At 39.8% G+C, this 139306-nt stretch overlaps 4 protein-coding genes and 1 long non-coding RNA gene across 7 annotated transcripts; 4 read left to right on the top strand and 1 right to left on the bottom strand.

Moving 5' to 3' along the window:
• Window positions 1-22229: 22229 nt before the first annotated feature.
• Window positions 22230-69236, top strand: rbm20 (RNA binding motif protein 20). Of its 2 annotated transcripts, XM_034239241.1 has the most exons (15): window positions 22695-22818; window positions 25343-25427; window positions 48876-49905; window positions 53342-53406; window positions 53743-53852; window positions 54758-54858; window positions 61387-61515; window positions 62043-62174; window positions 62265-62344; window positions 63261-63963; window positions 64064-64150; window positions 64276-64834; window positions 65394-65459; window positions 66750-66871; window positions 68318-69236. In XM_034239241.1, the coding sequence occupies exons 2-15, from the start codon at window positions 25414-25416 to the stop codon at window positions 68384-68386; spliced, it is 3267 nt and encodes a 1088-aa protein (XP_034095132.1). In that variant the 5' UTR covers window positions 22695-22818; window positions 25343-25413; the 3' UTR covers window positions 68387-69236. The 2 variants fall into 2 exon arrangements, with proteins under 2 accessions (XP_034095131.1, XP_034095132.1); XM_034239240.1 differs by lacking the exon at window positions 25343-25427 and having other exon boundaries at window positions 22230-22818.
• A 536-nt stretch (window positions 69237-69772) lies between these two features.
• Window positions 69773-79133, top strand: pdcd4b (programmed cell death 4b). Its single transcript, XM_034239244.1, has 12 exons — window positions 69773-69903; window positions 70384-70476; window positions 70824-71138; window positions 73045-73139; window positions 73516-73629; window positions 73763-73984; window positions 76702-76799; window positions 77061-77175; window positions 77731-77838; window positions 77969-78079; window positions 78183-78322; window positions 78418-79133. The coding sequence occupies exons 2-12, from the start codon at window positions 70434-70436 to the stop codon at window positions 78476-78478; spliced, it is 1422 nt and encodes a 473-aa protein (XP_034095135.1). The 5' UTR covers window positions 69773-69903; window positions 70384-70433; the 3' UTR covers window positions 78479-79133.
• LOC117561689 lies at window positions 79032-83477 on the bottom strand. Its single transcript, XR_004571420.1, has 4 exons — window positions 83093-83477; window positions 81402-81508; window positions 80339-80403; window positions 79032-79746 (listed from the first exon to the last, which is right to left on the bottom strand). It is a non-coding gene; the product is annotated as an uncharacterized LOC117561689 (long non-coding RNA).
• shoc2 (SHOC2 leucine rich repeat scaffold protein) lies at window positions 82743-99089 on the top strand. 2 transcript variants are annotated; one of them, XM_034239243.1, is made up of 9 exons: window positions 82743-82832; window positions 89016-90091; window positions 90613-90750; window positions 90852-90982; window positions 91347-91535; window positions 92298-92420; window positions 92865-93002; window positions 93510-93627; window positions 94633-99089. In XM_034239243.1, exons 2-9 carry the CDS (start codon window positions 89389-89391, stop codon window positions 94839-94841), a joined length of 1749 nt encoding a protein of 582 aa, XP_034095134.1. In that variant the 5' UTR covers window positions 82743-82832; window positions 89016-89388; the 3' UTR covers window positions 94842-99089. The 2 variants fall into 2 exon arrangements, with proteins under 2 accessions (XP_034095134.1, XP_034095133.1); XM_034239242.1 differs by having other exon boundaries at window positions 82777-82965.
• Window positions 99090-108396: 9307 nt separating this feature from the next.
• adra2a (adrenoceptor alpha 2A) lies at window positions 108397-110789 on the top strand. The gene is made up of 2 exons (XM_034239260.1): window positions 108397-108714; window positions 108866-110789. Exon 2 carries the CDS (start codon window positions 109071-109073, stop codon window positions 110328-110330), a length of 1260 nt encoding a protein of 419 aa, XP_034095151.1. The 5' UTR covers window positions 108397-108714; window positions 108866-109070; the 3' UTR covers window positions 110331-110789.
• The last annotated feature ends 28517 nt before the right edge of the window (window positions 110790-139306 follow it).

The raw sequence follows: 139306 nt of genomic DNA, 5'->3' as shown, positions 1-139306 counted from the left end.
TCCTCATCCTGGCCTATAGGTTTAAAATAACCTGTAAGCTTGGGCATTTTTTGTAATAGCTGCTTGTCTCGAAACTCCTTTTCCCTCAACAATTTCCTTTTCCGAGCGCCACTCTCAAACTTTTTCTTCTCTGACATTTTCTCCTAAACAACCTTCATCTGTCACTCAATCACTCACAATTTGAATAAGTCACATGTGAAACATATTCTCATTCTGATTGGCTGTTAAGTGGTGCCCACTGACTGTTACATCGTTTTTGAGAAAAATCTCTGGCATCCATCGATCTGATTGATTAGCGGAGCAAATGATCAAAATACTACGGGGGGAAGATATTTTCGTTTGGATTACTGGTCTGGGGGAAGCTCACGTGTGTGTGTGTGTGTGTGTGTGTATACGTGTGTTTGTGTATTTTTGCGTTTGTGTGTATTGTGTTTTTTTCCCGGGGAAAACACTCATGAGAAACACCGGCTGTTGTTATGCCTGCTGTGACGTCAAGTTACTCCGTTCTCTGCTTGTAATTATGCCCGAAGCTTCAAAGCTGTATTTATCATCTGAATTTGCCGAAACAAGTTTAATATTCTGAAAGCCAAGACTTTGTTTATTTGAAATCAGATGAAAACAAACTGTAACGGACCCTGTCGTGTTATCTATGATTACTATATGCCTTACATTCATAATTTCAGCGGAGGGAGGGGAACAGTAGAACAGCAGAGTGGCGAGGGAGAGCTGTCTTCTTCCCTTTACAAGCTTCAAAAATGTATTTATCATGTGATTTTGGAAATGAAAGTTTCATATTCTGAAAGCCAAGACTTTGTTTATTCAACTTTTTTTTTTATTAAAACATCCGGGAATTTTTTTTAAAATTATTATTGGCTCATGATAGGCCCCTGATCTCCGTAGACCCCTGGGCTTCAGCCCAGGTCAGCCCGGGCATTAAGGCGGCCCTGCTAGCATAGACTGTATATTAGGGGTCGACCGATATTCCGCATTTGACCGATAATCGGTATCGGCCTCTTTTTTAATCAAATTGCCGATACAACTTTGGCTCTGATGCGGCCGTTTCTCTGGCTGCAGTCACCACACGATCTGATAGGCTATTACTGAAGTGTCAATCAACACTGAAGATTTTCCGGTCAGGAGCCAGCCAGAGAGGCGGGACCTTCTCAGATTACATGCAGCAGCGCCATATAGACTGATGGACTTCCGTTGTCGTAACTCTTCTATCTATATGGCGCTGACATGCAGGTGCGAAAGAACGCAGACGTGAGAGGTTTCTCAATACTCAAATTTCCCCTCCTCGACTCTTCGGTCCTCCAGTAGTGACCCGGAAATGAATTTCAGCGCGCCATTTTGAAGGACATCTAATTTCTCTAAATGCACATCGAGGACCGAGCATCGAGCGTTGAGGATGCTCTCTGGAGGAGCTCTAACCGAGGATACACTGATGGTTCCTCCGCGGATGCATTTCCGGGAACGGTGGAGGCGTGACGCACGGCCGGACTTATCTCAGCCAATGACAGCTCTGCATGCATCCCCTGGATATTATTTTAGAAATTGCTTTCATCGCGTCACGATGTTTCCAGAGAGAACAGCTGTGAGGTCCGTGCAGAAAGCAGAGCAGTGTGTAAACATATATATCACTCAGTATAACAGGTAGTGATGGCAAAATGAAGCTTTGAATGAAGCGTCGAACCACTTGGACAATTGTGTCGGAAATAGGTTCATTTCTCGAAGCTTCAGTTACAGCGACCTCTCCTGGCGAAGTGCAAGGCTGCAGTGGGTTTAACGTATCTTTGCCTTGAAAAATATTCGATGCACACACACACTAAGACTGAATTGAATATCATGTTCTATTTGCAATTAAAGATTGATAATTGTGTGTATTGGGTTATTGAGAAGAGACTAGAGAGTGCTGGAAAAAATGTTGGGAGGAGAGGGCCTTTTATCAGTTATTAAAGTTGAAAAGCAATGATTAAAATACATCCATTCCGGGCTTTGAACCAGCTGCGCGGAGGACACGCCGCATTCGGGCCGCCGGCTCTCCCCACTGGGCTATCTATTCCTTGAAATATTTAACTGTTTTTATATTACTTATAGGGGAGGGGGGTATATCCAGTCTCTGATTGTGTTACGTTATTATGAGAGTGCTCTCATACTTGTTTGATTCTGAAATTGTATATATTTATATAAATATGTGTGTGTCCGCATCTGTAGCCTGTTATTGTCTCATTATACCGCACTGTCAATGAATCTAAATAAATCTATAAGTCGTCATGAACACATCTGTCCATCAGACAGAGGGCTGCTGTGCCTCCTGTCATCATTAATGGACGTCTCTTTAAAATGACTGCTCAGAGGAGAGGAGTTCTCATTTCTCTAACCGCCTGCTGCTTCCCCTCCTCTCTCCTCGGTTCCCCTCCTCAGTCCTCAGCTCGCATCTCCTGTGGGCGGGACTAAGTATCGAGGATAGGAGTCGAGGAGGGGAGTCGAGGAGGGGAAATTTAAGAATTCAGAAACCTCTACAGACTGAAACAAGCAGCTGAGCGGCAGAGCAATACATGTGTTATTTCGAAGGTAAGTCAGTTGAAAGCCGAAGTTGCAAAAACACCACGATCTTATGATCCAATTCTATCAGTTTCCCACATAGACTGTATATATAAAGGTTTCCCAGTTACACAGGGACGCGGGAAGTCAGTCAGAGTTGGGGGTGCGTGCAGCGTCTCGCAGCGGAGTAATTGTGGTGCGGAGCACTAGTGTTTATTGGGATTCTATGCTAGATAGACAGGCATTGTTATGATATAATAAATTAAGCTTTATTGTTAGTTCAGCATGTCAGCCTGCAGCCCCACTTTTAACTCTCTGTCTCTCTCTAACTCATTGCAGATGGCTGCACTAAAGAAAAGGGCACAGAGATGAAACCAGTTGTAAGATGTTTAAAAGTTCATTAAACATAACATATGCTTAAATGTATTTCAAAGAAGTTGTGTTGGAGTTTGTGTTATTCTACATTTTGACACCAACATTTTCTGATTTTACTGCAAATGTATATCGGTTATCGGTCTCCTTGATTACTAATAATTGGTATCGGTATCGGCCTTGAAAAAGGCATATCGGTCGATCCCTACTGTATATATAAAGCTCTCTAGCCATGAAGAGTAGTATGGTATTAGTATTGTGTCATCAAGATAAAGCAACACTTTCTCAGTATGAAAGCGGCACCCTTGCGGCACGCGCGCCAGGGTTTCCGTTAGCCGGTAATTACCGGTTTTTAGCTGGTAAAATGTAATAAAAACTGGTAAATTCAAAACTTGCCGGTCAAAATGTCCGATGCTCCTATCGATTGCCCGCCGGTCATTATCGGCCAATATTCACTCTTAATAGTTTGATCGGTGCTCTCTATAAAGGCCGATCAGGAGAGCTGGATCTGATCGATATGGACATAAACGCGAGTGAAGTATAACCGGACGTGAGAGAGAGATCAGATCAGCTGCTCTATAATTACCTGAAGCACCGCCCACTGTTTAGTGCGCTGCATGAGAAACTGACGGGCTGTCAGGAGAGAAGGGAAAAGAGAGGATCCGTTTCTCCCGTGTTATTCTTCTTAAGTTAATGTAAACTTTTGAATAATGTACTTCATCTAGGCTACTACAAGTAGTTTCTTTGAATGTAATAATGATGTTGTTTGTTGTTTGTGGAATCATTTATTGAAAAATGAATCTGAATTTTTCGATCTGTTACGATTATAAACTGAAGCAATATAAAAATGACTCCCATTAACTGAGTTTTAAACCTCAGCATATCCGGTCATAGTCCGGTAATTACCTGCTAACGGAAACTCTGCTACACAACTCTTATTATTATTATTGAAACATGACCGGTAAGTTTCAAATTTGTCCGGTAAAATAAATTCTGTTCGGACATTTGACCGGCGAGAAAAAATCCTAGCGGAAACCCTGACGCGCGCATAATTCTCGCGGTAGGTGCGCAGCAGTCTCGCGGAAGTTCTTATTTTTTGTACTTAGATTGTGTGGTCTGACCTAAATCTAATGTTTGTTGGCTTTTTATTGATTTATCTTTAAAAGAAATACAGACAGGCAGCTATACATCTATTTTATCAGCAAAATATCAAACTGCCCAACCTTTCTACCCTTCTAAAACGATTTATTTTTTGCCTATCTTTGCTTTTTATTCTACTTACGTGCACAGCTCCCTAACTATCTTATACATACCTAAACATTTGAAGAATAATGCTCCCTCAAACTCTACGGTCCATTGACACACTCTAGTGGTATTATTTAGAGATGGACATGAGTTCTTTTTTAAATCCCTTAGTGAGCAAAGTAGAAAACTAGCAACAATGCTTGAGGAGAGATAATTTATCGACTTCTTCCATACAGCATGTATCAAATATTTTATCTGTTCTTTTGTTGAGATAGAACTACAGACATAACATACTGTGTTGCTAGAGTGGCCATCATCCCACTGCCTTCTAGTCCCCGCCTCCATCCGAACTACTGTTCGAAATGGGGGGGAGCCAGGCTCCCCTAAAGAGGGGGGGAGCTACCCCAGTGGCGGAACTGGGGGTGGCTGGCGTTGCTGTCGGATAGTTTAAAAATCAGCTCCTAAATTCTAACCCTATCTCCTATTCCTTGACCTCTGAGTGAAACGTCACGGGGTTAAGGGATAGTGGATAGGAGAATTCAAAAGGACTTAGGAGAAGAGACTGCGGTACTTTAGAGAATCCGAATGCACTTTCACGATCCAACGTGTTTATGATGCGCCAGCGGACGTCATTTTGTGCGTCTGCTGCTGTGGGGAAACTATGGAAACTACAGTTTTCTATACAGCGGACTACAACATGGATGTTTAATAAGAACGACGGACTCATCTAGAGACTCTGCACCGTGCTCTGATGCTGTTGCTTTATGCTTTATGAACGTGGACAACAGAGAAACATATTCTTCATGACCAAAGTTGGAATTGAAATAAAAAATGAAAGTGAAACTTATGCTTGTCACCCTCTCCCTCCGGTCCACATTAATACAAATGATCCCAATACGTATGATTGTATTAACTATGAAAATATCTTAAAATCAATACAAATGTATTTATTATAAACGTTAGTCCTTCACACCTATCACTGTGTATATCACCATTCAAACATCTTTTAAAAGTTGAACAAACCCCACACAGTTCAGTGAAATGTTGACTTTATTTGATAATTTCAGTAAACTAACGTTCATATTTCTCTTTTTGATTATAATACTGATGAACGTTCAAAACAAAGCACTTTGGCAACTTACCACATACGTTTTAAAATGCTTAATAAGCACCGTAACTTTCATGATATCATTTCTCCGTCATAATCGTTTGTTTCCGTGAACGGCCGACTGTTGCATGGGAGCCTGCCTGCAGACCTTTTCTGCAGGGAAAAAAAGTGTCCGAAAATAGGCACTCGTGAGGCGGGCAGAGTCCCCTGTCAACTCCCGTTACATTCCTCCATTGTGTCATTTGAGCGAAAAACTTTTACGAGAACCAGGCTGGGGGGGTCAAAAGGGCTTGACCAAGGCCGACCCAAAGTGCATCACCTCCGTGATGAGTCTCCATTGTGATTTGAAAACTTCCATCAAACGAGTCCTTCGGTGGGGGGGGGGGGGGAAACGCGTCAGAATCGTCACTTCCTGTCCTGAGAGTGGAGGTCTGCACCGGAACTGTCCTGAGAGTGGAGGTCTGCAGGCTTATACATCCATGCTGCAGGCAGACCCCTCTCGACTGTTGTGTGACGCAAATGCTGCGGCTGCAAGGCATTGTGGGGCAGCATTTTCTCCTCTCCTTTCGGTTAGGGAGGTCCAGTGGTTCCTATGCTAAAGGAGGTTATAAAGGAAGTTTGAAACCTCCTTTCCTATCATTCTAGAGAATTCGAACGGCACTTATCATGGCTGCCACTGAGGGACTTCCGGGTCATTTCACTCCGTTAGGAAGGTTCCTAAGCTAAATGGACTATTCGACTTCAGCCCGGGAGTGGCCACGGCAACCCCCAGCGGAATCCTGGCCACCCCAAACACCCTCACCACGGGGGCCCAAACTATTTTAGAACATTAAGAAAAAAATGTTGAAGTAACCTTTCATCATTCATCAAGAATTAACATTAATAGGATGTTATATTGATAATGTACTCTCTAAACTTACAATTCATTTAACTTATTTTCTTCCAAAAGTTAATTATCCAAAGCCTCTGTACACCCCCTTCTATTTACATGTAATGGTTTGGTCCTGCCTCCAAATGCGGTGCAGCACCGCCGGCACTTTCTAGCAGAGAGTGAGAGCATGTTAGGAGCAGGGATGCTAGTACTTATGTGTGAACCATGTCTCAACGACTAACAAAGTCAGGCTTTCAAAAGAGAAAAGAAAGGAGAGAAAGACAAGAGAGAGGGACTAAAGGGCGACAGTATGTCACCCAGTTTTTCAAAGAAAAGGTGGGTGTGGTCTATTGTGTCTGTTAGCTACGCGTAGTCCATTGTAAATAATAATTATGTTTTTTATAAAAAGTTGTAAATAATAAAAGTTAAATAATAAATAAATAATAGTCATTGTTCATTACAGTTTCTGATTGTTTTATATTTGTGAATATTTCTGGGTGTTGCCATGGCGGCGCTGCATTCTTTATGCTACTTATGTTGCTAGGTTACGGCGGCGATGCCGGCACGGTATTGAAAATGTTCATATTGATATTTTTTTAACTCTGGCTTTGTAATAAAAAATATGGTGAAACGAAAACAGCCAAGCCTCGCAGCTTTTGGATTCACAAGAGGAGTCTAAAACTGACAACGTGAACGGAACAACTTTTAGTTGGCCGGCTGTAAGAGGCGTTAAGGTCGAGTTTGACAGCTACACACAGAGGGCCCTGAAAAAAAAAATAGGGCTCCCCTGAAAGCAAATGGGTAATTCGAACACTGATCCGAACTATCATCTAGCCACCATCATCAGAGTGCATTCAAAGAGAGACAGATGAGACAGTGGGTGTTTCTCAATGTCAAGGAAGGATGCTCCAGAGCCACTATTTCAAGGATGCTACGTCATTGAATCCCGCCGAAGGACTGTTCCAATGTCCCGGCTCCTTGGAATTCTACCGAGTCCGGCGTCCTTCGTAGCGGGAAATTTCGAGGCTGCACATGTGTATCCTCCACGGTCTTAAAATCCCCACAATGCTTTGCGCAAGGACCAATTTCCCAAATCTTTGGCGGAAAATGGCTGAATCCAGGCAGTACACATTTCAATGTAAGTATGTTCAGTGGCTTAGTAAATGTGCACATGACTTGTGTTTAAAGTTTATAGTCCGTTTGACTTTTGCGAACGCAAACCGAACCTTCTGAAAAATTAAACAAATTGTCGTCTGGTCAGAGAAGGGGACTATTAGTTTATTTTGAAATGCTGACACCTCTTCTCTTTTCGCCCATAAATGATTTCCTCCACAATCTTATCCACCCTTTCCTGCTTGGCATTCCATCTCCTCAAAAACAATAAACAATATATTGTATCAACCATCCACTTGCCCCCTGATATCAGAACTCAGGTTCTGGTCCAGGCTCTCGTCATCTCACGCCTAGACTACTGCAACTCCCTCCTGGCTGGTCTACCTGCATGTGCCATCCGACCTCTGCAGCTCATCCAGAATGCAGCGGCTCGTCTGGTCTTCAACCTTCCTAAATTCTCCCACACCACTCCGCTCCTCCGCTCCCTTCACTGGCTTCCGGTAACTGCTAGAATCCACTTCAAGACACTGGTACTTGCTTACCATGCTGCGAATGGATCTGGCCCTTCCTACATCCAGGACATGGTTAAACCGTACACCCCAGCGCGTGCACTACGCTCTGCATCAGCCAAACGACTCGTTGCGCCCTCGCTGCGAGGGGGACCCAAGTTCCCATCGGCGAAAACACGTGGGTTTGCTGTCCTGGCTCCAAGATGGTGGAATGAGCTCCCCATTGACATCAGGACGGCAGATAGCTTGCACATCTTCCGGCGCAAACTGAAAACTCATCTCTTTCGACTCCACTTCGAGCGTTAGAACTATTAACGAAGCACTTTTATACTAATAAAGGACTGGCTTACCTAAAGCCAGTGGAGTAGCACTTGAAATGTTTGGCTCTATGAAACCTGATGTACTTATATGATTCTGTTTTCTTCAAGGTTGTGTCTTCCTGGTCGAATGTACTTATTGTAAGTCGCTTTGGATAAAAGCGTCAGCTAAATGCAATGTAATGTAATGTAATGTAACTTGACTCGGACTTGCAAAACAATGACTTGGTCCCACCTCTGTCTATAGCCAGTTTAGTAGCACTTTAAATGTTTGGCTCTATAGCCTGATGTACTTATATGATTCTGTTTTCTTCAAGGTTGTGTCTTCCTGGTCGAATGTACTTATTGTGAGTCGCTTTGGATAAAAGCGTCAGCTAAATGCAATGTAATAATAATGTAATAATAATGTGGAGTGCAGTTATGAACAGATGACGCTAGCTCACATATTCAAGGTCCTTATCATAAAAACATGCATAAAGCTGTCGTGGTTTTTACAACCAACAAGTTAATTTGTTGTCCAACAGGTGTGTATTAACTGCTTTGTAAAGTTGGAGGAGGGGGGATCCCATGAACAGACTGTCTCTGTCCTTGCACTTCATGGTGGTCCATCTGCCTGCAGGCCTTACATACTGACTGACTATCTCTGCTGCTCCAAAGTCATCTCCATGTCCGTCCATGGTTTATCTGCGTGTCAGACTGTAAGTCTGTGTGTCATCTGTCAGCTTGTCTCACTGCCTATCACAGACATGTGATTCTGGTCTGAGTGGAATTCCCTATAAACACTTTACTGTCCCAAAACTGGAGCTGGCTCCGGAAAGGTGATGACAGATGAGTTGCAGGCGGCAAGGTAAATAATCACTGATGCGTTGTGGTTTCATAGGCATCTCTCTAAAAAAATGATCTCCTTCATTAATTTAAATCATGTCATTCATTAAGTTAACACTAACCTTAATGAATGATTAAGTTACCCCCACTCCAAGTTACAAATAAAGGGTTCTATACCTTAGCAATATTCTTTTTTTCCTGATATGTTTATGCTAACTAACAATGATCTCTTATAATAGGGTACCTAACAAACCCAACCAAAGAGCCCAATCAAACGCAGAGTAGGCCCGTCATGACTTCACATTGTCAAATTCATAATTGTATTGGCCCCCACTTTTGAACCCTTAGTGCTGAGGCAGGTGTGATCCCATTGCAATTTTTTAAGATGCATTTTTATGGGTTGTTTGGCCACCATATATTTGTTTATTTCCAGGCATTATTAACTCCCTGACTATCATGTTATTATCTGTTTTTCACACATTATTAGATGATAGTAGGCTTAATTTTAGTCAGTGGTGTAAATAAACTAAGTAGATTTACTTTTACTTTTTTACTCTTTCTTTTTACTGTACTGAAGTTCAACTTTGAAGGACTGGTACTTAACTTGAGTTTTTCAATTATTTGTTACTTTGTACTTTTCAAAGGTATATCGTGTATCTTTTAGTTACTTTGCAAATTTTGATTATTGATGTCAAATATAATCAACACTCAAATAACACTTTAGACTTGGACTCACCTGGTCATGAGCAGTGTTGTGCTAGTTACTGAAAACCAGTAACTAGTTACCATTACTAGTTACTTAATTTCAAAAGTAACTCAGTTACTTTACTGATTGCTTACAAAAAAAGTAATGCGTTATTGTGAAAAGTAACGTTTTAGTTACTTAAAAAAAGGGCTCCCATTAATGCCCTTATAGCCTTCATTTCAGTACTGTTATTGCATTGAAGAATAATACAATCTGTTGATAAACTTGACATGCATTATATGCAATCTGGATTGCATCGATATTAGCTGGCTTTCCATTTTTGTATATTCTTTCTCCAGGTTTGGAAAAAGTTTTCCATCCCATATGCCGTGTGCCGCCCGGACATGGTATCATGCTAACTAGCTCCCTGAAAGCGGGTGACTCCACTGTAGCAATAGCCTGCATGTGTTCTACAACATACCGTGCAATGGCTTTATCGACTTTTCCCAGGCTAGCAGTCCCTCGGTTAAAATCCAGCCGCTGTTGCTTAGGTGGAGGTGGAGTGGCGTCGGCTGAGTCTGTGTCTGTCTTAGCTACTAGCTTCGTCCCAGCATGTTGTTTTTGCAGATGTTTTAAGAGATTTTCATTACTGGTTTGGGCAGTAGATAGGATCTTTGTCCCGCCAGGACACAGCTTACATTTAACAGAAACTTTCTTTTCTTTGTGCTCGACAAAAGTGAAATAGTGAGAATATCTCCAGGTGGAGAAACTAGACTTGAGCTCCGCCGCCGCCATGATAGTCTTGTTAGTAAACAACACAAACACGCCCACAGCCCGTCTCCGCATGTGACACAGGAAGTATCTAAGTACATTTACTCAAGTACTGTACTTAAGTACAGTTCTCATCTCTGTTCGCCTGGCTGTTGACTATATAAAAAAAACTAACGGAGTAACGCACCATGTAATAACGGTAATGGAGTTACTTAATTAAAAAAGTAATGCGTTAGAGTACCAGTTACTGTCTAAAATAACGGCGTTACAGTAACGCGTTACAAAGTAAGGCGTTAGTCTCAACATTGGTCATGAGTAGGCCTATACAACTTATTTAAAATTAGCTGCACCTTTACCAGCTTTGTTAACACTTTAATGCATCAGTAATTATAATCAAAATATATATCTGAAATGGGCCAATCTGCATAATGAGTACTTTTGGAGCTATAAGTATATTTAATGCTAATACTTTTGTACTTTTACTTTAAATTCAGGACTTTTACTTGTAACAGAAGATTACTACAGTAGGCTACATGTAGGTAGTTCTTATTTTACGTAAAATATCTTACTTCTACAGTACTTCTTCCTCTGATTTTAGTCAAAACTAATAATTAAAACCTCTCACTCTGTCCTGTAAATAACCAACATTTCCGTGTTCCTATGAACGCAGCATCACACTTCTGTTGCTCTGCGTTACCACCGGTTACCACCCACCACTCTTCCTCTCAAGGTAACACACGGAACTTTACCGATATTTAAACCACTTAGGCTAAGTGATAATTTATTCCACAACCTTATTTTTAATTTAGGTTACATTCTTATTCACTACACTTCTAGCTACGTTTACATTAGCTAGTGCTATGTTGTAGTAGCTCACATGTAGCTAACGTAAACTGTGCTACTACACTTCTAGCTACGTTTACATTAGCTAGTGCTATGTTGTAGTAGCTCACATGTAGCTAACGTAAACTGTGCTAACTTGCTAACGCTAATGTTAAGCTAAACACATGGGTCTGTTGGTAAGACTGCATTACTGCAACTTAGTCAATAAACATGTCTTAATTTAAAATCCTAATGGTAAGTTAACATGGCATCTCTGAATGAACAATGCTAAAGATAATCAAATTAAACGTTTCTTGGAAGGGACTTCAACTCATGCCAAGCAAAGGACATAGACAAAATGAAAAAAAAAAGCCCTGGGTAAGTTATAGTTTACTAAACTTCTTTAACCACAGAAACTTAGTAAATTGTGTTTTTAAAAGTGTTTGTGTGTGTTGCACATTTCCTCATTGCTAATGCTAACAGCTAGCTGGTAAACTTACAAAACATTGTAGCCTACAGAACTTAAACTAGAGAAGGCCTACTGTAGGTCCTCACTACTGGTCCATATTCATGGACCAGTGTGGAAAACAACAGGTGTTACCAATTAACGATGGCTCTGTTCTAGTCAAGTCTCCCTAATAATGTATTGTATATTCAACCTGCAATCAATGGCATTTCAAGGCTTTTTACTGTTGCAACCTACCTAGTTGCTGACATGAGTGAATACAAAAAGAAGAAGACTTACTTTATTAATCCCCAACGGGCAAATTACTTTTATCACTCACATTACATATGCAGGTTGATATGTGAACATATGCAGAAACAGAACCACATGCAGGATATGAGATGGTGATTGTGACATGAACCTGCGACCCTTCGGTTCCCATGCCAAGTCCCTACTGACTGAACCACTGCTGCCAAACAGTTAAGAAGTTAAAATGTTAGATTAGTTTATTGTAACTGTTGGCCATCATTTCAGTCATGTTGCATTTCAGATTCAAGATTTGGGCCCCCCATCGCCCCAAACATGATGCGCTCAAACACGCACGGACATACACAACCACTCAGAAGTGCCACATGTAGGCTCTCAACAACAGCCTGCCCTGGCCTCAAACCACCACAGCCTGACAACGGCACAGCGAACTAAGCAGAGGATTACACCTGTTTCTTGATGTTTGTCTCTGGGGAATGGGCCTGTATGCCTACATGGACCGGTTGCTATAATATAGCTTTTGATCTTGGCGTTGGGGGTCTCAATAGAGCCATAGAGTCCCCTATCGGTTGGGGCCCTTGAGGGAACTGTTGGACCAAATTAGGGCTGCAACAAACGACTAATTTGATAATCGATTAATCTATCGATTAATGAAACGATGAATCGACTATTCGGACTATTATGCCTTGCACAATTTCTCAAACGCTCTTATTTAGCCATCAACTTTTAGATTTAGCTTGAGGTGGTTTTAGGCATGTGGAAACTAACAATGAAGACAATAAAGATGAATACTTGATTTTTATTCATATTAAATAGGCTACATAATATTTCACATCAAAAGAAACAACAGTGTTTTAACAAATCGTATTAAATAATCTGATGACAGAACTGTAAACAGAATAGCTGAAACTTTAACAAAATAAATAACTCAGTTACCTCTAATCATTAACCCATGTTTGTATAATGTAGTTAACTCTGTGTGTTGCTGCTAGCATACATAACACCTGACGTGGAAACGTTGCTCGTGGATGGGGCTACAGAGCTCCTAGAAAGACAGTCGAACCCGGTGCATTCCTCCGTCTGAATGTGGTGCACTTTTGCTAAATGTTTAGACAAATTGCTCGAGTTACCGCCCTCACATGCTAAACTCTTATTGCACTTTTGGCAACGAGCATTGTCCACATCGAGACGGGTAAAGTTTAACCACCTCGGAACGCGTTCTCTCCGCCATCTCTTCCGTGTGTGTGTGTGTGTGTGTGTGTGTGTGTGTGTGTGTGTGTGTGTGTGTGTGTGTGTGTGTGTGTGTGTGTGTTGCATGTAGCAGCTGCCCGTGTGTAAATTGCCCCGCCCCCTCGCACACAGACGGGGAGAGAAAGATCGAAAATACATCATAGACGGATTTTTTTTGTCTTTTTGCATATTAGAAACGAGTTGGCGACACTAAAACTGCGATATAATGCTTATGTAGCAATAATACATGACATATTTTTTAAATGTCTCTAGTACCGATAAAAATACCAATAACGTTGGAGCTTAACGGCGCGTAAAACACATCTGATGACGTCACCAACGAATCAACGACTACCGATTCAACATGTGGAATCGGCGGCAGAAGGTGTCGGCACGGCGGAAAAGACACGACGGGGCGGGACACACCAATCTGAGTAGGGCGACAGGACGCTCGTCGATGGCCAGACATCTATTGACGCCGAAAATCGGCTTGGTGTGTAAGGACCTTTTAGATGTTGGTGAAGGGGAGGGGGATTAAAACTTGCAGCAGAAGAACAGTGAAAGTTGGATCTGCAGGAAAGGAAGAGGAGTTCAGAAAAAAACTGCACCTCCTGAAGAAATTGACCAGAGTGCTTCTGCTAGGTTATCGGGCGGTTATGATCTTCGCCTTGTCATGCGTGCAAGTTACTGATGACCCTCCCATGGCCTGTGAAAGATCACATTTATCAAAAGGTGAGTTTATTCATTAATATATTACTATCTTTTATTATATTATTATTTATATACTACTTTTCTAGATGCTGATAATTTTATCAGATGGTTTTTCTCTCTCAATGTCCAATATTGTCCTAGCTAGTAGGCTAAGTTAGCTAGTTACTAGCTATACCAGCGTGTAACTGTCTAGGAGAGCATTGAGCTAGTCATTTGAGCCATCCAAAAATGATGCTGTCTAGTAAATTAGCTAGTCACATTAGCCATATGGGCCTGTAACTATCTGGGATAGAATTACGGTAACTTTTGACCCATCCAGGATTAATCTGGCCATTCTGGCTAAATACCTGTGTGTGTGTGTTCGGGCTGGGTTTCGCTGTGTCTCGCTGTCTCGCAGACGGCCACTGGGCTCATAGGGAGGGGGGGGGGGTTAGGAGCTCCAACAAGCCGTTTAGGACAGAGAGTGAATACACTATACAGAGATGCTGTATGAGAAACCAATGTGATTTTGGAAAATTGCACAATATAAATCTATTTTAGTATACCTCAACAATGGAATTATGATCAGTAGAAATGGCCATGACATGGGACCTTTAACATTAGTTTGACACTATTTACTTGTTATTCATATAGGTAGGGTTTACATTAAAGATTAATATAAGACTCCAGGGGTCCTTTCAAACTAATGTTTATTTAGCTGGCACTGATCTGCCTGACAGGCAGACAGACATTTACCCCTATTGGTCTGCCGTTGAGCTGCTGGAGCCCTGCAGGAGACCTGCAGGAGGCCCTGGCTCAGACTCCCAGGAACCAAAGGTCATCAGCCAATCTGGCCCCTAAATTCACTACATGACCCAACCTGCAGGCATGAGGCTTTACGTGTGAGATGCTTGATAGCTTAGTGCAAGGGTGTAACTTTGGTTTGAGAAGTGGGGGGGACACAAAACAGGGGGTCCTCCGCAATGAAACATTTTTCTCGATTTAATTCCATTTTCTGCCTTTCTACAAATATATTAGGGACTATAGTGTTAAAAAATGCAAGAGAAATGTGTAGTGTATATAATGAGGAGAAGATTTTTGTCTTTAAATTGAAGTTGAATGCATCAATCTGGTGCATTTTGAAAGCAAAATTAAGAGATTTATGGATACAGCTCTCAACACTCATATGAAACAGAACTGTATATATTTCAATACTCCAAAAACCATTATAATATGCTCACAACCAATAACAAATAATTGATATTCTCCTATCTTAAACTTACCTAGTCTGCATTTTCTTTTTATTTATGCATATTTTACTAATCACTCCCCTTTCAAACTGTGTTTTTTATTTTTTACCGACATTGGAATGATTTCTTAACTTATTTTGAACTATATTAAATAGATGGAAATATTTGTTTACATAGATGACCAAACCGTTTGAGACCCACTGAGATAACTTAGACTAAAGTTTACAATCTAATCACTCAGCGAGTCCTTTACATCACCTAAACTGACGTTATCTCAGCCTCTCAGTCTGACAGGAGAGGACTCTCCCTCTCCTTATTGTTGAAACAGCTTCTAATCTCTCTCTCTCACAAAATCACACACACAGACGCTCCTCCGTGACGATGACCGCTTGCGTAAAAATAAAATAATAAACACATTTGAAAAGTGGGAGGGACACAAACGGGATTTTGAAAAGTGGGGGGGGACATATCCCCCCTGTCCCCAGTGGAAACTACGCCCATGGCTTAGTGTTGTTTTCATAGTTTATCTTCTGATATACATTACTTTTCAATTTTCTGTGATATAATCTATATTTCAATAAAATGAGGGTCGTCTTTGACAAAAAAACTCAAAAGCAATGGTTTGAAGTGGGTAATCTTCAAGAATTTGCTTTATATTTTATATATTTTCTCGTACTGAGCAGTATTGGTTGTCAGGTTTTTTGGAATTCAATTTCCAGGTTGTCACAAGCAACATAGGCGGAATTTTTCATGAAAATGTATGGTAATTTTTGGATTTGGAATAAGAATTTATTTTCATTCAGCTTGATTCATGCAGTTCAAGTAGTGTTTTAATACTCATTTCTTCTCTGACAGGACCATTGACTGAGTAAAAAGTCTTTACTCTTGCCCATCAAAGAGCCGTTGTGGCAATTTTAGGGTAAGTGTGAAGTTGTACATTCACAGTTGAGAAGAAACTATTTAATGTTTTTACAAGACTTGCCACTTAGTTATTTTCAAGTTATTGTAGGGGCTATTCAAGTCTATAAAATGTGAACGTGTTAACAAACTCTTTTCTTATCTCAGCTGTTTAAAGCTTCTCAGGTTTTGGACTCAATGCATTTACACAGGATCTGATCAGGTTCCAATTGTGGTGTTTGTGTCATTCAGGTCCATAAAACAGTTTATAAACGTGCTACTATTTCTGGCCTGCTTCTTTGTCTCTGCTCCGTAAAACCAGTCACATTATTGGAAGATAGGGATTCTGCATGCGGTGCCGTGGCTGTGTGTGTCACCGTGTTATTTTAGTTCAACAATAAAAAATGCAACTGCTGTCAAAGGAATTTACAGGCTGTTGTTGTCTGTGATTTCTTTTTAAAGCTGGTTTTATGAGGTCATATGTTCTTTGAATCCTTGGCCAAATGCTCAGAGCTTGTCATAACTTCTCTGCAATCTGGGTTAGCCACAAGGACACCAATGTCTGGACTGCAAATTAAAAAGTTATTTTTTGGTGTGAATCAGATATACTATTGTGAAATGAGGGTGTGTGCCTATGTCTCCCTGCCCTGGCCGTTCAGGTGTATGTTCATGTTTTGACAGATCTGTTAGTTGATCATTTGGCCCTCTCATGATTTAAGAGAAGTGAAGCTGTGTTTAAAGTCAAGGAGCTTTAGGATATAAACACCTGCATAGAAATCTGGATGCCCTCTAATGAGAGCATGCAACTGAACAATTTCTTTGCATGAATTAATGGTGACTTTTAGTTTTTATTTGATTGTGTATATACTTCCTGGGATAAAGTTTATTGAAATAGATACAATTAAACAGCTTCATCCTAAAAGTTGAAGACACTATTGTTTGTGTAAGTCCAAGGTGCTAGCTGCTGTGCCTGTTAGTGTGCACATAATGAAAGAGGCCTGCTGAAATAGATACCTTCTTCTCATGCAATGACCAAAACCACATTTGACCTTCAGGGTGTGTGAAAGTGTGTCACATGGGTTTGTAAATGAATTTGTGAGCTTTGGTTTGTCGCAGCCTGCTCACTGCTCAACATAAAGGTCTCTCTAATGAGGCTAAAGGTAGAATATTAGAATGGCTTTAATTAACAGACTAAGCCTGCTTAATGGCTTCACACATGTCAGCTTAAAGCCACTACAAAATAAACATTCCCCTCTTCATGGGAATGCTCAGCTCCAGAGTGGCATTCCCAGCTGCACCGAGAGCAATTCTTTGGAAAACTGATCGCCTGGAAAGGGAGTTGTTCTTACTTAGCACAGTCTTACTTTGGCATTTCACATACAGTATGAATTGTCATGGTTGTCTTTGTTTTACTGAAATATTATGTCATAAAATATAATGGTGATACTGATATAGGAGAGGTAGTGGAGCCATTACATTTTTCATCCAACAAGATTAGCACAAGGGACAAACCATTTCCCTGTTCCCATTATCCCCGTAAAACTTGAGACACTCTAAATACCTCCTAATTGACTGCATGCATGGTAAGATATACTGTACTGCTTTCAACACATATCAATCTGGGCACACACAGTAAGCTTAAGCACACAAACACACACAAAGATACAAAGTTCTGGGCTCATACTAATGCAGTTTAAAGTAAATTATTTGTCAAAATATATTTAACAAAAAGATTTCATACAAATATATTATATATATATATATATATATATACAAATGATATTACTTTAGGCAGACAACATTGCTCCAGCAATGTAGAATATACATTTTTATTTTTAGTTTGTACCAGCAGCAGTGCTATAGAGCAGTGGTTCTCAACTGGTGGGTCGCGACCCAAAAGTGGGTCGCGTACCCGTTTCGAGTGGGTCGCGGATGTGTGAGTGAAGAAAACAAATTGGAAAGAAAAAAATTGGAATTCTTTTTTTTTTTTGGGGGGGTGTAAAAGACAAACTTTTATTTTGAAGGCCCGATTTTCTAGCGTTGTGCATGCAGTCGGCGTTGGACTGGAAGTACCGGAGACCATAAACGGTTTTGAAAACTTCTGTCACGTAGTGATCATCTTCTCAATAAAATATCTTTGCTGATGTTTTTCTTCTGGCCAATCAGAATCAAGATTGTTGCCGGAAGTCCCCACGGAGAATAACTTAGCGGTAGAACTCTTCTTTATACATCCATGGGTACAAATTCAGATAAAAATGAACACATAATGAAATATGACCCCCGGTTTGATGATTGACAGGTCACAGAACAATGGGAGCTATCTACCCTTACCCACAATTTAAAGTAAGTCATCTCCTCTTTACTCTTCTCGCAGCAAGATGTCAGAACAAAGTGAAAAACAAACAATGGCATAAAATATTAATATGTCGGGTAGTAATAGATTTATTTATTTTCTTCTCAGAGTGTTCCAGAATGCATAGTTTATGTTAGTATTTCTAAAAATCTCCTGGGGGAGAATCCCCCTGCTGGGGTTGGGTTTTCAGCACGTGTGCCTTTTTATATAGTTCAGCTTTGATTCCATCATCTCATCAAACCTTTTTTAAAAACATACTTTAGTTCTGTGAAGGGATATAAGGGATATATGCACTGTACTTCACTTGTATTAATATTGTATGCTGAAAAGTGTATATATTACAGCACGTTTTTTTGTTGAATAGATTTGAGTGCTTCAAAATGATGGGTCGCGATGTATTGACCAAGTAAAAAGTGGGTCCCGAGGCCTGACCAGTTGAGAACCACTGCTATAGAGGATATTTGATGGTTTTGTGACATACACAAATATTCTTTAGCACTGACATTATTGTTTTGAAAATGTGATTTCTTCAAAATATTACTTACCATAAGATATCATGCAGGGCCACCCCTCCCTACAGGCCAATCACGCAGGCTGCATGGGGCCCCGCCTTTCGCAGGGGGCCCCGCCTAGAGGGCATCAGCTGCTGTGTGCAGTTCTCCGCTCAGTTCTCCGTGCACCCCCCGCGAGAGTGAGAGGTGACAAGGGGAGCACGTCTGTAACCCGACACCGTTGCAATGAATCCACATCTGACCAATCACGGCTTTGATACGGCCACTAGTGCAGGTGAAGAGATGTCGGCGAAAAGACAAGAGGGGAAACAAACAAAACATGAAGAAACTAGAGCATCACTCGAAGGTGGGTTATTGTATGAGTCAAATGTACAACTTGCGAATGTTGTATAAGTAAAATTGCCAATTGCCATATTAAAACATCAGCTGCAATTCACGACATGAAGAAGGCAGTTTCTGCATAGCATTAGGCTAATGGAGATGCAGTTATTTCCAGCATTCTTTATTTACCATTCATTCAAGTATTTTATGCCTTTTATCTGCTAATGTACAGGAGGAAGAGTGATAAACTCTCTGTCTAGTTGGCTTACATAACAGTTAAAGTTTACAGCTTAAAAAACATGGAGCATTTTTTCCCCTTTTATTCATTTTTATGTGAATTTGCACATTTCATGGTGATGCTCAGCCTCTCCCCTTAACTCCTGCAGTCATCATCATGTCAACCACAACACAGAGAAACACTGATAGATATGTGTGTGTAGTTGTTGATACATTGCTGACAGAGGGAACTAGAATACAGATTTAAGTATCAGTTGTTGAGCATGTTATAAGCATGTTTTGTCTTGACTATATTACAACTATTATAATAAAATAATATAGTATTTATATTATTGAATTGATTATGATTATTATTATTAGTAGAAGTAATTTATTTGCATTAATTATATTTTAATCTTTTTGAGGCTAGTATTTGGCAGGAAATGCAGACGCATTCACCTGTAAACGCATACTGAACGACATACATCCACATTTACCATTTACCTCACTGTATACAAAAGTAACTGTGTTGATAATAATAATAAACAGGAATTATATTTGAAAAGTAGCCTACTTTGTTTCCAACATTTTTTTTTCACTCCTGTCGGTTGGGGGGGGGGGGGGGCCTCATCTCACAATGTCGCTTGGGGCCCCAAGTTGGCCAGGGGCGGCCCTGATATCATGCGTCAAAAGTTTAAGGCTTAAACATTTGCACATTAACAGACAAATATTGATAAACAAAGCACAATGGTAGTCAAGGAATAAGCAGTTGTTTGCACGACTAGCTTCAGGTAAATCATTTTGCAACTGAGAGCTGTATCTGTGAGAGCCGGCTCCTCTGAGTGGTGATAAGTTGTTACTCGGACTTCCACACTTTGTCAGTGGTTAGTTCTTTGCAAGGCCTCTTGCTGACACTCTCAATCATTACAAATGACTTTTCGTCACTTGGATTTTCCAACCACAGCTGGCTACACCGAATATGATGGATCACTTCTCAGCATGTTTTCAGTTCACATGACTGCGCTAATGTTAGCCAGCAAAGGTGATTTATGGGAAATGTGGTTTGATGGCAGACTTTCATAGTAGTAAGAATGCTTTTCCCATATGCTGATTGACTACAAATACCATAATGGTTAGAACTAGACAACATTTTTCCATGGACTGCAAACAGTCAGACCCATGCACAGACTCAGTCAGCTGCATGATTTAGATTTTAACATGGGTGCGACTGTGATATGTTTGAAGGTATAATTAGCGTATTCATTTCTTCTGTCTCTATGTAGATGTTTGTTTTCAAATAACTTTTTTTCATTCCTTAAATTGCAGTGGCTACAGCATGGTTGCTCATATGTTATACTTTTAAAGAGAATGGTGATGTAAGAGTAGGGAACTGTTGGGAAGTATTTGTTGTATCGTGGCTATGGAGTTTGATGGTTTTCAAAGATTGCAGGAGGTTCACTGGACAAACGGTTTCATTATAATTCACTTCTGTTTCTGCCATGCTCAAAACTGAGTCATTCAGACATGCACCATTATAGAAACCACTACCGCTACAGTGGTATCTGCTTTCTCACAGGGCCAAAAATAAGCTGGGGGATTGTTATGTAGAGTTGTCACATGAGTATATGCATGCGCTTGCAAACACGCAACGCGTAGCGATAGTTTCTTGTTGCTTCCAGCTCAGAATCTGTTAGATATGTTTTGAATGTTGCCTTTTTAAAGCATACAATGCGATGATGTAGATAATATCAGATCTCTTGGTTAGTTAAATAAAGTAATTTTGGCATGATATTGACTCTGCTTTTATCTATAGAGGTTAGTTACTCTTAAATACAGAGCAAAATGACATAAAAACAGCATTCATTTATGTTCAGCCAGATGGCCTTGCCTTATTTAATCAAATTTGAATGCTGGTCTGTTTGTGATTTCGGTGTTTATAATCTGTGAGTTAGCTAGCGGCACATGGCAAACCATTTTTGGCCACGTGCCAACCAGTAAACTCAGCGCTGTAGATTAATCAATGTATTCATAGTACTATGATAAGTCAAAAAGCCTGATTTAAATAGTTAGAATGCTTGAGTTAGGCCACTCTTTACATGGTCCACATTTTAGCATTTTAGAAAACCAATTCATTGATTTTCCACAACTTTTTTAAGTTAAAGCAAAGTAGCCAAACCTCTTGGAACTTACAAACTGGATGTTTGTAATCTTTCTATTCTTGTTATTTAAATTTTGAATTGTATTTGGTAACTTTTAAAAGGTGTAACAATTTGTCCTAAATAAAAAATTGTTGAGGCACAGTTATGGTTTCTTGTATTAAACATGACAAATGCGATTCTCGAACTGATCCTTTGGACAGTATACTTTTCAATCTCAAAATCATTCACCTTGCCAAATGACATATTATAAAATAATTCAACCTGGAAACACCAAGCTAGACCCTATGTTTTGCTTTTGAGGTCTGGTATATCCTTAAAGGATTACTAATATGCTCTCACTCAGTACTTTTCTTCCCCTGATGGGGATTTATTACCACGCACGCCCCACCTTTTGGCTCATAGATGTGAAACCCAAGACTGCCTGGCCATTACAAAATGTGAATAATCTGACGTGGTGTTCCAGGGGCAGGAGAACGGATCGCTCCGATGATTCAGCAGCTAAATTGATCACGACACCTACTGAGTGACTGATTGCATTCCTAGAACCCCAGTGAATCCCTTCATTGGCCGGAATATGTGAGGGAGTGTGTGTCTGTGGCTGTGTGTTTGTGCAAGACTGTGGAGGTGATAATCAGTTGTGGCAGGGGGGGACTTTATTTTCCCTGTTGTTGTGCCGCGTGAAGCTGTCCCGGGCAGGGACTCCCATTTAGTCCCTTTCTACTCACCCCCCTTTTGCCGTCCCCTGAGCCCACCTCTTCTGCTTATCCCTCTTAAACTTCACTCAGTCAACCTTCTGTTTCCCTTTGAAGAGGCTTTGATCTGATTTTCCCATCTTTTGAAACTGGAGAGAAGAGGGGAAGTGAACAAATGTCCTGTAATTGTAGATTGGGTTGTTTTCTAGGAAAAGAGAGTTGGAGAGAATAGCCTAAAAGGCGCTTTGCTGCCTTTGCAGCTGTCGATCAGGAGTAGCTGAGTGGAAGAACCCCTGCTGAAGCTCAGCAGCCGTTCTTTCCCTTCCTGCTGGGCCTTCTGTCATCTGACCATGCAAGTAAGGGGAGAGAAAAACATAGCTGGCTCAGAAGGTTGACTCATCAGGATTTGCTGTCTTAACTGTAGTGGTTATTTTTGAGGGGGGTGTTAAGGCTGCAGGTGGTGCTAGGGAGTTTGTTTTGCCATGCAGCAAGCTTGGGATCGGACAAGTAGCACTGAGAGAGTCAAGAGAGACCATACAAAAATGCTGGGAAAAGGACAAAGTGGTGGATATCCCCCTGAGACAACCAGTGAACTCTTGCAGAGGTAAGAGAAAGTTAGATCCACTGTATGAAAGATGTATTTGTTCCACAGAACTTTGGGTGATGGTATTCATGAATACACTGTAACTCCCAATGCTTTCGATAGTGATGGGAAGTATTGCTGAAAATAAGTTTTATATGTGCTGGAATGTCCACTTGCAGGAAATCTCACGCAGTGTCAAGCCTTAATTTATATATCAATTAAACTTTATTCTGCAGTATGCCTCAAAATTAAGTATTTAGATATGTCCTATAAAGTAGTATTTAAGTGAATTTGAATTAAATAATTTTCAATTATAAATACTGGCCCCTAGTTCTCCCCTCTAAAGGTGAGACTTTTTTTAGTACCTAAACATTTTGACCAAAAATGACCTATAAATCCTTAGTACAAACTACGATATTTGCCACTGAATCAATCTTTGGTCATCGTCTTTTCCCAAGAGATACATTTGGGACGCGCTGCAAAGTTTAATGTTATCTTACACTTTACAAGTATACATGCATTGTGCAAGAGAATATAATACAATTACTATGTTGATTAAACAAGCTAACATAATTCAAAAATGGTTCAAGCACATCATTATTTTTAAACACTTATCACATGAGAATTTAAATATGTTTGATGTCTTCTAATATAAGAAGCATAACTACTGTACTACTTGCTTCTGAAACATTTTTGCCCACAGGGAATAGATCTTATTTATTCAAAATACAGAAATCAACATCATTCAATCTGTAAAACTATGTTAAACACAAGCAACTTTTTAGGTGAATGTGGTGATCTATTGAAATTGTTTGTCTTAGTTAAATCAAAAGAATATGCGAACACTTTTTTTTGTTACTGAAAGGCAAAAGAAACACCAGTCATTTTCAAAATACCATATCTTGTCTTGAAGATTTGTAGATTTTGTAGAAATGTAAAAAGTATATATTTTGCAAAATCATGCTGTAACGTCCGCGAAACAAAAATGCATCTGGTAAAGTCTTTTAAGTCTGGCCTCTTGCCGTGAAAACATGTCCAGGCCGTACGTTCAGGCTCGCAGCTTTTCTATAAAGCTGTATCTCAACACTGTATTAGGTCATAAGGCGACTAACACATTTTGCAGCTGAATCGCAATCCAACTGAATTTTTACTTAGCAGAATTGTGTATTATAGGAATTACTTTAGTTACCTCTTTGAGCAGACATTATTGGTGGCAAACAGGCTATTTGTCTCAGATTGAACACCATTAAAGCGTGTGTAGTCCTATGCAGCCGTACTGTTGTGTATAATGTATTCTGGATTCTTCTTGATACTACTGTAAGCTGGCTTTATTGGTCAACTATTTGTTATGTTCGCAGGAGGGAATAAGAGCAAATTGTAGTATTTTGTGTGAATGTAGCAACATTTCATTATATTACCTGCTAAGCGACAAAGTAAAAGGTTACAGTGGTCCATACATGGATTTTTCATTCCGCTGCTTAATTTAGATCAACTAATTAAGGATATGCAGCAACACATGATATTCAGCATGGTTCTCTAAGATTTTGTGTGAGCCAACAAGAGTTTTGTCTGAGACATTTTTGTATTAACAGTTCTGTTAATACAAAGCTGCTCAAAACCATATACACCAGGTAACATGTTTATGCAATTATAATTTTAATCTGTCAGTTTCCATTTCATTTTAGTTGCTGTTATTGCAAAAAATACAGTTGCACTCAAACTTAATGAATGGCTTGATTGGATTTGATGTCGCAAATACACTTAACTTGCAATATAGCCAGAAAGTAATTTTGTTTTTAAGATTTCTCAACTCTTGTTAGTGAGAGAAAAGGATTACAATATTATTCATTTTTAAAATGAATAGATTACAACTGCAGCTAGGCTTGATAAAAGAAAGCATAACATGTCATAATTATCCTATAATATCATAACAATTATAACAAAGAGACAAACAATATCATACTAAGCCGAATTTAGATATAACTAAATTAATATTATATGTCAAATCAAATATGCCCATAGCAAGTAGTTGCATTAATCATACAAAAGTCCAATAGCAGTTAGAATGGAGAGACAAATTCCTCTTTTATTAACACACTTACCGTTTTATTAGGTCCTCTCCTAGTATCCCCTTTTTACTGCATAACAAGGACCTTGTTGTATTTTCAGTGTAAAATCAGAGTTGCATAGTTTCCGTCTCAACACCACATTTGTTTACATGTAAATTATATAAAAACCTGTCCTTTCACTCTCTGAACAGGCCATCAAATATTACAACCAATCTGTATTTTTGTAAGAGAATACAATTTGTATTTATTTAATAATAGGGTAATTGAAAGCTCCAAGTTGCTAGAATTGTAGTCTTGTGTTTCCTTTGGTTTTGTGATAATTAATCTTTGAATGATTGAACAGATTTGTGGTCAAAGAGATTGTCTGGTCATTCACATTAGCACTTATCCGTTCCCTGTTTTTCCTATTTCAATTTCCTCCTCTTACTGCTATTTCCCACCTGCCGGCTCTATATCACTCTGGCAACATGTCACAGGAGGCGAAGGAGCAACTTGTACCTTGTGTTACAATCTGTGAAGCTCTTCATTAGAACACTGACGTGTGAAAATGCCACAGGAAAGGTAAATCTCTTGCATTGAGACTTTTTTTTTCATTTATTCGGTTTTATTGGGGGTCACACTTTGTGTTTATGGGGTAGAGTGTTTTCTCGAGCTGTGGGACAGCAAAAAGACTCGGCTACATTTCATGGCGCAACCTATGGGCAACAAATGCTGTTTTATTGCCCTTCTGAGTCAAAGGAGCCTTTTGCTGTAAACACTATAAAACATATTTTTGATGTTATTTAGCTCTTTTTTGTGTCTTGCAAAAATGGGTTATTTTTCTTCAGTCCTGAGTTTTATGAGTAAATAATAGCCATACTATAAAATGAATGGATTATTTAAAAAAACTGGATTTACCCTTATCCTTTTTTAAATCAAATTTGATATTAGTTGTTGGTTGAATTGTTTGGTATCATTGTTGAAGATTGTTTGCTTTTAACACTCCCATCCCACAGCAGGTCATTAACAAGAGCTAATCTGATGAGCTTTCCTGCACCTAATGTGGCTCTGCCCTAAAGCTTGCCTGGACTTAGATGTTGAGATTGATTTTTGAGCCGGCTTTACTGCTCTGTGACATTGGGGTCTCCTTTGAGATCCATTGAATTCGTTTGAAAAAGGCTAAGCAAAACAAATGCCGTGAGTCTTTTATTTTTTTATTTAGAGTTGAAAACAAATTTTTTTTGCATTAGTTCTGAAAGTCATTACTGGTTTGCAGTTTATCCATACAGGCTAGTTGGTTTTATGAAAAGGAAAGGCAGTGTAAAAACAATGTTGCATGTGTCTATTGCCTCCTAAATAAAAAGTATTTTAAGAGATGTAATCGCTTCTTCAGCAACAGTTCTTATCGTTAGTTAACTTTAGATGTAGCAGATTAGTTTTGGCCTGGTGTTACTTTTAGGTGAGAAGAGTTTTCTCTCCTTTTGCTTATAAGAATCATACATTAATTGCGTCACCTCCTGTAGACTTACTACTATCTACTCCCACACCACCACCTAAGCATGTGTTCATTGCTGTGTTGACACGTGGCAACAACTGTTGCTAATCTTTATGTTAAATGGCTGACAGTTGTGCGGCACCAGGCAGGTGCCTCCAAGGCCTCGTCGTAACCAGGGCCAGGTCTGTCTTTTTTCGTGGGGACAAAAATCAAGTCTAGGTGCATCCTGTAATAAAAAAATGTAAGAAATATCCATATTATCAGCCTAAATCACAACAATGTGCCGTGGAAAAATCATATCCCCTTTCCTTCAACTTGACTTATCTTATTTGCCCAAATTCAATTATAGTGGCAGGTGCCTTTCTGTATAAGGTAGGATTGCACTTTCACTTTTGAGCCACCATTGCCAACTCTTGTGTAATGAAAGTTGCCAGCACCATTTGCTACGTTTCCAGGTGACATCATACTCACATTTTCATATGGGTGACTTAATGCATTCATGGGCAGATCAACTTAAAGGTCACATGTCATGGCCATTTCCACTGATCATAATTCCATAGTTGAGGTCTACTAGAATAGATTTATACTGTGCAATTTTACAAACTCACATTGGTTTCGCATACAGCATCTCTGTAAACTACGTGTATTCACTCTCTCCACTAAACGGCTCGTTGCAGCTCTTGCCCCCCCCCCTCCCTGTGAGCCCAGTGTGCTCCGATTGGTCGGGACCAGTCGGGACGTTGTGAATCGCGCTAAGCTCCGTGGAGGTGTGATTTCCTTGTTTAGCGATACACAGCGAAACACAGCCAAACTCACCCTGAGCACACACAAAGTCACAGCCGAAGTAAAAACAATAAGTGTGGCTTGATATTGAGTAAGAAAAAGGTTGATAAACGCTGTGAGAATGGGTCTGCAGAGAGAATGGGTCTGCAGAGAGAATTTCGCCGCGATCCCAACTGTCTGTTATCAGCCTGCAGCCAGGGAGGAGAAATCAGCAGAGCTGCATGCACTGAGTGTGTGAGGAAGTCCGTGGATTTGTCAATTTGGACCAATCAGCGGGGGCTTAACGTAACGGCTCCGCGGACGTAACGTAACGGCTCCACGGATTGGTCCATTTAATTCCGGGGACGACATGACGTCATGATGTCCCCGGAAGAATCAAATGGACAGTGACGTATCTCCAACGAGGCGTTTTGGGGAGGTATTTTCTGTTTTAGAGTTTTACTCCCTACATGGTGTACTTTGAGGGTTTTGACTCTGCACACCGTTTACATGCATAAAAACCTTCATAACACACAAGGGGACGGGTACTAACCGGAAAAGCATGACATGTCACCTTTAAGTCATATAAAAAGGTAGAAAAACACCAAACAAAACATTTGAGTGTTGTTTGATTTTCTACTTTTAAAAAAAAGTTGCAAACTGGGTCCAAATAGTTTTTAAGATAGTGTTAAGGTTGGCAACTTAGCAACACTGCATCAAGCTCTTGTACCTTTTTGAGTTTGAATTGTTCCATGATTCCATCACCAAAACTATTAAATGTACATTCGCTAACCATCAGAAAGTTCAAAAATATACTTTTGAAAAACACCATTATCCTCATTACAAATGGTGAGAGAACTTACAAAAGAGGGCTCGTTTTTAAATTGATATGGCTCCTGTAAAGGTGTTACCTCTTCTGTATATTCTTTGGTGAGTTTATTATCGTATACATCAATGAACCGTTTGAAGTTTTTTGGCTACCATTTTAATACTATACCAGAGATTATTAAACTTGTGATGATTTCCTCTGTTAACTTCAGCCAATATCTACCAGTACTGTAGATTTTGTCTCTGGTTCTCACCCTGCTGCAGACAGTATTATTATGTAGCAGTGAAACAGGGTTTACAGGCGTTGAGTTGGTAGACTTAGCAGACTTAACTATCTGGAACAATGGGAGTTGACAGAGTTAAAGAGGCTTAAATGTGTTTATACCCCGTACGACATTAAAATAAAGCAATGAGATAAGAGTGCTGTCAAATATTTCCATCCGTATAGATTTACCAATGAGATTTGCACATCGGTTGGACGGGCTTGAGTGGGATACACAAGTTAATCCAAAATCTTAATAGTTTCAGGGATTTGTTCTGGGGCCACCATAAATTAGGCTCTAATGTAACTCAAGTGGCGCAATAGTCTTCTAATATGGTGCAATAAAAATGTAGCTTGTACAATATTAACACAATATGAGTATTTTATGTAATGTATGTGATGTCTATCATGAAACCAGTTATGTATTTATAGATTACTACAATATTCAGCATGTTGCCGTTCTTAGTACACAGCCTCAAATAGCCCAACGCCTCTTTCTGTAGTTCTGTTGAGTTTTCTTTTATTGCACTGGAATCATTTGTCAGTGCAGCTGTGACATTTTGAGAATGTGAAACTACTGTAAACATATCATATCTATAATATCTCTTCTTTTAGAATGAAAATGTATAGTTATTGCTAAAGGGTCATTGAGTTACCTTTGTGACATTTCGGTTCTCTGGAAAATCCCGCAGGGGTTGACCTCAGCTCAAACTATAGAAGACAATCAATCAGGTCCTTGGGGATCAGCGCTTCATCACTAGCTTCCTAGTTCTTAAGACTTTATGTGAGCTAGCAGAATATAAAGGTCTTGGTGTAAGCACAATCTAAATTGAAATGCTTGTTCATATGAAACTAATGAGATGCACTGCCCCTTGGTAATATTAGGAATTAGAAAAATATACGTATATAAGTATAGAAATATAAGTATGTAAGTGATAACTTATTCAAATCAATAGAACTTAAATTCAAGTGTTTTTATGTTTATATCTGTGTATGGATAAGCACTTTGTTTTTGAAAGACTAAGGTCAGATAAGATACGATCTTAGAAATGGCGAACAACATTATTGCTTATTATTTTTGAACATTTCATACACATAAAGTCTTCTTTTTGACATTCTCAGTGTTTTCCTCTCTGACTTATGGCAAATTATTCCAATTGCTCTTTGAATGTTTTAACTGCTTACTTTTTAAAAGCAGGACGAAACTGTTTAGCACAGGGGCTTCCAAACTTTTTTCACGAGGGCCACATACAGTACATACAAATATACGAAGGGTTTGGCCACTTATAGAGGTAAGGTATATTGCCTTGTAAGTTAAGTTATAATTTAGCAAAATGTAGGTAAATTAGGCTTGATACATAATTATGCTTTTAGAAAAAAAACAGCCTACATCACAGCTCTCTAGGGTTTCATTTATCTTGTTGGCAGCTCATCCCTTAAAACAGAGGCCTCAGAGTGATTATAATAATGGGCAATATGAAGGGTCTATTTCAAGCTTGTTATGTAAATAAGTTATTGGGCTTTTTTTTATCAACTAAGATTTGTTAGAAAATGTTTTCAACATGAATTGACGTGAATTTATTTCAAAACTGGGCTTATTAACACATGAATACTACTGTGTAATATATTTTTACATATATATTTAAGAAGTACAATATATGAAAAGCATAAGTTTCATTTGTGGGCCATATTTCTTTATACTTTTTTAATTTGCTGAGGGCCGATTCAAAAATGTCCTGCATAAAGGCTGTCAAAATAGCAGCTTTTGCTCAGGTCTCTACAGAGATTTACTTTTTTAAATGTTATATTAACCTGTCGAGGGGTTGTATTTGTTTAACTGCAAACATCCTGTATCCTAACCACCCGACTGGAAAGGGTAAATCTGTTAGTGAGACTTGAAAAATTAGAACAAATGTAGAAGGAGAAAAAACATGCTTTCCCTCAAATGTCGTCTTGAGTTTTTCACCATAATGTTGACCTGGTTCCATAATTACAAGTTAATGTAAGTATACAGAGGTGTTTGCAGGACCTTTCATTGAGCTCAACATTATTAAATCTCACATTCGGTTCCATGAATCATAAGTAGTAAGAGATTGTTTTAAGATCTAAACAATACTGCCACTTCTGGGCAATTTTTTCTGACAAGGCTATTTAAGCAGAGAGAAGTTTGATGCACAAGGGCATGTTCGACAGGTCAAGGCTTGTACGTACATTCAGCATGTTCAAAGATGTTGTCCACAGCATGTGCAGATTACAAAATGTCATATAACTTGGGCCTTCATCAACCCATGTACCTATATGAATGCAGAAATTAAGGCTTTACTTATTTACAAATCAAAACAATTAGCTGTAGGCTGCTTTATTTTGTAAAAGTGATCAAATCCACTATTTAGATTTTTTTATAATGTGCTTATTATCAGCTCTCTACAACGCTATTGTAAAAGCCTTTTGAGAGAGAATGTTTAGGAAGCATGTTGCCCTCCAGGTTTACCAGCAGAAGAGTAAGGGCATCTTAGCGACACATAAACCCACCCCCTGTTTAAAGTCTCACGCAGCCGCTCTGCTCTGTTAGGCCGGCACCAACAGCTGAGGACGGGGAGATTGTAGCACGTGTGCTCACCCCAAAGGCATTTTGCTTTGGTCCACACGGTAACAGGACCAGAAAACAGGAAATAAAATGTACAGTACCTCCACCAGACACAGGTGCAACACACTAACACACATCAACCGAAGGAAATGTGCGCTGTTCTGGTCAGTCCCCCTTTCGACTGTCCTTCACCCCAGGATTATTTTTTGCATGTAATCTATGAGGTTGTTAACACTGTTTTATACTTCAAACTGTATGTTTATCAAAATCTTCATTGTAACATCTGCGTTGGCTCAGTTGAAACACATTTTTTACAAAAAAAACTGGAAAACTGCAACCTAGTTTGGGATACTCTGCAAGTGCAGGTTTTGTGATGGCAAAAGCCCTGCAACTGTTTAGTAAAAAGAAAAAACTTAAAATGACCTAACCACAACCAATACATTACTAATCCACATACTGAGTCTGCCCTTAGAAAATATAATTGTACGTATTATATGCATTGTTTTTTTTAATGACTCGGGGAACCACTAGCCAGTGAACCACTAGCACTAGTCTTATGTCCAGTGAACCACTAGCACGTAAGACAAATGAATATACCAAAGACTATACTTAGGTTTGTGGGTGTGTTTTTGTAATTGTATTGTTGTTGTGTATGCTTGTGCTTATGCTTAAGACTCTGTACACTTATCTGCCACAAACTATTACTATCAATACAGTTCTATAATGGTGTAACTCTTTCTAAATACAACCCCTTCTCATCTTGGAAAAGATGGGGCTCAGAAATGTATGACTGGAATGTAGGCAGGCATATGAATATACGGATATAAGACACATCACGTCACGACTATAAACACTCCGTCATAAATTAAGTATTTCAAATAAAACTGGAAAATAAATCACAAGAGCTAATAGCCAGTGATATTAAATTAGAGCTTAAATGTTATCACTGTCAAGTGGCCATCATCCCATCAGCAGGGCTGGCTATGTATAGGTCCGTAATAGCAGAGATGCCAGGCTCATCACTGTAATAGATAAACTGTGAACTGTTCCCCTTCGCGGATATCAGCAAATTCTCATTAACATTAACATTTGCATAAACCGTATTCAATTTCGGAATTGTGTAGAAATATATCAACCTCTAAGTCACTAGAAGTCCCTCATTTACAGTATTCAAATATGTCTGCTGATAAATGAAAGTAGGGAGTGTTGGAGGGTGTGTTGGGGACATGACATGTCCATAATTTATATACTGCCCACCTGGTGCCCCCAAGACAGCCTACCTCTGTATGTGTTAGACAGAAAGCAGTCTTTACAATCTATTGCCCCATCCCAGCTTTCCATTTCACCTCAGCAGGGGGGAAACAAATAGGCAAAGTTTGAAAAGCAACAAGAGCAACCCTATTACTGTACATGTCCAACTGAATCCGAATACAACCACAGATCACCAGACCTCTTCAAACTGCCACTCATTGCAACACATATACTGTACATGAGTGTGGAGAAGTGTGAACATTGCTGATAGGACATCATCTGCTCAATGTATGTGAGTCTCATACATACTGTAGTTATATAATATGGCGAAAGGCGGTTAATTCCATCCAGAAAGACTAAAGATGGTAATGGCAATGCTTTGACGGAAAATAACCTGTATGTCCTTGTGTGACACTGCTGAATTCAGACCCATAAATCTGGATCTGTAAGACATGCCGAACGAAACACGTGTAAGCTTGTTTTAGAAACTGTCCATGTCCCTTTACTACCAAAACCATAAACAAGTCAGTTAAGCAATACTAATGGAATAATCACACATGGTCTAGCACCACTATCATGATATACATTTTTAATGAACCTATATACCTACATATATACTGTACATGTAATGCTCAACGGCAAACTACCTTAAAATATGCTAAAAGTATTGCAAAATGTACAAGCTGATGGAAAATGTACCTCCAGCAGCTGTCAAACAAACTCAAGTGATTCAAGCGTCCTGAACTTCTGTTCTGCTAAAGTCTACTGGCCCTGAACTCATCAAGTCCATAGGCTGTTATATTTACATATAATGTTGGTGAAAATACCAAATCTGGATGGCTGACATTGACCCGGGTCAAAAGATCTTAGATTACATGACAAAACCTTTTATATAGACAATGTGTAAAGTTATTGAAAGTTGAGAACAGCATCCTGTGTACAGATACAATAAAGGTAGATAGTAGATAAATAAAAAATGCCTGAAGGATTTTTCTTTAGTTATTTACATTCAGTTCATTCATAAAACATATATATTAATATTGTCTTATATTGTTTTAATTTTTTTCTCCCCCCTTTACATTAGAAATAATGTTATGATATTTGATGTTCTGAAATTCTGACTTGCAATTTTCATGATATTGACATTCAGATCAGGTGAGAAGTGCAGGACTCGTAGCTTTATTTTAGCCCCCAATTTTAGGAGAACCAAGCAGGACAATTACCAAAAAAACACAAATAAGGCAACTGTGCTGTAATTGTGGTCATAAGCCACAACAAACCTTAAAGATTTAGGACATCTGCATTTAATTTGCTCACTAACTCATGTAGGGATGGGTGTCTTCACCAGTCAAGTTATTGTTTCACACAACTGCTGCCTCCGGGAATGGTGACGGTCAGGAGCTTGCACAAGTGATTGAATTCGAAACAGCTGCAAGCAAGGCCCTTTTTCAGATTTCCCTCTGTAAGTTGGTTTAATGTTGATTATTTTGTGTTCAGTGTCTGTCTGTTGATGAAGTGAGAGCAGAGTTCTATGTTGACATTTGTATGTCCGGCTTCCTGTATAGAATACAACTTCTGCGTTAAAGGAATACTGCAGATACATTTACACATTTACACCAGTGGGATCCCAAATAACTTTTGAACAGATTTATATTCATGGATTAGATTTAAATGGACTGAGAAGGACAGCAATGGGAAGAGGGACTCTCATGAGACCACATTGCCACCAGTAAGAGGAGCCATTCAATCTTTCACCAAGACCACTTTGTATAATCTTTTCTGTAATCAAACACCATGGCATCATGACAAAATGTATTTGCCATTAACGAAAATGAATGAATGGAACTCCTTAATAAATGCTTTCCAAACAAAAAAACGGATTCACAATGCATCTCTTGACCAGTCATTTCAACAACAACATTTTCGCATATCAATGCAGATTATGTAGTCAACACATTTAGTTTCCGTTTGAGGTCCACGTAGTATTGACCTTATTATGTTCAAGCAGGCTTTGGTTGAATTCACGTAAAATGCCCATGCATATAGAAAAAGAGACGCAACACGTTATTACTTGTTCTGGAGTCACAGCGCTGTTTTGCAGAACAGACTTTACATAACACAAACATATTTACTTCAGAAACTAGGACATCTATTATCATGCTGTTGATGTAATAAGGTTGAGATCAAAGTAAATCAGATCTTTTGGAGTTAATATTATAATTTTCAGCCACGACAGCAATGTTGGTATTGATTTCACATTGTGAGTCTGTGTTTGTCATAATGGCAAAATGTGCTCCATGAGTCCTCTACTGTAGCGAGAACTAAAACAAGCTGTTTTAAGTGCTCTGCCAGGTGGTAATATATTGTATGTGGACATTGTCATTGTAATGGAGTCACAATCGTGCATGATGTCAGTTGTCAAAATGAAGTCCAAAGTTAAGAATGGGAATTGGAATGGAAAAAGGGCCACTGGCCCCGCATTTATACACTACTGGCCCAATTTAATAATAATAATAGCTTGGAATTATATAGCGCCTTCCATGAGATCCAAGGTCGCTTTACAAAGAAGAACAGGGGCAAAACAAACATAACAAAACAAAAGGCAGTCAGACAACCAGTCAGACAGACAAAACAACAAATAGATTAGGGGCCAAAGGCCTTAGTAAACAGATGGGTCTTGAGGGCCCTTTTGAAGGTGTCAAGCGTGGGGATGTTGCGGATCTCCGCAGGGAGAGTGTTCCAGAGGGTTGGGGCTGCCACACTGAAGGCTCTGTCCCCGAAGGTTCGCAGTTTGGTGCGGGGGGTGGTAAGCAGGCCAGAGTCTGAAGACCGCAGGTTCCGGGGTGGGGCATGTGGGCGAAGGATGTCCGATAGGTACTGGGGGGCATGGGCATGGAGGGACTTGTAGGTAAGGAGGAGAATTTAGAGTTGTGGCTGGTTTGATTTCAATGGAAGATAGTCTCTAGTAAATTGCTTTAGAGCTTTAATTGTAATGTTAATATTTTTTTATTAAAAATACTTGTTGCTGTGATAATTGTTCTTACAGTTTATTGATCATGTGGGTGAATGGCACTTTAGTGATTCATAATCAAATTTCTATCAATACAATTGACTCATCGCTGTTTTTCACACATTGTTGTTTTTTTACCATAATTTCCCTCTAACTTGACTTTCCCAAATGCATGCATATTTGTGTACTCATACTCACCCACACTGGGTTAGATGAAAACAAAGAGGTGTGAGCACACTTATTATTGGGTCCAAATAATGTAGGAAAAGATTGCAGAGTGTAATTGCATATTTCCACATAATTGCTTTGCTTTTGGTTTGAGATTTTTGGCGGGGGCTATAGTTTATAGCCATACTGGACAGAGTACATCCTCTGAAATCTTTATACCAGACCACACAATAACAAACTATCATATAAGACATTAGTTTGTTTCACACTAGTTTATTATCATTTGCCCTGCCTACATAACAAAACCAACAGCTAACATGCTTGGTATTAACATGTTCATGTTTTGTCCATGCGCATGGCTCTACAACGAATAGGAGTTCAATTACTTTTCTCCTCTATATCGTATAGACATCTTTGCCTTCTTAAACTCCCCATTTCCAACATTTAAGGTGCTTGGTCCACGATAGAAACCATCTTATGTCAACATCTATTTCTGGCCCCTATCATCAGCACTACGAAAACACTATAAGGAATTATCATGTAAGACTGAACAGATATCTGTCTGTGTTTGAAGACAGGGCTAAAGAAAGAAATATTGCAAAGATTTATTTTTAACTAAAATCTTTTAAACGGTGAATGAGACTGAAAATGATAGAGCAATGCTTTCATCCCTGGCAGTTTGAGGAACATATTAGAAATCAGTCATGCTAATAGGCCTCATAAAATACACAGTGTGATGAGGGAAGTGGCCTGGAAGGTCAAAACCACGGCCGAATAATTTGCCAAGTGATCAATTGCACCTCAGGGAGTCTGGCGAGCACATGTGATTGCTTCTGACTTCCCTTTTTAAGATAGCTATTATAAAGTAATTGGCTATAACTGTACTGCTGTTATGAATATGTTCTCTCCTTTCCACCTTTCTCTGAGTAACACAAGTAGTTTTGTATTAAACCGGTAAAGGCAATGAACACGACACAGAACATTTAAAAAAAAAGGTTTATGTGTGGGTCTAGAACAGCTCTGATACAGCTGACAATGGCTCGTCAATAAGAAAATTGAAGATCATGGTGCACTAAAAATGTATTTCTTCCTCCAAGATGTGACAATTTCCCCCTTGCAGATAGTAAACTCATGATAAAACTTCTTCATCCAGATCGACTCAGTGTTCTCGTGCACAGGCAGTGCAAAAACCTGCCATTAAATGCATGAGCACTTCCTAAATAAATAGTGTAAAAAATATAAAATCCTACCATGTAATTTTTCTTCAGATCTGACACAAAACCCCTAACCCCCTATCCCTGGCAGCTATGGCAGTTTCCCCAGTCCCAGTTTCTTCATGGAAAAATAATTAATTTGAGTTAAGTTAATTTCTCACTTGGCTGGACGACTTTCTCTTTTTCCCTTTTTCCACCTGCATCATTTTGGGGGATCTGCTGTGCATCTGTTGGCAATGTTCCTGAGTTCATTCACTTCCATTGTTTGGGTAATTTGCACTAATGGATATTTGAGCAGCCTGTGATGCCGGCAGTTTCCTGGGTTGAGACAAGGTGAGCCATACAGTATGGCTGCAGTGCCCTCCCTGTAGACCTGTACTGTGTCGAAAGTGTGAGTGTGATTGGCTGTTTTCCCCAGAATCTTTCACCCATCTGTTGTCCTCATTATGCTAACGTGATAGCATGAAACTGTATTTCAGCATTTAAAGACACTGTAGACAACCATGCTAATCCATTATCATGTTCATTTCAGATTACTGAAATATACTCAACACATTTTGGGTGAAATCCATCTTTACTGACAGTCTTCACTATTAGAAGAAACAAACCTCTAAAATGCTTTTAAAATGTAATACCAATCCAACTTATTCTAAAATAAAAGCATTAGAACATGAATTATTTACTATCATAATCTCTGCTCTTTCAATATTGAATATGAGTCACCTAAATGTCTCAGATATGGAACTTGAATAATGTACACTGAACAAAAATATAAATGCAACACTTTTGTTTTTGCTCCCATTTTTCATGAGATGAACTCAAAGATCTAAAACATTTTCTATATACACAAAATAACCATTTCTCTCAAATATTGTTCACAAATCTGAAAAAATGTAGGCTGGCCACAATAAAAAGCCACTCTGAAACGTGCAGTTTTGCTTTATTGGGGGGGTATGGGGGGGTCCGAAAACCAGTCAGTATCTGGTGTGACCACCATTTGCCTCACGCAGTGCAACACATCTCCTTCGCATAGAGTTGATCAGGTTGTTGATTGTGGCCTGTGGAATGTTGGTCCACTCCTCTTCAATGGCTGTGCGAAGTTGCTGGATATTGGCAGGAACTGGAACACGCTGTCGTATACGCCGATCCAGAGCATCCCAAACATGCTCAATGGGTGACATGTCCGGTGAGTATGCTGGCCATGCAAGAACTGGGATGTTTTCAGCCTCCAGGAATTGTGTACAGATCCTTGCAACATGGGGCCGGGCATTATCATGCTGCAACATGAGGTGATGGTCGTGGATGAATGGCACAACAATGGGCCTCAGGATCTCGTCACGGTATCTCTGTGCATTCACAATGCCATCAATAAAATGCACCTGTGTTCGTCGTCCATAACATACGCCTGCCCATACCATAACCCCACCACCACCATGGGCCACTCGATTCACAACATTGACATCAGAAAACCGCTCACACACACGACGCCACACACGCTGTCTGCCATCTGCACTGAACAGTGAAAACCGGGATTCATCCGTGAAGAGAACACCTCTCCAAAGAGCCAGACGCCATCGAATGTGAGCATTTGCCCACTCAAGTCGGTTACGACGACGAACCGGAGTCAGGTCGAGATCCCGATGAGGACGACGAGCATGCAGATGAACTTCCCTGAGACGGTTTCTGACAGTTTGTGCAGAAATTCTTTGGTTATGCAAACCGATTGTTGCAGCCGCTGTCCGAGTGGCTGGTCTCAGACGATCTTGGAGGTGAACATGCTGGATGTGGAGGTCCTGGGCTGGTGTGGTTACACGTGGTCTGCGGTTGTGAGGCCGGTTGGATGTACTGCCAAATTCTCTGAAACGCCTTTGGAGACGGCTTATGGTAGAGAAATGAACATTCAATTCACGAGCAACAGCTCTGGTGGACATTCCTGCTGTCAGCATGCCAATTGCACGCTCCCTCAAAACTTGCGACATCTGTGGCATTGTGCTGTGTGATAAAACTGAACATTTTTAGAGTGGCCTTTTATTGTGGCCAGCCTAAGGCACACCTGTGCAATAATCATGCTGTCTAATCAGCATCTTGATATGCCACACCTGTGAGGTGGGATGGATTATCTCGGCAAAGGAGAAGTGCTCACTATCACAGATTTTTTCAGATTTGTGAACAATATTTGAGATAAATGGTTATTTTGTGTATATAGAAAATGTTTTAGATCTTTGAGTTCATCTCATGAAAAATGGGAGCAAAAACAAAAGTGTTGCATTTATAGTTTTGTTCAGTGTATGTAAATCAATAATTGGCCAATAATAGGCCATTGGCTGGAAAGTCAGTGAGAGGAATAACACAACTAGGTTTGATTGGTATGAGAAGGCATGACGGCAGTGACAGATGGTAAAATGCAATGCTTGTTTTGGACGGAGATGTGTGAAAGTGAGGTAAAAACATGGAGATAGGGGGATATGAGAGGAAGGAAGGGAAGAAGAACTGTAGGAGGGGTTTTGGAAATCATTGCAGCGTCACCCTGTACACCAATATAACTCAGATGTTGCTAACCACTGCTGGGGAAGACTCCCGTTAGGTATTCTTACTGTACCCTGCAGCTGCTCACAAATAAAAGAAATTAGTATCATTGCGAAGATGTAATTGTATGTGTGAATATATATTTAATTGCAGGATTTCTTAAACAAAATGTTAGATTTTGATTGTGTCACTGGACTGCACAGCAGCCAGTAATGAAAAATAAATGTATGTCTACACCCAGGCAGTGCTATAAATAACTATTTCAGAGCAGCAAGAAAAATGGCTGGTCAGGCTCAGTTGTCAAAGCCGACAAAATCCCTCCCCTATTCACAATATTACTTCACCTCTGGGTTTGACGCTTCCTGTGCTTGAATCCCTACCTGGCAAATACTCCTCTTATCCAACTTGACCATTAACTTGCTTGAGAAATTCTCTTTTTTTTTTATTCTCTTTTTTTAGATGATTTACATATAGGCTCACAATTTTTCCTGAAATTATCCCTTTTATGACGTTACCTGTTCCCAATTTCTTTTGATGACTAGAAGATAAAGGGACTGTTATTTTTTTCCAGCTACTGTGATGAGTTTCTAGATGTCGTGGGTGTAGTCCTTCCCTTCCGCCTGTGAGGTCGCCATAATTCGTTTTGCTGGCAGAATTTTTGACAAGCCAGATGGTTCTCTGATGTCACCCTGTCCAGTCGAAGAAAACTGTTCGGCGACTTAGTCACTTGGCCCCCAGCTCTCAGCACCCAGTTTGACACTCAATGTCAGCAGGTCCCAGGTAACTGGAGGGCTTTTCTTAGCTTTTGTCAGCACACTCATCTTAAAACTGACCACAGAACACCTGATAGGCTGGAATAGAGGAGCTAGTGATGATTATCTGCCAGAAAAACTGGTGCTGGAATTTATGGATGACATGAAGGCTATGATGGTTTACCTTAGAAAAGTCCATGGTGAGCACATTTTCAATCCAGGCAAAACACTACATATTGTGTATTGGACACTGTTGTAAAAGACTCTTACTCTGGTTTTGTTCAATCTTTAAAGGTTTAAAATCCAGATTCCTGTAATATGTATAACAGGTGTCTTTCTAAAGTCCTGACGTGGGCACAGTGTCAGTAGTGCTTTAAAGACTAATTGCAGATTTCCTGCTAGGGTACTTATTTTTTTGGAATGCTTTTAAAGTTTCACAGTTGGGCGGCAGCTGCCAATTTAGTAGGTTTCTTTGACCTGTCTGTTTCTCTGTGACCCCAATATCCCATGTTACGCTGTCCTAATGGTTGAAACAAGATCACCTACAGCTACCATATGTAAGCGAGAGACTAAAGGAGAAAAATACTTCCATCTTAGCCTCTTTGGGTGTAATTTCAAGTATCTTGGTCTAATCTGTTTTTGTGTGTAAGTTGATGAATTACTTAATGTGAGACATGTAAACTTATAGGTTTATTTGACAGTGATAGGCCAAGGCCGGGATTCTAGTAGCCTCACAAACTTTTAATATCATATAAAACCCGTGACTGATCCCTGTCATAAATCTGACCATTTTACAGCCCTCATCAGAGAAACATAAGAAGAATCAAATTGATGCCTTAATGTTGATGCGCCAGCCTAATGGTGGTCATGAGGGGCCAGACCGTATCTTTCTAAGAGACCTCACCCATTGCTAGAGTGCCATAAATCAGGAACCTCCCATTTGCAACTGTGCCAAATGTGGAGCAAGCTGACCCTGCTTCCTCACCCATACCTCGCCCCATGAAACCATCCCTCATGGCATGATGTGTCAACTATGCAGGCACAGCTACGTGTCTGATTTGTTGAAAAGTTAAATTAAGGATCTGGAATGTCAGTAACTGTTTTGCCATAATTGGGAAGAGTTAGAGTTGCATGGTGTCCTCTTGATTTGTGTCTTGAGTCACATATTCTGAAGTTCATGTGAAATTGTATGCATCTTTTTCTCTCACATTTGCCTGTCCATTTGTTGTCTGCAATGAGCACTCATATACTGTATAAGGTGAAGCCAACTATTTATAAGGAAATGGCTAAAATTATATCTTAAGCACGTTCATTATTCCAAAGGCCACATTTCAAAGTAACACTACATTATAAATCACAGTATGAAAAAGTTAAGCATTGTGAATGCCATTCTCAGGCTGGATAGAAACGGTTCATTTAAAAATACGTATAGTGCCCTCCTATGGCAGGCAGTACAATTCTGTCAGACCTGCCAGGTCCAGTAATGGCATTGTGGCCCCACCTAGTGGGCCATGGAATAAGAGTTTTGTCAGACACCTTTGCAGCGTGGTTCTATCCCTTCCCATGGTTATACACTCTCCTCTCCTACCAGTGGCAGGAAAACAGCAGATTTGCTAATCAACAAAAGAACAAACCCATGAATGTACAAAAAAAGAATTCTACAGCTAAATAGAGGGAAATATAAAAGGAGTTTTTAGGTAAAGACCAGTGACATCTCTGCGTCTGAGATTTCTTGTTTATAGATCAATAAAATGTAATAAAAAAAATTAACTCCCGGCAGCTTACAAAAAGAGGATTAATTTGTCAAGACAATAGTACTGTGGCTGAGAGGTGCAATCGACAATTACAAAGTGTGAAACACTTTAACAAAGCTTGCGACAAATTTACATTTTATAAAACAAAATGACATTAGCGAAATACTTTTACCAAAGAAAAAACGATTTAACATTAACAAAAACAAATTAACAAGATGCGAAACACTTTTACAAAGCTAGAGACAAATTTACAAGTGCCGAAACACTTTAACATTTGCCGAAACACTTTAACATTTCCCGAAACACTTTAACATTTCCCGAAACACTTTAACATTTCCCGAAACACTTTAACATTTGCTAAAACACTTTAACCTGTTCTACACCGCCCCCCTGGAAACCACCTGGGTCAAGTGACATGGTTTTGCTCATCGCAATATACTTTCTTCCTACTTGGCGAACCTGTAACTTTCTCGTGTGCAGGAGAACGTATCTCTTGCGCAAGAGAAAGTATATCGTGATGAGCAAAACCATGTCACTTGGCCCAGGTGGTTTCTACAGAACGGACAAAACATGTTTAACGACCATAAAGGTCCATAGGTACCGGTGGTCTATCCGCCAACACAAACTTAAGTTTGTGTCAATCACTTGCACGTCACTTCTGGTATGGTGGGCATTCCCTTTCCGGTTTGATTCTCTAGTTTGTTAAAGTGTTTCGGCAAATGTTAAAGTGTTTCGGCAAATGTTAAAGTGTTTCGACACTTGTACATTTGTCTCTAGCTTTGTAAAAGTGTTTCACATCTTGTTAAATAGTTTTTTCTTTGGTAAAAGTGTTTTTCTAATGTAAATTTGTTTTATAAAATGTAAATTTGTCTCAAGTTTTGTTAAAGTGTTTCACACTTTGTAATTGTCGATTGCACCTCTCAGCCACCGTACGATAGACTATAAGACAATACATTTTAATTCTACAACATTTCCAACGTTTTCTTTTTTTCTTTAGAAAAATAAAGAATGAAAATATAACGGAAAGTAAATGCATATAACAAATCCTTATGATTATCGTTTAAGTATGGTATTGGCACAGGATAAAAACCATCTTGTTCTCTCTTTGCCGACTGGGTGTGATATTAACAGATGGACTGATTGTAAATCTGTCACAGCGAGATAAATGCTTGTGTGATAAGGTAAAGCGCTCATTTACGATTGCTAAAATCTACAGATGGAGCTGAAGCACACTACAAATTAAAATAAGTTATTCTGTATTTAAAATATTGGTTAATGTACATTTTGCAAACAAATTATATCATTATGGTTTTGTTTTATTATTTTTAATGGGAACATTTGCATCATATCCTGTTGTCCATAACAAATATGACATTCTTTCAGTAAAATTAAAAAAATTCTATTCAATGTGCTAAATGAATATACACAAGGCAATAAGGGACTTAAGAACACAGAAACACACAATAAATCTTTTAGTCAACCAAATATTTTAATCATAGCTTGTGTGTTAGAAATGAGTGTGTTAAATATTTGAATTTCAAAATACCCTTTTTGTGACTAAATAATGTCTGGTATTTTAAACAATTCATTTTAAATTGTTGAATGTGTTAAATGTTTAAAGAAAAGTGATATACAGTTAACTGAAGGACAGATTTCTTGATATTATAAATTATATTTGAAATGTTGGTAAAACATATTGTCCGACTCCCAATGTATAATAGAAGTTATAATCACTCATTCATAATCCTCCTTATACATTATGTAGTTGTATTATTGAAATAAAGCATTGTGCATATTTGTGATTGATAATGACAATATTTATACAGTGCTATAAAAGTACAATAAATAATACATGTGTTTATAATGCGTCATAGAAAGTGTTACTGAAATATTAAAAGCACAGAAACGTCACATATTAACTTGAAACTTGAACAAGTTTACTTTAGAAGATATCTTAGCTATAACCTCAGTAAGTTAAATAGATTCAAACACTCAGTGTTTTGAAAGTTAATACATTTCAGATGTACCTTTCATAGTAGTTGTTTAAAACTAGGCAGACTAAAGTCAGTATAACTTGTTAAGTTTGTGCCAGTCATTGGGGAACTCCTCTACATTTCCCTTTTTGGTGAGAGTACAGAGGAAGCCGCTTGTCCATTAAAACACTTCGGTTGGACATGACATTATGTTTTGTGTCAAAAAACTCACCAGGCATTCTGAGGATTTTTGTTTTTTTATCTCGGCGCAGGAACGATCCCCTAAACATAATTTTATCTCACTAACTTAATGGGCTTTTGTAAGGATATTGGTGATTGCTCTTTAAGTAATATTCAATCTTATGGCTTTTAGAAGAAGGATGAGATTTGTTATTAAATGTGTTACTTCAAAAGATGGATTTGCTATTAATGTTGGTCAGTGGTAATTTTGCTACATAGTTGCTGTTTTCTGAACCTGACAGGCTACTCTGCATTCAACTTGATGTGGGGCCAAACAGCTTCATGGTTGCACAGCATTACCCTAAAGCCTCGTCTGTAAATACCTATCCCCGTCTTCACACACACATGCTGACCACTTGTGACTTTTCATCACATGAGTCTCCTCTGTCTCTCCAGTGGTCAGTAACACAGGGGAACAAAGTCCCACACAAAATCGGGTGAAAATCGCTAGCAGTGATGTTATGCTACTGTACATGTGCTAGCATTAGTCGTCCTGTTAGAGGGTAGAGATATACGTCACACTCAGCTCCTGGGCAGAGGTTAGGCAAAAGCAGTGCAGAGTTTAGAGTCAGATGTGTAGGGGGGACCTCGCTCAGTGTATCTCTTGGTAAGTCTTGTCAGCTGTGCTGTGTTGGGGGTTCTGCATAGAGGCAGGATTTATAGCCGTCTGTGGTGCTGCCGTGTGTTTGGACTGTGGAATATTTTGTTGGATGTTTTTGATGGAGGGCTATCCTGTAGCAGGACTCAAATCCTATTTCTAATTAGTTACTTCCTACAATGAGGCTCTGAGGACTGATTGGGCCCATGTGGCATTTTGTTATGACTACGGAGCTGTCTTTGAGCTTTGTCAAAGTGAGTGTGTGCGTGTGGGGCGGGTGGTTATTTTACATTTATAAAAACAATGTGGCTTAGAATAAGACTTGTTCAACAAACTATTATCCATCAGTATGTTTTGGTGTTAATTTGTTTACACTTAGTCTGTATTTAATCCCAAAGAATTTCATTTTCTCCTAACCGAATGATGCAGCAGTAAGCCACGTCTGTATTAATTGCCAATTGTTTCCAGTAAATGTTCACTTAATTTTGTTACCCTTAGTCGGGTGGAGTCTTGAGTCTTGACATAATAACTTGTATTCACTAGTTTTGTGTTGTTTTGATTAGGACATTAATTAAGAAGGCATAAGAATATGCTAAGGCAATTTTCTTGTCAGGCTTTCTACCTCGGACTTGGTTTTGGATGACAAAACTGCTTCTCGGGAGCAGACTGGAGTTAGGAGTAATTTAAAAATATTGCAGCCGTTTCTTTATGATATTTAAATTATTTAGATGTATTGAAAGTTCAATTATAATTGGGTTTGCATAAATGCATCACTAGACCTACACTTAACAGTTGAGTTCAAATGCAAATATAAACATTTACAATTTACAATGTTCTTGTAGTAAATACTTGGTCAAAGAAAAAGAAAACAAGTTTGAACAGGCAGATTTAACATTAACAGAAGTCGCATTGCTTGTCTGTACTGGGTAAAATAAAATTAGGCCAATCATAAAGAACATAAAATGTCATTCTGCTCAAATAGACAGATGTACATTCTTGTTTGAAACTAAGATAGATTAATCTATGGAAAATATGACTTGACTTGACCTATAGTATTTTCTTTTCTGAACCTCAGAAGCTGCAGGTTTATACATTGTTAGCTGTAATCTGAAACCTACAGATGATTTACAAATTACGCAAATTCTACCACTCACTATTTCAAAGTGGATAGTGTACATTTTACTATCAATTGGTACAATTTGTATGGAACCAATGACCACATGAAGCTATTCTTAAAATGAGCTAACTCTGCTGTGACATGGCCTTGACGTTAAGAGGATTTTTCATTCCAGAAAACCACAGCAATAGTTACATGAAAAACAGACTGGTATTAAACATCACAGCTATAAATAAGATCTGCATATTCTTATCTCGTACATAATGATACATATTTAACAGTTTTTCTTTGTGATGCAACAATACAAAAGTGTAACTGAAACAAATTGGGAACTTACACACTCATATATTACAATGTGAACTCTCTGGTACAACTTGGAGTTTTGTTGAATTGGATGTTTTCCGCAAGATTTAAAAAAGATGTGTTCAATATTATTCAAAGTAAACTGTCTGGGTTGCTCAATAAATGACACATCTCTCATTACATTTTTCAAATGCAATTGTTTCCCCAGTTGAATGTATGTTTAAAAAAAAAGTAGATGATGCCTAAATGACATGTTACTTCTCTGCAGACACCAAACGACGCTCCTTGTTTTTGGTTTTACCAATGACATAATCGCTTGAGTTTATCAATTTGTCATTTTCCACCAAGAGCAACTATTTCAGTTTATACTGTATAATGTAATTTTATTAACACAAGGTTTATTATGTTCTTTCAAAGAGTTAAATTCCACTGCAGTTTTAGAAGGTATGTCTCCAGGTCGTGTGGACATTTGCAAAATAAGATTTCATCATAGTAAGACACAGTTTCACTAATTCACTCAATGATTTCATTAGCAGGCTTCTCTCTCGCCATCCACCTTGACACTTCTTGTGTCTATCTTCATCACAAGATAGGTCTGAAGTGTTTAGCACAGTGTGCCAGTAGCCCAAGAGTCCTTATTAGTCTATTAAGGACAGTGTGTGTCAGGAAGGCAAAGGACAACTCCTGTATTTATAGCTCTGAGTCATAAGCTGGAATGGTGTAAGTGTATCTGTCCATCAGCATGCTTACTCACTTAAGAGTGTGTACAATCAACCATGAAACTTGGAACTGTCAATTGTCAAAAGTGAGTCAATAATCTTAATTACATGTGTAACTCCTTTGAATGTGGGATGCAATTGTAATGTGTCTTTATGTTTTTGTTTTGTATGTTAACCTAAACCAAGCAAAAACACCTATAGTATGTGATCCCTTCATCTTATTGCAAATTAGTTTGACTAAAGTTGTTCTAAAAATGTATAATAATATAACTTTTATTGTATACAACATTGCCAACAAATTCCAGCAAGTGCTCAAGAGGAAGAAGTGCAAACCTAGCAAAGTGATTGTTAAAAACTCCAACATCAGTACCTTGAATAGCTTTTTAGTTTTTGGTGACAATTTAATTGAATAATGTTGCCCTTATTGTGATGTTAAAAACAATGTTATCTTCCATGTGTGGAATTTGTTGAGCAACACTACATGAAAGTTATAAAATGGTTTAAAAATGTTTTCAGACAAATAATAAGAGTGTAAGATTTGATATGAATACAGCAGCTTCAGTGAATGTAATATCCAATGTTGCCCTTGAAGATTAATATGTTATAATTAGGTCAAACTCTCAATAACCTTTATTGGTTTCTTATGCCGCCAACACGTGGACAGCAGCTGGGAAGCCAATTCGGTCCAGAACAGAGCTGTTCTGTTATTTGAAATTGAAGGCTGTCAGATTTTCAAAGTACAATAAGCTTTTTTTAAGTTTAAAGTGGTGAGCGGCCTGACTTCCAGTCTCTTTCATACAGTAGTTGATAGAATGAATAAATATGAGGTATAACTTTTAAATGGTTCAAGTATGCTAAAGGAAAAGAGATATTATTCTAAAGAAAACATGTTTGATGCAAAGCTGATCCATTATCAGTTGTATTAAAACTAATTTTGGTTCATTTGCTTCTACTGAGGTTTTAGAATTGCTTTGATATCTCTTAATTGCCAGCCATTATATCACATTGTAAAGTTGAGTTGTATAGATCAACTACAATTGCACAACCTTAAAAACGTATGAATTAATATAATATGTTAATATTATGTCTGTTATTATGTCTGTAAGGCAGTTTCAGTGTTACGTTTTTCCGCTTTCTAAACATTCTTTCTTTTTTTATATTTAATCTCCAGGGTGGGATTTGGGGACCATATGTCAGCGTCAGAGTTTATAGATCTGTATAGCTTAGACTAGTATAAGTCATGGTTGTAATATGACAAGTTTATGATGTGGCAATGTAATCGCATGACCACATCCCAACTACATAAGCCAGGAGGAACACAGATCTGGAGGTGATAATCTTCCACAAGATTCAGTTGCATAATTTTATGTTATAATGTCCCATGAACTTTTTTTGTACTTAGAAGTACTGCCTCAGCCTGTTTTATAAGCCATTTCCCTGCATGTGCAGTATAACCTTTAAAGAAGGATCTGTGTAAACATTATCACACACACCATAATTCAGTACATCGGTATCCCTGCATGCACAACTCCATGGCTGACGGTTGGTAGAAGGAGTTTCTAGATAGAGCAGTGTCAAATGCTTATATAGATAATGTGATGAATAGTTAAGTCGACTAAGTTTAGACAGCATGTGAGAGGAGAGCATTCATCAGAAAGGGACAGGCCAATCAAACAGGGTCACAGCACCAGTGGGCGATATGGTTTTAGTGGTTTTATTAGCAGTTTCTGTTGTTGGAAGGCGCCTGGGCAGCTATCCTTCTGATTATTATATATTCTGATTTAATGAATTTAAATTACATTTGAACTACAATAATTGGCCTTATGTTATCCTTTTGCAATGTTGTGTTACGTATAATGAATAAATGAAGATGTCTTTGATATTATGGGTAGTGTCCAGTATTGTCTCCAGTAATATATATTTGTTTCTGTAGTTCAAAGCTGAATGTTAAAAATATTAAAATAGTTTAATGATTTAAAACTGTATTGACTTAGCTGAAAGCATAACAATGATTTATTATTATTTTTACAATTTGCTGTTGACTTTAGATGATATAATCTGTTTTCTTTCCTCAGCATAAATTAGGGGGATAGCTTTGTGGTGAAAGCAGCTATGGGGTTTTCTTCGAGGGGTTACTGGCTGCCTCTCTTGTTTCTCGCGGCCTTTCAAAGGACTGTTATTAAATGGCTTGTATTTCATTGTTAGCCCCAAATACCTTGGTCCCATCGGTTCCGGCTGACATTGTTTCTGCACTCATTTTTATTCTAGCTCGGTATATCAAACTTGAGTTGCACACTTAATCTGCATTTCATCTATACTGAGAATGAAGAGAAGCCATATGGTTTGATTTACAATTGAAGAGCGTGTTTGTGCTCAATGTGACATTCATTTAGGGTCACAATTTTCATCTGTTTTTTTACTTTATAACTAATTGAGTGAATTGTGATTTCTTTTTTTTCTTTTTCTCAAAGCATGAATGCACTGCCCTTGGACAGCGGTGAAAAGAAGAGTTTCCAGGTAGGGGCCGGCGGTGTGCATTCGGGGCCACACCAGCAGAACCAGCAGCTCCTCCTGACACCAGCCAGCCTCCAGCTTGCTCAGCTACAAGCTCAGCTTACCCTCCATCGCCTGAAACTGGCTCAGGGGGGTAATTCAGCCAATGCAGCTACTCTTCTCAATCAGGTTCTTTCCAATGTCGCCATGTCCCAACCCCTGTTCAATCAGCTACGGACTTCAAGTATGGTTGGAAACCTTCAGGGTGGCTTTCCTACAGGGGTGCTAGGTTTTTCCTCTTCAAATTCAAGCTTGGGGGCCTTGGTGGGTGGGGGATTCAACCAAAACCCAGGAAATGTGAGACTGAACCGTCCTGGTGGAGGTGGGACAGTGGGCCAACAGGGTGCGGAGTATGGTAAAACGTCAGGCTCAACTTACCCTTCTGATACTGACCGGCGTGTTCAGTACAACTTAGGTGGAGGGACATCTACAGCATCAGCCACTGCTGGTGATGGACAATACACAATGATCAACACACAGGCAAAAAACATGAGCAATGTTGGTTTTCAGAGAGATTTCTATGGGCATGATATGCTGGGGCAACAAGCTGGGTTTAGTGTCAATGACCAGAAGGTGAATGTTTATAATTCCAAGGAGCAATGGAAGGGCCCGGCTAACTTGAGTCACACTGGAAAGGTGGATATGGTTTCTAATGCCGCCAACATGTGGACAGCAGCTGGGCAGCCAATTCGGTCCCGAACAGAACTGTATAACCCAGAGGAGCCCACCCCTGACCCCAAGTTCAATCACATTAGTGGAGTTTCCTCTTTTTCTTCAAGTGGTACACAGGGATTTGGGGGCTACCAACCCCTGCATGGAAGTGATGACACCCTATCTTCAGGTACCCGGACACTTCAGCCTTACCAAGTCAATGATTACCATGCCGTCACACCCACTCAACTGCCACACCAGTGTAGCATCTGTGACAAGAAGGTCTACAACCTCAAGGTGAGTGGACTCATCATACTTGAAGCACATATACTGATGTATATACTGTATTTACGCCTCAGTGTATTTTTTTGTATTTATACATTTTACATCTATATACCTTTACTTGTATATTTGTATAGTGCATTTATTTTTGTACAGACTGCTGATAGATGTGTATATAACCAGTGGTGCAGTGGGCGTTGGACGCGGGGGTACGCTGTACCCCCACTTATTTGAAGCATGATTTTTTTTTAATAGTCTAATAAATACAAAATCATTGCCAGTGTTATCAGTTGCAAGTGTGTATTTGTTGTAATAATGACAAAAACATAATGGGCATATTTCAAAGTAATTATAATAAAAACGTAGCTCAAGCATTTATGCAACTTGATTTGATTTGTGTGTATAAGGGGCAGCACCGTGTGTGTGTGAGAATTTTTTTTATTTGTCCCGCATCCCACAAATTGAGACTATGTCCCGCATTTTTGAGAGCTCTATTTCTGTTCACAAAAATGTTCAAAAAGAGGTAACCACAAAGCGATATTTAACTAAAAATACTAGGGAAATGTTTACTCAGAATTGTTCTTCCACACTTGCCCCTGCTAACATCTCAGTAAATGAGCTAGTAGATCATTTTAATTCAAAAATTAAAAATGTTATAGATGCCATTGCTCCAACTAAGGTAAAGGAAGTGTATGGCAAGAAAATATCTCCATGGAGAAAGGCCATGACCGTGAAAACAGAAAAAAGAGAATGTCGAAAAGCTGAACGCAGGTGGCGAAAAACAAATCTCCAGGTTCACTTTGAAATCTATAAAGAGAGACTTGGCCTTTATAATTTGGAATTGAAAAACACACGACAATCGTTCTTCTTTGACATCATTACCAAAAACAAAAACAACGCACGTGCCTTGTTTGCTACCGTCGACAGACTAACTAACCCCCCAGTGTCAGTAGCCTCTGCATTTCTATCCACCAGGGCGTGCAATGATTTTGCCTCCTTCTTCACTGACAAAATTCAGAAAATCAGACAAACAGTCAGTGCCTCTGCATCAGGTACAGCAAATGTGTTGTCTCTGTGTCCACTTAAAATCAATTCAGACATCATGACACAATTCCATCAGATTAATGATAAAAACCTAGAGGACATTATTCAACTTCTGAAATCCTCCTCCTGCTGCCTTGATATTATTCCAACAGGATTTTTCAAAGATGTTTTGCCTTGCATGGCCTCAGATCTACTTCATATAGTAAACAAATCTCTTCACTCAGGTATTTTTCCACAGGCCCTGAAAACTGCAGTCATTAAACCGCTCTTAAAAAAGAATAATCTAGATGCTTCAGTAATGAACAATTACAGGCCCATATCAAACCTGCCATTTCTAGGTAAAATCATTGAAAAAGTTGTTTTTCAACAGTTGAGTAATTTCTTGCATTTAAATAGTTTGTTTCGATGTGTTCCAGTCAGGCTTTCGTCCAAACCACAGCACTGAGACTGCTCTTGTAAAGGTCTTCAATGACATCCACTTAAACACAGACAGTGGCAGAACTTCAGTGTTAGTATTATTAGATCTCAGTGCTGCGTTTGACACTGTTGACAGTGTCAAACAGTTAACACAACATATTACTCGACTGACTAGAAAACTGGGTGGGACTTTCGGAAACAGTTCTAAATTGGTTTGAATCCTACTTAAAGGACAGAAACAACTTTGTTTCTATACTGTAGGTAAATACACATCTGAGTTGACAAATATGACATGTGGGGTACCTCAAGGCTCCATCTTGGGGCCTCTTCTCTTTAACATCTACATGCTACCACTGGCTCAGATAATAAAGAACAACAAAATAAGTTACCATAGCTATGCAGATGACACACAAATTTAGAGAGAGACTATGCTCCAATTCAAACACTGAGTAAGTGCATTGAACAAATCAATGACTGGATGTGTCAGAACTTTCTCCAATTAAACAAAGATAAAACTGAGGTAATGGTTTTTGGAGCCAAGGCAGAACGTTTAAAAGTTAGCGCTGAGCTTCAGTCTGCAATGTTCAAAACAACAGATAAAGACAGAAATCTAGGTGTAGTCATGGACTCTGACCTGAGTTTCAACAGTCACATTAAAACAGTTACTAAATCAGCCTACTATCACCTAAAGAATATATCTAGGATTAAAAGACTAATGTCACAGCAGGATTTTGAAAAACTTGTCCATGCTTTTATCTTCAGTAGACTCGACTACTGCAATGGTGTCTTCACAGGTCTCACTAAAAAATCTATTAGGAAGCTGCAGCTGATTCAGAACGCTGCTGCTCGAGTCCTCACTAACACTAAGAAAGTGGATCACATCACTCCAGTTCTGAAGTCTTTACACTGGCTTCCTGTGTGTCAAAGAATAGATTTCAAAATACTGCTGCTGGTTTATAAAGCACTGAATGGTTTAGGCCCAAAATACATTTCTGACCTACAGCTAAATTATGAACCATCCAGATCTCTCAGGTCTTCAGGGACTGGTCAGCTTTCTGTCCCCAGAGTCAGAACTAAACATGGAAAAGCAGCGTTTAGTTACTATGCTCCAAATATCTGGAACAAACTCCCAGAAACCTGCAGGTCCGCTGCAACTCTTACTACTTTTAAATCCAGGCTGAAGACTTTTCTTTTTGTCGCTGCTTTTAATTGAACTATTCATATCTTAGACTGCACTGTAACTTTTATCCATGTATTTTTTCTTTTAATGTTTCTTTTATTAGCTTTTCTTTTTAATGACTGATTTTAAATGCCATTTTCCGGATCAGTTCGCTGACCGCCGGTTCCGCCCTTTATTATTATATTGTCTAAACGGCATCATGTAAGTTGCGCTGACAGGCGACACAGAGGTCCACACACAGCGTCCATAGTGTCTCCCCCCCCCCCCCCCCCGCCCCGTCCACCCAGTAAAAAAATCCCCACTACACCACTGTATATAACTGACTGTTTGCACTCTGGTTAGACCCTCTTAATTTCATTACACTCTGCTTGTAATGAAATGTATGTAGTGACAATAAAGTAATCTAATCTAATCAATAGACATGTCAATGCTTGGACGTAAATTAATGAGGATTTGGTTGATTTGTAAACATAACTGTACACGGTAAATGTCCTTTGAAAGAAACTAGCATTTCAGCCTGAACATATCTAACATACCACAGCTAAATGGTTGATTAGAGGGGCAGCTACTAAGTAAGTAAATCCAAGATGTTGTCTCTATAATTACAATACAATTCAGCTTTATTTGTAAAGCACTTTTAAACCTCCAGACCAAAATGCTGTACAGAGAAATAATTAAACAAATAAAATACAATAATCAATACAACAGGGTATGTAAGCGCCACCATCGTAGGCCAAGCAGCAAGCTTCCAGTTTGTCCAAGCTTTCTGAGACTTTGTTTATATAATGTTTGTGTGCGTGTATTTTTTAGGACTGGGACCAGCACGTGAAGGGAAAACTACACCTACAGAACCGAACCTTGTACGCAAATGAAAGGTGCGTTTTTGGTTGAAATTGCAACATTTTGGTTTTACTCCTGATTGGCAACGTAAAATAATCTCAAAGCAAATGACTTCACATTGTTTTTTTTCGTCAAGATAATAATACGTGAACATGTTTTTAATTGTTATCCATGGCCATGTTTTTTTCATTTCCCCCTTGCTCGTGTTTAAATGTGTTTGTTATAGCAAGTGTTGAAAGGATTTTATCTTGCTTTTCCTTGATCTATATGTAGCAGTCTTAATCTTTCTATGAATATGAGCTCTGTCATAAGATATGAGTGCGCAAGGCAGGGGAGAGGCAGCTAAAATCAGCCTTCTCTGATTGTTGCAGCTCCGCAGTGGTATCAGCTGGAGCTGTTCACTACTCTGTCGGTAGGCCTTCTGATGGCGGTCTGAACGCTGGAGGGACGAACTCAATGGTTTACTCCTCTGCAAGTCAAGGTAGGATAAAATATTTGTCACCACATGTTTCTCTTTTTGCTCTCAGTGTTAGTGATGTTTTTCTGTTTGCTAAAACACGTGAGCGATAGGTGGTCAGGGAGTATTTCTAGAGTTATGTGAGGCGGCATGTTTTTATTACTTGACACAGTGTATTTTCGCACATTGATGTATGCTGTTAGAGTATCCAAAATATGGTACACAGCAACACTAAGCCACATCTTAATATGCTTTTGAGGGTTACTGCCTTTTGGTTTAAGACAAACTACCTATAGTTGGCTGCAAACAGCTTGAAGAGATGCCTAACTTTTTGAGAAGCCTTTAGTTGGAGTTTGTCTCTTCACTCAGATAACCTATAGTTACTGGTACAAATGTAACTTTATGTTTATTCTTGTTTCAGTTAAGAATGTAGTGTTTGGAAACAAGGAGAACAATCCCATCATACTATTTTACATATCCAGCAGCATGGGCCATATCATTAAAATGACAGTACATTCAACTAGTTTTAGGGTTAAATGCAAATTATGTCTATAGAATATTAATAATAATCTTAATATTTGTTTGTATGAGAAAGACATACCTCTGACCCATTTCATAAGGAACTGTACACTGTAAAGACCAACAATACCAAAGACATTGTTTTTATCGTCCATACAGTAAAACAAATATTCTTGGATGTCAGTTGTTAGCTATTTGGCATGTTTTGAGTTCTGTTATTCCACCTATTGCTTTCTAGTTCCTTAATTGTACAAATTGAACAACTAGAAAGCAACCATGTCTAATAATGATTTCAAATGATACACTTTGTGGGTAATATTTATAAAATGGAGCTTTGAAGTCAACAAATATAACTTTATCAAGCACTTGATGACTGATGCAGACAATTTTGAATGTAATGGTTTCCACAGATGTATCCACTGGAGCTAATGCATCATACTTGCCTGCTGCAGCCATGAAGACTTATCCCACGTCAGACACAGGATTTTCCTCGCATCAGCCAGAGTCAAAGGTCAGACAAACTATGTTGTATTATGTGCAGGATTATTAGAGTTTGCCCTAGACATATAAATCAAATGTTGTGACAGGCAAAAATAAGGAACAGCTGTAATCCTTGAACACGAATCCAGCCACATCCAATTATATCATGTTTCATGGAAATGTTCAAAATGATTAATGATTAATATTTCACTTAAAATGAATGACTATGTTTATAACACATCATGGAGGGAAGGGGGGTTGTGCCGAGTAATACTATATGTTACTATCTCTTCATCGCTGATTACGGTTACGCTCTTCCATGTTTTTTTAAATACTTTAAATGGTGTATAAGGTGTGTGATGAATGAAACCAGAAGGTTTTTGCTTAATGAATTGACACAGATCCTCTTGTTGACAGCTGCTGGGGCAACAGAAGGCTTTGTCTGGGCTGACAACTCTATAGCCTGGTAAAGTGTGTCATTAAAATGGTGGCTGGAAACTATGTATGGAAATGTACGATTATCTAGCCCATGATATATTACATATATGAAATAAAAGCTTACTTTAGAGGAAGATATGGTATCGCCTCAACTTGACTTTGGCTTATAATAAATCTCAGTATTTCTTAGAGTTTATATACCAGCACTTGATGCGCTACACTCAGTTTTCCTGGCCAAAAGTGTTGGCTCTCGACTGGGGTTGAAAACCAGCAGCTGTTCATAGGCAACCATCACAAAGGCAGGTCTCTTGGAAAGCACAGCGCAGATAATAAGCGAGGTGAAAATGAGCTCTGTCAGTGGGGATTTGTGTTATATTTAACAGAGATACACAGTGTAGTCAATGTACATTATGGTTTATATAGCAACCCCTTACAAAAGTCATTCAATTTTTAATAAAGTCACAGTATAAACAATTTGGGCAATTTTAATGTTGCATTACAAATAACTCAAATTAATTAATATTTCATAACATTTTCACATGATTTCCAGTGTATATTTGAACCTGATGTATATGGTGTGTTTGGACACATTTTGGGATTTTCTGAGAAATCTAAAAGGCATACAAATATTGTACATACATATCACATGCATTTGTACATATGACATAAGAAACTAAAATAAAAAGATAGTAGTTTATAGTAAAAAATTATTATAGTAAAGACAATTATTAAAATACTCAGCCAATTTAAAAGGAGCCTAAAATCAGTAGTGTGAAAGTCATATGCCTCAAAGGTTAGTTAATAACAATGGGTTTTTGTTGTATGAGTGGGGAAATATGTGAAGGCTGTTGGTGGCTATAAACACACACCTGTCGAAGCAGAACAGGTGGGGATTTACTGGCTTTAAACCCTGTGTTGAACTCAGAGCACAAATGCACACACACAACCACATGCAGTTTTAATTTTTGAAGTTTTTTCAGAGGTTTAATACGTGTATGTTTGGATATTCAAAACTTAAGACTCCAAACTTTTAATTGAAAATAATCAATAGGTTATCTGTGATCTAACGATACTACCAGAGTCTACATCCTGTACAGAGAAGCTCGCCCATACAAACATAACAGATGCACAACAGCCCACGACTGGAGTTTCCAGCATCCCGCCTTGAAATAACACAGTAGCTTCACGTGATAAGGGAACTCAAGCTGAGATAAACAAGGGATTAGAGCTAACTGCTGTGAGGAGCACAGACCTTAAGACCCATGGGTCACACCCCCAGGCAGCGGTGTAACATTTCAGACTGGTGAGAGACTAGTAAAGCGTTCTGAGGGATTGGCGTGCGAGCAGCTCGCACAGGAACGTGGGGAGAAACTGTGAAACCAGACTGACTATCTCCCTGGATTCTCCAACATGGATCTTCCTTTGTACAAATAAACAAGCATGTCTTTAGAGATTCCAGCTAATGTCAGTCAACACGCTCTCAGTGTAAGGAGTAAAGCAGTGCAGTGCGATATGGTCGTTATCTTTACACCATTTAGCTCTAGTTCAGTATGTCATGGTGTTGGGAGCTTCACCTCTATTGACTGTAGTGTAAAGTAGATTTCTGCAGAAATACGAAAAAGTAAAATTTCATGGATTTTTACAATGACAACTCAAATGTAAAAATGTAAATGCGTGATGAAGCTAATTTGTTAAATGAACAAGCTATACTTCACTCAATGTTAAAGTAGAAACAGAACACTTTTCAACTCAGTCCAAATGTATCACAATTGCACTGAAATGCTTAATGTTGATGAATTACGGGTCGGATCCTGTAGTTTATAATGACTATTTTCTGTGGGTCGGGCGGTGCAGATTGGCTCCCATTACGAGTCTAGTGGGTGCAGCTTATAATAAACCTGACTACTGTCCAAAGCAAGTAACAACCTTAACAATCCATGTTCATTGAGAAATATAGTTAAACACTCCCAGTATTATTAAGAAGTATGCAGGGAACCAAACTAAATGATTATGGTGTCATTATTTAACAACTATTGCATTGTGCATTCAATATTGACTTTACAATCACTTTTAAGAAAAAGGTTTTTTTGCCACTTTAAAGGTAGGTTAGGTAATTTACTTCAGAAACACTTTTTGTGATATTCCATGGAATGCTCTTGACATCCCGATAGCAATGAATATATGAAATGCTTTGACAATAAATACATAAAAATATTTCATCTGTGGAAGCCGTGGCACTGTAAAAAGCACGACCAATCATCTGAGCCGGCCCGGCTAAAATAACTGGATGGAATACCTGCCTGTCAGCCTTCCATCTGTGCACAAACTTATCTCGTGTCCTCATTGGTCATGTGTGCGTTCATGTGTGTTGGAGGAGGGGCTCTGTGAGGAAGTCTGAAGGAAGGGGCAGATTTTTTCCGGTTGTGTACCGGTACTTTCAAATTCTAGCGCACTCGAGCTGGTTTCTCCATTCTTACCTACCTTTAACTTCAGAATTTAAGCTCGATTAAAAATATATTTATTGTAGAGCTGACTTGGCAAATTGGCCTCAGTATGACTGACTATAGTTTACTCTTATTTATTTATATCTGTAGCAGTGTTCTTTAATGTTTTGGGGAATTTTTGTTTATAACCTGTTTTGTATGTGTGAATTAAGGCCTAATGATGTGACATTGATTTGATAAGGTGTTTCAACCAAAAATGTCATTACTTTTATTTATTTAATGTTAAATAATGTTAAAAGTCTATACTGCTATTCAAACCATTTATAGAGTCCCCTGCAGAGTGTGTAGTGTCTCCTTGAGAGTAGGCAGTGACATGGCATAGCCCTCGGCCTCTGTTAACTGAAACCGCTACCATTCTACGCATGAGCCTGTGTTCAAACTGTCTGAGCTTTCAGACACAGACGACATTTTACAGGTCAGACATAAGTGAGTGCTGTCAGAGAGCCTCTTATTCTCTCTAATATTCAAAAGACATATACAGCCTATTTCTGGATGTGTTTATTGAGCCCAACCTGCACTGACCTTTGTGTGTTCTTGGTCGTGGCACAGAGCTGCTAATGGAATTATCACTCATCATCTGAAGCTGCTGATGTCAGCTCGCTGGCCAGAAGCTATTCATTTGTGGCTCAGTAATTCAATTATCTGGCTCTTCCAGATCCTCTTTTGATTGGGTCGTATTGGGGTTGAATGGCAATATGGCTTTTCATGATTTATGTAAAAAAAAAAAAGAGAACTTTCCAAAATCAAGACTATCAAATGTGTAGTATTGTGTCATGAGCTTAAAGTATTTTTATTTTAAGGTTTTAATGTTTTTATTTCAGTTACAGTTCTATTCGAGAACATATTCAATCTTTTGTCAACTATTTTTTCCATTTCCATTCAGCTGTATCCACAAAGCCGATACAAAGAAAGATAACATTAAAGGAAAGAATACAGATAATACTCCCATAATGTAAGTGTGTGAATGTGCAGGCCACTGCCGCCAGATACACCTCGATTGGGAAGTTGAGACACTGGAATAGTTCAGAAGGTGTGGTGAAACCAACTTACCGGATCAGCACAGTAATTGCAGAACTCCACCTTTTAAAAAAATATTTATGTCTGGATTCTCAGAGAATCTGAACATTTGTTCCATCTGATAGATTTTCCACACCTTTTCAGTCCAACAATTGTATTGTCTGGTTTAAGCCACTTAGCAAAAGCAATATTTGCAAAAGATATTTCCTAGCTGTTACCTCGAAGCCCTATGTCATGACTCCTAGTAGTGCCACCTTAGTGTGACACTTCATTAAGGGCCTCAAACTCTTTATCCCAAAACTTTCTTAGTTAAGGGGACGTCCAAAACACATGGGTATGGTTGCCTACTTGTGACAAAAGTAACCTTTTAAATAAGTCGGAGTACTCAGTTATCAGGTTTCTCTCAGATAAACATAAAAAGATGTTATTGATAGACTATATGTGATCAGCGCTTTATGTATGTTTTGAATACTGACACACTGATTATGTTTCAACATGCATAGTAAAGTGACTTCTCCTCCCCTTTATACATTCTACACTTTATAGCCATTGGACCCAGTGTGAAGTTTATGTTGGTGTTGGGTTTTGCCTGAACAAGTTCCCTGTAAAAACAGAGACTCTGGTCGCTGGTCCGAGTTAGAACCCCAGTCTGTCACACACATGGAACTGTCCGTCAGGTCTGTGAGCTGGAGAAGCAGGAAGCGGAGGAGGAGGAGGAGGGGCACTGTAAAACTTGCAGTTGCAGCACAATGGTTGCAGAAATCAGACTCCTAGACATGACAGGCTGAATTTACAACCTCTTATAGCTATGATGTTAGAGGAACACAAAGTGTCAAGCGGTATGTGCACCAGCTAGTTAGATGATAATTAAAGATAGAGATTTTATATCAGTAGATGGTACTTGTCTTTTCATTTTTAAAGTTAGTAATTTTGTAGGTAAATGATCTAGCTAAACTAATAGGAGTGGTGAAACAACCACTATTAGCATGCTTACAATGCATGATGGACCTTAGTCTTCCTCTCCACAACATCCACAGTCCCTGCCATGAAGTTCTCTACATGATCTATTACCTTAATAAGATTTTCGTACATAAGGAAAGCAAGAATATACAATCTTAACATTGTCTGCCTTATAAAATATAAAAATATATAGTTTAAGAGTAAATAATAAGGCATAAATAGTGATATAATATATCTATATCCAAATGGGTCTGTATCAGTTTTACCATCTAATTTAGTCACTTTCCTTTAAGTTAAAAAGCTATGCAGGTCGCTATAGTTGGCAGCCATGAGGGATTTGTATCAAATGGGTGAAATGTCTGGGGCCTGTCAGCTGACAAGTCTCTAAATCCAAACAAGTAGACTTCCATTATCGCTACTGCCAAGGAACTATTAATAGATTAAATGAGATGGGTTGCATCAAGGAGGGAAAATGACATGACATACTGTGTGATAGTGTTACATTGATCTTAGACAGGTTTATTTCTTACAGTCTGATAATTCTGATGTGCTACAAAGATTGTTGAGAGATCACATATACAATTTTATATGTGTACTTTTTTTTTTTTTTTACTGTAAAGTGTTATCCATATTAAGAAGTGGATTTGGTCACTGTGACGTCACCCATTGGGTTTTGGGCTCCTGTTTTGAAGCCTCTAGTTTGAGATGTTGGATGTAGTCATATTGTTTTGTTTTTTCAGAGCAAGAAGTCACCATATTTGGTTGAGAGGGTGGAGCTAGGGAATGACAAGGCCCGGCAGGGGCTGTTAATGGTGCATTAGTTCCAAACCTTTTTTTAATACTACACAGTTTTTGTGTCAGCTTTTAATAGCCAATGAGCAGTCGTAACAGGTTGGTTTTCAGTCTGCGACGCAAGATATGTAGACTATCAGGCGTCCTAATATGAAGGAGCAGCTTGTTTGGCCATATTGAAGCCAGGATAGCAAACACCCGTGTTTTTCTGGAGGGGTACTAGCGTCCTACTTGCAGTGAGGTAGAACTGCCCGATGCGAAAGCAGTGACTGGCTGGTATGAATGAGAGAACTTAGGTAGATTAGAGACCTGTCAGGCTACTGTATGCTGGAGGAGCTGCAGGGGTCGAATGGCACTTGCATGTAGACCAGCCAGGAGTGAGTTGCAGTAATCAAGGCGTGAGATGAAAAGAGCCTGGACCAGGACCTGCGTTGCCTTCTGGGTCAGTAGGCAAAGTATCTTTCTGATGTTGTACAGAGTGTATCTGCAGGAGCGGGTTGTAGCAACGATGTTTGCAGTAAAGGACAGTTGGTCATCCAGTGTCACACCCAGATTCCTTGCAGTGTGAGCCGGGGAAACAACAGAAACGCTGATGTTGATAGTCTTCTAGTCAGGTTCAGCTCCAAATGGTTTGCAGACATGCACTGAGAGACGTGAGCCAGACACTGCGTTTTAACATGGGGGTCCACTGGGAATTTCATGCTTTTGGAGCAAGCCATAAGTGGCCATTAGATGAACTGCAGTTGAACAGCAGTTATTTTCAGATGTTCAATAAATTGTTTTTCAAAGATCAGTGTGATGTATGGTTATAAATGTTCCATTAATTGCAGCCATTTCCACCCATACAGGCAACAATAGGGCGGGTCGTTCACATCTGCAACCTCCCTGAAGGCAGCTGCACTGAGAATGATGTCATCCACCTGGGAATACCCTTTGGCAAAGTCACCAACTACATCCTCATGCGCTCCACCCATCAGGTACAAGAACATTATTATTCATCGTTCATTTCTTATTCATATAAACCAATGCATATTTGTAGGTTTGACCTCTCAGGGCTTCAACAGAGTTCTTTCCTGTCGAGTAAGAAAAACATAGTTGAACAAATATTTAAATTTGAAATTACTTTTGTCAATAACCAAAGTATCAATGTGCATTTTTATGATTATCAACAGTTTTTTTCTTCTGCAGCTGTTGTGTGATATCATATATTTTGTCATATCTTACTGGCTGTTTAACTACCAGAACATGACAGCTCACTCTCTTGCTGCCGCGTCATTAATATATATATACCCCTATCATATTTAAACTAAAATCGTGGTATTGGTTACAGGCACTTGAGTAACTGTTCTGGTAATTTATTATAGCGTGGAAATGTGTTAACTTGTGATGATGATTTTTAAACATTAGCTTGAATCCAGTCTCAAATCCTAGATATTAAACAGGTTTGTACAGGGAAAACTATATAATGGAATATTGTTTGAGCAATTTTCTGTTCTCCCTTCAGGCATTTCTTGAGATGGCATATGTTGAAGCCGCTCAGGCCATGGTTCAATACTATCAACTTACTCCAGCTACGATTAACAATCAAAAACTTCTCATACGAATGTCTAAGAGATACAAGGAGCTGCAACTCAAGGTAAGACTAAATGAACAAAGTAAACAGCTAACACAAGTTATAGGCTGCCAAATAATAAATTGTGAAAATGTGAATTTCCTTTCTGTTTAGAAACCAGGTAAAGATGTTCAAACAATCATCCACGACATCACCTCTCAGCAGGAAAGGGATGAGATGCAAGAACACGAACAGTAAGGCCACTTCTCTTTCGACTCTTAATCTTGAATACTTTTTACTGAGAGTCACTAAAAGAGCAAATGCAAACTCATTGAGTAGAAAATGTCACTGGTTATAACTTAAAGGGGACCTATCATGCAAAATGCACTTTGTGATGTCTTTTATACATAAATATGTGTCCCCGGTGTGTCGGGGAACTCACGCAGCGTCAGAAAATAAAACCCTCTCTCTTTTCCTCCGTACACAAATCTTTTAAAAACGGGTGTACAACGAGCGGATACAGATTCCGTCCGAGCTGACGTCAGCCCGGAATAATTGGTGGCGGACCCACAGAAAGTTGCCATCAGAAACAATGCCTGACGTGTTTTGGACGTAATCTCGACTTTGTTTACTTTAGCAAGCCTCGCTAACACTCAGAGCTAACCTGTACTGAAGAGCACATGTGTTTAAAAAGCAGGAAATAAAAAAAGAACTCACCTTGTGATAAACCTGCAAGAGAAAAAGCATTTGAGCTCCATACTGTTTCAGAAATAATCCTTGACGTGGTTTAAACAGGATGGTGTTTTATCACAACCGAATTTAACTTCTCCGGTAGAATTCTGATCAGGCATTAGCTCCGCCTCCTATTTTTTCTTTTTTGCAAGCTAAGGACCCAAAATCTGCCTTTCTCTAACAGGGCTGCAAAAGAGGGGTTTGAGCAGTATGAGGCATAGCTACAATGGGTGATCTGTTTGGTATTTTGAAAAAAAAAACTTCACAGACATGTTTTGTATAGGTATGGCCCTACAATATATTTGTCAAATATAGCATGATAGGTCCACTTTAAGTTGAGTTAGTGTGATATATATATAAATATATACATATGTATAGCAACACAAAATGCAGATTTATGGGATTTCTCCATGTAATCTTTCCATCATCTCCTTGAAGCTACATCCCAGAGAGAGCACGCTCCCGCAGCCCAATTAGCCGATCCCTCAGCCCTCATTCCCACAGCCCAAGTTTTACATCATGCAGCTCAGCCCACAGCCCCCAGGGCGCATCCTGCAGGGGTCCGGAAAGAGGCAGCAATGGCCTGGGCCTCCGCCAGGGTTCCTGGGATCGGTCGTCACACTTGAGAAGGGGTGAGGACGACAGGGAAAGGGAAGACCCATGGAGAAATGAGGGCAGCGTGGATGATGATCGGCCTAGTGGACGAGCAGCCGACCGCCGGAAGGTTTACCAGAAACCCTTGGATCATATCAGCTCGAGATCTGCAGATGAGCGAGGAGGCGGCGGAGGTGAAGGGATCAGGGGCAACAGAGACTGGCAACCGCGAGGCAGCCCTCAAGGCATGTCTTTCAACTCGTACAGGAACATGGACGATGACATCTACATGAAGGAACAAATGTACAAGTCAGACAAGCCGCCTAGACCTCCATACCAGAGGCACGACACAAAGCCCAAGAGGAGAGATGGAGGCGACTACCATAATAGATCGAGGCATTCTGTGTTTGAGATAACTGAGGAGCCACTTCGCAGAACACTAGAGGACAAGAGGCCGGGTTCACCAGACAGGGGCAGGGGCAAAAAGACAAGCAGGAGGCACACCACTACAGACAAACACGATAAAGAAAATGCTACTGAAAATACTGTGAGTAACTTTTTGAATCATATCTATATGTAAGAGTGTCGTGTGTAAAACTGCTTCACATTGCACATCCTTCTACCTTCTTAATCATTTATTTTTCCAGGAACGCCAGTCAAAAGAAAAATCGTTTTCACCTCAGCAAAGCGACATGCCAAAAGAGACGATAGAATGTAGTAAAGAAAGAAACACTGTAAGTGATGATCTATGATTTGATTTATTACACATTCAAACTCCTTCATGCCGCAATTTGAAGGTTAATGCTACTTCAGTTGGAATAGAAGTATTAACAACTATTTTCTTGGTCCAATCTCTAAGGTGAAGGAGTGGGAAAGTGGAGATGATACTGATGGAGACTGCTGGTACCCTAAGAACATGGAGGAACTGGTCACTGTAGATGAAGTTGGAGGAGAAGATGATTCCATAGTTGAGCCCGACCTTCCCGAGCTGGAAGAGTTTGTATCCCGCCCCCAAGAGCCTACAGGTGAAGAAGCAGCGGAGGAGTGCATACCACCCCCTACCCCCTCCTCCTTGGAGGTGCAGGAAACATCTAGCAGGGATATTGGACACCCAGAAGAAACATCTGTTAACAAAAAGCCAGGGAATGTTATAAGTGCAAGCAGTCCTGAAGAGCAGATGTTCAGTGCAACGACTCCTGAGCTACCAGTCACTGACCTCAGTGACTTCCCCAGTGAGGAGTTCAAAGCTGCCCTGGAGGAGACATGTTTAGAGGACAAAGTGACCCGCAGTGGGCCTTCAGAGGAGCTGATGGAAAATCATATTTACGTATCACAAGATGGCAAAAACGTGGAAGTAGGAAAGGTCCCAGAAACAATCAATAATGGGGTTCATCACAAGGACGGCATTCTTAAAAAAGGTACTTTTCAGATAAGAGAAGCCAAATGTTTACAGCAGAACAAAGCGAGATCCAGTGATCAGATGTAGGCATCCTACAGGATGGTTTACGTTTTTAGAGTCTATCTAAATAGGAGAGAGTTAGTCAAATAATGAATCAATCATTTAAGTATTTATGTTTCGGTTGTATCTAGTTCACACACAAGGCTGCAGTTTTTATCACAACTATAGATTATACTCCAAACAAGAGTTATTGTTGCAACCAGTCTTTTTTATTTCCAAAGGAAATAGTTTCAAAATATTTATTTATCATAAAACGATACAATGTCAATAAGACGTATGATGAGATAGAAATATAGCACTGTGATGAAAAAAAGGATTGTATGTAAAAGTGAATGACAAGTAAGGTATGAGATATGAGGAATTCGATTTTTTTTTAAAGAAAAATGGATTTTTGTGTCCTAAACTGCATTCTGGTAACCTAGGTGTTAAAAAGGGTGCCGTATACTGTGATCGCTCTCTGATCACGCCCCCAAAAAGCACCATTTGTGATGTTTTCATAATTAATATGCCTTTTACAGAGATTGAGGCTCCCTCGCCGTCTCGTGAGCAAGACAAAGCTGTCAGTGAACATGGCATCCCTTTGGGTAGGCACACGTTTTATAACTCCTCTGATTTGAACTTGAATGTTTAAAAACACACTGCAAATGAGAACTATATGCACTTTATTTTAAATCCTTGGTGACTTTATTTAATCTGTCAGAAATGTCAAGTTTAAGGTCTCCGATTACTCTGGCTGGATTAAGCCCAGGTCTATATTGACTTATTGTCACAGAGACAAGTAGCCTACATTGAGTCTTTTGATTTAAGTCCTAAAGTCTTATCATGTAGCCCACTAATAAGTGCACTGACAACCTGTTGCATTAGCACTCTAATTGATTGGAATTGCTTGGACACTTGCTGACCTATTTCCGTGAGCAGTTTGTGAAATGCACCCCTGAGAGATGAGTATTTATATTATCATTACGGCTCGAATGACACGGCCAGCGTTGGGCCTGCTGCATGGAGACTTACGTAAGCCGTGGAGCCGGATATCAGCAGCAGACCGCAGTACAGACTCACGAGTGGCTGTCTCTGTCTGAGACAAGTTTAACAAAGATGACTCATCCGGTTGTTGTTGTTGCAATTTTTTTTTGTTTTCTTACTGTCACGGTCAGATGTGTGTTGTTCAAATGGACTTTGGTGCTCAGACAGTGTTTGTTTTTTTAAAGAGTGAAAATAACATGCTATAAAATGATGTTATAGTTTTTATGTAGTAGAATATTATCTGTGAACGTAAATATGAAGTATTAAGTAAGAGATTTTTACTATAATTGGTCTTAGTTCATTGTTCAAAGTATCCGTGATCCTTAAAAAGTGTTACATTCAATTGTCAATGTGCATTTTCTCTCGAGTACAATTGTATTAGTTCATAGTTCTGTTAACAAAAAATAATGAAGTTGGTCATCAAAAAAAAAAGATCCCGTGGGTAAATGAAGTTTATTCATTGAATTTACTTAAACACATCACTGAAGCGTGTTTACATGCTATGCAAGCAGTCCTTAAGATTTTACATTAAACTAGATTTAGACTTAGATTGCGGTTATATTTGACTATTGTATTATTTAACGTGTTCTAGTACTTCAATAATTCCGGGATTCATTTTCTTTCACAGTCTTCTAATTTTCCAATATACTTCTGCCAGTATACAAAATACAAATGGGTATGACATTTAAATCGCTACGATCTTAAGAATCTTTAAAAGTTCTTAAATTGTACTTTTCCTGCAGAATCCCTGTATGATGCGATTGCAAAGTACTATATTTAACTATATCATTTAAATGTCAAAACGCTGATGCAGTCAGACGAAGCTTATAGTTGTGTTTGTTGTCTAACAGGAGTGGAGTTCATTGTGCCGAGGACGGGTTTCTACTGTAAGCTCTGCGAACTGTTCTATAACAGTGAGGAGACGGCCAAGAGTACACACTGCCGCAGCACCGTGCACTACAGGAACCTCCAGGTACACACTGCACTCTGGTGATGAATTAAATGTCCATGAATTATACGAGCAAGCATATTGTGTTTATGTAGATTTGTTGTATATTTTCTGTGCATATACTGTCGCACCTTTTATACCAGCTGGAGTTAGTGTCAGCTAAAATGAAAGTCTGTATGCCCACACTGTACACTGCTGGTGTGGTCCAAAGTCAGTGTGGTCTAGTAGCAACATTCACAAGATTACAAAAGATTACACCACCTGTTGTTGAGTTGGTGAGTTATTACTTCACACACATGCAGCATATGCACGTTACATTATTTGTTTTCCTTTTCGTTCCAATGATCGTCCCATTTTGGGGATAAATCTTACTTAAATCAAGTATGGTGTTTAAAACTGCAGTGCAAAAAAACAATGAATATACAAAGAAACTAATAATGTAAGTTTTGATCATTGATTAACTCTTTAAATCAAGAAGAAAAATGTACGAGCCTAACACTTAATTGAAAAGAAAATGAACGGATTAATCCAAAAGAAAGGCCTTGAATGCATTAGGATGGGCACAGAAAATAGAACATACACACGAAAGAACATACACATTGCACGTAAACTTGAAACTGTATTAAGTTTCTGATTACTCAGCACTGAGCCTTCTTGCGTTTCTCATCCCAGCGGCACAGCTGAGGCAAGCTGGAGAGCAGGGATTCAAACCTTTGATAGATTACATTCCAAGAGGAAAACATTTTTTTTAACACTTGTGCTGTCGGTCAAGATTCTCTGTTTGTGTTCTGCTATTAAAATAGTTTTACATCATTTTTGGTCCTTTTTTACCATAGGTTTCTTGTTTTACTTTACTCATCTAAAGACATCTTTAACATATCAATTAACAGATATTTGTAACTTTTTGTATACATTATTATTAATTCAATTTAAACTCCAACACATCATTAAGCACAGCTTCTCACCCAAATATTTAACTGCAGTAAAATAAAAATAAACAGATGAGAAAAAAGCCGCTTCCGATAAATCTAGGCTCCCATCCTCAGATATTTGAGTCGAGCTTATCGGATGCAGTTTTACTGACTGGTGATTGCTGATGTTATATTCATATACTTCATTTTAAAGATTAAAATGTGTAACTACATCGTTGCATTTGCGGAAAATCCTTTCAAAAGTATTCTTCACTGCAATTAACTTGTGATGAATAAACTGAAAACCATTTTTATTAAATGTTTAATTTTACTTTAAAAATGTTTAGTAAAATACAACATGCTGGTTTCCAAAAAGATTGTCTGGTTGTCAGAATACAAATCCGATATTTAGCAAGACGCTGCTTTTCATATTTCCTCCCTGTGGAGCCTCTATATGGATGTTTTGGTCTGGGTTGTAATTTGGGGAAAACATTACCACATTTTTTATACATATTTATTTTGGATTGTAATGTTTTTCTTTTTCTCCTCTGGTTCACAGAAGTATCTGTCCCAGCTGGCGGAGGACGGTCTGTCGGGCTTACTTTCTGAACCCTCGGCTACACAGTGACGTCTCACAGTGGAAGGATTTGTGTGTGTGTTGCAGAGCAAGTGGACAATTGCACTGGTTTTGATATTTTGGGAGAAGGAATGTCTAAATATGTTCGATGGCACTGACAATCCCAGCCCCACATGTACTCTCAAATTTGTACATACCTGATGTGTAATGTAAAGTGAGGCTACAATATTTAATTTGATTTGATTTGGTTTATTCATTTCCTTACAGCTGACTTTATTGGATTGTGTGTGATAAAATGTTTGTATTTGTAATAATGGAAATGTTCAGTCCATTTTCTGAGTTTAAATGTTAGCTACGATTAAACATTTACATCTGTAAAATGACTTAAAATATGTGGCAAGTCATGTTTTACTCAGTTAAAAAACTAAGACTGATTCTCAGGTTTGTTGTATTTGTTTAATAGATTTTAATGTATAGCTTAGAAAACAACATTACATTTTTATTTATATAAGAGTCTTGGTGCCAGTTTGCGCACAAATAGCGTAATGGTAAATAAGGTAATAAAATATAAACCATTTGGATTGATAATGTTGCAAAATATTATATCATGATATATTTATTTTTGTGATGTTTTATTTTGAGTTGAAATCACGAGACAATCCCAGTCATATTTGCCAAAATATGTAAATGCCTTTATATCGGAGACCTTAAACTGGACCATGTGTTTAATTAGAGTCAATCATGCAATGTTTACCGTGACTTGTTCAGAGAGGGATATCATGCCATACTCTGTTTTTGTATACTGTGAATCCTGTGACATCAATGATAGTGTTGTTTCGTTTGACAAACTTTTCATATGATTTTTGATGCAAAAAACGTGAATAAATTGTGTGGAATATAACATATTGTGTATTTATTTAGGCATAATAGTATACTGTCATCATAAGACTGGGAATCAGCTATGGTTAAGACTTGAGTGAAGGAGTTGTAAAAGAGTGCCTCCAAGTGGTGAGGCAGAACACCACTTGCTTTAACTAAATGAGTGAGTCTTAAGATCTTTAAACTTAGTTTGAATATATTCTTGATTTTCTGGAAAGGTAACATCAACCCTGATAGTTTTGTTTTTTTTAATTGTCATTGTCACTCATTTAGTCTGTTTACTTAGTCTGTCATTTGAAATAGTAAACCAAACTACATTTCTCTAGCTTTGCTGTGGTTTAACCTCTTCCAGTGTTACTTAATTGGTAACTTCCTAAAAACTCATAATTCTCCATTTCTCATCAATATCATCCTCGCCCATCATTATAAAACACTGAACTTTGCAGTCCCAAAAATAGTAAGAGCTGTTCTGCAGCACCACATCTAGAGGGCAGCACTTTTTAAACAACACGGAAAATGCTTGAAGAAAATCCCGTGTTGCATTTTCATTGGTTGTATGTTTAAAAGCCCACACCTCCAGCCAATCAGAAGAGGAAAACACAGCCCTCCGTGCCTGCGTTGCTGGGTAGATAAAACAAAAACAACAGGAAAGCTCCGTGTCAGAGTTTGAGGCTTGGACGCAACAGACGGTCAGTAATTTGTATTTGTTCTGAGATATTCGATCGACAAATCAAAGGAGATTGAAATGCATATTTTATATGTCATGGTCATGAAGGATAAATGTATTTGTTATCGCTGTCGCAACAAAAAAAAGTGCAGCCAGCTAAAGGACAGTTGACGTTAGTTAGATATTGTCTTTTACTGCCGATACAACAACAGATACGTCGAGTCAGTGATACAAACGAACATTAAATAAAGTCTTAACTGCTGATTAGCATATAGTGTTTGAGTGGTAATAGTTGTATTTGAGTAGTCAGATACTCGGGAGTCTTTTGACGCAGCTCTTTATCATGACAGGGAACATTGAAGCTAGCGCAACGCTATCCATTGTTTGTCAACAGTGACTTTGAATGAACGGGGGAGGGGAGGCTGCCTTGCAACATGTCTGGGCATGTTATTGATAACTCTTTTCTGCATATAACAAGGATGTGTATTGTTATATGTTGCAGGTATCATTTGCACGTTATTCTGCTGCAAAATCTCTTTTCTATTGTAAAATATGGCAACTGACTGCGAGGCCTGGCTCAACGCAAACCCCATTGGTGAGTGTGACGACGATTTAAATGCCTCTTCCGCTGTGTCTGAGATGGGGCAATGGGGCTTTTTCGTGCGGAAGTGGGTTTTAGTGCTTATTTTTCTTGCACTGCCTGCAGGTTTTGGCATAGATTGCATGTTGTCGCTCATCCTACATATTGTGAGTGTCAGCAGATAAAAGTTGACTACAATACATAAGTGTGACTTTAAGCGTCTTTTCCTGAGTATATTGTGTATGCACATGACCCCTAGGAAAGTAAAACAAGAAAGAATCAAATGTATTTCAGCTTGAGATCCACTTTCTCATATGTTATTAACATTAACTTTCCCCCATATTTCCCTTGAAATCCAACAGAGGCAGATGACCTGAGTGACTCTTTTTTATCTGGAGAAGAAGACAATGCAGGGTTGGTTGTCAACAAAAACATAAAAAATGAGATAAATGGTAACTGGCTGACCTCGTCGAGCAACAGCATCCACGAAGCACGTCTCAAGGCGAAGGCCAAGCGGAGACTGAGGAAGAACTCCTCCAGGGACTCAGGCCGGGGGGACTCTCTCAGCGATAATGGAGAAGTTGTCCGGGGAACCTCTGTGGCCCCCACCAGCCCCAAGAGCAAGCTGCTGGACAGGAAGTCCCGACTGGGCAAGGGCAGAGGTCTGCCAAAGAAAGGTATGTAGGAAATGGTGATGTGGTGCTGCTAAATAGATCAAATGTCTCAGTTTCTCTTCTTTTCAAAGAATAACCTTTTGCTGGTCATTTACACAGGATACTAAAAGTGAGTAAAAGAGCCTTTGGTGTTGCAGTTCTACATGGGGGGGGGGGGCGGCATCATCATCGCTGTGTGAACTACTTGTTATCATCTGTTGGCATGCATCTATGACCCATAAACTAATTGGCATGTACACAAATGGCTTGGTGGTTTTAAAAAGGTCACGCCGATTTCAAAGTACGTATTTTTTTTACCGGCTGCTCTGCAATACTTAGTATAGTAGTAACATGGTAACCTTTGTTTTAGTGTAACAGAAGTTTCCTGTGTTATTATTATTGGATGTGTATAAAACCTTTTGGACTGCCATGATTGTGTACAGAGACAGCTGGCTTTTATTTGAACAGTTTATTATAAAGTGACATTTATAAGGTTGATGGCCCACTGTGTATGAGATTGCTAAGTGTCTTTGTGCACTGCCTAGTAATGGGGGACCCTACTGATGTATTTACCTGATGTTGCATAATGACTTACTTTGTTTAGCCAATATATTCATCAAACTAAAGATGGCTGCTCTAAACTGCCTTTCATTTGACTATATTCTAGAAGTAAAATCACAATGTATAAGCAGAACAGAATTTAGTAAGTGCCATCATCTTTTGATAGTCCAGCTGTCTCACACTGTGCGTCCTCACTCCGTGTTGAAAGCATGCAATGCCCACTTCTTTGTCTGCAGGACAGTTTAGTCTATTTGCTTTCTTCCTGATGGGCAGTGGAACTTGAGCAAGTGTAGTTTCTCTTGGCATGATGTTATGGGCTCAGAACAGTTTTGCCTGCCGTTTTTGTTTACACAAGCATTCATCAATGGTTTGGAAAGTGGCGCTGTACCTTAATAAAATAAAGGCTTGTATTTGCGTGCATTTCCTGTTCGGAAAGTGGCGCTGTACTGAGAGTGGAGGTGTCCTGAGATTAGCGCCTGCAGGAAGGCTCCATGGACCTGTCAGCTCCGGACAGCGCAAAATGCGTACATGAAGCGCTACGTCATGAACGCAAGAAATCTACCCTCGTGGGGGCGCGCTCATGTGATTGGCTTAGAATTGAGGAGACATCTGATTGGCTATAGATAGAAAAAATTACAAGTACGAATCGGCTGACCGTCAGGGGAGTCTCAAAAAACCCACACACGAATGCACAGCGATCCATGCACAGGAAGCGGTTTGTGTTTGCAGGTTCAGAGGATTTAAATGGAAAACAAATGTGTGGATCAAAAATACACATGTAAAACTTTTTTTCTGTATTTGGATTTTATTTACATGTATATGAAACGGAACACATTTGTGTGTGCATTGAAAAACACAAGTGTGAATCCTTTTGCGGATCATGAAATACAAGTGTGAATCCTTCTGTGTGCATGTGTGTATTATGAGACTGTTCTGAGCCCATATGATGTCTGTTGGTTCTTCTGGTTTCATAACAGAACTGGTACGCCAGTGGAATCCTGTTATTGCAGTCCATGTGCAGAATTTGTTGGCGAAAGCATCCGCCATGTCTTAGTGCACAAGTAGAGCCGATTTGCAAAACCAGTGTGGGCTGTGCTAAATATAGTGGCATTGCATATGCCACATTTTGAACGAATAGCGGTTTTAAAGCACACAAGCTTCTGGTACATCTTGAACTGTCTTCAATCTGTTTGTGCTGACCTAAGATTTAGCATGTTTCTTTGTGTAACACATAAAAAGGCATCACCTGCCCAGATAGAGGGATTATTTCACAGCATGGTTGGTCCTTGGGTTAAAAAGATGTAGGTTTTAGTACATGTACGCATACAGATGTGTCATGTCTAACATTATCACCGATCTTTGTCCACAGGAGGGGCCGGAGGGAAAGGGGTTTGGGGCCGATCTGGGGAAGTGTATGGACGGGAGGTGGTTGATCAGAGAGACCCCAACTATGACGAAGCTCAGGTACTAATGCAGGCGTTGATATTGTACATTTTCCTAATCAATGTCACGTTTGGAATAGTCTGATAACTTGTTAAATCCAATGTAATCCAATTCACAGTCCTGCAAAACAAAAAGAAAGAAATTGTGCGTTTTTATTTTATTGAGAATTTGTTGTTATGGGGTGATTTTTGAAGCCGCAGTTTGTGACGTATCTGTGCTAACATTCATGAGAGTGTACGCTTTCCAAATCTTTCTGTTTTTGTGGATAAAATAATCATTTAAATACTCAAAACTGAAGTAAATGTTAATGCATGATAACAATTGGCAGCATACTTGGCACGTCATCCTTATTTCATATTTGAAACATTTAACTGGCAATGTATTTGTGTTTGGTCAGGAAAACTGTGTGTATGAGACTGTGGTTCCCCCGCTGGAGGAGAAGGACTTCCAGAAGACGGTCACCCCTATAGTGCAAGAGTACTTTGAACATGGAGACACAAATGAAGTAGTGGTAAGTGTGCAGAGAAACCACCTGTAGGTAAAATGTGCTCAAAGAGTGTACATAAACAGTCTAAGAATAACAAGAATTGACATTAACACAACCTTGAAGACCCTGCCTTGCTGATGTCCCTCTCCCCCTCCAGGAGCTGCTTGCCGGACTGAACCTGGGTCCCATGCGGAGCGAGGTTCCTTCGCTGGCCGTGTCGCTGGCCCTGGAGGCCAAGGCCAGCCAGCGGGAGCTCACCTCCACGCTGCTGGCCGACCTGTGTGGGCCGGTGCTGTCCCCCAGCGACATGGAGAACTCCTTCGACAAACTGCTCCAACAGCTGCCTGATCTGGTGCTGGACACACCCGGAGCCCCGCAGGTGAGCCTTCTGAAGGGTTAAGAGATACGCGTTTGTACATATGTAGCTCAATAAGCCTGTGAAGCTGACCGTTGAGCGGCCCAGACCAAGCAAGGAGGCAGAGGCAGAACGTCCAAAAATATAACCCGACGTGGGCATTTATTAAAATCCTGGGCACAAAGTTCACAGCCTCAATCCTGCTGTTCACCTTGCACACATCCTGCAGCCACAAGGATCTCAAAAACACTCCCAAACAGCAAAACCCCAGAGCCTAAATGCCCAACCCAACAGGACACAGGTGAGGGGGGAGGAGACAACACAGGGCACCAGGTGCACACAATCAACAGCAACAGACATGGGGAAAAGGGAACACATTTCAAAATAAAATACAATAAACACTACATCAATCAATAGTATAAATTGTATACAAATGTGCACACATGCAAGGCCCGAAGCCATCCGTCCACAGTGACGAAGTTACCTTCGTCACAAAGCCATTTATCAGAATCAGAATACCTTTATTAGTCCCACAGAGGGGACATTTGTTACAGCAGGAAAGAGCCACAGACAGCTTAATGTTACCTATGTTAAGAAAAAAGTACTAAGTTATGATATAATAAAAAAATATAATATGAAAAATACTTTCCAAAATACAAATCCTGTAACAGTTCTTAGGATTTAGCAGCCAGGTATATATTACAGTTATTAATGGCATATGTATATATTGCACATATTGCACATAGTATGATGGTATTTAGCTGCAGCAAGTTACACAATTTACAAAATACAAAATGCAAAAAAAACACACCTTGTAACGGTTCTAAGGATTAGTAGCCGGTTATAAATTACACAGTTATTAACGGCATATATATATATATATATATATATATATATATATATATATATATATATAGCACATATTGCACATAGTTGATTGGTATTTAGCAGCAAGGGGTGATATAGACCACCATATATATCAAATGCTTGTTGCACTACCTTTTTTAAATTGTTGTGATTTAAGTATTAACTTCAAAATCCAGACTATTACTAAAAGAGCTGTGAGAGGATTTGGATTTCATGCTCTGGATGACACATTTCTAAATGATAACAACAAAAAACCCATAGAGCTACAGTAGTTCCACATGTTTTCCTAATTTCTGTTTACGAACCAGGTCAGGTTGATGTGAAAAAGAGGCTTGTATATCAGTCACTCTGCAGTAAACACACAAGAGCCGTCAGACCTGTTGGCTGAAAGTGTGTTTTCTGTTTGAGATGGCGTGCTTTTGTTTCAACAGTCTGGTGGAGCGGAGGGGAACAACACTGTGGGTTTATGTGACTCCGTGTTTGAAAGAACTAATGTGTGGTGTGTGTTTTCAGCCTGCATAGACATGAGATCTCTGTCCATTGTCTGTCTGCGCTCGCAAAATGCAAGCTCAGCATAGGACGGCAAAGGGTTATTGGTCGCCCAGCCCCCCCTCACCCCTCCTGTCACCGTCTCATTGGGGCTCACTCGTCATTTCTGTCCCTCCTCTGTGGGTTTAAAGGGGCATTATGTCTCTGCCCTGCCCCCAACTTCCTTCCCTTCACCCCTTTCACTCTCTCTTTCTCGGTTTCACACACACACTTCACACTCCTCTCTTTCTCCTCATGTGCCTGCCAGTCTAGCCACAGCCATGGGTCAAAGGAGACTGAGCTGCCTCTTGTTTGAAGGGGAACAATGATCAGTGATGAGCGTAGGCTTAGTGGTGGCCAGAAGAGCAAAGACAGCTCTTTCGTTTCCCCCGAATCATGCGCTCGCACTACTGTAAACAGTCATCGAGCATGGCATGTTTTTGTTGGACCTCTAGTTCTTCAAAATGAAAGTATTTAGGGATTTTGGCCAAACAATGAGTAACAACATTTTTTCACTTGCAAATAGACTTTTATTAAAGAAGTAATTGTGAATAAAATGTCCTGCTTTCTCATGCAACAAAGCTGTTTTCTATTTACTGTGGTAGAACGACATATGTACTAAAACATTTAAATAATCAATGATTTTTAAATATGACTTGCAGACTAAAATAGTGAGCCAATCAAACAGAAGTGTCTTTCTGAACAAAATGTTCGCTCCTCACTTTGTTCTTGAACACTTCCTGTACAAGTGTCAGTCATATGTGCACGAAGTGCTTTACTTTAATCTACAGTCTTTATCTGTCACCTTTTGCCTTACTCACATTAACCCTTAGATGCACGAGTGACTGGACCCGACACTCTTCCATAAGTGGGTCTAAAAGGACCCGTATTAGAATAATGTGTTTTTATGCCATTTTTTGGTTAAGAAAAATCACTTGTATTATATTTTGGTTCACATTAGAAATATGTTATATTTAATTTTAGAAAAAAGATTTTATATTTTGAACATATTGTCCCAAAGATCTCCGCTATTCTGAGACCCTCACAGTATTCCAGTCCCTTTTCAAAACTCATCTCTTCTCCTCTTGTCTACTCATTCTTAAAATGTGAATGGCATGATATCCAAAACATGTTTTTTGAGGAATAGTTGGAATATGAAATGATAAAAAAATGTAATTACAAAGATACTTCAAGAAAACCACCTCACCGGGTCCAAAAAGACCCACTTATGCGAAATGCTTTAAGAGGAGTGGACAGAATAACAGTTCTCTATAAATAGCCTTTTTTAACATGTTGCCTTGAAATTTGTTTTGTTAACACACTTCCCTTTTGTGTTAATTCTCCAGTTGGTGGGCCAATTCATTGCACGTGCTGTGAGCGACAACATATTATCCAAGAGTTACATCGAGGGCTTCAAAGGCAGAGTTGACTGTCAATACACAAGGTATGTGATTGTTACTGCCATGAGTACATTTAGAGACATTATGTCAGGGTTTCAAACAGTTCTAGATCACATAAAGGAATCGAGCCGTACCCAACGTGTTTTTCAGTAAAACAACAATGTGATCTGGTAAAGCTTCTCTGTTAGCGTTTTTGTATGCAAGTAGAGAACAGTGTGATCATGAGCAGATTGGAGAAGTGGGGCAGTAAAGAATGAAAGGCAGTGTGACAACTCTGCCCAAACAACTCTTTTTTTGTCTTGCAGAGCATCACTCGACCGGGCAGCAGTGCTGCTAAAGATGAGTAGGGGGGGCCTACGCATAGACAACCAGTGGGGGACCGGAGGGGGCCAGAGGCCTGTCATACAGCTTATCAAAGAGGTACATTACAAAAGCAAAGACACAGATGATGGACTTTTTCTGTATGACCAATAAATGTATGTGAAAGTAAACATTTTCTGTTCTAAAGCTTTAAATGGTTTGGTAACTTCACCACAGTGACGAGGGCAACATATAAGAAAGACGTATTGAAAGACGTATTGATGGCCAGGTAAAAAATAGCACACAGTTGAAAATGCTCACTCTTCATTTATTCCAAAGAACTCTTAATTTAACCATTTGTTCGCAAATATTTCCGCCCTAACATGTCAATGTGAATCCCTGTCTCTAAAAAAGAACATGGTCTTTTTTCAAATGCTCAAGAAGACACAATAATACATTTGAAACACTCTTGATGTAGATGTCAGTATTACTTTCTGTTGAGATGGGTATTTCTAAGAAAAGTAGGTGTGATATCCGCTTCATGAACATCTATTGTTCCAACAGAGCCTTATCACAAAATAAAGTCCAAGAATTCCTTACAATAACGACTGATTGCTTTTTTGTTTAAAACATAATTTTGAGTTATAAATAATGTCCTCTCCTCTGTCCTGTCAGGTGAACCTGCTGCTGAAGGAGTACATCCTGTCTGGGGACAGTAAGGAGGCTGAGAGGTGCCTGAGGGATCTGGAGGTCCCACATTTCCACCATGAGTTTGTCTATGAGGTAAACACTTTGCTGACAGAACAGCCCACATTCAGTCTGTCCTTAAAGCTTCACCTATCACGAGCATATAGGATACTAGCCAATGTTTTTAGTACTAATGCATGGCTGTGGATACTTTTATTTTTCTCAGGCGATAGTGTTGGTGTTGGAGTCCAAAGGAGAGAAAACATTGAGAATGGTTCTGCAGCTTCTCAAGTCTCTCTCTGCTTCCTCCGTCATCACTGTGGACCAAATGAGAAGGGTAAGGCGCCACCTGGTGTCTGAGTGATGCACTGCACCATGGAGCGGCTCATTGTTTGCTATCCTTGGAAGATGCTGTTTTAAATAGTCTATTTCTTTCTTAGGGCTTTGAAAGAGTTTATATGGACATTGCTGAAATCAACATTGATGTCCCTCGCGCATACTACATCCTGGAGCAATTTGTTGATAAGAGCTTCGTTATGGGAATCATTGATGTAAAATTAAGAGATCTTTGTCCCTGTCGGTAAGTGCAGCCTATTGTTTTTTCTCTTAACAATTTTCTCCTGTTTAAAATAGAGAAATTATAACTGAATGTTGATTATTTTTGTCTTTTGTCAGAGGCCGGAAGAGATTTGTCAGCGAGGGAGATGGTGGTGTTGTGAAACACGAAAGTTACTGAGGAGCCATTTCTATGTGCCGTATGTCCTGAAAAGCAGAGGACAGAGCTACCTTTTTTACGTGCATATTTTCCGAAATAGTTGGGTACGAATTTTCCCCTTCTAACAGTCAAAATAATGTACATTTCTGAAATTGAGGTGGGGTGTTTAAAAAAACGACTGCACTTTTGATTGACCCTGAAGTAGAGCATTTTCTTCAAGGTGTTTCAATACAAACATTTACATAAGCTAACCCTTAAAGTGCCACACCTCGCAGTGTCAGTCATTCCATGTTGTTTTGTACAGTATTTTCTCAAGTTCACTGCCACTCCTTTTGTGTTTTGTAGAAAGCAGTGTTTGTACAAAGATGACTGGTTTGTGTCAAAAGCTTTATAAAAGGGTATTACAAAAATAAAGAAAGGGGAGCACGTTGGTAAAATGCAATACTGTCTCCCTATTTAGCTGCTGTTTCTATGCTGTGTTGGCTTTTTCTTTCTACCCTTTCAATCACACAAAGATGTTTTTAATTGAAGGTATCAAGACACGAGTACATTTCAAAAACAAATAACAGTGAAATAACTTCACAAATTGTGTTTATTTTTATACCTAGGGAATACTGGGGAGTGAAATGTACCACGTATTGCTCCTCGTTTGTTCATTAAATCACTATTCAACAACCTAAGGCTGTATTTGTAATTGACACAAACAACTTTATTCTATGATCTGACAAATAAACTGCTCTACATTCACTCGATAAGGAAGCTGTTAACTGATCTCTTGTTAATGTCAAATCACAGATGCAGTAATACACATGGAACATCTCATGAAGCGCACAGGTCTTAATAGCCAACCACACTGGCAAGCGATAGATGTAATCCTTAACGGTGACATGCAGAAGATCAATCAACAATAAAACATTTAGACCTTCAAAGAGTGAAGGAGTTTGTAAGCTCAGGTTGCTACTCCCTTCTAAGCTTATCTACTCTGAAGCCAAACATCACACATTTCTTGACATTGTGACTGTTCTAACAAAAACATTTTCTTCCCGTGCGTAAAAATCTGGGTTTGTGCCATCCATCTGAAGGGATGCCAGTTTGACCATTCATGTTGTTATGAGTCCTCCAATCAGTCATCTACTGATTCTGCTCCTTCAGTGCCAGTTCCTGCAGCTTGACGGCCTTTTGAGCCTCCATCTGCATCTTCTCCAGTTTCTCCAGTGTGACTGATTTGAGTGGGAGCAGCTTTGGCTTACACAAAACCATGGTAGGCACATCTTCCATGGAAAGTTGCCCTGTGGAGTTTGCCAAAATAGAACACAACATACATTCTCATCAACTAATCTTGGCTTGAATGCAAACATATTAAGACTTGGCTGGATGGTAGTCCGTCACAGAAGCAGTGAAAAAGTTCTACCTAAAAACTTTGAAATGAATTACTACAAATGTGAAAGCATCACTGGCAAACAGGTCTGCAGTTAAATGGTGTCACTCAAGGAGCCTCCAACCCTTAGTATTTTAAGGACCACATGTTATATTTGCAGTTGTGAATCATTACATAATTGTTTGCTGATGTTTTAAAAATGTTTTACACTGATTAAAACATCTGGAAATGTAACATATCTGTCGGTCTGCCCATAAATTACTTGTGAAAAATGATGGCACTTTTAACGCCATGAACTACAATTCATTTATATACTTTTTTGTAGAGCAACAATGTCAATGGTTTTGAGCTGTAAGAGAGACTAAAGAGCGGGCACAGAGCAACCACTGACTCATTTTGCAAGCTTTTGCACATTTCTAAACAGTTCACATGTATTGAGTTTCACAGACAGCCTTTTGTTTGTAAGTGCTGCTGTCCAAATAGCTAGCTGCTGTGGTACCCACCTTGTTTAGGCAGAACTTCTCTGAATATTGACTTGACTTCTGGCATTGTGTCTTCTTGTGGCTTTCTGAAAGGTAAACATTTAATTAAATGTAACCAGATTTATCTTACATACATTAATGAAACCAAGGTTTTACTGGCAGTGAACTTAGTGTCTGCTAATGCAAGCAGCTCTGGTTAAAAAAAGAGCAGAAAAACATTTAAAAATGTGACACTGGGTTCATCAGGATACCTGTTAATGTTGCTGGGTATTCTTTAGTGGATTTTTAATGCAGAACACGGAGGATAGTGAGATAACATTTGTAATGTATTTCGCAGTGATAAGTTACAACAGTTACCTAGTTTAATATCAGTATATGTAAAAAGAGTAACATCAGTAAGGCAATACAACAAAGTAAAACTCAGACAAAGAAAACACTTGACCATCCTGTAGGAAATAATAATCATTTAACATGTAAGAAATGTAACAAAATCTGTAATAACCGTGCAATATATACTTTTACTTTCAATACTATTATCTGGCTGCTATCACATCACATGTACATGTTACACTAATTTATCTATTTATTTATTTTTAAATGGGTACCTTGGTGAATTGTAATTTGTGTAATTGCTATCTTTAAGATTGTATGCATGACTCTTATTTAATATTTTGCCTCTTCACTTTTGCTGTAACAAGGTAAATGTTCCCTCTGTCGGACGAATAAAGGTGTTTTGATTCTGATACGTAGCTGTTTCAATATTTTATCTATACTTTATATTTTTATTCGACCCCAATTTCCACCTTGGTTTTGATGTTACGTAATTTCGTTCGACGAGTTAAAATCAGACACTTACCGACACCGTAAGTATAGCATAACAGCCGACGTTAGCTCAAAACACTAGCTAGCTTTAGTACGTACTATCACAACATATGCCCAGCTATAGTAGCGGTATCTTTCTTTTATCAAACTACCAGTCAAATACAATTATTAAAGCTGACAATACACCTAGGCCTATTTATATTTACTGTGTCGTTTGTGAACACATTTAAATCATAACAAATTGGAAGAAAAAAAAGCCCACCTTTTAGCAACAGGAAGAGATTACGGTGGTTGTCAAGCCAACGCTTGTGTGAGAATCACGTGACGTTCTTCTCCTCTTATTTATCAGGCACAGCGCTGCACTGACACCTGCAGGCAGAACAGCGGAACTCTCAATAAGAACGATATGTCCCAATGTAAACGTTTTGCATAATTGTTGTAGTAATATGTTCCATGACGTGAATGTAGTTAGAGATTAACAGCTTTATTTCAATTTATTATTATATTCCACTGTTTTATAGATGACAACATGTAGGCCTACTGTCTACTCCTTTATATCTTTAGTTCACAGTGGCTGAAAAGTATTTAATACATGTGCTAGTTGTTATTTTACTTGGATGTTTCCGTTTTATTGTGCATATGTGAACATTGTAACTCTACAATGTGGGTTTCATATTCCTCTGCTGAAAGAGGAAAGTGTCTCTGATTATCTTAAATATTAGTTTAAGGTGTGTACATACAAGTACATCTAGTTTTGAAGCCAACCGAGATGTAGTATTCATTTACCCAAATGATAAGGAATATTGAAACTCCCAGTAAACATGCAGCTTACATTTAATATTTGTGTTTGAAATATGAGAAATTCTGGATCCAGCGGTTCTACTTTCAAATTAGAATTATTTGTATGATATTCGTATACACTTGCTGGATTTTTCGATTCTTTGGGGAAATCATAGCAAACACAAAGTTGTTCAGAGCATTGTTCTAAAAGTTCTACATTTAAACTTCACTTAGGAAAAAGAAAAAGAAAAAGAGTAAAGGCATCAACACGTTCTTAGATATATTATACATTGTATACAGGAAGGCAATATTGGATGACAATAATTGAAGGTTGATATCTTTGATATTCTATCTGATCAACGTGGAGAACATTATACTTGTTTCGTTATTTGATGTATTTAAACTTAGTGGGTAATAAAAACGATTCTGATATTACTTTACAAACTGCTGATTAGCAGCCTCTTTGATATAATAGTGTCATCATTAATTGAATGGCTATTTTGTAGTGGAATAAAACTAAAACATTTGCATCTGAGAAATAGTGGAATAAAAGTATTACGTAGCAGAATATAAAAATACTCAAGTAAATGTAATTACTTTCCAGTAATCATCCCACTGTAGGGGATGTTTAAACACCATTTGTATTGTGCGGTTTTTACTTGTTGTAATGGAATATAAGTCAAATTTTTATTATTTATTACAAAACACACAAAAACAAGTATTTTACTTGTGTAGCATATTTATGTAAATACAGCCAATGTTTATCTAGGAATATTTGATTGTATTTCAAAGTCTCGTGATAACATTGGTTAGGCGTGCGAATGACGCAGTTTGGTGGCAGGGGAGGGGAGCCGAGCAGCAGTGTAGGAAAAGAGGAGGAAGCAGCAAGGATGGCGGAGTCACACCTCTGAAGGTAAAACAGTTATATTATCACATTAACAGTGGTCGTTTTAGCCCCACAGCACTGTTTCGCATCACGCCAGGGATAACACTCTCTCCAGTCTCTCGCTGCGGCGTGTTTATGGTTTAAGTGTCATTTTGAGCTGGTGAGTACGAACGCACTCTTTTGTTCAGCTTCGGAATGGCCGCTGTTTTTCAGTGTTTTCTTTTTTTCCTCAGCTAATATTCAACACGGGAACGGGTTGTATATACGATGTTACAGTTAGTTTTTACCTTGTGTTTCTTAAATGGCCGCTCTCATGGAATACCCCCTGCCTCTACCGGCTGTTCTCTTTGGGTGTCTTCTGCCCGCTCAGCTGGCCGCAGCAGAGCTTTCCCTCTCGGTCACTCAGACTCACGGCGGACGGGTCGGTCCGACAGCCGCTATGCTCGGGCCTACACACAGCTAGCTTTGCTTGGATAAAAGCTCACCGCTGGATGTGAGTTAATTTGTCAGGCAAATCACCGACCCATTTGTAACACGTTTTTTGCGTAACAATGGTTCTTGGTATTATAATGTTACATTTGCCTTTACTTTTACTCGTTTGAGTCTTAATGTCGCTCGCTAAAACGCTGCTAGCTGCTGGGCTAACCTGCTCGCTAGCTGACGTTAGCACGTTAGCGTTTGGGCATAACTGACGTTTGCTTTGCTGTTGACGTTTAGCTTAGCTCCTTTTATTTCCTGCCTTGTTGTCAGTCGTTTTAGTCGGCTAAGCTACAATGTTTTCCTCTTTTTAAAGATTTATTGATGAATATTTGTATTGTAGATATGATCTCTCAAACACTTTAAAATGTTGGTTTGGGTAACATTAGATAGTGTAGCCTACCCCTATTGGGTAACGACTATCAATGTTATTTAGCTAACGTTAGTTTATGTTGGGTTAAGGTTTAGCATGACAACTGTTCACGTCACACCAATGATCAGTGCCAAAACACAAAGTGGGCTTATCGTAATTATCCATATTATGTACAATAATGAATCTCTAACGGTGACTTCACATCCTGACCAGTACCGTTTGTCAGTTATCAGTTTGCAAGGATTTGTCATTGGTCCACGTACGTTAGCCATCAGGCTAGCTGCGTCCTGTGGAGTAGCTGATATCTGCCACCTCACATCGTTTGCTATTTCTTCCATATATTACACAAATAACCATGTCACTGACAGGCAGGGTTATTCATGCTTTTATTTGTATTTGTTATTATTGTGTTTGGTAGTAGCACACTGTCAACATGAACACAGGAGCTGAGTTTTAGACGCATACTGAATCGAAATCTGTAGTACATGTTGTTATATGAAAGCACTTCATTTGTTTAATTGCATTATCTGATTGCTGCATTTCTTATTTAATCAAAAGGCATTAAAAGGAGCAAACAAAAGCATGAGAACAGCAAACTGTTCTGCCAAGGCCTAAATGCTCTGGCATTGTCAGTTCCTAATGGAAACTTCATGAGTCTCTATGTGGTTTGCAAGTGCTATGAAATGTGTAGTGGCACTTTATGGTGGTGTTGTGTGTTTGCTGATGGACATGCATTAGCTTTTATCCAAAGCTGTGTATATGTGTGACCTAATATGTGTATCTACTGAATGAGTGATGTTGAGTAACAGGGATCCCTATGCTGCTTGCAGGTTTGGTCCGTGAGAAATTGCTATGTTAAATTGACATTATCCAATGCTTTTGGCCAACATATGTCACAAGGGCTTCTTTAAATAAGTCCCCCACATCTGGATACTAGACAGTTGTTAAGGCCAATGTAAAGATTGGAAATTGATTTAGAGCATCCACAAATGGTTGAGTTTTTAAAATAAAAGACACTTTACTTAATGCTCGGACTGTACATTACATCCTGAACCCTCTTTTTTAAATAACAGCTATTGGTATTAAACCACTGTGTTTTGCCGAAACTCCTCCATGCATTTGAAAAATCCAACCATGAGCATGTCTGCGTTGGTTTGGTTTATATATTTTCTTTTAATGAGCTGACCAAACAATGACCAACAGTTGACCGGATAGTCATAAATATCACTACAAATAATTAGGAAATGAATTTGCTCTATTGGATTGCCAACCTTTCCTCTGATCTTGTTTGGTCTTCATTCGGTGCAAGCAGAAAACATCAAGTCTTTAGATGCAGAGATACATCAATACGCAATCACAAGTTTACATGTGGTTTGTTATAAACCGACCAGGGAGTGTAACCATAAAAGGAAGTTGCTGTCACAGTTAGACTGAGATGTCTCTTGCAGTTGCGCTGGCCTGGATATTCTCATGTAATTGTAATACTTATTTTGTGCACAGTTATGCCTATTACAGTCACTGTTGCCTTTTTACCCTTTTATTTCTGATGGTCTAGAAGAGCAGCAGATACCTTTCTTATGTACATAACACACTGTCAAACATTCCATCATGTTAGGGGGCTGCTATTGACCCAATATTTATTTTACCCAAAAGGTCATATGACCTGTTGTTGTGGAGACTTCATGCTTTGAAGGCCACTTCTAAAGAGTTCTCTGGCAGTACTAACCTTTTCCCTTAGCTCTGATCCTGAGCCAAAACTGCCTTTCTTTTTTACCATGGCTTTGCTTTTACTAGTGCGGGACAGCTTTACACAGAGTAGCAATAGAGACATTATGGCTCAGTTTGTCATGCAAAGATACAACAAGTAGAGGATTTGGTCTGTATGTCTCTTAAATGTAAATATTCAGTGTGACTATTATGTTTCATGCTTTATAGTGGATGGCCGAATGCATGTTTAGGTGGGGCTGTCGGCTTACAGTAATGTCAACACCCTCTCGGCCATGTTTGTTTAGCAGGAGTAAGTTGGTGTGAGGTTATGCTCAGTACGTTCAACAGATTTGTTTGGAGTGGCACATCATGGTACTGACAACCAACCAGACCTGTTGAAGTGTTGCTGTTTTTTGTCTCGTGAATAAGGAAGCATATTGTGAAGGTATCATAACCTTTTTTATTGTACTTACTCTTTTCACTTGAAGCAGCTTACATCGCACCATAATCATTACAACATCAAGTCAATTCAAATAATGGTTTATTGACATTTTGATATTATCGTTCAGTTTTTTCTAGCAGTTACATCTGTTTAGAGAAGTGTGTCAGTGTGGATCGGTTGTGGCAGGAAGGCGTGGATCGGTTGTGTTTCAGACTTTCTTTCCAGCATGAAAACGTTTTCAACTAACAGCAGTTCTTCAGATGTGTGGTTAACCTGCAAAATGTTGCAGAAAAATGAGAGAATTGCCAATGTTTTTTTTGTCCACTGCATGCATTACTGGCTTACGTGTTTGTGATCGCCAGCAGTGCCCATTTTTAAATCAGAACACATTTGGGACTGTTTGAATGCTTCCCGAGTGAATATTATTCTGTTTTTTCCCCAAATTATCACACTGACTTTTTTATAAATCACCCATTTCAAAAGGAAAACAAGGCTATTTTGAGTTTCACAGCATCCATGTTTTATACAGTCTATGGTAGGGCTGTGCATCTTCACTGGTCTCACGATTCGATTACGATTATCCTGTCAACGATTCGATATCACGATGCATAACAATGCGTTGCATCCTCAATTTTCTATATTACTGCACATGGCTTCTTTTTCATCAATGAACACATGCAGTAAATAAATATAAACTCCCTTTTTATTATTTAGAAAGTGCGTCAGAAATCAATAACATAAATGTCTTGACATTGAATTATAAACCAATTGTATAGGTCGAGCCTCCCTATATCTGTGTGTGAAATTGTTCCATCCTCAAAAACGAATGCTTCTGCAGCTTCTAGCAACGGTCTTCTGTTAAAAAAGGACACTGAATGTCCTGAATGTGGCATCACTAACATGACTTGAGTCTGAACACAGCAGACAACAGGAGTATTTACAATAGCATATACAAACAAAAATACTGCATGTGGGTGCACACTTACATTCTCTGTCTTACTGTTGCATAAATCCATGAATGTATGAGATTAAGTTAGCTTCATTATATCTCAATCGCTGATTAAGTGAATAATAATGTTTCTATCGGGTCACTATCAGCCTGTCACTCAATATTTTCAGGGAGGGGTTTGGAGGAACGGAGAGGAGACGGTCATCGCGGAAGCTTTCCTCCTGCCTTCACAAACTTTACACACGTATTTATCAACTGAAAATAGCAAGAGGACATTCATACTCTGCAATCCAAGACTTAATTAAATCCACCAAAAACCTGACATGATTGTAACGCAAGTATTTTAAAAACATAAATCCCTGTGTCTCTGAGCCGCAGCGACACGGACTGATTCAGAGCGGGTGATTCTGCTGTTGGTTCTGGACTTGTGTTGGTGGATAAAGCAGACGGCTCTGTGTTTGGAGTCGCTGTGCCGCTGTCACTTCTGTTCCCTGATCTCTGCGTCACCGACCGATTTGATATTCGTGACAGAAAAAGAAAAAAACCCGTTGTCCCGCTGTGGCCGGAAGATCAGGAAGCAACGTTACTATTCTATAATCGACTATGTTCTGTTCCTGCATCGATGCAGAATCGTCCGCATCACGATGCATCGTAGAAACGATTAATTTCAACACCCCTAGTCTATGGGCTAACATAGCCTATACTATCCCATCAATCAAAATGTTAGGATTTATTCAGGTCCTACAGACGAGGTTCATACTCTCTGTAATGATGGCCGTAAAGGTCCTTGCTTTAGGGCAACTGCAAGAAGTGATTTATTTCTCCAAATATTTTTAGCAGTGTTAAATATATTCACTATAAATGCTGGATGAATAACAGAGATGCAGATATATATTAGGGATGCCAGCGATTATTCGAATATTCGTTAGTCTCCATTAGGGCTGTGCAATTAATCGTATTTTAATCGCGATTATGATTATGGCTTGCGACGATTATGAAAACAGCATAATTGACAAAATACGATTATTTTGCTGGGTGCGCTTTCGCCCCACCCTAAAAGCCCACTCGGCCACGTGGGAGTGACATGTGTTGTGAGTGTTCAGCGCGAGCGAAGATGTCAGAACAAGAGCAGCAACTCGTTAAAAAGAAGGGTCAAACTATTTCCACTATTTGAAAGTACTTTGCCATTACATTCCACATCGCTAAAGATATGTGCCCAGTTAGCACTGTTAGCAACCAGGGCTTTAAGCAACTTGTCAACACGTTGGACAAGCGTTACGCGATGCCGTCTCGGTATTATTTCAGCAGGTCTGCGCTGCCTGCGCTATATGACAAATGCCGTGGGGAAGTTGAGAGATGTGGCTTCAGCTGACTACTTTGCGACCACAACGGACCTATGCTATGGTCTAGCCCAGGGGTGCCCAACCAGTCGATCGCGAGATGTGTCTAAAAATAGAACAACAATATTCTGTTTTATCGTTAATGTCCTGTAACATAATCTTCCTGTGCCAGAATAATGCACTTGAACGCATCAAAGCTTTGTGATTGGCCGGCGTCACCCCATGTGTCGGGGCGTGGCTGAGGGTCTTCAGTACAGGTGGCAATATTGTCACCTGCCTGCGCTCATCTCTGAAACCAGACCATGTAAACAGGCTGGTGTTTCTTGCAAACAATCTTTAAGAGATGACATGAGCAGCCCTACCAGCATTTGCCATGGTGGCCTAAACATTTTTATTTGGTCTTAAATTGTAGTTCAACATTTATTTCCTGTTACTTCTGGACCATGACGGTTGGCCAGCCTTCAACGTTTAACTGAGTGGAATATGTTGAATATGTTTTACCAAAATGTTGGCTATATGTTAAGGAGTTTTCAGTAGGTTGTGACAGTGCACTGCATCATATTTGATTTAATTTATTTTGGTCTAATTTATTTGTATTTATCATATTAATAATATATGTTTAGTATGGTTTTGGAAGTGCGCTCCAACATATTTGGTCTTGTTTATTGGTAAAATATTATTTGTTTTATTATCCCTCCGCAGCCGGTTGGCGTAATTTTGGCACAATTCCGTTGTACAGACCGACATTAACAGCAGCCCTTTTTTTTTTCTCCCGCGGGGGGGGGGTGTTGAATAATCGATTATTATGGGCTGTCCGATTTTCGATTTTGATCCAATGTCCCCTCACTTTACAGCAGTAGAAGCACACTCTGATTTGAACGTGTGAAAATGATCATATTTTCTTTTTCTTTTTCCCTAACAGCAAACCTTCGACGGATTTAAAAAAAAAAAAACCTTGATGACCTTTGCAGCCCGAAATAACTTGTATCCAAGGTCCTGGGATTGTATGCAGTTCGAACACTTAAGCATGTGGCCCATGGGTGCCACAGTCCTGCTACTTCAAAGGATCTTTTCTCCCCTGGAATTTTAACATAGGAACAAAGTTTCAAAAGCATCCAAAAAACCCTTTGGATCACAAGGCATTTATTTCAAGGATAATCATAAATGTGTGGACCTGTACAGGGATGTTTTCTTTAAAAGCCTACTTGACTGTATGTGTCCCTTTTTTCCCGAATAAGTAACCTAACAAGAGAGACTCCCATGAGCAACTCTGCAGGAGGCTCGATAACGTCGACATGAGTAGTACTTTAGGCAAAGAAAAAGATTCGAAAGAAAAGGACCCCAAAGGTGGTCCGGCTGGGAAAGAAAGGGAAAAAGAGGCCAAGGCTCTAGCCGGCTTAGTCAAAGATGGTGGTAAAGAAACGAAGACCAAAGGGAAAGATGCCAAAGATGGAAAGAAGGACACCAGCAGCTCAACACCGGGTGTTGCCTTCTCGGTTGACAATACGATTAAGCGGCCAAACCCGGCAGCAGGTACACGCAAGAAGTCCAGCAATGCCGAGGTGATCAAAGAGCTCAACAAGTGCCGGGAGGAGAACTCAATGAGACTGGACCTATCTAAACGGTCCATTCACATGCTGCCCACCTCCATTAAGGAGTTGACGCAGCTGGCTGAACTCTACTTATACAGCAACAAGCTGCAGAGCCTGCCGGCTGAGGTTGGTTGCCTGTCAGGCCTGGTCACTTTGGCGCTGAGCGAGAACTCCCTGACCAGTTTGCCTGACTCCCTGGACTCCCTTAAGAAGCTTCGAATGCTCGACCTCCGGCACAACAAGCTGAGAGAGATACCGGCTGTCGTCTACCGACTAACATCTCTGACCACGCTGTACCTGCGCTTCAACCGCATCACAACCGTGGAGAAGGACATCCGAAACCTTTCCAAGCTCACTATGCTCAGCATTCGGGAGAACAAGATTAAACAGCTGCCTGCAGAGATAGGTGAGCAACATCTGTGTTTAAAGACGGGAATGAAAATCCCCAAATGTAGGCAAATCAAGAAGACACAATGAAGTCTAGTGGTCATGAAAAATCCAATAATGGTAACTGCATACCATTGGGTTTATGGCATTAAGCCAGTGTTCATTTCCACCCAAATTATATGTGCTGATAGAATATTTAAAAAAAATCTTATATTTTTAAAAACAAAAAGCACCAATAGCACACTTCCTCAGCTCCCAGCATAAAAACATATCTTACTATTCAAAATCACATATATTACTGAATGTTAAAGCGGGGAATCCAGCTGCCCATTGTATTTTGTGTGCTGTATTTTTGTGATTTAATATAGAGTTCTTGCTATAAAACATGCTAGGTACTTAAGCCTAGCATGCACAAAAGTCATCTGACCTTTTTAAAGGATGGACAAAGATAGATTTCCTCAGTGCAGCAGAGAGTGGGTTACTGTAAATGCTTTCATCTTGAATAAAGTTGATTCCAATTTTGTGTACATCTTTCTGCAGGGGAGCTATGCAATCTCATAACTCTGGATGTGGCACACAACCAGTTAGAACACCTACCGAAGGAGATCGGGAATTGCACACAGATAACCAACCTCGACTTGCAGCACAATGAGCTCTTGGACCTACCAGAGACTATAGGTACATTTAGTACAGTACATATTATGACTCAAAAGCAAAGTTATTGTCTGTGGCGCCAACTAGATTTGATACACGTTGTAATGTTTCTTTTGTCGTTGTAGGCAACCTTGCTAGCATAAATCGCTTAGGGCTGCGATACAATAGATTATCAGCGATCCCCAGATCATTAGCCCAATGCCGAGAGCTGGAGGAGCTAAACCTGGAAAACAACAACATTTCGGTGTTGCCTGAAGTAAGTGGAACCAAATACACAATGTTGATTGAATAAAAATAACATCGTAAGAAATTATAATAATAATTATCACTTGCAGTTGTAATTTGCATTATACTAAAATCAAATATTTTCTGCAATGATCTTGCAGGTCAAAAAGTATCAAAGATACAAACAACAGATACATGTTAATGCCTTGAGCCCTCGGCGCTGTGCTCTAAAATGAAGTCTCTAAAAAAGCTACTGTTTGCATTGTTTAGAGCTTAACCACTTAATTTCTTGTGTATCACCGAGATCCACTAATGTATGCCAAGTAAAGACCGTAGCCTACATTGATAGAGTCCTGTTCTTATGGTTTGTCATGTCTCTTGCTGTGCTTGGCTAGGGCCTACTTTCAAGTTTGGTCAACCTAACCAGTCTAACACTGGCAAGGAACTGCTTCCAGTCGTACCCTGTGGGGGGACCATCCCAGTTCTCCACCATCTACTCCCTCAACATGGAGCACAACCGCATCAACAAAATCCCCTTTGGCATCTTCTCCAGGGCCAAAGTGTTAAGCAAGCTTAACATGAAGGTATATTTGATTGTATACATGGTTGCCTGTAGTTAAAAGTATTGAATGATATTCAGAATATTTATTTTCACCTCAGATATTTTATTTTTCGAAATGTGAAAAACAAGTGATTCCAATAACACCAAAGATGGCTGTGTTCTATTCAAGTCCCATCAAGTCTTGACAGTGGGGCAATGGGCCAGAAACCCTGAAACGGTATTAGCTCAATTCAGCCATGATTTTTTATTATTATTTATGGACACCTCTGAATTTCATGCTGTAACCTGTCGAAATATTTTCTGTAAAAAATCAAGCTAGACCGTGAGAATGAATTGGACCTTCTACCTGAGCGATACTGTATTTAAACGATAAGTAAATCGGTAATATACAAGGTTTTAAATCTTAACAAATTATCTATAATCCATTTGTAGCGGTACAGTCTTCAGCATTATGAATTGTTGACTTTGCGACATTTATAATAAAGCTGAACCCTCACAGTAAAGGTGGATATAAATATTTACTAAAACTGAACAAGGTCTAACAATGTAATTATTTAATTGTTTTAAAGGATGTGCGTACATTTTTATAACGCCTATTCTAGAAGATAGGGATGGCCAATATCTACAACAATATTATTTAATTACAGATGCCGCTATATTATAATGCAACACCTTAGATGGAGCTGCATCACAGAAATTCCAGTTGGCTGATAGTGTTGTTCAGAACTAAGGCTGCCTGAACAACACCACCTTTGCTAATAAAGGTATGCCATTATCTTTTCAGGACAACCAGTTAACATCGCTGCCGTTGGACTTTGGCACATGGACGAGCATGGTCGAGCTTAACCTGGCCACCAATCAGCTGACAAAGATCCCAGAGGACGTCTGTGGTTTAGTCTCGCTGGAGGTGGGTCTTGTATTTACAGTCAGACTTGAGTTTGTGCAATACCCAGTAAGTTTATCAAGTACTCACAAGTACAAAGAGTATCCTCTATGAATAGAAGTGTTGGAGCCAATATGTCCAGACATTACAGCCCTTATCTTACGAGTAAATCGTTGAGGCATTTTTCCCTTGTTTGACATATATGGATAGCAACTCTTACTAAGCAACTCTTACTCATGGTATTACGTGTTGGGTTTGGCTGAAAAGTACTACACAGGCCAATTTCCTCAATACTGTAGTAACCTAAGTACAGGCTAAAAAGTCCAACAAACCTTTTTTCACAAGATGTTTCAGTTATTATTAACACAAATATTCAAATGTCTTCATGTGTTGTTTGACATGTTTTGACTGAAACAGTGAAGCAATCCCTGTTTCTTGTTGTGTATAAACTCGTCATTGTTTTCACAGGTGTTAATATTGTCCAATAATCTTCTCAAGAAGTTACCACATGGTATTGGGAATTTGAGAAAGCTGCGGGAGCTCGACTTGGAGGAAAACAAGTTGGAATCTCTACCCAATGAAATTGCTTATCTTAAAGACATACAGGTACGTTTTCTCCATTATACCTGGAGCTCTTTATTGTTTGTTGCAGATTGTTGTTGTATAGGTTTGTATTTGTTTATATAGGAACATTTTGTAAAAAATCTGATTTTGGCAAATCCTGTTGTAATAAAACACACTGCAGGAGATGGTGATGCATTTCTATAGTATGGCTGTTGAATTGCTTTAAATAAATATGGCTTATTAGAACCAGGATCTAATGAGTGCCTGAATAAGAAGCAAAAACACTTCTGTATTTACACAGTTCAAACAATACTCAATCTTTGGTTATTGTGTTGAAATATCAAACTGAGGAACAATCATAAGAATAAACGTAAACATTTAGAGCCTCATCATTGGCTGTAGGACAGTTTAGTAGAACAGGTTATCAGACAATCAGTTGTGTGATGACAGCAGACAATATAACTGGGTGATAAAGCGTGTATGCTATGGCATTCTAATTTAACCATCTTTTAGAGCACATTATAACCTTTGCTCTTTCTCTCTCATTAGAAATTGGTGCTGACAAATAATCAGCTGACCACGTTACCCAGAGGCATCGGCCACCTCACCAACCTTACTCATCTGGGTTTGGGGGAGAACCTGCTGCAACACCTCCCAGAGGAAATAGGTAAGTACATCAACTGAGTATTCTTCGCTGACGATGCGAAACTAGTGTCTCTTAGTAAAGGGTTACGGTACGATAATACTTTATTGGTCAGATCAAGTCTGAAATGTGACTTGCGTCACAGCAGCTCCATGTCCAACACCAACATAGACACATATCCAGACACAAGACATGAAACACAAACAACGAACATTTAACAAAACATCACAATCACTGAGAGGAAACCTTTTCATGACCCTTTAGCGTGCATTCGATCTGAGATTTAGCTCTGTGTTTACTGTGAGGATGGACTGATGCACAAAGGAGTGCTTCAGTCTGACCTTATTGAATCGTGGGACCCTGTATCTCCGATCAGATGGTAGAAGATCATATTCACTGTTCAGAACATGGTTTGGGTCAGAGATGATGTTGTTGGACAGCCTCACCAGGTTGTTATGATGAGTCATAGAGTCTCTGACAGGTTGACCAACAATCTGTGAGCAGATTTTTAACAGCTGGAGCAGTTTTGATTTTAAAGCTGTTGACAAACACTTGTACCAGGTAGTATTGCAGTACTGTAGAATGGACCACAGATGTAAAGAACAACGTATGTATTTTTATGGTGTTGTTTCCATGTTCTTAAAATGTAACTTTATAAATTAGTTGTATCTTTTCATCTGATTTAAAGTGTGACTTTGTTTCCTTGAAAAAAGATAAACTTAACCAATCGGATTTGAGAGCTTAACAGTGTGTCACACCTTTGACCCTTCCTGCGTGTGATTGGCTGGTGACCGCTGAGGTTAAGAGTTTAGCCCGAGATTACAACGGGTGGAGAAAGTAGCTGAAGGTGGGTTTATTTTGAGAGTTTTCAGACTGGATTCCAGAGGAAGCAAATGCATCTGAATTAGGGCTGTGCGATTATGGCAAACATCATAATCCCCATTATTTCCGAGGCTCTCAGACCCGCCTCCCTTGATGACAGCAGCAGCTTCGGTTCATGCCTCCTCTAACGGTCCCGTCTGTCCTCAGGTACACTGGAGAACCTGGAGGAGCTGTACCTCAACGACAACCCCAACCTGCGCAGCCTCCCGTTCGAGCTGGCCCTCTGCAGCAAGCTGTCCATCATGAGCATCGAGAACTGTCCCCTCAGCCACCTGCCGCCCCAGATTGTCGCAGGGGGTCCCTCCTTCATCATCCAGTTCCTCAAGATGCAGGGACCGTACCGTGCCATGGTCTGAGCCGAAAGCAGCTCACTCCCAGTCCTACTTAACTCCAAACCCTCCACTTGCTCTGCACCCTCTCGCCTGCCCGCCCCCATTAGGTGTATCATACACTGTAAAGAAAACCGACTTGCCACAATCAGTGTCGGGGGCGAACACATGGAGGAAGAGGGAGGACAAGATGATGTTTCTTTCACCATCCTCGGGCAGAAACGGGGCGAATCGTCTGAGACTTGACTTCTGTTTTACTCCAGAGTTTATCACGGTCATTTTCGTACCCCAGCCACCCCTGCTCATGTTTCATTCCCTATCAGAGGAAAATGTTCCATCTCTTTGCCAAAACTGAAGATATATAAAGTTATATATATTGAGTAACTGTGAGCTAAGTGGCAAGTCTTTTAACCATATAAACCGTGCTCCCATTGCCAATGTATTTACAGTAATTACACGCATCTATTATGTGAGCAAGGATACAATTGTATGCAAAAACAAACAAAAAAAGTCTTTGGAACATTTACTGCTGCTGCTGTAATTTTAACGTTGTCATCTTGTTATATTTTCTTTTGATATTCACTTTTTTTTACATCACCTTCGCTCCAGATAACTTATGTTAACGGCTTCTTGACCACAGAGAACAAAGGTCTAATGATGGCATGTTTAGAATATCTTTTTGTATTTTTTTTTACCTGTTTTTGTTTCTTTTCAAAAACTGTGCCTATGTTTAGAGTGATCCAGTGGTTCATTTCTAGACACAATTGTCCATGAGAATACAAAGATATAAATTATTTCAATAATTCATTTTTTATTACTGCTGTTTTTAAGTTAGTTTAACTTTTTTTTTTTGTTGTTGCATTTTTTGCTGTAGCATCAATCTGTTAAAGCAAGTGATATAATTAGTTAAAATAGGGTAATTGGAGATCTTTTTAACAAATAACAGCAGCAGTTGTTAAACATTAAGCTAGTAACGTATATGAGAAATGCCAATCATAAAAAAGAAGCAAGATGGACTTTTCTCCCGTGCTGGTGGTGACCCCCGTCAATATTGCTTTTGTGACAAAAAGTTATTTGGAAAAAAGTCAAACCTACAGAGGTGATGGGATAAATGACGAGATGTTTTATACATGTATACAAATCCTGGTTGTTGCCTTGAGTGCAATTTTAGTTCTGTTTACTGGTTTGATATTATCTTCAGTGTTGGGCTGCATAGCTATCATTCAATTGATCATTGACCAACATATCAAGCATTTAGAAGAAGACCTTATCTCGGTCTCTTGCGCTGTGGTGAGTGTATCAGAGCTTCAAAACAGTTTGATAAGAAATCATTGACAGGTAACACTTCCTATTGGTAATATCCTTAATTCCTCAGTATTTTTTTGTTTTTGACAAATCTTAATTACATGATGGAAAATGTTCCCTTGATTTAGATTCCTTATGTAATTATATCTATTTTTTCCTTAAATATCTTCTTTTGTCCCACACTGTCCCAGCAATGCTGCTGCTCTTATGCACTTTTTTAAAAAGACATTGGCATCCTCTATATTAAAAAAAAACAAACACACAGTAGCCTCTCATTGGTTATGGTTTCATAAAGTATTTTATCTGTTTTAAATAACGGTTTATCATGTACATTTGTATCAATTGAACATAAATGTTGAGTTTAGCGGGCTCAGAATATACTAGTAACTTTCTTTGGGGAAGTTGTATCCTGTCAATCTTAAAAGGGTCTGTGTGGCTGAGATGTTTTAAGATTCCCATATCCTGCTTTCTCCATTGCAAGTGAAGGCTTACTGCAGTTCAGATCAGCATTGTTTATTTGAAATCAATTTGCATTGAGTGTTTTCTTTTTTCTAAATGATGAAATGTGTATTTAGTTAGTATTATTTCAAGTGACTGTACATTAAAAATCCCAACAAAAGGTAATCAAACCCAACTTTTTTTTCTTTATGAAAACGTGTTGCATCCCTGCTCTATATTCAATCATGATTCTGTTTTGTATTGAAACGTGTGGGTCTACTTTTTGCAGCAGCTTGGTGTGTTTTACTTGGCTGTGGCTCGTCTCCTCTCGGCTGGGGAGCGATGTGCCGCTGCTTCTGATTTACCAGCAGAATCTGTTGCTGCTTTCGTGGACTGAAACAATATGCTGAACAACACGGGGAGGCAGGAGGCGGGGAGCGGTCCACTCCAAACACTGATACAAACCTGACGAGGCACAAATCCACTGACCGTTTTGATTTGGCGTCAGGCCCGGTGGCTTTTCTCACAGATCAAATCGTTCGGAAACAACGATGATACGACGCAACAAGGTGCATATTTGAGCTATACGCAGTTACAGTACAAGACTGTCGGAAAAGACAACAACAAATTGTAAAAAGGGCTTTCTGTGTTCACGCTCAACAACACACCGGAGGCATTGCATTCCTGGGTTTTCTATAAAAGCTTTGGAAGTTGTTTTTTTTGTTGTGTATATACTTTTAGCTGTAAACAATTGTGTGAAAAATGCCTTCAACGTGTACTCAAAAGTGAGACGTGCATTAGGTATGCAGCGAGAGTGCTGTGACCCATTTTTACATTCAGTCTGTGGTTTTTGCGTTTTATCATGTGCCATTTTGCAAGGTTGAGGAGGCCTGCATGTGTATGAAGATGCAGAGGATGACGGGAGGTGGGGCACAAACTGAACTAGGCTAATGGACCGGAGAGCATTTATCAGATCCTGGAATGTAGTTTTAATGTGCTGTGTAGGAGACGGAGATCACCGACTAGCACGTTCAGTTTCAGTTTTGACTTGTTATATCAAAAATGATGACAACGTATTGCATACTGGTGCATCCAAAATATTTGGAGTATAATTGGTGTTTATTTTTCTATCGTCTGTGATTTTTAGGCCGTGGAAAGCATCGCAGATCAAAGTAATTTCTCTCATTTTGCTTTTTATTCGGGATCATACAACATGTCCTTTTTTTGCCTGGTTATTTTGGACAGGAAACAAGCATGTTGAACACATTTGTCTGGGTCAGAATCGGGCGTTTTTTGCATATAGGACTTGGATTTAGTGGCTATTTGGTGTATCTGCAAATGCTCCCTTTTTGTATATTGCAAAGGGTATCGAAGCATTGTGTGGCAATGCTTATCCTACTTAATCTACATTGACAAGCAGCCTTAATGGTCCTTTTTATGTGTTTGTTTGGCTATTCCTTGTGTCTATGGCCACTGACTGTACTTGATGACAAGCAACTGGTCGTTACAATGTCAATTTGGGTCTAGTTTCTTTCTGTCTTGTTTTTTTCCTTTTACTCTGTACAGTAATCTGACATTACGGTAGACTCAGTATTGCAAAATGTGTAATGTGATGAGTTTTACAAAGAGACATTGCAATGGAAGATAATGCCATTATGCAGTGAATTTGCATTAGCTTGCGTCTCACTTGTCTTTGGCATTCAAGAGGAATTCCACCAAAACTGGCTTGCAATTATTCTGCAAAAGGTAGACCAGAAGTTAAAAGGATTTATGTTTTCCTAGCAAGTCATATCAGGTTTGAGTAATAAAGTTCAAGGGAAGTAAAAGTTGCTACACATAACTAAATAGACATCTGCTTTTTGTAATTAAACCAAGTCACTTTTGGTGGAAAGGCCCTTTTTAATGGGAAGCCGCCAGTACCCCCTATATTGTATCTCCATACTTTTTCTTGACTGCCTTATGCGCACCAAGCAAAACTTTGATGACAATTTGATTTAAACAACAAAGACAGATAATCTCTTTTCTTTCTTTAATGTCAGTAAAGGGATCTGGGTCTACAGATTTAACAGATGTTGAAAGCAAAGGTTTTGTGTCGGTTGTCTCTTGACTGGACGAGCAGATGCAGACATGACTACCTCTATGCGAGTCTTCATTGCTAACCACAGCGACCAAGATCCAGTCTGAGGTGTTTCTACCTGTGTACAGTACATACAAAGTTGCGTGTTGGCAGCAGGAATTTGGATTTGGACTAGCAATTCAACCACAATTTGTTTTACTTAGCATCCTTCTGTTGTTTTATTTTGGTTTTACGCCTATACAAGTATTATTTGGCAAATGAAAAAGAGGAAAATTGTGTGCTTGGTTGTAAATGACAAACTCTATCAATGCCGCCCCATTGTAAGACAGTTATCCTGAAACCAACTATTGCAGAGTGCTACTTTGCAAATGAGTGAAAATTACCATGTTTGGTGATGTTCTGTATGTACATACATCTTTTTAACTGTAATAAACCGATAAATATTTACAAATTTATGATGCGTCTGTGTATTAATTTCGATAAAAAGAGAACAAGCAACATTTATATTTTGACAGATATTAGGTAGATATGTTATTAAAAAAGTATAAGGATGTTATCACGAATGGATTTTAGTGCTTTTGATTTTTCCTTTTTAGAAAGCATTTTGACACAAAACAAATCTTCAAAGCTTTTTGTGATAAACCTCAGAGGATAGATTCAGTTTCAATTCTTAGTTAGCTGTCCTTACATTTCCAGTGGAGAAACAATTATTTCAAAGTATAAAGAAAAACTTACAAACGATAAATGTAAGATTGAGTCTGACAATTATCCTAAAGAAAAACAAAAATACAATAAAAAGGATGTCAGTGTAGTATTACAATGCTGCATTGATTTGGAGACACTGGTTTACATATACAGAAGCTCTTGAAAACGAATGAGACTTTTCAAAAAAAGAAACTGCTGCATGTTCCCAGACATATTCATATAAAATCAAAAAATGTCAACAATCCTACAATAATAGGTGTGTCCTATACTTTTCCTTTTTGCTCCTCTTTTCAAACCTGGTCATACAGCAGGTAACTCTTTCCGTCGATAATCCTGTTCTACACCATGTTTTAACTTTGTCATCTTCCTATATCACATATAAAATATGATTTCAAGAGAAGTGGGACACAGAGTTTAAATATTTATTCTGTTAGTTTTTATTTGAGTGGCTGAGCCGGTGTCTCTGATCCAGTGCAACACGGCCCCCTGCTGGTAAATTAATGTCTAACTATTATTGAGCCGTACCGTTCTCTAATACTGAGAGCTTTGCCCACTATAGTAGTCTAAATGAACATTATAACACTACCATCGGAAGAAACATTTGTCAGGCAAATAAAGTCTAACATTTTAAATGGTGTCCTTATTAAACTGTGTGCAGTTGCGGATTTATCTCCCCACCTGTTTTCCCGCCCTTGTCGCCAAAGGGGCTCTATCTAAGCAAAAATATTGTGTAAAAGAAAGGTAGTAGCCTTGGTGAGTTAAAAAAAAAAAAACCGCTGAGCGCACTAACCTCAAATTCTTTGTCATTTAAATTGTTATATACATGTGAAGAGTTTTGTTTTATCCTTCTAGTACCGAGAGGCTCTTGCAGGAGACGACAGGTGTCACTGTATCCTTGCGCTTCGTCTTCGCCCTCATGCACCGACAGCGCCACGACAAAGTGCTGTTTACCCCAAAACAGTAAGCAGGCTCGGTTCTCTCCACAGCCTGGAAAGACGGGATTATCAAGACGATTAAATGAACACTGTCTCACAGGTGGGTGCTTTGCATATTCACAGTCAGTCCCCGTTAAAAGCCTCACACATTCACACATAGCTTTTGTCCAAATGCTCCATTAGTCTATTATTGCATGCCACGTGTTAATGCATGTCAAATACAGATTTTAAAAGTCCACATATCAGTCGGAGATAACGGGATCAGACACACACACACACACACACACACACACACACACACACACACACACACACACACACACACACACACACACACACACACACACACACACACACACACACACACACACACACACACACACACACACACACACACACACACACACACACTAGTGTAGTGGGGATTTTTTTACTGGGTGCACGGGGCGGGGTGGAATGCGGGACATGGTCTCAATTTGTGGGACGCGGGACAAATAATAAAAATGCACAAACACACACACACACGGTGCTGCCCCTCTCACACACACACACACACACACACACACACACACACACACACACACACACACACACACACACACACACACACACACACACACACACACACACACGCTTCAAATCCAGTTGCATAAGTGCTTGAGCTACGTTTTTATTATAATTACTGTGAAATCTGCCTATTATGTTTTCGTCATTATTACAACAAATACACACTTGCAACTGATAACACTGGCAATGATTTTATATTTATTAGACTATTTAAAATTGCACACACACACACACACACACACACACACACACACACACACACACACACACACACAGCACAATATCTACATCTCACCCTATCGTAGATATTACACATTATTGTGTAAAACTATTCATACAACTCAAAATGTAAAGTAAAAAAGTCATTATACAATGTTTTAAATAACAAACTGACAGTAACCCCCAGAGATATATAATAGGATATGATATACACTGGGCTATTCTTATAAGAGTTATACTTTAGGCGTTATTTTACTGGTTTTATTTGTATTATTATCTCCCAAGTTTCCTAGAATGAGGAAATATCGGAAAAATATGAATTTCATTGAAAGAAAAACTCCATAATCAATTGACAAAGAAAACTAGTATTTATTGACAGTTCATTGGAAAATATAAATGTATAAATAAATGTGTGGTAAAGTCTCAACTGAACACATCCTTATTTTGTGTATAATAAACAACAAATTACTTAGCAGTATCTTTTTCCAGGAAACATCTTGCAAGTTATTTGGAAAGAAAGGACCTATTAAGTGAAGAGTTTCCAAAGTGGAAGTAGAAATTGTATTCAGCATTTAAAAAGCTGACTCTTTTCTTGGTATTATTCATAAAATAAATGTAAAAGCAACTTTATACTTACAGCACGACAGCATATTGAATATTGAAAAGAGATTGAACAAAAACATCAGAGTAAATGTAACATCACAGACTCATAAATATATAAAAAAGTACATGTAATACTTCATTATTTGAAGCTAACATGCTTTTAAGAAATAGAACCAAACAGAAGTAAGTGCATCCCTCTGGTCTGAATCTCAGATTGTGAAAATTCTTCCTCTACAAACAGAGCGAGCAGCAGTAACACAGTAGTCACGATTAAATCTCCTTTAGAAATGTTGCACATGTATTAGGTTGGACTGTGACAGGACACAAATGTGGACGGAAACATTTGATTCAATGTCATTACAGAACACGAGTGCACTTTGATGCAGTGCACGACACTGAGTCGTGTACAGCACGTCCAGCACAGGAAGATGACGACCAGTGTACGCCACGTCCTCCTCCCACAGTTCCTCTGGAATTTCCTCCCCCCAGAGTGATCTTAAATGCACCACAGAAGTGGAGCCCAAACAGCACATCGAATTGTACGACTGAGAGTGAGAGCTTTTGTGGTAAGATGGGGCCTCAGTTCCAGGAACACTGAGAGTTTGGATGATGATGAATCCCCTGATGCATGAAATCTGAAGAAGTGTGGTTTCCTTTTTGTTTATTTGTTGAAATGACACATCAATAACCATCAGTGTACTCTATCCACAAAAAAGAAAGGAATAAGGGTTCAATTTAGTATTAGCATGTTCTGTACTTTCTGCAATTTTGTGTTTTTAAAATTATATTTAAAAGTTACTATTTGTGACATTGTGGCATTCAACATTTCTTTATTAGTATGGCACATAGGCTAGTTGTTATCACTGATAAAACTGTTGATGAGTTCAAATACTTTTTCGTAAGTACATTCTCTGTAAACACATTATCTTGCTGCTTGTGTATTTAAGATGTATCCGATAGCTAGTGTTAATCCAATGAATCCATCCACTGAAAAACACTGCTACTGTAAAAACTTGTTTTGAAGAGTGAGTTGGTGCATGTCTGCCATCCCATGCCACACCTCATGAACGTGGAGAAAGTAAACCAGATGGAGTTTGTTTTTCACGGACATGATTGCTCTGACAGGTCAATGCCATCTAAATAAACGGCTAACTGACACAGGTTGTCTTCAGTCCTAACCGCAATGGCCCGGGTTCAAGTCCGGTCTGTTGACCTTTGCCTCATATCATCCTCTACCCCTTTCTTGACTTTCTTTGGCTGTACTATCATATATCCCAAAAAATAACTAAACAAACTCACATCATGTAAGGCATCTTCAGCTGTTCCTAAGACACAAGGTGCTTAATTAAATGTATTTATAATTAGAAAATATATAAGGTAAACACATATTTTATCATTATCCCCAGATCCACAAATGTGCAGGTATGGCCAACATGCACATTTAGGGAATGTTAAGACCGCAAATTAACAAAAAACACAAAGGGAAGCTCCAAATCTGCCTAAAAAAGAGGTAAATAATTTGTTGTACTCAGCCCTACAGTGAGGCTGACTAATAGCCTGCACCTGCATGCATCACTGCTCCCAAATCACATCTGTAAACACCTGGCCAGATGTTTATTTGAAAATCCCCATCAGCCTCCCAGGTCTGTGAATCAGTCTGCTCCTCACTAAGCTCGGGGACTCCCTCATGTTGGACATGACATGTGAAAGTTGGCTAAATTGATTCAGTTTGGACCAGTGCTTCTCAAAGTGTGGTCCGCGAACCACTGGTGGTCCGTGAGCGCCCCCTAGTGGTCCGTGAGTAGCCTATATTGGTAACATTTGAAATAAATAAATACATTTAAGTTTTCCGCACTCTCGCGGGAATATCTCCGCAATGGAGCAAGCTTAAGTTTCACTTTCGATTGCATGATATAGCCCAGCACAACACCTTCATCACACATGTGGCCACTTGTTTGTACCATTTTCAGGCGATTTGTAAAAAACGATGTGTTTTTGGATATTTGTGGAGTTAGGTGGTCCGCGAGTATTTTTGTATTGGTTAAGTGGTCCTTGGTATGAAAAAGTTTGAGAAACACTGGTTTGGACCATAGGTTTGGACAAAGTCATACATCGCTGTTGACATCCACGTGGTGTGGCTCTGGCTGCTGCTTAGCAACGGAGTCTACAGCTGCACTGCAAGAAATGTCCATCACTGTAGGGGCTTCTCTTTACTCTACAAAAACAATATGTTCTCTATACGTCTCTCAACCAGTGCTGGAATTGGGCCGGTACTCACCGGTACGCCGTACCGGCACTTCTGGTTCTGACCCATGGAGTACCGGCACTTCTTGCTCAGTACCGGCATGCTGGCGGTACTCCGGTACTCATGCACCGTGCCAGTTCTCAACACTCTCCCGCCGTTCTTATTATACATCCATATATATATATACAGCCGCCCGGTACTCAGTAGATGCGTCATGAGGTGCCGAACGGACATTCTCATCGCTCTAACCGCTGGAGTTTCACAGCGGCTGTCAGCTGTTTACTCCTGTCATTCAAACAGAACGTGCTGGAGAGGGGGCGGGGCTTATCTTCTCCATGTAAATACTGTGGTGGAAACGACTATGTCAAAATTAACCTATTTGACCGTGATTTAATAGTAATACACGTTTCAAAATAATAATAATAATAATGCCGAAGTAACAACATACTGAAAACTGTTAGTAAAACCATGTTTTAATGCTTTACAATTTACATACCTAGATGCACGTGTGTTGTGTTTATGCAGTGCAACTCCCACCCAGTGGGTGGCTATGTAGAGTGATAGAACAGAGCAGGCACGCCCCCGAGAGAAGGAAAGCAAGTCACGTCACAAATTAGCATTTCTAAAATGTTAGCGTGGATTAATAAAAGTGCAAAAAGACAGCGGTTGTCGCCGGAAGAAACTTCAAATACAGAGAATGCTGTGCCTGTGTTGAAAATTGTGTCTGATGGGGAGCTTTCTTTGGTTGATCCTCCTGCTCCAAGTTCTAGTGCATTAGCATTAGCACTAGCTCCGCCGCCTCCTCCAGAGCCTCTAACGTTAGCTGCTGCTGGCGCAACTGCCACCACCAACACCGGGCAAAGCGATGCACCTGACTGCTGGACAACGGACCAGGTGCAATATTTTTGCAAGACCAATGCATGGCTCCTTCTTAAAGATAAGAAGCTAGGATGTCGGATATGCAGAGATGTCAAATCTTTGGGAATACACACTGGACAAGGACTGAAACTGTCAACTGAATGGGGTGAGTGTGCAGTGTCTCATTTCGGTGTTGACAAGGGCAAACAACAAGCTAGCCTGAGAAAAAAAATCAAAGAACATAAAGAATCACAAGCCCATGTAAAAGCTGCTGACATCCTTACATCTGCTTCACGTGAAACTATTCAACATCAAGTGCAGTCTATGCATAAATCTGAATTAGACACCACTATCAGAGTTTTTCAAACGGCATATAAAATTGGCAAACATAGCCGGCCATTCACAGACATGCCAATTGATTTGAATGTACAGAAACTGAATGGGCTGAACGTGGGCAGGGTTTTGCACTCCAATAAAACCTGTGGCGAAATCATCGACCACATAGCTCATGAGCTGAAGAAAAAAATGGCAAAAGACATTACAGAAAACCAAAGAAAACTCTGTGTTTTGGTCGATGAATCTACCACTATTAGTGGTAAAACGGTGCTTGTTGTGTGTCTACGCTCAGCATTAGCTGATGCTGAGCCCGAAACGTTTTTTTGGGAGCTGATCGAGTTGGATGGAACAACGGCTGATGACATCACAAAGGCGTTAATGGAGTGTCTTGGAAGAGATTTTAACGAGGACTTTTTAGGTCAGTGTTTCGTTTCTTTTGCATGTGATGGGGCTTCAGTCATGCTAGGGAAGAGAACAGGCGTTGCTACCCAGTTGTGTAGTAAATGCCCAAGCCTGTTTGTGTGGCACTGCTCCAATCATCGTCTAGAGCTGGCAGTTGGGGATGTGGTCAAGGAGGTCTCAGGGCTCAATCATTTCCAGATCTTTTTTGACAAACTCTATTCCTTGTTCCATGCCTCCCCCAAAAATCAGAGGCAGTTAGCGCAGTGTGCGCAAGCAGTCGGACAGCGTCTCCTGGTGATAGGGCGTGTTTTGTCCATCCGCTGGGTGGCTTCAAGTGAAAGGAGCGTCAGAGCAGTCTGGGAAAACTACCGAGTGCTTCATGATCACTTCACAAATGCTGCAAACGACACGAGCAGGGATTCCAGAGACAGAGCAAAGTACAAGGGCCTGGATGATGTGCTCACATCTGCAACGTTTGTCAGCAATCTGGGACTGATGTACGATGCGCTCACAGAGCTCAGCGACCTCTCTCGGCAACTCCAAAAAAGAGAGATGACACTGCCTACAGCAGATAGGCTCTTAACTCGAGAAATACGAGTTTTTGAATCCATGGTCACCATGCCTGGCCCACACATGACTACAGTTCATACAGCTCTAGCTGAGAAGTCCTTCAAGGGTGTTGCCCTGCGTGAGAATGGCAGGCTTGTACAGATTCATGCAGGTCAGTTTTTCCGCAGTATGGTAGAGAATCTGAGACACAGAATGACTTCCACAACCTCCTCTCATGTCAGCACAAGAGAAATCCCATTACATGGCCGGGAGGCCCGGGACAATCAGCTAATCCAGGACATGAAAGTTATCCATCCTGGAAGTTGGCCTGAAGAGGAGTTAGACGTACAGTATGGGGACGTAGAGGTGCTACGTTTGTGCGAAGTGCTGAAAGTGGACAGAAGAGAGACTGTTCAGGGCTTTCGCGAATACAAGGAAACCAGGGCATCCCGTACACCTGCTGCCATGGAGCCTCTACTGAAAGCAGTCCGAACCATCGCTGTCTCCACTAGTGAGTGTGAGCGGGCATTCAGCTGCATGAACGATATCCTTACTGCAAAAAGGAATGCTCTCTCTGTCAGCCGACTGTCCAGCCTGGTTTTCATTAAATGTAATGGACCATCACTAGGACAGTTCAATCCGGAACAGTATGTGAGGTCCTGGCTGGCAAAGGGAAGGAGAAGTGCTGATGAAAGAGCCTGTCCAGCTCCAGCCCCTGATACTGATGTCCCCAAGGCCTTCTGGAGCCTTTTCTAACAATGTGAAGTATATTGCAAAGCAGCTCACCCAGTGAGAAGACTTTTGGCATAATGTGCCGATTTGTACAGATCCTGGAGATAGAAGGACTTCAGACCAACCAGGGAGTTATCTGATCAGCTTGGTGTTCAATGTAACTCTTTACCATGGCTCAGACTTTGTTACTTGCAGTTACAGTTTCTCATTTTAGATTGTGCAAATTTTGCATTTGTTTTTACATGTTCTTTGTTCATGCTCTTTATCATTTTTCTGAGTTGGAAAGTTAGATTGCATCATAGTTTACTTTATACATATTTGTATTCTTCAGTGGTGAAGTATATTGCAAAGCAGCTCAGCCATGTGAGAAGACTTTTGGCACTTTTTCGTTTTTCGTTTTCTGAGTTGGAAAGTTAGATTGCATTCAAAATGTACAGAAATACTTAATTTTGTTAAAGCTTTTTATAAAAAATGCTTCTGACCAGAGCTTTGTTTCCTTGTCATTAATGTTGAACACCACCAGAGGGGCTCTCACCTGAAAGGTCTCTGCTTCATGTGTCTTCAGCAGAAGATCTAGACTTTGATTGCTATATTTTCAGTTAATATTGACCTTACTGAGCTTTAGCCATATCCGCTGCCTATCATAAAAAATGTTAAGTACAGTGAACCTTTCTAAAATATACAGTAGTAAAGAGACAAACCCACCAGCATTATAGTAGCCAAATTCTTGTTTGTGGGCTGTATATATAAAATTGACTTGAAAAAGTTGCTGATTTTAGAGTACTGGCACCTTTTTCATTCCAATTCAAGCACTGCTCTCAACGTGTGTTTACTGTTTCAGTTCAGAGTCAGAAACTGTTTGAAAGATAGTGTAAGTAGTTTTCTACCACCATTTTTGGAAAACTAAATTAAAGACAAGGATGTAGAGAGATGAAACCAACCAACTTGTTTTTTTGATAAAACTTCTCCATCATCTTAAATACAGCACAAATGTTCCCTCTGTCAAATCTAAATAAAAACATTGCAGTTCTCCTTACTTATAAATTATTCATTTCTCTAAAGCCCTTTTATACATAACTTAACTCCTACTGATTTTTCAATATGTTTTGCCTGTGTCTTTTAATGTAACTTGTTGTCATCCTCTAAAGATAAGATAAGCATGTTGATGTGCCTCTGTGTTCAGAAAACTTGCCATGACCACGATAAGACCTCCTTTTATTATTTAATCTATATGAATAAAAGTCTATGGCAAACAATGGCAGAAGAATAGAAAGACAATAACAGAAAGACTTTCATGCAAACGATTACGACAAAAACGACTTCAGAAAAATTCCACTTAACTGAACAATGGCGACATAATGATTAAAGGCAATTTATTTGTATCATCCAGATTATGTGGCATTTATTATTATAAGTGCTCATCTATTTAATGCAGTTTTTTTTTTACCTATCCTGACCTACTGAACATTTACGGGATTATTGTTATGACGCACACATGTCTGTTGTCACTCAGTGAACGCGCAGTGACCCCCGCAGCGAGACACTTTTTGCAGCGTGCGAGCTATAAAGAGAGGGAGTGTCGCTCCGGCTCACACAGAGGAGAGAGACGCACACACACTGAGGAGAGAGACTCCACACACACACACACACACCGATGAGAGACTCACACAGACTGAGGAGAGAGACTCCCCACACACAGACAGCAGCCCGGATAACATGATTAGCTCTCCATTAGGTACGCCACTGAGCCCAGATCATTGTGTCGGGAGGGAGAGGCGCCGCGGAGGGAAGAATACTTCTCGCTTCATCCGCCACATGGATCCTCTTTGCTTCCTGTTGATCTGCTTAAAGAAGTTACCCGCTGACAGCTTTTTTAATGTCCGTGCGTCTCTGGCGCTGGACAGCTTGTGCCACCGCTTTCTGCCTCAGGTAAGATCACTTCGCACTTTATGTGTCTTTTTTGTCCTCTCTATTAATCAGGAATATGACATAATGCTTAAGTTAGTTATTATAGTAATAATTATAAACACATGTCATAATTGATTGAAAAGTTAATCTAATTGCTCTGTCACATTTACAGATGAACTGACAGCCTTATGAACACTAAGAGGTTCCTCCCTGAGGAGCGTGCACATGATGAAAGAAAGAAATCTGGGAAGCCTCAGAGGAGTGATTCAATCCCTTCCTTTTTCAGCCCTGCTGAGAGCTACTAGCTCCGTGCTTCCTGGTGATGATATTTGTTAAACCCAGGTGAATTCAAACAGGAAGTGGGCACATCTGCTCCAATGGGGTTTGACAACGACACCAACCAGACTCTGCCAGCCGTCGCCCCTTACAGTCTGCGGATCTCGCTGCCGCTCACTGTGCTGGTGGGGATCATGATCATGCTGACAGTGTTTGGCAATGTGCTGGTGGTCATTGCTGTGTTTACAAGCCGGGCCCTGAGGGCTCCCCAGAACTTATTCTTGGTGTCTCTGGCGTCGGCGGACATTTTGGTAGCTACCCTCGTAATGCCTTTCTCCTTGGCCAATGAGCTAATGGGATACTGGTACTTTGGCGAGGTGTGGTGTGAGATATATCTGGCTCTTGATGTGCTTTTCTGCACCGCCTCCATTGCCCACCTCTGCGCCATAAGTTTAGACCGCTACTGGTCCATTACACAGGCCATCGAGTACAACCTGAAGAGGACGCCGCGGCGAATCAAGTGCATCATCTTCATCGTGTGGGTCATCGCGGCGGTTATCTCCTTCCCTCCTCTTATCACCATGGAAAAGGAAAATCGCGTGGAGGACCCTGTGTGTAAGATCAATAACGACAAATGGTACGTCATCTCCTCCTGCATCGGCTCCTTCTTCCTCCCCTGCGTCATCATGGTCCTTGTCTACGTGAGGATCTATCAAATCGCCAAAAAGAGGACTCGGGCGCCACCGGGAGACAGGAAGCGGACGGAGATGCCAAAGACGGCCACTGTCGCTGCAGCCGACCAGAAGGCCAACGGTGTGGGAGCAGAGGAACGCCTCTGCCACGAGAAGCTGAACGGCGAGCAGGACATAGAGCTGAAAGAGATGGTGAGAGGAGAGAAAGGAGCAGATGAGGAGAAGGGCCCGGTCAACGGGGTAGACCTTGAGGATTCGTCCTCATCTGACCACAATGTAAAAAATCCCTGCTCCATCAAAAAGAAAGCGCCCAAGGGGAAAACCAATATTAGCCAAATCAAACCGGGGGATGATGGCGTCCAAAGGCGGGCGCCGAGCTCTAAGGGTAGCCGCTGGAAGGGCCGACAGAACCGCGAGAAACGATTCACCTTTGTTCTGGCCGTGGTCATCGGAGGGTTTGTCATCTGCTGGTTTCCCTTTTTCTTTACCTACATGCTGATGACACTGTGCGAGTCTTGCCCTGTCCCCGACACCCTGTTCAAATTCTTCTTCTGGTTTGGCTATTGTAACAGTGCTCTGAACCCCATTATTTACACCATCTTCAACAATGACTTTAGGAGGTCGTTTAAAAAGATACTGTGCAGGAGAGACACTAGAAGATATGTATGATGGACTCTGACTTTGTGTACATACTTTCTTTTTTTACTTTATTGTACATAACTTATTAAATTAATAGACCATTGTGCATGGGCTTGTACACTCTAGGTGTTTAAATGTTTGGAAAGGCTTTACAGTGTCTTATCAAAGAGTCAATCATCCTCACAGAGAGGTCGAGACAGAACACAGTTAAAAACATGCTTTTATCGTAAATGTTATTTTTATTTTTTATAAAGGAATCCACCAAAGTGAAGTCATGATATGTATTGTTCTTTACAGAAGTATGTAGTGTCTGAAAATATATCTTTATTGTCCTTGTTATGGATCCATAATTGTGTCATTTTGTATGATATGATGATAATGACAACGATGATGGTACAGATAGCGATGGTAATGACAAAGTTTGGGATAAATCCTGGATCTTTAAATAATAAAACCTCTTTCTTGAACTGCTCTTAATGCAAAGGTAAAGCATCAGGTTATCTCATCTCATTTTTTCTTTTACACTGCCTTGACACGCACACACACACACACACACACACACACACACACACACACACACACACACACACACACACACTACAGTACCTTCAGTATGTTAGGCATCAGTAGAATCAGTTATAGGAATAAGTCTTAATTTGCTTTCAGATAGGTATCAGGTGTTAAGATGCCCCAAAATGCAAAGCGGATGTGAAGGTGTTCTCATTCAGAGAATTGTAGACCAGAGCTGGCCCTCGAGTTTCTTTCTGACAGAAAAGTGCAAATTCAACGGTCTGTTGAATCTGACCTTTGCTAGAGATGAAAAAGGAGCTCGATGTCCAAATGTTCTCTGGTCCTCAGATTAATCATGTAGGTCTTCATTCCGAGATGTCAGATTCCCGAAATGATATTAATAAAAAAATGTCAAAGATATTTTAAATCTTGTGTATTTGCTAAGGCTATCAGGGGCAGTTTATGAATCAATTGTGGATGGTAGATGAATGCAGTTCCATTGTGAGGCACGGGAAGTGGAGAAGTAACGGTTCATTTGCTGCTTTGTGGTACATGGTATGCGTCATTAAAGGTCCCATGTCATGCTTTTCCGGTTATTTCCCGTCCCCTTGTGTGTTATGTAGCTTTTTCTGCATGTAAACGGTCTGAAAAGTCACAAACCTTCAAAGTAAACTCTGTTGTGAGTAAAACTCTAACACAGAAAAGACCTGTCCATGCTGTCCATGCTCCCCCAGAACGCCTCGTTTCCATTTTTCCTGGTTATAGTGACGTAACACTGCAGAGCACACACTCACTCAGCCTTATCTTTTCTCAGCCGCGGTGCTGCGTGGAGCTCCTTACACACACACACACACACACACACACACACACACACACACACACACACACACACACACACACACACACACACACACACACATACACACACACATACACACACACCCAGAGCTCAGGCTGTGTGTGTGTGTGTGTGTGTGTGTGTGTGTGTGTGTGTGTGTGTGTGTGTGTGTGTGTGTGTGTGTGTGCTCAGGTTGAGCTCCGCAGTGTCTTGCTGTCTCGCAGACCCCACGCAGCAACCAGGAAACGACACCAGTAATCCAGCTCACACTGTCCGCTCCTCGAGCCTCAAAGGGCGGAGCAGCGAGCCCCGCAACGTCCCGCCAACACGGCACCCAGACCCCACGCAGAATTCTCATCTGTTTGTCATTACTGGTGTCATTTTCTGGAGGACACCAGTAATGCCATTGTAACACATAAACACTCATGTTCCGCTGTAACGGTGGTTGACTCATCAGAACAGAGTGGGCGAGCTGACCAATCAGAGCACAGTGGGATCATAGGAAGGGGGGGGGGGGGGGCAGGAGCCCCAACAAGCCGTTTAGGACAGAGAGTGAATACACATACTATACAGAGATGCTGTATGAGAAACCAATGTGAGTTTGGAACATTGAACAATGTAAATCTATTCTAGTAGACCTCAACAATGGAATTATGATCAGTGGAAATGGCCATGACCTGGGACCTTTAAGTGAAGACATGGAGCCTGTTAAACCAGAACCTGATTGACTACTTTCTCTCTCTTTCTCTCCCTCTCTCTGCTAAAGTCTGAGAGATGTGTGTATTAAACAAAAGAGTGACTATCATCCGTGCAGTCAAAACAAAGAATATAGCTTTTCCCAGCGGAGGGCGTTGCGGGAATGGACATTTCAGATGTAATATTAAATGTATTACTGTCGTTGATGCTTATGTGATTCACTGTGTCTAAGTAGTAAGGTGATCAGATGAGATGCAGCTAAGAGTCAACTGAGAGGTAACATTAAAAAGTCATTGTACCAAATGCCAACCCTATATGAGGGTATCATTGTTTAACTATTGAAACATAAAGCAAGACGCTCTAAAGGTAATTCAGAGCACATTGGTCTTCTCTCTATGCTACACGAAGTAAAGAGATTTGATTCATCACACTGAGTCTGTGATTCTTAAGAGAACAAACTATTTTAGAAAATGTTCTTCAACAGCCTGTAAGTAAATGCATTTGTTTTGACATTCAGGAAGGCAGGTGAACAGCGCTATCCTCTGAAAGCTGAATAGTCCTCATGGGAGTTTCTCTGAGTATATTCAGTCAGTGGAGTGTTTCCCAGCACGATTAAAAAAAAGTGTTTGAGTCTGTGAGAAAGAAAGAGGTTGTGTATGTGGGAATATGTGTGTGTTTGCAGCGCATATAAACACATGGGGTGAACTCCCACTGACAGACAAGCCTGCAGCCGTGCTGATGTTCCACATTAATTTAGTGTCCAAGAATACTCACTCCAAACATTAGGAGTGGTTTTGAATACAGATAATATGGGATTGATGTTCAGCAGGGAAACATCCCCATAAAAAAAACGAATTAGGAGATTTTTACACTGACAACCTGTCGTTTAAGGGAAGGTTAACTTTTTTTTTGTAAATCGTGACACAATACTCACATGCCCTTATTTACAGTACATTTAAAGAGTCATTGGTTAATGTAATCATACTAGATTTTCATTCTTCTGAGTGCACAAAAATAATAATTTCAAATTCAAATCACCCTGCCTTAATTTAGTACTGGTTTAATGCTTTCTCTGGTATGACCAACAGCTAATGTCACTTGTCATACCTTTTACTTTCCATTTACTAGCATCAAGACAATGTGATCCCTGTCTATCAAAATGTTCAAAAGGAATGCTTTAATAGAAAAAGCTTATTTAAAGTGGTATCTAGCTTCCATTGAAATGGTTTCCATTTTGAGCGGTGCCACAGGGACTTAAGGATTGTGGATTTATATCACGTTCATTGGAATTGAGCTAAGAAGGGATCTTACAAGGCCAGTAATGACAGGAGTAATAGCAATAACTCTTCCCATGTACATATGGGCATGTGGGTATAGCTTCAGGACGGATTTGAAAAAATGTGTCCTCTCAAAATGTAAAGCAGAACAGGAACATTGGACTCTTAGTGATAAATATGTTTTTTCCCCCTGTTCTGCCCTCCTTTTCCTCTCTGTTGCCTCTATGTACATCCCACATCAACAAGCAGCGGTGATATCGTTAGGCAGATGTGCTTGCTGACAGCTGTTAAAGTCAGCAGAAACCTCTCGTCCCCAATACTCACACACCCACACTCACGCACGCACACACACACACACACACACACACACACACACACACACACACACACACACACACACACACACACACACACACACACACACACACACACACACACACACACACACACACACACACACACACACACACAGGGAATCGGGGGCATCTATCATCAGGATAGAGTGCACATCCATCTTCAAAATGCTAACCATGGCAGCCAAGTGCAACTACCATTCATAGAGACATGGATAAAATGTCAGCAGCCGCGAAAAAATCATACTCTACAAACAATCATTTGCAGTTGCAGGATGTGGGCATTGTGGAGGGATGAAGTTTCATCCTTGCATTTGAGATGACAGTATGCGTTTGTGTTGATGTGGGAGGATGGGCGTGTTTTATGTTGTGCACATGTACTGTAGGTGGCCGGGTTGAAGAGGTCATGATGACTATGAGTGTTGATGGAGGCCCCCTCATGCTCCCACCTGTACGTCTTTCCTTTATTTTTTACTGTGACATCCGCCTATTTGAGGTGGCTGCAGCGTAGGGGATTATTCACCGTGTCACTGATGACTCACTGTTGTTTTTCTCTAATTTTATTTGCTTGTCTTCAATGCGGCAATTCAACAGGTCTGTATTTGTCATCTAAAGTACACTTTACACTGTTCAAGAACATATTATTCAAGTAGGATCACATTTTCTAACATTCGGCTCTTCTTTGCCTGTCAGCTCCTAAAAGTGCCCCAGTCTCATTAATGACAGCTGATTAGCTGTCAGGCCTCTGGGTCTGATTGGAGACACAAATAACGCTGGGCAGTGGATATTTCCCTGGGAAATAATTTGTCGAGACAAATCTATTTTGCAGGAGCTCATTATGATCGAGAGCAATCACATCCTATCGTCCCAGAGACCGCACCGCATTATACGAGGTGATTATTAGATTAATTTGCTGTTGCTAAAGAAAGGAGACAGTGCAGGGTTTGACGTTGTGCTGCCCTGCATAAAAAACATTAGTGGAGTTGGAGCAATAAGGACTCAATTTCGTATCTGAATGAAATGGAGAAACTTAGGAACAGAGTAACAGTCTAGCATTTTGCTTAAATAAACAAATAATCCGTTATTAAATTCATCAAGTTCTCTGAATTACTTTTACTCTGTATGTATATATATTTTTATAGCCTCCTATAGGAGGCTATACAAATATATTTAAATAAAGTTATGCATACATTAACGTACACATATATCGATGTATATACAACACATATTGACACCATGCACTCACACCGATGTCCATATATTTCTGAAGAGTAAACTATTCATGAGCTAAAGGAAAAGTATATTTTGTCAGGTTTATGACAAAGTTTTTCTCCAGATAATAAAATTAGATATAATTGGAGGAGTAAGCTTAAGAAGTAGGTGAGTGTTTTTCTGTAAAGGAACACTTAATCCCTCAATTTATCTACACATATCAATTTCATTGGAAAGCAAATATTATGCATACTAGTACATATAAAATAAATAAGCACACTTAATATTCAAGAAAACAGCCACATTTTATAACATTCATTGTCTGTCAATTGACTTAATGATAAATTGAGCCATCCATTCAGCACTACACTGATTTGTGTCCCAGGAGAACTTTCTGGTTAAAAGCCAATCTCCATGATGGGCACCTACCTATGTTGCAAATGTATTATCTTTTTGATTTACACACGGCATCTATTGCACGTCTGTCCGTCCTGGGAGAGGGATCCCTCCTCTGTTGCTCTCCCTGAGGTTTCTCCCATGTTTCCCTTTAAACTGTGGGTTTTCTCCGGAAGTTTTTCCTTGTACGATGTGAGGGTCTAAGGACAGAGGGTGTCGTATTGTCATACTGATATTCTGTACACACTGTGAAGTCCACTGAGACAAATGTAACATTTGTGATATTGGGCTATATAAATAAACATTGATTGATTGATTGATGGGCACACAGCCGTCACACATCAATCACGAGTCAACCTGCTGAAACGTCCCAGTGGTATTTGGGCATGATGGTTAAAAGAGTATAACAAGAGAGCATTTAAGAGAGGTGAAAGTTTAAAAAAACAACAGAAACATTTCCATCTCCTGGCCAACTGTGAGTTTTTTAATTAGCGCAGATAAAAGCCACAAAGAGTAGAGCTCTCCATTATTCTGGCTCTAAGTGCGGGACTCCCTTCTCTCCCCGAGTGACAGACAGCAGAGAAGAATATCTGTTTGGTGACACGGGAGCAGCAGAGTCAGCGTGAGGCAGCGAGGACAGTGGAAGTGGGCAGCTGTAGTGTCTGTAATGACTGTCTAGTGTGCGCTGATGGACTGGCCGGTGGGCGTTTGAAGGAGATTATACCTGAGCACTCTGCTGTTTCATCACCGCGGCCCTTACTGATAGGGACTTGGCTGCTTGCTGTATAGTTATATATGTTGTGTTGTCATGCAATTGTTTTGATGTTTATCTTTGAATATTTCATAGTGCAACTCTGGAGTTTATCCAGTGTCACTTTGACTGTTTCAGTTTGCCTAAATGTATAATGTGTTTACAGCTATATAAAAATGCTTGTGTATTGGTGTCTGCTGCATAACTATAATGATCATTCATAAATAGTGGTTAACCATTTAGTGATTTTTTGTTGATGTTTTGCACCTGGTAAAAACGAGGGGTTACGTATAGAGTGCCACAGTTACACGTCCTAAAACCCGGAAGTAAATTCCTTCCGGTTCCTTCGACAAAAAACAATGCAATTTCTCCATAGGATTTTGGAGACAGATCACGTTTTGTTCAGCCGGATAATATCCACATGTCATAAATCTATCGATCATAAATCTATCGATTAGATTTATGATTTGAAAATTATAAAAGTAGGGTATGCTAACTTACTTCCGGGTTTTAGGACGCGTCACTGTGGCACTCTATTGTAACCCTAGTTATATAAGCACAGGCGGAGCCCTCTACTGGACTCTATGGATACTACCTCTCAACCATACCATGCAAGCATTCACCTACTGAGACTTCTATAAACGTAGCCGGCCCCCGGGGCGGGCCTACCTGAATGCGCGCGCAATCACATCGTATAAAAGGCGGCCTCGCCTCCGGACCGTCATCTTACACCCTCTTCAGCGAGCGGTATAGGACAGACCAGGGGCGTCGCCTGGAACTGGAAACATTCGGGGCTTAGCCCACAGTGGCGGCGCTACAGTCGAATTTTCTACTGCAAGACACCCCACACGCACATACACAATTGCGCCATCTGGTGTCACAAACGTGTGCCTGCATTAGCTTTTTTACGGCAAAGGATTGTGGGAGATTCTCATAGCACGTGAGGATCTCTTGAGGGTAAGGTGCCTGTATTATCTCGGTGGACAAAATGTATGTTTTTATTTTATAAGGACAATAACGTACTGTTGTGTTTGTTTAGTTTAATGTTAATTGTTTAATGCTCACAGTCACAGCAACATGTTTTGAGTGTGATTGGCTATTTGTTTTATATGATTTATCAACGTGATCATCAATAGCTAATCTGAGCACCAGAACCCAGCTCACGAGTCCTTTTATGCTGCCCATTGAAATGCAGGTATGTGAGTTTTGTACACCAGTTTATTTATGTTTAATGTTTCACATTGCTCCACATGATGCCTCGACTACAAAGTCTTCCATGTTTCTATGCTTCTTCCTCTGTGTCAGTTTCGGAAAGTTTTTGACATGCCCAGCGAACAAGTTGTTTGTCCCCTACCTCTAGCTGTTTCTGAATGTTTGCAATCTCTGATGGTGGACAAGAGATGTGGAGAAGAAAGAGTAGAGACACTCCAGGAGATCAACGCAGGTATGTGAGTTTTGTACACCAGTTTGTATAAGTTTCATGTTTCACATTGCTTGTGAAAAATATACTACCACTTTACGATCACTGATGTTTTGTCGTTGACTGGACACTTATTTTGTAAAAGAGATAGCATGAGAGGATCTCTTAAGCAATGCAGCTCACGCACGCAACGTGTGCATTGAAAAACACAAGTGTGGATCCGGAAATACAAGTGTGAATCCTTCTGTGTGCATGTGTGTATTATGAGACTGTTCTGAGCCCATAGAGCTAATGCCTGATCAGAATTCTACTGGAGATAAAGTTAAATTCGGTTGTGATAAAACGCCATCCTGTTTAAACCACGTCAAGGATTATTTTTGAAATAGTATGGAGCTCAAATGCTTTTTCTCTTGCAGGTTTATCACAAGGTGAGTTCTTTTTTTATTTCCTGCTTTTTAAAAACATGTGCTCTTCAGTACAGGTTAGCTCTGAGTGTTAGCAAGGCTTGCTAATGTAAACAAAGACGTCCAAAACACGTCAGGCATTGTTTCTGATAGCAACTTTCTGTGGGTCCGCCGACGTCACCACGGATGGACACGTCAGTTCGGATGGAAATCTGTATCCGCTCGTTGTACACCCGTTTTAAAAAGATTTGGGTACGGAGGAAAAGAGAGAGGGTTTTATTTTCTGACGCTGCGTGAGTTCCCCGACGCACCGGGGACACATATTTCTGTATAAAAGACATCACAAAGTGCATTTTGCATGATAGGTCCCCTTTAAGTTCGTTTTTTCAGTATTATTAAATATTAGAGTATCCTCCCTGAGAAAGAAAACCTTGTAGGTAGTTTGAACAGGCAACTTAGTACAACCCATATCTATGTAATATTTTACAGTAGGTGAAGACTTGTAGTGGTCAAAGTAATGATAATAAGAGCGAAGGAGGAAGTAAGGCGATGTAGTATAAAGAGCAAAAAAGCCCAGGGAGGATGTCAGAGTGGATGGATTGGTCACTGGATGTAGACTTGTTGTATTAGCCTGGCTTCAGCATCATCTTTTAATCTCCATTCTCCCCACACATCTCATTTGCAAGGGCTGCAAATTGTGCAAAGCGTCGCCAAGACAATTGTGATTGGTTTAATATAAACAAACAAGCCAGAGCTTTTTTGACCCTGTAGCCGAATGATAATTATAGAATGCAAACAAACCCAGGACTTTCCCTGAAGAGATCACCGCTTGTGTGCCATGTGAAAGCAAAAGTCATTGTTGAGTAATTTAAGCCTTGGTACTTTAGTAACCTTACATAGCTTGTTTTAATTAAATCATGTATTAAACGCAGGTTCACTTATGTATGTATGTATGTATGTATGTGTATGTAATTTAAGTTAGGCAACAACCCAAACCATGATCACTTCCTAATCCTTACCAAGTAGTTTGGTTGCCTAATCCTAAATGAACTAAAACCATAATCACATCAATAATCACAGGTTTCAAACCGTTAGGTATGAGGATGTGTTGATATCTTGCCACTGTGAGGGGTGTTCATTTAGGAACCGCTCCTATGAGTCATGTTAGAGGGTAGAAACCAATTATTTATGCTTGGATGTCGCTAAATATTCATGAACTAACTTGAAGAAATACGTACTTCCGAAAATGTGTGCGGTTCGATAAGGATTAATTGACTGTGGCATAGAAACATAGCTGTCATCAGATTTAGATTGCAATACAGTTAAACTCTGATTGGTTCATGTTAGAGTGACATCATATGTTTCCCACCGAGCCTCGCCCACCTCAAACCAGAGAGAGAACAGCAGAGAACACATCTCTCATGTGAAATAACCTCTAACTGGCAGGAAACTGAGTGTTTATGTAGAGGCAACATCACTCATAGAGAGAAGTTGTGCCTTTTTAAGAATAAAGATTTTAAAATGTACCTCGTAAAGAAAACTGAACTAGTTGAGCAGAAAAAGTTGCCATAGCATGTGTTTTGTTGAATTAATTTTTCATTGTGAGTCTCCTGTTCTCCGTGAGCTCAGTCTGTACATTTTAAAGATTTAAAGACCTAATTTCCACAGGGCTCAATAGATAATGATTTATTCCTAGAGTAAGTATGTAAGAGCGCCTTTCTACAAAAGCCCCTCAGTAATAAAATATCTTGGTCGAGTCAAATCCCAACTTTGCGTTGCATAGTTCTTACAAAATATGACACCGTAGACCCTTACAACTAATCAAAAGAAGTGTATTACGATTGCAATGTGAAGAAACCGCTTTACAATACAACATACATAAAGTATCCATAAATGTCTGCATGTGCAAAATAAAAGAAAATTAAATGATGTATTCTGTCTGTGCTCAGGTATCAGTCCATGTGTAGTTGGTTTCTGTGGCTTCTCCACATTCTTCTTCCCACTTTCATCTGCCAAACAGCAGCCTCTCTGTTTCATGTTGTTCCGCTGTTATTTTAATTTGAGTAACACTCCCCTCTCCGTAAAACAGCCACTTATATGGATGTAATTATGCACATTATATACACACTTGTGCAAACAATTCAACATGTAATTTCATGCCATTTTACAAACATAATGTGTCATGTCAGCGGCTGGTACATATGAATAATTCAGAAGGAGGATATTTGTATGTAAAAGCGGGACTGGGCGCCTGCATATGATGGGAAATAAATGCATTATAGGTAATTATCAGTATCATGGACAATTATGAAGGGTGTGCCAGTGAGCATGAATTTAAACGCTGAATGACTTGATATGTGGGTGTTTTCATGACATAGCATCCATTTGGTTCAAAGGAGATGGATGGATACAAAAATGTCATGTACAAATTAGAGATTGGAAAAGAAAGAAGAAAGACAGAAGTGTGTGTGTGTGTGTGTGTGTGTGTGTGTGTGTGTGTGTGTGTGTGTGTGTGTGTGTGTGTGTGTGTGTGTGTGTGTGTGTGTGTGTGTGTGTGTGTGTGTGTGTGTGTGTGTGTGTGTGTGTGTGTGTGTGTGTGTGTGTGTGTGTGTGTGTGTGTGTGTGTGTGTGTGTGTGTGTGTGTGTGTGTAGGTTGAATTGATATTGTGAAAACAAACAGCTAATTGAAACTAGAGCCAAAGGTTCAGAAGCAGCAGGTGTGTGTGTAAGAGTGGGAGGATGAGACAGATAAAGCAATTCAGAGAGAGGGAAGTGAGTGCAAGCCACTTAGGCTGAAACACAAAGTCCAGCTCATCTATATGCTAAAGCCTCCGAACTATTTGCATGACAAGATGTTCAAACCTCCACACGCTAACAGCTGTGTATACCCTACCAAAGCTGCTTTCTGACTGTCATCTTCTCATGTAGCAGTCCCCATTTTGTCAAAGCTGATATGATTCTGCCTCTCCCATCAATGAGAATAATCCTATTTCCCTGAGACAAAGGGCTCGTATTTCATATCAATGCCAGTCGTAAATTAGTCTGAGGCCCAGACATGGAAAATGGACTTGATAGCTCATATTCATGGGTGAATTGGGTTATGTGGCTGGCAAACACAAATGGAGGAAAACCACCGGTATTCTCTCTGGAACGTTCCCAAATGATCATGTGTTCATTAAACAGTGCACGGCAGGCCGAATATGGGTTTGGAAGCCCTGGAACATTGTGAACAATTTCAAAAGTCATTTAAAAAACAGCTGCAAATGGAATTGTGTCAAAATAGAGCGCTAGAAACCCTGTGTTTTCCCTCTTTAACTGACTACCTTCAGTCTACCGTGATGTTTTTTTATTAAAAAAAAACCTAAAGAAATCTTTTCCAGAGAGAGCTTACCCACAAATTGAGTGTAATCCTTCTCTGAGCAGTGGCGAGCCGTCATTGCCCTCTAGGCCCGCCTAAGATATTCTAAAAAATAATATTTGAAAACATTAAAAAAAAAAACATTTAAAATTTTTTTTTTGTTGTTGTTACATTTTTCATTAGTTTTACCAAAATAACTTGATTTAATTGTATTTAAAATAATATTTCCAAAGAAATAAATCCTTCGAATCTGCCTGTTCAGTTTCTGTTGGAATGTGAAGGGTTAAATGCCGTCTCTGCGAGTTACTGTGAAGACGGGAGAGCTTGTTGGTCCTGGTTGGTCCCTCTCTACATTCACAGAGGGCCAGCTATAGTAACTCAACGAGAGAGTAATATCAAATGACAGTACAATTGACCAATCATATCTTCCCTCTAAATGGGCGGGCTTTATTTTCGCGGACTTTGTGACAAGTTCCGCCCGCTGTGATGTCTATGCATGGATGTATAATAAGTATGTAGGATGCAGAGCCATATATTATGGCTCTGGTAGGATGTATAATGGTCTATGCAAGTGGTGCAGTGACGCGTCCTAAAACCCGGAAGTAAGCTTCGCTCGGATTCCCTCGACAGAAAGCAACGGGATTTCTCCATAGGATTTTGGAAAATAGCTTGAAATAAGGTCTGTGGAAAACGAACCTGTTAGATAAATGCACGTTGTGTTCAGCCGGATAATATCCACATGTCTATCCTACTTTTATTATTTTTTAATCATAAATCTAAACGATAGATTTATGATCGATAGATTTATGATTAGCATAAGTTCGTTCATGATGATGGCTCACTTCAGTGATAGTGATGACATCGTTGCGAAATTATTAACCGAGTCATTTTCAAGATTGACTTACAATGATAAACTGGAGTGGTAAAGGATCAGCTGCATGACCCGCAAGTGCTTCATCCAAAAGGACAGGAGGATGGACTTTGTGTTTCAGTGATTTGATCATCAAAGGTAGGCCTAAGTTATTTTCAATGCGGGCCGCCGTGCCAACTTAATTCATTTGCAATTGCTACTTGGCTGTGGGTGCCCTGTCATGATAGGTGTTTATATACATGATGTTGTTTTGTGTGGTAGAGGGTCGCTGTCATTGATGCGTTTTGCACCCCGGACCACTGTTTTGATATTCCGCTGAATTCTACGTTGAGACGTAATATCTCTTCTTTTTTTTCGAGGGAAGGGGGGGGGGGGGGGGGGTCAGAGTGCCTAGGTATACAAGTCACGGCTCGCCACTGTCTCTGAGAGTGTAAATATTTGAGCTGTAAGATAATTGCTCAAGAGAAATCAGTTGGGAACCAATGGTCCTTGTTGGATCAAGGGGAAAGAGGCAGGTAGGCCTACGTCTGGACTTTGCTACCATGTCGGCATTGTTCCTTCAAATGAAGCGATAACACAGGCTTGTTGCAGCACATTAGACTGCATTGTAAACAATAGGCTAATATTTGTGAAAGAGAACTAGGCATTGTTAAAAAAACGAATTATCCACAATAGGTAGTGCTTGTTGACAAAGCGATGGCAGATGAGAGCACAACAGTCTTCTAAGTGCACACCCGTTCACACAGCCATATCTATCATATTTTCCTCTATGAAGTCACTGCTCAGGTTTAGTTTAGCAGAAACACTTTTAAACTATGCCAATTAATTCATAGCATCCCTTCTCCCTATCAAAGATCAGCCTTAAAATGGGCAAGTCTGCAGGGAGCCACATCATTTGCTCTACGTTTCACAGAGCACTATTAATCAATACAGCACGGAGTCTCTTGATGTGTTTGCTCATCCATCTATGCATGTGTGTGATTTTCTATGTGTGTGTCAGTGTGTGTGTGAACTTGTGTAGGAGTTAGACTCACACCAGCTCACATTTAGATCTTAATAGTAGGACAAAACGCATTCAAGATCTACACACTGTATTTCCTCTTTAACCTCTCCTCTTCTGCCTCTTCCCTTCCCAGGAAATTTAAATACTCAGACATATTTAAATTTGAACTGCTTTAATTTATTGTAATGCTTAACATTTTGAATGAATCCAACTGTTTGGAAATGGAAATTGAGTTGGGCTAAAGAAGAGGTTAAAAATATATAAAAAACGAAGAAGAAAGAAATGGCTATGCATGGAGAAGGAGAATGCAATGGGGAGAGGGCCTGGTTGTGAATACTGATGGGAGGATCATTTGTGTTTCAGATAGTCAGTGTCACGCAGAAGATGGAAAAAAAAGAAAGTGAGAGTTGATCTTGGTGGCCGGGGGTAAGACATCTGGCATGGTCTCTCCCTGTCTCCCTGTCACGTTCTCAGGCCATGAGGGAGTTCTCTGATGGAAATACATACATCAATATCCCATAACACGCAGGAGGAGTAGAGGCACATCAAAGAGTGCATCACAGCACTTGGTTGTGCATTAGTAAAGAGTTCTGTGATATGACACTATGCCTGCCAACTTATTACAGATGCATGGGAAAAGAGTTCACAACCTTTGTTCCTCCTTCATAAAACATTTCACTGACCCACATGTTTCCTCTTGAAAAGTCGATTGAGGCCCAGAGAGCGGATGTTTATAAATTCTGGTTATCAGTCAACGTTATTCATCATTAACAACCTGACAGCTAGAAAAATCGATTTCTTAGGGCTTAATGCCTTGATAAAACTGTTGCTGAGCATATTTCTATCAATATCTCTGCTGTCAAAATAGATTTGGACTGAGCAGGTAGCAAGTTGCTGTGTAATAGTCCTCAACACGTACTGCTGAGTTGTGGCTCGCTCCTTCAGACTGTGTGTGTGTGTGTGTGTGTGTGTGTGTGTGTGTGTGTGTGTGTGTGTGTGTGTGTGTTTTGGCTCCTGCACTCTCCACATGGAGTCTGTCCAGGGATCCACAGTAGTCCGTTCTCACAGGATTTCAACCATCCCAAAGGAATTAAACAATAAACAGCTAAGCTTATTCTGGAACAGCCCAACCCCTCTCCTCCCTTTTCTCCTCCAACCCTCCCCTTTCCTTTCCTCTACACTTCACTGCTCCTTTCCTCTCTCTCCCTCTCTTCTGTAATTCTCCTTTCTCCCCAACTTTTCCTTTTTTATATATCCCCCCTGTCATTACACACTCTCTTCATCCTCTGTTCCCCCCACCCCCCCTCTTCTGCATCTGGTGACCTCTCCTCCCCAGTGACCGCTTGACTAAGTGGGAACTTGCTGTAGAAATATGAAAACAACAAGCCAGACACAAGGCAGAGGGATGTGACTGCTGCCTGGAGATAAGGCGTTGAGTCCCTTCACACCACACAAGCATGCAGTCCATATGGCAGCAGGCACGTAAGCCCTACTGCGCTGTTGTGGACCAGAATTATATTATTAGCAGAAGGGGATTCAATTGCAGGGACCTTGTGTGTAATTTCAGGGACCTCCCAGCGCTGCATCCATACTCTCATTACACTGTGATTTTGCAGGGGGATGATGAACCTATCACTCTGATGTGACGCTGGAGATCCGCAGTACTAACAATACACTTGCTGTGATATTGCAGAGCTTTACCTAGCTTCAACTGCTGGGGTGTAACAATAATTGCAGCTATGTGGACCCAGGCATTGGATGTTTAAAAACAACAGGCGTTAAGAGAAGGAACAAGCAGAAACATATCTCTGTCTTGTTGTCTTGGGTAGACATGAAGAGAGAAACTCTACTAGAATATTAGTTAAAAACAAAAAGCAAATAACTGTGGGATGAATCTGCAGCTTTAGAGAGTGTGGAGGTATCTTCTCTCCACGACTCAGGCTGCGATATTTGATTGGAGAGAGATTACAGTGTTTAGGAACTCCGAGGGATGTCTGTCCACCGTTAAACAAATGTGATTGACTGAGTGAATGAAGAACGGGAGGGGAGCCCCAACACTGACATTAACTGAGTGAGTGTGGTTTTCATTGGTGCACTCTTTCTCTTTTGTATTTATTATATCTATAATTGTATTTTTTCACTCCCCATTTGGTTTTACTGCTTGCGTCACTCAGTAGTATCCTTGCTTTTATCTGATTTCTTCAAATAATTTTTTATTTCAATTAGCTGTTTGTTTTATATGGTTTTTACAACCATGTTAGTTTATTAACAAAGTCACTGAGATAGGGAATTGAAAATTCATGCAATATGCACTTTCATTTTACAAGCTGATATTTTTCAAAGATACTAAAAAGCAGCTGCATTGAGGCCTTTGGATAGGAAAAGGAACGTGTTATTTACTTTCCACTTAGCTATCTGAAAAAAACTGAGAAGATATATATTTGTGCTGCCTGGCTGCACAGAATGGCTACATCTGCTCATAACATTTACATACAGTATGTGCTAGTACTTATGAACTAGTTTGGGGTACGTTTACGTTATTTCCATTTTGTACAACTGTATACTTCACTTTGGTTCAGAGCGAAATATTGTACTTTTTACTCCACTTTACAGATGTTATTTTTGGTAACCCCAATGGGAGTGAAAACAAGTTGACAACATGACATTAACATGTATTCACACTTCAAAATCCTTCTGCTAACACACAAAGCTCTCAATAACCAGGCTCCCCCCTACCTCTCCGACCTGATCCACCACCACACCCCTTCCCGCAGCCTTCGCTCATCAGAAGCGAACCTCCTCTCTATCCCCAAGAAAACCAAGCTCCGAACCTGGGGGGATAGAGCCTTCTCCATCGCTGCCCCCACCCTCTGGAACTCCCTCCCACAACACATCAGAGACTGCACTGACCCCCCCCACTTTCAAAACACTGACCAAAACACACCTCTTCAGACTGGCTTTTAATCTGTGAATTATGCTGTATTGCTGTTTTAATAACTTTTAAATTCTATTTTATCATGTTTTATCACCACTGTAAAGCGTCTTTGAGCACCTGGAAAAGCGCTTTGAAATGCAATGTATTATTATTATTATTCACGTTTAGCTGTTAGTTGATATTGTGTTGTCGTTTGCAAACATATTGTTATACAAAGCAAACAGGAATTAGGGAGCAAAATTATCATTGTTTTAAGTCTTGTTTACCTATAACTCTCTTTTAGCCCAATTTGTTATCTCTACAAACTCCTGACATCTGGCTCTTTATCGACTCAATGTTCCACTTTGGTCACTAGGTAAGGTATGTTTTGCCATTGTCTGCCATTTGGTGTTGGGCATGAGTAGAGTATTTCACAGCAAAAATAAACAAAACAGTAAAGTCGTGAGCCAGAAAACTGTAACAATGAGTTTAAAATATGGCAGACAGCATTGCCTCTACTTCCACAATTTGTTTATGGCATCATACTGTATTTTGCCTAAGCCTTCTGTTTGTGTATAGCTGGGTTTCCCACTGGGTTTCACCAACTGTTGTTGTAGAGAAGCAACTATAAAGCCTAACAGACAATTAAATGCTCATTGTCATTCACAACAATTTCTTCAAATTAAATTAAAAAACAATGTTTGTATACAAACTGAAGGACACAGAGGCATTTCCTTATCCGACAATGATCTTGTTTCTCTGTACCTTCCAAGTAACACATATAAATCTTTATGATGTAACAATGCTATGGTTGGTTTGAAAGGTGTGAGTTAAAAAAAGGGTTAGAGTTCCTGATCTTAGCTGCAGCAATTAACACGTGGTTAAGGATATGAAGTGATTGGGGACATACAACAACAAAAGAACACAGTGGTTCAAAAGTGGTCAGAAATGGAAACACCTGAGGCCTATACTACGAAGCCGGTTCAACCTAACCTGGATATGTTTGAGTTAGCCGGTTGGCCTAATCCAAAAACATACGCGCTCTCGCTAAACGGTACTACGACGCGGGTTATCAAGTGGATCGCTCAAGCCAGTCGTGTCCTATCTAGTTAGGTGCGCGTTCACATGAAAGGGGTGGTATCTGGAGCATTCGACCAATCACAAACATGGAGAAGCGTACTGACAGCGCAGCGTCATACTTCCTGAATGAAAAGTCAACTATATAATTAGACAAATATGAAGACGTTAAACTTTAAACATCGATGACTTAAACACTTTATCCAGGATAAAAGCCACAGAGCTGCACCTGCAAGGTGAATACAGCTGGCAAAAGAACAAGTGTTTGAATGCGTACATTAACAGGTTTATGATATCACTGCCCCGTCTAAGACACGAGTGGATCTGACTTTAATTACATTTGTCTCAAGTGTTTCGTCAACTTAATGTGTTGCTTAAAATAATACTTCTGCATACAGTAGGCTATGTGACACTGTGAGTGTTGCACGGCCAGATACGGCTCAGCTGACTCAGATAAGAAAATATATGATACATTATAAAGTGATATGCCGCGGACTGTACTTAATGTTACTCTGATCCGGTTACTTATGTTGTGGTAGATATGTGGTAAGTGTTCTTAACGCTAATGTTATAATAGTCAGATTGCTCTGAAGATGGAGGTGATATTCTATTAATGTTCACGTTCACACAGTCGGTGATTTTTGCCGGCCGTCTTTCCTGCGACGGCAGCTTTTCTGTATTTCCTTTCTCCTGTAATATGACTTGATCGCTTTAAACTCCGCACACTGAGCTCTGATTGGTCAGCAGGCAGTGCTTTCACTGAGTTGAGCTCTTAGCCTGCAACCTAACCTGGTCCCGACCAGGTTAGCCGCTAAGCATAAGTTACCATGGAGATCTAGCCTGCTAAAAAGAGAACCAGCTTCGTAGGACCGGAAAGCCGGAGTTTTCCCTGAATTTAGCCGGCTAAGCTAAAATCCTGCTTCGTAGTATACCCCCCCTTGTCTCGTCATGATTTGTTGAAATATCCATCTACCCTGAACTCCCTGCACTGACTGGTAAACTCTCATTTAAATTAACAAAATGATATACGTATGTCTGTCATTTGATTACACTTTGCCATGGTTTAGCAACCCAAACAGGAAAAAAAGAGTAAACCTTTGTTGGTTATGATTTCAGGGTTTTTATGCCAATAACAGTGTTGTTTAGTGCAAAACACAAACCCTGGGGTCTTTCGTTGTACTGTGAATTCACATTACCTCAGCCCTTACCTCTCTCAGCTCTCTTCTCTCCTAAAGATGAGTAAATATCTAATTTGTGGGAACAGTTTAATCATATAACGTTCTGGTCTCTGCAATAACCGCATGCCACTTGATGCATTGTGTTTCATTCATCCCTCCCAATGGGAGATTTTTCCAGTTAGTGCTCGCTCCTAACATCAGTCACACAGTCTTCTAATATCTTGAGATATTGGATCAAACAGTTAACTCAGTTTCTTTAAGCTTTTTTACTTTACCCTCTTACATTTGCCTTTGAATGTCACTATTGCTCAATGAGTATTAAACTCACGATCTCAGACTCTCACAGCCTTTAACATATTGAGCTCCTGGATCACACAGTTCAACTGTGTTTATGAGACCTTTATACTCTTCCCTTTGCAAAGCGTCCTTCAAAATGTACTTGCCTTCGGTAATGATGAGACAATTAAGCTCCTAACGTCAGAGTCTCAAATCAGTAATATCAGTCATTCTAATAGCTTGAGCTATAGTACAGCATGTTCAGGACATGTCATAGATAACGTCAAAGCATAGTATATAAAAAAATGGACAGTATGTCAAAGTATACAAGTGTAGTATGATAACGGAAGAAGTTAAACAAATGTCATAGTAAAGTATGTCACAAAAAGTCATGGTATGGTAACAAAAGAAAATGGTAATTAAAAAGTAATATGACTTTATTTCAGTAATAAAATGTGTCATGAAAGTTATTAAAGACATACAAAGTCGTACGATAGCTTTACATTTATTTATTTATCTGGGCCTCCCATTACAGCACAAAGAACTGGATCTCCTTTCTTTGGACAATGACCAACACAAATCCCTGAGACTACAAAGCTGTATCCTGGAGGTGATACTAATAACACACCTTGTTATGTAAAAGAGAAACAGCCACATAAAATAATCCCAGGCTTCACTGCTGATGGAAAATATGTCTTCTTTATTGTTGTTTCTTCAGTGGGATTACATTATTTGACAATGAAATATAGAGCAGCATAGTAAAGCAGCATGACTTAACAAGTTATAATTCACAAGGACAGGGTGTACTTTACTTTGGACAGTCTGAACACAAAACTTTAGTTGAATTGCATGACACATTTTTGTAAAGAGGTGTGAAGAATGCACAAGGTGTACCACGCTTTTAATAAATTGTAACAATGTTCTTTCTTTGTTTTCTGGTCTTTTCTTCTCCGCATGCTCTCTATAGCTCAAAGCAGACAGCAAAACAATACTCTCAGTGTTTATTGTCAAAGCATTTTCCTGCTGCTTCTCTGTAACACATTTTCAGACAGCCTTGTTGTTTGTCAAACAACTAGATGAGGCTTGGGAGAGGGGATCAACACAATTAATTACCATGCTGATTGTGTAGGATCATAGCGATTTTAAGCCTTTGTTTTAGCATGCACGTCGGCAAAGAGAACCTGTTATGTAGAGCAGCAGCCCTCAGGGGTCCACAATCGTCCCAAAGAGCAGTCCAGTATAACCAGTCTCTCTCATTTTAACTAGGCAGCTGCACATACCGTCCGATAGCATCAGTGTGTATTGTGGACGATACTTAATAATACACAGTGGTTTAAATGGAAAATAACATTTCCCTGCAACTTAACAACTTTAAAAACAAGTCAATTCAACTTTGATGTCAATCTTTCAGTTTGTGTGTAGACAGAGAGATCGAAATGACGTTTCCAACCATCCCGAATACAAAAATACAATTATACAATATACAGATATGTATACAAATATGTATAAAATATGTATATCCTATATACACAATCAACAGATACATTTACACATATACACAGATATTCTCAATAATTACCACCAGTTTATGAAGTTTCTTGGTAAGTGTGGAGACAAAAGAAATGCGTTATTGTTTTTAATACTCACATACAGCCACAAATGACGTTCCAAAGTCGTGTCAATGCTGCCAGGAACATTTTGGTGAACTACTAGATACCGGGGAAACATTTTTTTAAATCCTGCAAATCTGCCTTAAAACAAATTCTTTGAAATGTTGAGAAAAATATGCTAAATCTACCAATTTCCCCCTCAAAATAAGTGTTATGACCATAACATATAATAATTCAGGTATTTTGTAACATTAGTATGCCCACAGAATAAACCAATCAAACGCTCAAATGAGACAGGGATTTGGCATGATGAAACCTCTTTGTTCTCATCTTTTCTATAATCTATTTTTAAACATCAAACAAGGACAATGGAAATAAACAGGACAGTATTTCTGTGCTGATGTTTATGACATGGTGATGAGCTTGGCTGAACACTCCAGATTTTAGCTTGGCTTTTTTGGTGCACATCCATTAGACTTTGGTCCGAAGTGCGTCGTCTTTGATTCGTACATACAGCAAAGGTGAAACCATCCAGACGGAGGTGGACAAATAAAGCATCAGTGACAATACAGAGCAGCAGGAGAGAGTGCTGACCATGAACAAGCTGGAGGATGATTGTACGGTTGTTTTTATAAATACACGTAAGAAATGATGGGGTTTGAGAAGTGTAGAATTGTTTTATTCGGCTGATTAAAATGTAAATATATCTCTAAGGTCGAAAAAACCATGCTAACTATTATCATTGTAAAGCAATATTAGCATTTTTTATTTTCTCCCTCCAACATCTGCAATAGTGATAACAGTTTTGGAAATTGGTGCCCAATTCACACTATATACAACTATACTTTGTTTTATTTGATTAAAGATACAAATAATTCTCATAAAGTCCAACACACACTGACATCAGACTGTCACCATATCACTCTCACATTGGTCACGGAAAACACAGCCCATTGAAAATGTCCACTGTAGTGGACATTTTGTTAACATGCATCTTCTTTTACTCTTTTGAGCTACTCTATCAATCCCTGATGTGCGTACAGCATATCACTGGAAAGACCAGGATGTCCTCTGTACAAGAGGACATCCTGGTCTTTCCAGTGATATGTCATTGGTTATAATTGCATGCTGGGAAGTTCCTCTTTCTTTTCATCCAAAATGGCTGGCATACCAAAAACAAGATGTTATACATACATGTTCTTGTTTATTAACATGTGAGGAACTATATAATTAGTTCTGAAAGCAATTAAATAATTCAAGTTTTTAAATAACAGCCCTTTTATAAATGTCCATTCTAGTGGACGTCAGATCGTCTTCATGGACTTTATGACTCAATATTGTTACAGGAGAAGTAACTGAAGCAGACATTTTCTGTACCAGAAAGTTCAGGGAGATTAAGATTTTGATCTCTCAGCTGATGAGTGAGATGAGAATGTCACACCTGGGATAGAAGAGGGTCAAGAAGAAGGGGGGGAAAGATGCAGGAGGCACCATGAGCGCACAGATAGATGCATAGAGACAGATAGGGACGAGCTGGAAAGACATGGCCCCCTGTGGGCCAAGAGTAGCACGTATGTCTTATTGTTGTTTTTATTTTAAGTGGAGCCATGACAAATGAGAATTGTCTCAGGAATGCAAGCTTTGTTTCTATGAGCATGGTCAAATGGAGACCACATCCATAAAACTATAGTCAAGATGACCCTACAGCCCGTGCTGACTGGAGTCAATGAGGTACTTTTCCCACTACATTGACTACAAAGTCTTTGAAGATCTGGAAAGATTCACCAAAAACCAAACTAGTTTTTTATTGACCAAATAAACAGCAATGTTCAGATCAATTACTTATTTATGTTTTAAATAAAGGTGAATGTATTATTGTATTAATATCACTCTATAACCATAATACGTTACATAGTCTATCTGTTAATTTTGGCTGTCTTTTCAAACTAATATGGTCCCGACGTCCTCTACAGTGGACATACTGTAACATCTAAATTGCAAAATGTTTTTTTTAACCCTAAATAGTTTTTTTTAACCCTAAATAGGAAATTGGAAGACACTTTTTTTCCTCGGGTCCCAGGAGGTTAAAGTAAATAAAAAGCAAATAGTAAGCTGAATATTTAAAATTAGGAAAATACTTAGATGTCTTATCTTTGCATAAATCTGCTTCATATTTAAATTAAGAGATCAATAGACAACCTTTCATTTTCTGAACTATGATGGTAAAATAGTTTTTTGGCATTTCTACTAAACCAGACAATCAGATAGAAAAGTCAGAAGAAAAGCAGCAATAAAGCTATTAAGACTTTGTTTGTTTTTACATTTTATGACTTATAACAGAGTGTAGAGTTCACAGAGTTCATCATTGAAGTTATGTGGCAGAGCTATATCTGTGTTCTTAATGAGGAAAGCTTACAGTCAATAAATGGCAAATCAAATCAATAACATTTGTATTTATATAGCTCAAAATCACAAATAATGCTGAGCATACGGCTTCCTCTATCCCTAGACCCTTGCAAGGAAAAAAAACCCAAAAACCCTTAAATAACTTGAGAAAAAAATTGAAGAAACCTCAGGGAGAGTGACTGAGGAGGGATCACTCTCCCAGGACGGACAGACGTGGAAAACATGCCGTTTGTACAGGATCAACTATGCAAACCAAAGGACAATTTTCCCACAATGTTTAAATGTCTGCTGAATAAAAACAATCTACAAACCCAAACTTCAAAATGCCTATACATTTTCTTTGACGTTCTACCGTCACAATGAAAACGTATCCCTTAATGTTGTGCTCCCTTCTGTTTCAAGGCCCTGCTCAGGGCCTCAGGGACTGTGACAAACAGTAACTGACACAAACATCTTTTACATGATCTTTTTATCGCTATACATCACGGTACCGCTGACCGATTCTCGTGTCAGAAGCAGCATGTCGATATTACGGCCTCTGTGTAGGAGACTCTAAATGTCACACTTAAATTTCAGCTATACATCATTACAAGCACATGACTGTTTTCCCTGCTTGTGAGAAAATAGCTATGAGAGAGGAGAGCTTTTCACCTGATCGGCCCCTCGTCACCACCCTAAGAATGAGTGAAGGTAAAGCTCCTTAACATTTTCTGCACTACGAGTTGCCAGTTGTCTTCAATCCACCAAGGAGAAATTAAAGACGGCTAAACCTAATAAAGTCTGAGCTGTGAGGACTGCCGTTTGTCAGCTGAGTATTTCATTATCACACAATGCTTTTTCTGCCCTTGGCATCACACATTTGAATATTTAAAGGCTGGGAGAGGGAAAGCCTTTTATTGACAAGTCCTTTCAGGAAACAACGGTTATTATTTGAAGATAATCAAAGTATATCTGATATTCAGCCTTGCAGGGTATAACTGCCTTGAATGTTGGCCTCTTAAACTGCAAGATGATTTGAAACAAATGAAAGCTTATTTTTTGTTGGAGGTGTGTACAAACTCGGCTTTCATTAAATACAAAAGTTGACTAAAGCTTCTCTCATCAGAGTTTAATTTTGCAAAGTTCACAAAGTTCCTGTTTTCTCCTCTGACTTTAATAATCCATCAACAGTTTTATGAAAACTTGATTTGCTATTTTACATAACAAGCTTTCATTCACTTCCCTGCCTTACTTTTATTAGTTTGTGGGGAAATTCACCTGGGGAGGCTTGTTCTCTTCTCCTGTTCTCCTAACGCTGGCAAACTCAGTCCTGGGATTTTCTGGGAGGCAGATCATTTCATCTTAGCCCATTGATTTCCTGCAGCAGCTTGTGGGCTAATTACCTTTATCAAAACCATGACCTGCTAAATGATGGTCGTCTTTAATCACCTGCGCTCTGGCCAACAGCTACTGACATTTAGTACAATTAATTAATGCAAAGACCACAAGGGGTTGGAATCTTCTCTGCTTGGCTGAGATGGCAGCTTTCGTTATGTAAAACACCAGGCAAGGCCTCAGGAAGAGGGAGAGTTGGCACTTGATGTCTCACTATCAGAGAGGCTTAACATTCAAGATGCTCTTTTACAACTGTTTAAATGGTTCGGTTTGAGAGGCATAATGTGAGAGCCTTTTGACAACTGTGTGGGGTCCTTGGTCTCATTATCTAGCACAGGGGTGGCCAACCCGCGGCTCTCGAGCCGCATGCGGCTCTTTCATGCGGCTCTTCAGTTCATATCGAATTTTATGTGTGAGTTTGGGGGAGAGACACTGACTGCTGACTAGTGTTGCACGGTGTACCGATACTTGAAAGGTACCGCGATACCCTGCCGTTAAAAACGTTACGATTCCTCCGTTTCATTAGTATCGGTCAGTGCTGGAATTGGGCCGGTACTCACCGGTACGCAGTACCGGCACTTCTGGTTCTGACCCATGGAGTACCGGCACTTCTTGCTCAGTACCGGCATGCTGGCGGTACTCCGGTACTCATGCACCGTGCCAGTACTCAACACTCTCCCGCCGTTCTTATTATACATCCATATATATATATACAGCCGCCCGGTACTCAGTAGATGCGTCATGAGGTGCCAAACGGACATTCTCATCGCTCTAACCGCTGGAGTTTCACAGCGGCTGTCAGCTGTTTACTCCTGTCATTCAAACAGAACGTGCTGGAGAGGGGGCGGGGCTTATCTTCTCCATGTAAATACTGTGGTGGAAACGACTATGTCAAAATTAACCTATTTGACCGTGATTTAATAGTAATACACGTTTCAAAATAATAATAATAATAATGCCGAAGTAACAACATACGGAAAACTGTTAGTAAAACCATGTTTTAATGCTTTACAATTTACATACCTAGATGCACGTGTGTTGTGTTTATGCAGTGCAACTCTCACCCAGTGGGTGGCTATGTAGAGTGATAGAACAGAGCAGGCACGCCCCCGAGAGAAGGAAAGTAAGTCACGTCACAAATTAGCATTTCTAAAATGTTAGGGTGGATTAATAAAAGTGCAAAAAGACAGCGGTTGTCGCCGGAAGAAACTTCAAATACAGAGAATGCTGTGCCTGTGTTGGAAATTGTGTCTGATGGGGAGCTTTCTTTGGTTGATCCTCCTGCTCCAAGTTCTAGTGCATTAGCATTAGCTCCGCCGCCTCCTCCAGAGCCTCTAACGTTAGCTGCTGCTGGCGCAACTGCCACCACCAACACCGGGCAAAGCGATGCACCTGACTGCTGGACAACGGACAAGGTGCAATATTTTTGCAAGACCAATGCATGGCTCCTTCTTAAAGATAAGAAGCTAGGATGTCGGATATGCAGAGATGTCAAATCTTTGGGGATACACACTGGACAAGGACTGAAACTGTCAACTGAATGGGGTGAGTGTGCAGTGTCTCATTTCGGTGTTGACAAGGGCAAACAACAAGCTAGCCTGAGAAAAAAAATCAAAGAACATAAAGAATCACAAGCCCATGTAAAAGCTGCTGACATCCTTACATCTGCTTCATGTGAAACTATTCAACATCAAGTGCAGTCTATGCATAAATCTGAATTAGACACCACTATCAGAGTTTTTCGAACGGCATATAAAATTGGCAAACATAGCCGGCCATTCACAGACATGCCAATTGATTTGAATGTACAGAAACTGAATGGGCTGAACGTGGGCAGGGTTTTGCACTCCAATAAAACCTGTGGCGAAATCATCGACCACATAGCTCATGAGCTGAAGAAAAAAATGGCAAAAGACATTACAGAAAACCAAAGAAAACTCTGTGTTTTGGTCGATGAATCTACCACTATTAGTGGTAAAACGGTGCTTGTTGTGTGTCTACGCTCAGCATTAGCTTATGCTGAGCGCCCGAAACGTTTTTTTGGGAGCTGATCGAGTTGGATGGAACAACGGCTGATGACATCACAAAGGCGTTAATGGAGTGTCTTGGAAGAGATTTTAACGAGGACTTTTTAGGTCAGTGTTTCGTTTCTTTTGCATGTGATGGGGCTTCAGTCATGCTAGGGAAGAGAACAGGCGTTGCTACCCAGTTGTGTAGTAAATTCCCAAGCCTGTTTGTGTGGCACTGCTCCAATCATCGTCTAGAGCTGGCAGTTGGGGATGTGGTCAAGGAGGTCTCAGGGCTCAATCATTTCCAGATCTTTTTTGACAAACTCTATTCCTTGTTCCATGCCTCCCCCAAAAATCAGAGGCAGTTAGCGCAGTGTGCGCAAGCAGTCGGACAGCGTCTCCTGGTGATAGGGCGTGTTTTGTCCATCCGCTGGGTGGCTTCAAGTGAAAGGAGCGTCAGAGCAGTCTGGGAAAACTACCGAGTGCTTCATGATCACTTCACAAATGCTGCAAACGACACGAGCAGGGATTCCAGAGACAGAGCAAAGTACAAGGGCCTGGATGATGTGCTCACATCTGCAACGTTTGTCAGCAATCTGGGACTGATGTACGATGCGCTCACAGAGCTCAGCGACCTCTCTCGGCAACTCCAAAAAAGAGAGATGACACTGCCTACAGCAGATAGGCTCTTAACTCGATAAATACGAGTTTTTGAATCCATGGTCACCATGCCTGGCCCACACATGACTACAGTTCATACAGCTCTAGCTGAGAAGTCCTTCAAGGGTGTTGCCCTGCGTGAGAATGGCAGGCTTGTACAGATTCATGCAGGTCAGTTTTTCCGCAGTATGGTAGAGAATCGGAGACACAGAATGACTTCCACAACCTCCTCTCATGTCAGCACAAGAGAAATCCCATTACATGGCCGGGAGGCCCGGGACAATCAGCTAATCCAGGACATGAAAGTTATCCATCCTGGAAGTTGGCCTGAAGAGGAGTTAGACGTACAGTATGGGGACGTAGAGGTGCTACGTTTGTGCGAAGTGCTGAAAGTGGACAGAAGAGAGACTGTTCAGGGCTTTCGCGAATACAAGGAAACCAGGGCATCCCGTACACCTGCTGCCATGGAGCCTCTACTGAAAGCAGTCCGAACCATCGCTGTCTCCACTAGTGAGTGTGAGCGGGCATTCAGCTGCATGAACGATATCCTTACTGCAAAAAGGAATGCTCTCTCTGTCAGCCGACTGTCCAGCCTGGTTTTCATTAAATGTAATGGACCATCACTAGGACAGTTCAATCCGGAACAGTATGTGAGGTCCTGGCTGGCAAAGGGAAGGAGAAGTGCTGATGAAAGAGCCTGTCCAGCTCCAGCCCCTGATACTGATGTCCCCAAGGCCTTCTGGAGCCTTTTCTAACAATGTGAAGTATATTGCAAAGCAGCTCACCCAGTGAGAAGACTTTTGGCATAATGTGCCGATTTGTACAGATCCTGGAGATAGAAGGACTTCAGACCAACCAGGGAGTTATCTGATCAGCTTGGTGTTCAATGTAACTCTTTACCATGGCTCAGACTTTGTTACTTGCAGTTACAGTTTCTCATTTTAGATTGTGCAAATTTTGCATTTGTTTTTACATGTTCTTTGTTCATGCTCTTTATCATTTTTCTGAGTTGGAAAGTTAGATTGCATCATAGTTTACTTTATACATATTTGTATTCTTCAGTGGTGAAGTATATTGCAAAGCAGCTCAGCCATGTGAGAAGACTTTTGGCACTTTTTCGTTTTTCGTTTTCTGAGTTGGAAAGTTAGATTGCATTCAAAATGTACAGAAATACTTAATTTTGTTAAAGCTTTTTATAAAAAATGCTTCTGACCAGAGCTTTGTTTCCTTGTCATTAATGTTGAACACCACCAGAGGGGCTCTCACCTGAAAGGTCTCTGCTTCATGTGTCTTCAGCAGAAGATCTAGACTTTGATTGCTATATTTTCAGTTAATATTGACCTTACTGAGCTTTAGCCATATCCGCTGCCTATCATAAAAAATGTTAAGTACAGTGAACCTTTCTAAAATATACAGTAGTAAAGAGACAAACCCACCAGCATTATAGTAGCCAAATTCTTGTTTGTGGGCTGTATATATAAAATTGACTTGAAAAAGTTGCTGATTTTAGAGTACTGGCACCTTTTTCATTCCAATTCAAGCACTGGTATCGGTACTTTAAGAATGACGGGGAAAAGTACTCCGGTGAGAAAGCGCCGTTTTAATAAGAGCCGTGTGTGTTCAGCGCTCTGCTTCCACTCCCTGCACTGCAGCCGTGCCTGCAGTCCCGCCCCTCTCAAGCACGCTCTAAGTGCCTCCCCTCTCTCGTGCACGCGCTAGCTGCCAGAGCATGTGAAAAAACGAGAAGCATGGCTGCAAGTGGGAGTGCAACTGCCGCTGCGCCTCGGCTTGTTGACAAAAGACGCCAGAAGCGAAATTTGGAAGTATTTTAGCTATATCTCTGACAGTGAGGGCAAGCCTACGGACACCACGAGGCCTGTCTGTAAGACATTTATTAATTGTATTTAATACGAATTCTTGTCATTTATTTTATTTATTGTTCCCATTGTTTAAAAGTTTGTGTTATGGTTCTGGTGTGAAATAAAGCACAATAATTACATTTAAGACCGTTTCCCTTTTTTTAAGAAAATATCGAAAAATAATCGGAATCGCAATTCTTGACTTGGTATCGAAACCAAAATGTTGGTATCGTGACAACACTAGCTACTCCTGACAGTTAAACCTGATATTTAGTAGGTCTGTTAAGTATTGAATGCTGATAATTCTGACGTAATTTGGCCGGTCAAAGTTGTTTGGGCTCGGATAAAATCGCTCCGTTACTTTCGTCCCGTGTTATGTATGTTGTGTGTCAGTATGAGAGGATGACAGCGCGTATAATTTTGATGTGGCCCAAGAGCCAATCACAATAATACCTGCGATGCAGTGAACCAATCACCTTTGAGGGGGGGGGGGGGAAACCTATCGTTGATTAAACATTATCCAGTGTTTCCCCTACCATTGTCTTGGAGGGGCG

This window comes from Gymnodraco acuticeps, unplaced genomic scaffold (genome assembly GCF_902827175.1).
Source record: "Gymnodraco acuticeps unplaced genomic scaffold, fGymAcu1.1, whole genome shotgun sequence".
Classification (NCBI taxonomy): Eukaryota; Metazoa; Chordata; class Actinopteri; order Perciformes; family Bathydraconidae; genus Gymnodraco; species Gymnodraco acuticeps.
Note: the sequence above shows the minus strand (reverse complement) of the source record. Positions and strands in the feature narration are given on the sequence as shown.

Excerpts from the sequence above, each read along its gene's own strand:
- pdcd4b (XM_034239244.1), top strand. The coding sequence starts at position 70,434 with ATGGCAACTGACTGCGAGGCCTGGCTCAACGCAAACCCCATTG. Across the intron at positions 70,477-70,823 it reads GCTCAACGCAAACCCCATTG|AGGCAGATGACCTGAGTGAC; the intron begins GTGAGTGTGACG and ends GAAATCCAACAG. Across the intron at positions 76,800-77,060 it reads GTTGACTGTCAATACACAAG|AGCATCACTCGACCGGGCAG; the intron begins GTATGTGATTGT and ends TTTGTCTTGCAG.
- rbm20 (XM_034239240.1), top strand. The coding sequence starts at position 22,697 with ATGCAGCAAGCTTGGGATCGGACAAGTAGCACTGAGAGAGTCAAGAGA. Across the intron at positions 53,407-53,742 it reads ACCTTGTACGCAAATGAAAG|CTCCGCAGTGGTATCAGCTG; the intron begins GTGCGTTTTTGG and ends TGATTGTTGCAG. Across the intron at positions 54,859-61,386 it reads CGCATCAGCCAGAGTCAAAG|GCAACAATAGGGCGGGTCGT; the intron begins GTCAGACAAACT and ends CCACCCATACAG.
- shoc2 (XM_034239243.1), top strand. The coding sequence starts at position 89,389 with ATGAGTAGTACTTTAGGCAAAGAAAAAGATTCGAAAGAAAAGGACCCC. Across the intron at positions 90,092-90,612 it reads ACAGCTGCCTGCAGAGATAG|GGGAGCTATGCAATCTCATA; the intron begins GTGAGCAACATC and ends ATCTTTCTGCAG. Across the intron at positions 93,003-93,509 it reads CTTATCTTAAAGACATACAG|AAATTGGTGCTGACAAATAA; the intron begins GTACGTTTTCTC and ends CTCTCTCATTAG.
- adra2a (XM_034239260.1), top strand. The coding sequence starts at position 109,071 with ATGGGGTTTGACAACGACACCAACCAGACTCTGCCAGCCGTCGCCCCT.